General features: G+C 44.9%; 8 protein-coding genes, 1 long non-coding RNA gene, 1 other non-coding gene and 2 pseudogenes across 19 annotated transcripts; 8 read left to right on the top strand and 4 right to left on the bottom strand.

The window, feature by feature from the left end:
- The first annotated feature begins 24,965 nt into the window (after positions 1-24,965).
- Positions 24,966-27,493, top strand: LOC133908667 (uncharacterized). Its single transcript, XM_062350793.1, has 4 exons — positions 24,966-25,677; positions 26,428-26,668; positions 26,756-26,873; positions 27,005-27,493. Exons 1-4 carry the CDS (start codon positions 25,103-25,105, stop codon positions 27,094-27,096), a joined length of 1,026 nt encoding a protein of 341 aa, XP_062206777.1. The 5' UTR covers positions 24,966-25,102; the 3' UTR covers positions 27,097-27,493.
- A 1,607-nt stretch (positions 27,494-29,100) lies between these two features.
- LOC133908676 (probable 3-beta-hydroxysteroid-Delta(8),Delta(7)-isomerase) lies at positions 29,101-31,289 on the bottom strand. The gene is made up of 4 exons (XM_062350804.1): positions 30,995-31,289; positions 30,649-30,795; positions 30,442-30,550; positions 29,101-29,584 (listed from the first exon to the last, which is right to left on the bottom strand). The coding sequence occupies exons 1-4, from the start codon at positions 31,125-31,127 to the stop codon at positions 29,329-29,331; spliced, it is 645 nt and encodes a 214-aa protein (XP_062206788.1). The 5' UTR covers positions 31,128-31,289; the 3' UTR covers positions 29,101-29,328.
- Positions 31,290-34,461: 3,172 nt separating this feature from the next.
- LOC133908653 (light-regulated protein, chloroplastic) lies at positions 34,462-35,642 on the bottom strand. The gene is made up of 3 exons (XM_062350773.1): positions 35,352-35,642; positions 35,103-35,255; positions 34,462-34,743 (listed from the first exon to the last, which is right to left on the bottom strand). Exons 1-3 carry the CDS (start codon positions 35,525-35,527, stop codon positions 34,653-34,655), a joined length of 420 nt encoding a protein of 139 aa, XP_062206757.1. The 5' UTR covers positions 35,528-35,642; the 3' UTR covers positions 34,462-34,652.
- Positions 35,643-36,095: 453 nt separating this feature from the next.
- LOC133908660 (uncharacterized) lies at positions 36,096-39,014 on the bottom strand. Its single transcript, XR_009908242.1, has 4 exons — positions 38,264-39,014; positions 38,104-38,183; positions 37,084-37,917; positions 36,096-36,257 (listed from the first exon to the last, which is right to left on the bottom strand). It is a non-coding gene; the product is annotated as an uncharacterized LOC133908660 (long non-coding RNA).
- Positions 39,015-44,037: 5,023 nt separating this feature from the next.
- Positions 44,038-47,035, top strand: LOC133908638 (protein NRT1/ PTR FAMILY 6.1-like). 2 transcript variants are annotated; one of them, XM_062350755.1, is made up of 3 exons: positions 44,038-44,393; positions 44,478-45,897; positions 46,012-47,035. In XM_062350755.1, the coding sequence occupies exons 2-3, from the start codon at positions 44,819-44,821 to the stop codon at positions 46,874-46,876; spliced, it is 1,944 nt and encodes a 647-aa protein (XP_062206739.1). In that variant the 5' UTR covers positions 44,038-44,393; positions 44,478-44,818; the 3' UTR covers positions 46,877-47,035. The 2 variants fall into 2 exon arrangements, with proteins under 2 accessions (XP_062206739.1, XP_062206746.1); XM_062350762.1 differs by lacking the exon at positions 44,038-44,393 and having other exon boundaries at positions 44,452-45,897.
- Positions 47,036-65,051: 18,016 nt separating this feature from the next.
- TRNAS-AGA (transfer RNA serine (anticodon AGA)) lies at positions 65,052-65,133 on the top strand. The gene has a single exon. It is a non-coding gene; the product is annotated as a tRNA-Ser (tRNA).
- A 504-nt stretch (positions 65,134-65,637) lies between these two features.
- Positions 65,638-68,429, top strand: LOC133908611 (uncharacterized). 4 transcript variants are annotated; one of them, XM_062350742.1, is made up of 5 exons: positions 65,638-65,934; positions 66,844-67,142; positions 67,680-67,740; positions 67,832-67,867; positions 67,965-68,429. In XM_062350742.1, exons 2-5 carry the CDS (start codon positions 66,955-66,957, stop codon positions 68,040-68,042), a joined length of 363 nt encoding a protein of 120 aa, XP_062206726.1. In that variant the 5' UTR covers positions 65,638-65,934; positions 66,844-66,954; the 3' UTR covers positions 68,043-68,429. The 4 variants fall into 4 exon arrangements, with proteins under 4 accessions (XP_062206726.1, XP_062206718.1, XP_062206701.1 ...); XM_062350734.1 differs by having other exon boundaries at positions 65,652-65,934; positions 66,929-67,142; positions 67,832-68,429; XM_062350717.1 differs by having other exon boundaries at positions 65,655-65,934; positions 67,832-68,429.
- Positions 68,430-68,889: 460 nt separating this feature from the next.
- Positions 68,890-71,313, bottom strand: LOC133887542 (probable 3-beta-hydroxysteroid-Delta(8),Delta(7)-isomerase). Its single transcript, XM_062327532.1, has 2 exons — positions 69,718-71,313; positions 68,890-69,118 (listed from the first exon to the last, which is right to left on the bottom strand). The coding sequence occupies exons 1-2, from the start codon at positions 70,026-70,028 to the stop codon at positions 68,911-68,913; spliced, it is 519 nt and encodes a 172-aa protein (XP_062183516.1). The 5' UTR covers positions 70,029-71,313; the 3' UTR covers positions 68,890-68,910.
- Positions 71,314-77,154: 5,841 nt separating this feature from the next.
- Positions 77,155-82,110, top strand: LOC133930926 (uncharacterized; annotated as a pseudogene).
- A 1,810-nt stretch (positions 82,111-83,920) lies between these two features.
- Positions 83,921-89,580, top strand: LOC133908584 (uncharacterized). Of its 5 annotated transcripts, none has more exons than XM_062350704.1 (8): positions 83,921-84,105; positions 84,181-84,596; positions 84,758-84,943; positions 85,326-85,433; positions 86,011-86,214; positions 86,294-88,208; positions 88,354-88,413; positions 88,687-88,829. In XM_062350704.1, exons 1-7 carry the CDS (start codon positions 84,030-84,032, stop codon positions 88,410-88,412), a joined length of 2,964 nt encoding a protein of 987 aa, XP_062206688.1. In that variant the 5' UTR covers positions 83,921-84,029; the 3' UTR covers position 88,413; positions 88,687-88,829. The 5 variants fall into 5 exon arrangements, with proteins under 5 accessions (XP_062206688.1, XP_062206674.1, XP_062206667.1 ...); XM_062350690.1 differs by having other exon boundaries at positions 83,924-84,105; positions 88,335-88,413; positions 88,687-89,580; XM_062350700.1 differs by having other exon boundaries at positions 83,925-84,105; positions 86,294-86,549; positions 86,820-88,413; positions 88,687-89,580.
- Positions 89,581-90,589: 1,009 nt separating this feature from the next.
- Positions 90,590-94,883, top strand: LOC133930919 (uncharacterized; annotated as a pseudogene).
- A 7,470-nt stretch (positions 94,884-102,353) lies between these two features.
- Positions 102,354-107,393, top strand: LOC133908575 (protein NCA1-like). Of its 2 annotated transcripts, none has more exons than XM_062350659.1 (8): positions 102,354-102,673; positions 103,172-103,524; positions 103,611-103,839; positions 103,982-104,127; positions 105,120-105,207; positions 105,285-105,431; positions 106,718-106,867; positions 106,954-107,393. In XM_062350659.1, exons 2-8 carry the CDS (start codon positions 103,193-103,195, stop codon positions 106,999-107,001), a joined length of 1,140 nt encoding a protein of 379 aa, XP_062206643.1. In that variant the 5' UTR covers positions 102,354-102,673; positions 103,172-103,192; the 3' UTR covers positions 107,002-107,393. The 2 variants fall into 2 exon arrangements, with proteins under 2 accessions (XP_062206643.1, XP_062206652.1); XM_062350668.1 differs by lacking the exon at positions 102,354-102,673 and adding an exon at positions 102,717-102,865.
- The last annotated feature ends 14,503 nt before the right edge of the window (positions 107,394-121,896 follow it).

The following is a 121,896-nucleotide window of genomic DNA, read 5'->3' as shown; positions in this document are numbered from 1 at the left end:
TAAAGCTATTGTGTGTAGGTTGTATAGGTCAAATTTGTGTAAATTTGAATTTGGCTTAAATTTCTAGAAATTTTGAAGTGTTGTTCAGGTAATGTACTTGAATGAGGTAAGTTTGGCTAAAGTGCTATAGGTCATATGTGCTTGAGCCGAATTTTGCCAAGTCCTTAGATGTGAGCATGATGCACTGTTGGTATCGTTGTAGGTCGAATTTGGCTAAGTCCTCTCGAAGATGAGCATATTTGACAAAGCAAAATTACGGATCAAGGCAATTTGCATTTGGCCCGTGCCCAATTTTTTTTTTAAGTTGCCTAACAAACGAGGCTTACTATGTACTAACGAGCCACCAATGGATTAAACATGGTCACTTAGGCATCCAAAATTTCTTTAAACTAAACTGATTGAGTCATCTGCACACCCAATGTGTTTATCTATCTACATGGCCTAATCAATATTAGCACATACCTCAAAATTTTGGGGGTCTGGTGCAGGTATGTAACTTCAAAACCCTCAAAACAAATAGTATTATCTCTTGCAGACCACATTTAAGCATAAGGGCTGGCGACTGACATCATCCAAATGACTTCATCAAAAAGGCTGCAACAATAGTTGCTGACCTAACAAATTTCAGAAAGAAGCACTAGGGGAAAGGCTGATGTGCAATATACAAACAAAAAATAACCTGGAACAAGACAATACATATGTTCAGTCCATTCTTAACAAAGAAAGGAATCAAGTTGAAGGAAAGCTGGTCAACTAACTTGATTTGCACAATAAACACATGTCCATATTGCACCTAAGCATGAACCCCCCAACATATACACAAAATAATCACATGAGCAGCCAACAATTTATAAGTTTTAGAGCGCTTCATCATCACAACCCATAGTGCCACCTCCTATACTAAGCTTAGCTATTAGAAGATGTCCACAGTTTTATCTTACATAAATAGTTACAGCCTTGCAGGGGGGGGGGGAGGAATCTCCATCAACTACCAACTAAGTAGGCAAAAGGTTAGTGGTTAGATGAGAAGCACACTAGTCAGTGAAGTAGTGCTTGGCGATCCAATGATTCATCCACTTACGACGATGCTCAGCACTCATCTGTACAAAACCAATGCTATGTGGCTTGTGGTCGTAGAGCCAATTGAGAGCGGCCAGCAATGCATCCTCGGAGAAGCTAGGGAGGTTCATGACAGCATTGTACACATCGGGATGTGCCTCAGCGTGGACGATTGCCTTGATTGCACCTGCCATATCCTTGACAGTCTCGGTCATGCCGTTGAAGACGATGGCCTCATCCTCTGTGATCATGGCCCTCTTCCTCTTGGAACCAGCCCCACTAGAGGAGTCCTTCCCTTTCCCCCCGGCCGATCCAATAGCAGCCTCCTCAGAGCCATTCAGTGGAGTGGTGTTGGTGTTGGTGTCATCATCCACGGACTCTCCAATAACCTCGGGAAAGATAAACCCCGCATTGGTGACAATGGAAATCGGGTCAGCCTTGCCTTCGCTCTCCACCTCATCGGGAGGAGCTCCCAATGGCTCATTGGAGCCCATAGCATACCTCCCGGTGGCCTGTCCAACAGAGAAGATGGCAACCATCTGCTCATAGTTCTCGAGAGGAACGTTGAGGTAGTCAACATCAGCAGGGTGATCCTACAAATAGAAGTGGTATTTGTCAAAACATAGATTAAAGTGTTTCACGCTGAATTCAGTTGTGATGCATCAACCTTGATGTGGCCTTTGTAGTGCTCGTCCTCTAGTACAATGGAGTTCGTGTTGTCATCCCACAAGGCACCGCTGATGTCCCGCAGCTTGCATATCTTCACCCACCTTGTTCTCCACTTGCGGAGGTGGTTGTACACCTAACTCCCGCTTACCTCTACACCGCACTGCTCAGTCACTTTTCTTGCAACAGTGTTTAGGTGCGCCTCCCTGAAGCCCTTATCAGGCCGCACTCCACCCTCAATCAGCGCAACCAAATGCGCAGCATCATGTTGGACATGTGAGCTGTCCACCTCAGTAGATTCCTCGCCCCACCGCCACCCCCATGGTCAGCCATCACCTGAAAACTCAGTAAGTATTGCACTTAAATGAGCTGCAAATAGGACTGAAAACAGGACTAAAAACTGCACTTAAATGACCTGCAAACTCAGCTGAAAACAGGACTAAAAACTGCACTTAAATGAGCTGAAAACAGGACTGAAATCTGCACTTAAATGAGCTGAAAACAGGACTAAAAACTGCACTTAAATGAGCTGCGAACTCATCTGAAAACAGGACTAAAAACTGCACTTAAATGAGCTGAAAACAAGACTGAAATCTGCATTTAAATGAGTTGCAAAGACAGCTAAAAACAGAACTGCAAACTGCACTTAAATTACCAATAATACATAGTCAGTTACATATAAAAATAGTCTACAAACAATTGCAAAAATAGAAGTACCAATTATTACACGGTGTCATTCACACACGCATGTTACCCCTGTTGTTCCACATAGCTAGTGCCCACTCGTCCCTCTTTGCTGCCCAAGAGTTGTTGTCATATGTAACATCATTATGTGCTTCGGGCTCCACAGGGTTTGGAGTCCAGTCTTGTTCCTCAGGAACACACTCATCTGGGCCGTGTGTTAGGATCCAGTTGTGCAAAATGCAGCAAGCTAGCACTAACTTCACTTGGGTTTTGTACCGGTGAAACGGCTTGTTGTATAGAATTTTGAAACGATTCTTCAATGCACCGAAAGGCCGTTCTACCGTGACTCTAAGAGACGAGTGCCTCAGATTGAATAATTCCCTATGGTCACAAGGGTTGTTCCTTCCACCATACTCCTTTAAGTGGTATCAGTAGCCACGATATGGTGGAAGGAACCCAGGACGAACAGCATATCCTGTATCAACCAAGTAGAATTTACCTGAGAAGGGTGAAATTGTGTCCAAGTAAGCACATTTTTACATTAACTAAAACTTTGTTGTTACCTAATGACCAACACTTACCCGAGGGCACCCTTAAGCCGTCATCCCTCTCTAATGCGTCTGCTAGAATGATGGCATCATGAGCAGATCCCTCCCAGCTAGCTAAGACAAAGGTGAACTTAAGATTAAAATCAACAGCAACCATGACATTTTGCGCGGTCACCCCCTTCCTACCCTGAAAGGCGGCTGCCATGCTAGCTGGGACTCTAGCTAGCACATGAGTTCCATCTATAGCACCAATGCAATCCTACACAAGAGTAAGAAACAATGATAGTTAACCACTACGGCAGGCAAAAATGGAACCATAAACTACGCAACCTAACACTAGTACCTTGAAATATGGGTTGAATCTGTGACTGTTTGCAATTTTTGGGTGCACATCATTGGACAGTGGCCGAATCATCTCTCCACGCAGCTCCCCAATAGCATACAAGACTTCTTGGAAGTAACGACTAATTGTTTCCAAACCCCTTCTAAAATTCAGCTTTATCAACCTAAATCTACAATTGTGGCCAACCACTTGCAGGAACATGGCAACTTGTTCCTCAATGGAGCTATGAATTGTGTCTTTAAGCAACCGCCTTGTCCTGAGTAATGTGCATAAGTGAAAAAAGGGGGCTCTCCTCATGCGAAGCTGTTCTACACAGTGCCGATCATCATTGTGGAAAATGAACCTAAGGTTTTCCATCCTAATTTTATCTCTTTTAGCTAAGGGACCATAGGTGACAGGTGCTTCACGACCTGCACGTATATACAAAAACAACGTGTACGCACACATTGTAGCAACTACTCCCGCAGCATGAGCAATTATTTTACGCCGCTTGACAGCCAAATCATCCATCTAACCATTGTAAATAAGAAAAAATTGTAATTATGTTTAGAAATATTCATATGAGCAGCAGTAGCCTTTCAGCTTTATCTCATATAGCAACATTTCAAACCACATATACAAATAACCTCGTTTCTTCACAGAGACACGCAGCAAGATCCACTCTTGCACCTTCAGAGTTCCCTGTTGTAGATGTTAGTCCACCTTGATTACCTGAAATTTGCAGGAGCATCAAGATGCTAGCAGTGCAGCAAAATTACAAGAAGGTGCATTCTTTTCACAAGATAGCAGGCTACACAAATTGATAACTAATCCCCCTTAAAGCACGCCAAAACCTAGCTCCTACTAATCCCTCACGCCCCGGCCTCCCTCTCCTGCCTCAAACGGATCCCCAACCTCCTCCGCGCACCAGCCCGTCCCCCTCTTCCAGCCATGCAGGAGGGCTTCGCGAACGCGGTGGAGCACGGCCTCAAGCTCAAGCGCCTCGTCCAGCCCAGTAGCTTCGCACTCCCCCCACTGCGCCCGCTCGCGTGGATCGAGCCCGGACTTACCACAATCCGCTTTGTGCGATGGAGGCGGCACAGGGGAGGGGGTCGATCTGCCCAGAGGGGATGAGGGTGGATCCGCTTGTGGCAGGCGGCGCAGGGGAAAGTGTGCAAGACAGGCGGTTGGGAGGGGGTAATGCGAGCGTCGTTCTAACTAGTGGACCCCCCGTGGCGGTGCTGCATCCGTTCGGCCTGGCCTGGGAGCGAAGGCTGAGTAGAGTGTAGGTGGGATGCAGGTTCGCGATGTATTTTTGCACGAGCGGAAGCATGCTTGCACGCTCCATCCTGGAAACCAAATGGTCGTCTCCGAGAGCGTATACGCGGATGCAAGCACGGGCGGATGCAAGCATCCAAACACGCCCTATGTTGTTGTGATTGCTCACAGTTAAATTTATCTGTTTGCATTGCATCAGATAAGTTCTTTTTATAGAGATTTTGGAGTGTTTCTTTTTGAATGTGATTCTTTTTTTTTTCTGAATGAACGCCAATGTGATCCCTTACGAATGTTTTGCAGAGTATGATTTCTTAGAATTTGTATGTTGCATTGTTGTCAGTTTTCTTACTATGTGAGATTGTAAGGAACATATGAGACCACTCTAGTTAAAGCAAATCGTTTCACAATGCATATCCGTTAATGAAAGAGTAGAGATTTATCAGTGTCTTATATGTCAGTTGTTTTGCAGGTGCACTGAGTGTTACAGTATTTGACTACAATAATGGTTTTCTTGGTCAATATTGATTAGCATACCAATATACTGTAGATTTATGATATTCCTAGTTGAACACTGGACCTTTTTGGCCTTCCTGGAACAGACTTTTTTCATTAAAAAAAAGAATTTCAAAGACACCTAGCAGTTTTGGAATGGAAGAAGCTCACGGTCAGATACAACGAACGTGCTTTGCTACTAATCGTGGTGAACGAGTTCAGACAACATAAGACAAAATCTCGAGTGCTCCTCTTTTCCCCCTCCCCTTCAAATTCACCCAACTTGCCTCGCAGCAGCGGGTGGCGGCACACCAACGACCTCCCGCTTGGCATTGCTGCAGCAGCTCATTAGCGGAGCCTAGTGCCGCGCCTGCATTATTACCTTCACCGTTATTGCAGGCAGACAGAGGGGTAAACAGTAGCGGATCCAGAGCTAAGAATTAAGGGGAGCTCAACTTCTTCTTCTTTCCCCCTTTTTTTCTTTCTCCTTGTCCTTCTCCCTTCTTCTTCCTCTTCCATGCTCAAAAATTATAGGAGGCTTAAGGCTCTCAAGTGTTCCTAGGGACTAGGAGCTCAAGCCCCCACAACCCCCCTGTTAGATCAGCCCATAGGGGTAGGGGTGGATGGGGTCAGATCTCGAGGAAACTGGGGAGGAAGTTGAGGCAGGTGAGGGCGCACGAGGAGGGGAGTGGTGGCGCGGGTAAGGTAGAGGCATGGTTAGCATAGAGAGAGGAGCAGCTTGGAGGCTGTTTTGACGAGGACAATGACTTAGTTTGGATAAGAATGATGCCTCAGGGTAACGGGTGGACGGGAGCCTCCATGTTGCTTCTGATTGGCGTGATGTGGTCCACCTGTAGCATCTAGGTTTCTAGGTAAGTTGTAAGTATTTTGGTGATTAATGACAACTGGATCATTATGACTAACAAGTTTGTTTTGAAGGATATCAAAAAGTTTAGTTTATTAAGTTGATTGGGTATTTTTGGTCCCTAAGTTGATTCTATAGACGATCAAAGAATATGAGCATCAAGATTAAGGATCTTCTAGTTCTAAGTATCATAAGGAGATGAAGGACATTTAGAGTAGTATATGTTTCCTTTCTTAGCATTTTGATCATACTATAAAGAGGGGCTAAAAGTAGTACCTTTTGCGAGGGGGCACCCCTTCTCCCGAAGTTACGGGGCTATTTTGCCGAGTTCGTTAGAGAAAGCGCTTTAGCAACAAAGCGCTCATCCCTTGCTTGTTGCTTCGCGTTCTTTCTATTCCATCCCAGTCCATTCCGGCTTAATTTAGGTGAGTCTAGACATGGTTGATACACACTTGTGAAATTCTAGCATTAGGTAGTTCAGAGAAGCCCATAGATGAGCTATCGAGAAGTTAGAACTCAAGAATGGTTGAATTGGATGAGTTCAGAAAAATTTGCATATGCCGTATGGTCCAGCGATCAGCAAATTGAACATGCTGGAGTGTTGTGACTCAAAAAGAAAATTTCAAGTCAACACATCGGATGGTCCGGCGAGTAAACCGGAGGTTTCGTCAGAGCATTTTCAAGAGATGTGAAATTTATAAAGAAGATGAAGCACAACACGTTGGATGGTTTGGCGTAATATCAAGGGCTTCTCCAGAGTAATTTTTGCAGAGAGGGTTTCATCGTCTGGTTTTCACGGTTGTACCTAACGGATGGTCCAGTGTGTGAACTAGAGTCTTCGCCGGAGCATTTCAATGCAGTAACAGATATTGATAGCTGACATTGGTAGTGTTTGAAAAAGTTACACACCAGATGATCCTGCGAGTGTGAGCTGATGAACTTCCGGTGTTCACAGAAAGTGTGAGTTGTTGGGCAACGGCTAGATTTGTTCCTCTAGCCTATATATACTCCCTCACTCAGTCTCACTTTGATCTCTTGCAATCCAGAGGTGCCCATACGTTGTGTGTATCATCAAGAAGCAAGAGAGAGCACTAGATGGATTTGCAAAGTCCCTAATTGAAGATTAATGACATCATAGTGCTTAGAGAGTAGCAAGTGTGCATCTAGCTGAAGTTTAGGCTTAATCTTGGTCAAGTGATGCTATTGGCTTGTTACACTTGGTGGTTGGCAACACCTAACCGGTCTTTGGTGATTAGAGGTGTCTCGGTGAGCTCTTGGAGTTCTTTTGAGAGCCCTAGGAAAAGCGATGTACTTGGTTTGATACCCGCCAATCCGAAATGAAGAAGTGGTAATCATGAGAGAGCACTTGAGTCTTGGTGACTCAAGGGGGAACGATATCCTTGGTGGATGCTCCAACAAGGACTAGAGAAAGTGCCAACTCATCGATACATTGGAAAAAAATTGGTCCCTTCTTGCCTATCTCTTTACTTTTTTGCATTTAAATTTGAGCATTTACTCTCTTGTAAGCTTTCAATTCTGCATTTACTTTGTGTTCTACCTTGCTTATTTTCTTGTCTTCCTCTAGTTTGATTGTGTAGTTGCATTACCTTTCCTCTAGGATAAGGTTGTTACTTGTTATAAAATTTGGTAGAAGTTGTTTTTAATTAGTGCCCAATAAACCCTCTTATTGGGCTATTCGATCCTTTCAATTAGTATCAGAGTCTCGTACTCTTTATAGACTTAACATCCTAGAGAAATTGCATCTGGGAAAATTCTCATGGCGCACTATCTTGAGGCTATTTTTCTCGAAGTTTGACTAGCCACTTCTATTAGGTTTGATCAACCTTTTACCGAATAGCAAGTTAGATAGAATGCTAAAGCCAAAAATGATATATTTAAGGGAATTAGTGAAGATATTTTCTCTAGAGTAAGAAGCAAGGAATTCGCTCATGATATTTGGATCGCTCTTTGCGAAATTCATAAGGGTTCTAGGAAAATCTGGGAGGAAAGATATCATGAGCTTATTAATGCTCTTAATTAATTTAAGACATTTCCTAATTAGTTATGCAATGATATGTATTCTCGCATGAACATGCTTGTTGAGGAAATTAATTTACTTGAGCTTACTCGATTGTCTCGAAGAGATATCATTCGTAGGATCTTCATGGTGCTTCCCAAGTCATAATATAACATTGTCATTTCTCTTCTTCATGAAAGAGACATCAATTTCATGACCGTCACCGATGACGTTGGGAAGATTTGTGCTCATGAGATATCTTGTTTGGAGATCAAGGTAATCAATCTTCATCCAAGAAGAATCTTGCTCTCAAGGCTAATATGGTTGAAAAGAAGAAGAAGAAAATGAAGCTTCTATCATCAAATGAGAGTGATGATGATAATAATGATGATAATGATGATAACACCGAGCTTGTCATCCTCATGAGAAAAACCATAATTATGATATCCAAATTGAGCAAGAAGGGCTACAACTATAATCCCAAGAACAAATTTTGCTCAAAAAAATTAAGAGAAACAAGAACAAGGGCAAGACCAATGATGTAAGTGAGGATGAGGACAAGCACAAGAAAAAGAGCCAAGACAGGAATAAGAAGAAGAAGAAGCTCTTCAACAAAAATGGTGGAGGCCGTAAGACTTACATTGTTGGTGAATGGGGTCTCTGGCGAAAGCGCAAGTGATGATAAAGACAACAACTTTGAGAGTCTCGCCATCACCAATGATGATACACTGCTTCCTCCACCACATATGTGTCTCATGGCAAAAGGTAACAACAAAGTGAGCAATGAGAATGATGATAGTCTTTCCCCTAATGATTTATCTAAGCTAATGAATGATTATGCTACTATCATCAAGAAATAAAAAGCTAAGATCAAGTCTCTTGAAAATGTTAATGCTAAGGTTAGCTCTAGTTATGATGAGTTACTTGCTAAATATAATGATGTGCTTAAAACACATGATTAAGTAGTTGCATCTAGCAAGTCACTTAAGACTAGTAACAAGAAGCTAAAAATTAAACGTATAGATTTGAAATACAAATATCAAGAACTTGAATTAGCTTATAATGACATTGATACTAGCATAAATGAATTGCCTACTATTGATATTGTTAAGGTTAATGCATCTACTTCTTGTGATGATCTTCTTGGCATACCATATTGCTCTTCATGTGATATTATTTTGTCTTTTAAGATTAACCATAGAAGGGAGCAAGAGCTCAAAGATCATATTGGAAATCTCAACTCATGTGTGGCCTAGTTGATTAAGGGGAGTACAAGCACAAGGAAATCCTCATGAAGAATACAATGTATTACAACAAGAGAGGCCTTGGGTGCTTTCCCAACCCGGTGGGAAAGATCATCAAGTCACCGGAGATCAAGAATTGCTTCATCAAGGAAGTTGATTCATATTATCAATATTGTGAAGTCACAAGTCATCACACAAGAAAGTGTCTAATTCCTACCAAATCCCTCCCTACTTTGCCTTCTAAATATAAATTCACTTTCAATGACTATCATTTTCTATTGTATGAGCATAAAAATGGAAAAGTTATGACTAAATTCATTAGAAATCAAGTTAAGGGCAAACTTCCTAGATAACTTTAGATGCCTAAAGCTCTTGTGTCTCACATCAAGGATACCAAACTTGTTTGGGTACTAAAAAACAAGCTTGATCTCTTATGTGTACAGAAATTACAAAGACAGTGACAAGCATTATGTGCTTGATAGTGAATACACACAATATATGACTGGCAACGTAAAGATGATTGCCTAATTAGAAGATGAAGTGAGCGATCATGACAAGGTCACTTTTGGTGATAAATTCTAAGGCAAATATGGTAGGTGTAGGTAAGATGGCAATCTCCAATGATCTCTCTATCTCTAATGTGCCTTCCGTTGCTTAATTATTTGATCTAGGCTTCACAACTTATTTAGTGATGTTGATGTTGTCATAACTAAAAAGAAGTATAATGATCTAATCTTTAAATGTTTTAGACATGGATATATCAATCTTGTGGATTTTTCCTCTAATGAAGCTAGAGTGACAACATGACTCTTCACCAAAACATTTATGGGTTGATTTTGGCATCGTCGACTTGCACACATTGGAATGAGTCAACTCAAGAAGGTGTTCAAGAATGAAATAGTGGTTAGTTTGAAGGATGTGGTATTTGAGAAGGACAAATTGTGTAGTTCTTGCCAAACGGGAAAGTAAGTTGCAAGCTCATATCCATACAAGTCAATGATATCTACATCAAGACCTTTGGAGCTTCTACATAAGGACCTCTTCGAACCAACTACCCACAAAAGTCTTGGTGATAACCTCTATTACTTGTTATTGTTGATGATTATACAAGATACACTTGTACTTTCTTTTTAGATGACAAGAGCAAGACCATTGGGATCTTTAAGAAGTTTGCGAAGAGGGCTCAAAATGAGTTTGAGGCCACACTTGTGAAGATCCGGAGTGACAACAGGACATAGTTCAAGAACACTCAAGTTAAACAATTTTGTAATGATAGAGACATCAAGCATGAGTTCTCATCAACCTGCATTCCTCAACAAAATAGCGTAGTTGAGAGAAAGAACAAGCATTGATCACTCTTGCAAGAGCAATGTTGGATGAGTATGGTACGCCGAAGAAGTTTTAGATGGAAGCAATCAACACGATGTGTTTTGCATCCAATCTAGTGTATCACCATCGACTATTGAAGAAGACGTCATATGAGCTTCTCATTGGGAGGAAACCCAATATCTCAAACTTTCAGGTGTTTGGGTGTAAATGCTTTATCTTCAAGAAAAGATGACGCCTAGGAAAGCTTGAGCATCGTTGTGATATTGAATTTCTTGTTGGTTATGCATCTAACTCCAAAGCATATCGAGTATTCAATAATGCCATCAGTTTTGTTGATGAAACATGTGATGTGGAATTTGACGAATCTAATAGCTTCTAAAGATAAGGTGTTTGTTGTGATGATGTTAGTGATGAACCTTTGAGAAACGCAATGAAGAAGATGTCAATTGGACATATCAAGACTAAAGAAGGATGATGAAGATGTACCTTCCACTTCCACTCCACATACCTCCATAGCACTTCAAGTTGATCAAGATTATGAGAAGGATGATCAATCACTTCCATCACAAGATATTCATATCTCTAAAGAAAAATCTCAAGCTCAAACTCAAGATGTTAGACCACCTCAAGATATACCTCAAGAACTACAAGTGAAGCAAGCATATATTTCCAGAATCACCCCATCGACTTTATCATTGGGAGTCCATCTAGGGGAGTAAGAACCCGCTCTCATCAATATACTTTATTTTGTGAATATTACATGTTTGTCTCTTGTTTGGAACCCACATATACAATAAAAACTCAACAACTTCACCCGCAATGAAGTATGAATTCTTGAAGAGAGACCTCAAGATAAGATTGTGATTGTAACCAAGTGGGTCTTTCGCAACAAGCAAAATGAACATGGTATGGTGGTATGCAACAAGGCAAGACTTGTCACGTAAGGTTTTGCACAAGTTGAAGGTTTGGATTTTGGCAAAACATTTGCTCTCATGGCAAGGCTTAAAGCCATTCGTTGCACAAGGCACTTTATGGACTCAAACAAGCCCCAAGAGCTTGGTATGAACGTCTATGTGACTTTCTCATCAACCAAGGATTCAAGGTCAGGAGGATGAACATTACATTATTTACAAAGATCATCGACAATGAGTAGTTCTTATGTCAAATTTATGTTGATGATATAATATTTAGTTGATGTCAATAATTGATGAGTTCAACTAGTTCCTTGGATTTCAAATCAAGCGATTGAAGGAATGAACTTTCATCCATCAAGAGAAGTACATGAAGGATATTCTCAAGAAGTTTAAGATGAATGATAGCAAGCCAATCAAGACTCTCATGTCTACAAATGGACATCTCGATATCGCTGAAATGGGTAAACTGATTTACCAAAAGCTTTATCGCTCTATGATTGGGTCACTTCTTTACCTTACTGCATCTAGGCACGATATTATATTTAGTGTATGTACTCACTTTCATACTAATCCTACGGAGTCACATCTTAGCACAGTTAAAAGGATCCTTAGATACCTAAAGCATACACCTAGCATAGGCTTGTAGTACCCCGAAGGTGCTAGTTTTCTACATTTGGGTTATTCGAATTCGGACTTTGCTGGATGTCTTGTGGATCATAAGAGTAATTTGGGTAGGTGCCACTTGCTAAAGAGGTCCCTAGTTTCCTGGTGTTCTAAGAAGCAAAATTTTGTGACCTTGTCCACTACGGAAGCCGAATATATAGCCGTCGGAGCATGTTGTGCTCAAATCCTTTATATGAAGCAAACCGTATTAGACTTTGGTGTTCATCTAGAGAAGGTTCTACTTCTTTGTGACAACGAGAGTGCCGTAAAACTTGCAAATAATCCAGTTCAATACTCTCACACAAAGTACATTGATATCCGTTATCACTTAGAGATAATATGGTTAAAATTGATATCTCTCTTAGCAGTATAAGGTCGGAAGATCAATTGGTGGTTATCTTCACAAAACCTCTAGATGAAGCCACATTTTGTAGATTGCGAACTGAGTTGAATGTGATAGATGCTTCTAACATCATGTGATGCCATGTCATATAGATGCATTCATGATATGTGCTTGTCTAGCCTTCTCAAGATAATGGTGAAGATGAGTTTTGCTTGAGTTGGTGGTCTTCTAGGTTCACCATGAAGAAGCTTGAGAAGAAAAGTAATATAACAAGATAGATTTATTTTATGCTATGCATTCACATATCATATAACATGCACTCATGTTTACTTTCATGCACTTATTTTGTATTAGATGTGCATTGGCGATAGAGAGATCACAAGGAGGATATCACTCTTTGAGATTGCTATTTGCTCTCAATGTGGACATACATCTCTATAAGTGTGATTAAAAAGATGTTTGTGCTTAGTGCCTATTGTGTTATGTCCTAGCGAATTTAAAGTCTTAATCTTTGAATTCATAAGTAATATGGCTCATACATTTCCTTGAAGTTTTCTCCCTCCTTTCTTTTTGCTTCTTATTGCCTATTTTGAAAAGTATGTATGCTATAGCCTTTTTGGGTAAATATTTGTAAATGAGTGTTTGAGAGGGTATGGTTTTCAATCAAACTGTTCAAAAGTTCATGCAAAAATACCCAAATTTGATCAAAATCCGAGCCAATTTCGATCAATTTGTTGCTATTAGAGTCAAATCCCATGCAATTGATCAATTACTAGTGTCATGTCCTAAATACTTAGCATATTCATCTCGATTTGCATCAAAATCATGCTTAGGGTTCAAATTTAGGTCAATTTCATGCAAATTCGTTAAACCCAAAGCACTCACTCATCTTTGTGTCTTCTTTTTTATCTATTAGATGGATCGTGAGCGCCGTGACAAGAGCAAGGTAGTTGAGAAGCCGAAGAAGAAGACAAAGACTCAGAAAGAGTGGGATCATGTCATTGCAGCAGCAGATGCATCTAAGACTACGTGATGTTTTTAGATTACAGACATTTCTCCGCCGCATCAGACCACCCACACTCGTTCTGTCATGGGGTTGGGCCCAACTCTTTCTAGCTAGTTAGGTAGCTGGAAGAGGGCTCGTTAGGAGCTAGAGACAGAGGAGGAGGAGCAGTCTTAGGAGGAGAAGCAGCAGCCAAAGCAGCCTCCAGCATAGGGTGAGATCAGGTTGCATGACTTGACGTCCTTCAAGTCACCAAAGATCAAGAAGATGAGGTTTGTGCCAGTTGGAGAGTAGTTTACCCCGCAGAGAGATGAGGGGGTAAATCCCAAGTTCTGGACTCTTCTGCAGGGTAGTTTTCACATATCTTACTTAAGGAAGAAGGTCAGTCGAGCACAAGATGCTCAACTGGCATTACATGCAGTTGGCTGTAGTAGGAGTTGACATGAAATAGTACTTTGATACCTTCCTTGGATTATCAGCTCTGCACACGGATGTGGACATATATGTTGAGGAGTGAGTCAGAGTTTTCTATGCCACAGTTTGGATCTCATAGGAGAGTGACTACATTCAGTTTATGTTCCAAGGAGAGAAGTTTAGACTCTACATGACAAACATCTTGTTAGCATTAAGGGTTCAGGCGAGTTCCAGGTACCTACACGAGGTTGTTCACCCAGATGCCGCACCCCCACACTGTGCTCTTCTTGGAGGCACCTTTCTGATAGATGACAAGATTAGGCGTTTATTTCGATAGCCCTTCATCCTAGGTTCACCTCGTTTGCCAGATATGCTCACACCTAAGGTGAAGACTATTCATATGGCCATGAGATGGAGTTTGTTGCCTAGGATTAGCTATGTAGAGTCGAGAACTAGTTTACAACAGTGCCTGATCCTCTCCATCCTCACTCCCAGCAGTTTGACATAGTGGATTTGATTCTTTGTGGGATTGAGGATGTGTTAGCTAACGGGATGACTATGGTTCGATAACAGTCATACGCACATTTCATTTCATATTTGCTTGCTCACTTGATCAGGTATCCTAAGTTCCTCCAGACCTATGAGCAGTCTCCCACTCACTTCGGGCAATATTCACCTACTGCTCCTTCTGACAGATGTCATGGTAAGCATGCCATGTTTCATGCTCAGGAGCCGATTCCAGATGATGAGTGAGAGAAAGCAACTGCTGAGGACCTGGCCTTAGTTGTGGCCAAGGCAGAGTTACCTCATGCCATCTTTGACATTGACAGCGACTCAGACTCAGATGACGTGGAGTACTTCCCACCAATCGCTAGGTATCACGACGCCAGGGCAGGAGGGTCTTCTTAGGCAGTACCACAGCCTTCAGTGTCATAGCTTTCAATACCTAAGACGACACCTCCAGTAGCTACCGCTCTACCATATTCAGAGTTGACCATCATACTTCAACAGTTGCAACAGCAGCAGGCCATTCAAGCTCAGACCCTGGCCATTCAGGACGAGACATAGAGACGTCATGAGGAGGCCCAGCCAAAACTTCAAGCAGATCTTGTGTGCCAATAGGAGCAACAGATTGTGCTCATGCAGTCGATGTAGCAACAACATCAGGCTATGTTTGCAGCTATTCAGTCTGATAGAGAGAACAATGGCATGATGTTCACTTTCATCTTTGGTTGTTTGGGATCTTTATTCCAAGCTGCAGGCCTTCGGCTACCAATTGCACCTCGAGCCCCTACTCCCACCCCGAGTCCTCTCCTAGGCTGTGTCAGCAATCTCTTAGGTACTCAAGTGTCAGGCTTCTCTCTACCACCGCTCCTCTCCATTGGAGTCTTCTCTTAGCCTGTAGGGACTTCTCAGAGGCCAGTGTTTACTCCATTGATAACATCTTTGACCATTGGACCTCTTAGCTTCGAGGACTCTCCATAGCCGACACTCCCTGTTTAGCAACAGTCGGTGGAGCCGCCTCCAGCAGTTGTTTAGCCAGTGCTTGACAAGACAGACTCTACTCTTTAGGTAGTGCAGCATCAGATTGGAGATGGCAGCTTAGGGTCTCAATACTTCTAGCTCTGACCCCTGTCTAGATGCAATGTTGTCAGAGGTTCCTACTCCTTTGGCTTCTGGTCAGTCTTCAGAAGGATCGCTCCCACCTGTCATCAACACCACTGCCACAGAGATCCTCTCTTCAGCATCTGACTCCGAGTCCGATTCAGGGTCTCAATTCATGGTGCGTCCTTCTTTGGCAACGTCGGCTCCTTCGTCTCCTCCAGCCCCGAATGTCTAGTTATCTCTTTTTGGTCCTTAGATATCAAAGGGGGAGAGAGTCTAGTGATAGGAGGAGGTGTAGTGATAGGGGAGAAAGTGTTAGGGGTGTCTTAACTTCATAGGAAGCTCAGGTAGTTAGGTTCGGAATATTAGATCTTATTGGATTTTCATGTAATGACATGCTATTTGGCTCTCTCTATTGATGTGTTTAACTTGTCATTGCATTATGTTAAATTTCATGCTAAGTTTATTTCATATTCAACTAGCATGATAGGTTATTTTAGTGCTAGACTTTCTCTTTCTTTATTGTTATATGTAATTAATTGTAAGGAACCGTCTAAACAGTATTCTAATTAATTATTAAATCGATCATTTACTTAATCACGTTTCAATGGTTAATCAGAATACCGCTCCGATAGTCACGGCATGTGTTTCTCATGACCCAGAGCGCAGCAATCCGAATTGATTTTTCACCCTGCAGGGGATGCTCCTTTACCCACGCGACTTGAGGACCATACGGCTCATGTGACCAAACAATTCCACACAAGGAGTACTCATGTCAACATTTCTTATACCCGGAACTACCCACTTGCACATGCCCCTAAGACACCAGGGTTACCGCGAGTATTTCCCGGACATCTATGGCTCCCCGCCACCTTGCTTCTCCTATTCTTTTTCCCTTACGCATCATAGGGATGCAAGTGTGAGAAACCATCCAAAAAATATTCTAATTAATCATTAAGTCGATCATTTATATAATCATAACTATAATGATCAATCAGAATATCGTCTCGGTACTCTCAACACGTGTTTTGTGCCCAAGATTGGAACGCGTGCCTTTCTAACCAATAACATCACAACAAAGCTTAAGAAAGAGCGAATAATTCACATTATATTACGAATTTTTAAGCATTCAACTATTTATAACAATTTACATCAAAAGAGATAAACTATGCAGCGGAAGAATTAAAACCTAATAACAACAAAAGGACCGGTGGAGCCATATGCCCTTAGGCTCCAACTAAAACCTCGCCACACGAGTAGACGGTACTACTCTTGCCCACCGCCAGCATTGGCAAACATGAAGTAGCCAGAAGCTAACCTGAAAGAGCAGCGTGAGTACGAAGGTACTCACAAGACTTAAACCATATAGGGCACATATAAAAAGCCTGACTCCAAGGATTATGCATTGAGTTATTAGCAAGAAAAATGCCATAAGGTTAAGTAAATATTCATATGTGTAAGTAACCTAACATCTATGTGTGAGTACCTATACTTAACCAAAACACATATCGATTCTACCCTGTAACCAACCACATGAACATATATGAAACTGGAACAATAATAATCATATATGTAATCAGAACCAACTCAACCATCCACCAACATATCATACCACATTCCAATCTTCGTGACTCTACGACTGATATGGATGGACAAAAGCGTGCTCATAACCGAGAGCGCAGCAATTCAAATTGATTTTACACCCCATAGAGAAGTACTCCTGAACCCACACGATATGAGACCATCGCCCATATAACCCGTCAATTGTGAGTGATGATTCACATACTAACTGTTCACGTACCCACCCCGAACATTTGTTCTCATGTTCGACACATGTGGAGGCCACCTAAGACCCTAAGCGTTCGACATCTTAATGGTGGATCTTAGGTGCCTCTACAAGCCCCTACTCACATCTCGAACGCATGAGTCAAATAGACGTGGTGACTTACGGTACTTGGATTACCCGTCCCATATTCGGGTATGTGGTGAGCACGAAAAAGTGCTAAAGCCAATGGCACTGACGAACAGTGCTTAAATGATGCAAGCAGTCTATGGCATCCGAGCTCCTCTCCTGACCTACTTCTAGTACCGCCTACATCTCATCTCATTCTCACATCTCATCCAACCCGACATCATACTTATAATTGTGAACAATAGTGAGTAAGCACAAGCTCGTGAACAACGGCTGCACCGTCGCTTGACTTCTACCAAGGACCTAAGTATTTCAATTAACCGTTGTAGTTAGACCTCGACAAAATCATCCTAGGTTACAAGAAATAAGGATCATCAACAGATCAAGATAGAGGTAATGCAACAATATAGGTTCTACCCATATAGCCCGATATTGACTAGCTAAACATACAAACATACATAAAGCATAATTTATCAATTGAGACTCCATTCAATTTGAACACAGCATACAATATGCTTAGTTGATTATCTTGCTGTTTTTCTTCAATTCGGGATCAAACATCAAACCCCTTTACAAAAACCTGTTACACTCCGGTTCAACGATCACTAAAGAAAAGAATGCATCGCAATAAGCATATGATGAAATACCATAAAATATGCTTTATAATGCATGAAAACACGTTTCCTAGTTAAAATAAGTCATAAGAATACTAGCAAAATTGGTTTATCAAATTTTAAACTTGTAAAGAATTAACAATGAATTAGAAGTCTTAACCTAATTATTTCATTGCTGGGGATATTTTTAATAGGTATAGGAGGTTATTATGAAACCAAAAAAATTGGTTTCATAATTTTTGGAGCTTATAGAGAATTTATTATAAATTTTACAAGTTTTAGCAAAGAAAATAAAAAAAGAAAAACGTCTGATGAACAGTACAATCTGTATACTCCGGGTTGAACTCGAACCCTCCGGGTTCCGAGGTCTCCGGGTAAACCTCCAGGTGGGGGTCCTCAGGTATTTTTGGCGAGGATCACCCGAAACCTTCGGGTTGTGACCTGGAGTCTTTGGGTTCCTACAGAACGCGAGTTTTTCGATGATTCTTTGAACGATTCAACTTGCATGGTAAAGTATAACCCACATAAGCATGTATAGGAACTAAAACATGGATTATAAACCTAATTTATCCACTCCACCAACTCAAATCACTAGCTCTACTCATCCAAACCTTCATTCTATCTCTAATGCCTTAAGAACATAACGATACTTCGTCATTCCTCGATTGCAGCCCACAAATCCCATCCAAATGCCAACTAATTCATTCATCCTCACATGGAAAACCTACCCAAGGTGTTTTCCCAAGGTTTGTGGCTGTCAAATTGGGGAAGGATCGAAGAAAAAGCTTGGAGAAGGGAAGACAAGGTGCTGCTGAAATTTCAGAACAAAGTGGTGACAAAAAATGATTTGTAAATCCTCCAAATTTTCATACATGCAAGAAAATCTTGGATGGATAAAGAGCTAGGGATGCGGGAAAGGCAATGGGATGACATGGATACCTCGATTTTTGCGTTTTGAGGGCAGATTTTTGAGGAAAAGTAAGAGAGAGCTTGAGAGAGGAGAGGGAGTTGCTGCTCTTTCTTGCTCTTTGGTTGGTTGGAGTGAGCAAGAGAGTGTGAGAGAGAGGGAGCACATGAGGGAGTGATGGAGTGAGGTGGAGCTGTTGGTCTTGCAGCCGAGTGAGAGAGAAAGAGGTGGCGGGGACAGCTAGTGGGTCTCACGCTTTAGAGTAATGAAATATTTCAGCTGAAATTCTATTCCTTCTCTCCCATTTTTCTTCTCTCTTCTATTTACCCAAAAGTTTGCTCTAGTGCTCAATAAATTCTAAGAATTCTTGTGCAGCGATAATAAAATGAGATGAGCCCAATTTTAATTGGACTCACCCACCACGCCTATGCGGGATATAAACTAAAAGAAACTTTAGCGTCGGCTATTTTTATAACTCTAAATGCAAGTTAAAACACCAAAAGAATTTAACAAGCATTCAAGAAATAAACATGATGCTCATGATGCATGCTTATGCTTAATGACATGATTACGGTTTTGGGGACGTGACAGCACGGCAAGCGTTAGCACAGTGTATGATATTCGGCTTATCTTACCATTATATCGACATGTGGTGAGCACGAAAAATGCTAAAGCCAATGGCACCGACGGACGATGCTTAAATGATGTAAGCGATCTATGGTATCCGGATTCCTCTCCCGACCTACCCTGAGGAACTCCACATCGGGGAAGGAGAAAACACCCCTAACACCGTCCACATCTCACGTCATCCTCACTGCTCATCCAACCAACATCATAAACCCAACATTGTTATCATTGTGATAGTATTTAAAGCCTATAGCTCGCGAATGATGAATTCATTTCACCGCTCGACTTCTACCGAAGAACCTAAGCATGGCTAAGCAATTCAGTTAACCTTTGAATTAGACAACATCAAGTTAAACCCCAATTACAAGGATATGGATCATCAATATCTCAAGAAAGAGGATGTAATGCATCAATATAGGTTCTACCCATACCAAAAATCCGACAACGACTCGATAACATGCAAACATGCATAAAACATATGTTATCATATTAGATCCATATGATCCAAATTAATAGGAGAAACATGCTTAGATGCGTGTCTTGCTGCTCAGGCGGCTATCTAGTGCTACCCACACAGAATTCACAGAACCCGTGTGGCTCGGTGTCATCTTCAACCACACCTGCATCACGCTCCGGATCCTCGTTCACTAAGAAGAATGTGTGCAATGATAAGCATGAATGAGATGCAACAATGTATGCTACAATATGCATAACAACAAGCTAAAAGGACAAGACATGCGAAATAAAAGCAAATTTTGTGATCTAAACGACTTTGGAAAGTTAACAGGAGGCCGAAGACTACAGGTTGAACTTGGAACCTCCGAGTTCCAGAACCTCTGGGTTGTACTCCAGATGGGGTTCTCGGTTAGCCATTTTTGAATTAACTAGGAAGGTCTGGTCTGAGTTCAGAACCTCTGTGTTAGGCCAGAATGTCTGGGTGAGGCTCCGAGCGAGGGTTCTCTACTAAATCTAAATCAAATTTACCCGGACCCTCCAGGTTTAACCCAGACTATCCGGGTTGGGTGGATTATCTGGGTGAGGCCCCGAGCAAGGGTGCTCGGTTAAAAGCACCGCGAACTACCTGGACCCTGCGGGTTTAACTCGGACTATCCGGTTGGACAGACTTGCACTTCTCGATGATCTTCCTCGATCGATTTGACTCACATGTTAAATCTATCCTACATAAACATACATATACACTATACAAAAGGTTTTAGACTCAACTTGCACCCTAAAACCTAATGATTTTTTAGCACAATTCATTGGGGTTTTCACTGGACTACCCGGACTATCCGAGTTATCCAGAGAGGTTACCTCAAGGGGGAAAACTCAACTGATTTGATTTGCGAGCCTCTCCAAACAAAGGGAAACATGTTTAAGATAGTTCATAGAGTCTAAAACTCACTCACCAACCTAGCAACACGGTTCGTAGCACAAAACTCATCTGAATCCTCTCTTTTTCTCCAAAGCTCAAGAACTCGAGAACTCCGCAAACTTAGCACCAACTTGGAATTTATCCAACCAAAACGGGCATCCTTGCCATGTGAGCCTAGGAGCCTAACCCAAGATTCTTTGATGAGGTTGGTGACCATCGGTGGAAGGTGGAAAAGCTCGGGAAGAGGAAGAACGCCGGTACTCCTTGTGCTTTAACCAAGAACACCAAAAGACATCAAAACCGGCTCAAATCTTTCGAGAAAATAAAAATGAATTGGATGGATGAGGAGCTTATGAGCTAGTGATCACATGAATACCACATGTGTACCTCGATTCGGCTTCTAGAGGGAGGAATCGAGGGAGAAAGAGAGAGAGAGAGAGAGAGAGCTTGAGAGGGAGGGGGCTGCACGGTGGGAGTGAGAAAGAGCTGGGAGATTGAGGGAGAGAGAGGGAGTTGGTGGGGGCTGCTACCCCAGGAGGAGATGGGGTGGTTAGCCACCCATGTGGGCCCCACATGCTAAAGAAAGAAGTTTGTTTTAACTATGAATTCATTTCTTTCTCTTCTAAATTTCTTTCTCTCATCCATTGACTCTAAACGAAATGCTCTAGTGTTCCAAAACAAAATTACACAAAATTAAATACTCCCTCCAATTACAAATGTAGGTCGTTTTAGACTTGTGTACAGAGATTAAGAAAGTATATCAAATGACCTTGTTGCCCTTTATTTATTCTGCATTGGAAAAGATACCGCATTCATTTGTGAGAGCAGTAGCATTTATTAAACAAGGGTAAGAAGGGAACAAAAGAGAAAAAAATGCATAGAAGTTCGAGAATGACTTATATTTAGAGAATAGTTGATGATGCTAAAATGATCTACATTTGCAATCAGGGGGAGTATAATGCTTAAGAAGCATGATTATACTTAATTACGTGATTACGGTTTTAGGATGTAACTTAACTGACTAGTATGATAGGGTGTACTTCAATTCTTATCTTTATCTTCTTATTTGTGTTGTCATCGATCACCAAAAAGGGAGAGATTGTAGCATCTAGGCCCCCAGATAAGTGATAAGTGTTTCAGTGATTAATGAAAAATATATTATTATGACTAATAAGTTTGTTTTGAAGGGTATCAAAAAACTTATTTCACGATGTTAATTGGGTATTTTTGGTCTCTAAGTTGATTCTATAGACAATCAAATGATATGAGTATCAAGATTAAGGATCTTATAGTTATAAGTGTCACAAGGAGATGAAGGACACTTAAAGTAGTATAAATCTCCTTTCTTAGTCTTTTGACCATACTATAAAAAGGAGCTAAGATTAGTAGCTTAACATAGGTAAGTCTAGACATGATTGATGCACATTTGTGAAATTCTAGCAGTAAGTAGCTCAAAGAAGTCCATGGATGAGTTGTTCAGAAGTTAAAACTCAAGAATGGTTGAATTGAACGGGTTCAGAAAAAATTACATACACCGGATGAAAAATTGCATACGCTGGATGGTCCAACGATGAGCAGATTTAAACACTCTGGGGTGTTTTGACTCAGCAGGGCAATTTCAAGTCAACACGTCGAATGGTCCGGCGTTAAGGATAAATGCGCTAGAGCATTTTCTGGAGATGTGAAATTTCTAAAAAAGATGAAGTACAACACACCGGATGGTCTAGCATAATATCAATGGTTTCGCCGGAGTAATTTTTGCAGAGAGTTTTTCATCATATGGTTTTCTTGGTTGTACCTATCGGATGGTCCGTCGTGTGAACTGGAGTCTTCGTCGGAGCATTTTAGAGCAGTAACGGCTATTACAGATGCATTGGAAATGTTTTGAAAAAGATACACACCGGATAATCTGATGTGTGTGAGCTGGTGAACGTCGGACCTGTCGGCGTTCACAGAAAGTGTGGGTGGTTGGGTAACGGCTAGATTTGATGCTCTAGCCTATATATACCCCATCACTCGGTCTCACTTCGATCTCTTGCAACCTAAAAGAGTCCATACACTGTGTGTGTCATCAAGAAGCAAGAGAGAGTACTAGAGTGATTTACAAAGTCCCTAATTGAATATTAAGGACATCATTAGTGCTTAGAGAGTAACAAATATGTCTCTAGATGAAGTTTAGGCGTGATCTTGGTCAAGTGAAGCTATTGGTTTGTTACTCTTGGTCGCTGACAATACCTAGCCGGTCTTTGATGATTAGAGGTGTCTCGGTGAGATCTTGGAGTTCTTATGGGAGCTCTGGAAAGAGCGATGTACTTGGTTTGATGCTCGCCAATCCAAAGATGGAGAAGTGGCTATCATGAGGGAATACTTGAGTCTTGGTGACTCAAGGAGAAGAGATATTCTTAATGGATGCTTCAACGAGAACTAGGGGGAGTGCCAACTACTCGATACATCGGAAAAAAATTGATGTCTTCTTGTCCATCTCTTTACTTTTCTGCATTTAAATTTGAGTATTTACTCTCTTGCAAGATTTCAATTCTGCATTTACGTTGTGTTTTAGCTTGCTTATTTTCTTGTCTTCCTCTAGTTTGATCATGTAGTTACATTATCTTTACTTTAGATTAAAGTTACTACTTATTCTAGAATTCGATATAAGTTATTTTTAATTAGTGCCAATTCGCCCCTCCCCTTTTGGGCCATTTAATCCTTTCATTACCGGACACTCAATGCGCATACGAAAACTAGCCATTTCACATATTATGAACAATGCTAAGTGCTTATGGCTAGGTGTTTAAAAAAAAGAAAGTGTTAAACACCTACATAAAAACTATAATGTCTAATGCAAACAAAGGCTACAGGTGTTTAAATATGGTTAAGTATCTTATTAGCACTAATATAAATGGTGGTGCTTAAATAATCACTTGCCCTCCGCAAGCACGTGTGTTATTACAGTTGAGAAAAAAAATCTTTTTTTATAAATATTTTCTCTAAATACACCATTGTACATGCTCTAAAGAGACCAACAATAGCCTGTCGATCATCAAGGTAGTTGAGTAGTACCATAAATGACAATTCTACATTATTATTTATCATCATCATATCTATACTCTCTCTGGCTGCAGTTGTGTAACAGTTGCCTCTTTCTCTCGTGGAAGGGAGTCTGGTCTTGCTATTCACATCACAAACAATGCAGACCAGATCCCTTGGTCTTTGCAAATACGGGCAAAAACTGCCCGTGCTGAATCTCCTTTGCAAGGAGAGGCACTAGTCCTCCTGCTTGCAATGTATATTGTCTCCCTTTGTAGGTTCATGGATGTGCCTACTATGTTGACAACTCCTCTCTGGTAGCCTGCTCTCATTCTTAATCGCTTGATCAATGGGACCCTTATTACTACATTTCAAAACATGAAAAATACAATAGCAGATATCATAGCTAAAAATGCTCATGTACACCAAGGCAACCTTAGTTTATATTGTTCTAATGTTAAACATCATAGATGCTGCCCAATCTTAAATAAACTTTATATTTGGTCTCAATAGTCTAAACTTTGTATAACATGCAAACGAATGATATTAAGCCCACTCCGAACCTAATAGCACGGTGATAAATCACCTAATAGTTGATGTTACTAACCAGTAGTTAGTGTTACCAACCAGTAATTAATGTTAACAATCGAAACTCGACCCTAATTTAAAAACATCTCGCTATGTATCGCCTTCAACGTGATACTAGACAATCATAAAGTCGTTTTCAGAGAGTAATCAGCCATGCTTTTTCTCCACCTTTAAATGCGATGCGTGGGGTTGTCTTCCCTCGTATGTCTAAGTTTTTTAAGCCCACTACAAAGCGTTTAACCCTCAAAAGGATTTTTGACAATTCTACGGAATCAAGGGCCTAAATGGGTAAATAATAATTGTGGTCCAGCTGGCTGACACGTAAGCACACCAGATCAGCCAGCAACGGTCACTTCTGCCATGAGCCGGCGGCACAATCACTGCAGCCACTCACTGCTCACCACGTGTCCACCTACCTCCTCTCCCTGTCTTCCCAACGGCTATTTACTCTTTCCCCACCACGTCGACCACCTCGCCTGTCGCATTTCGTCTTGACCGCAAAAAAAAAAAAAAAAGAAAGAAAAAAACGCGCCACCTAACAACGAGAGAGGAGAGAAGCGACGAGCAAATCGAGAGGCGAGAAACCCTAATCGAACGCGCGAAGAAATGGGCAAGATTCTCTGCGACCCCTCCGCTGCCGCCGTCGCCGAGGCCCTGCCCCCGTCCCCTGCTCCCGCTCCCCCGCCGCAGCTCCTCGCGTGGCCGGCCCCCGCCCCCGAGCCCGCCACCTCGCCCACGGGATGGGACGCCGTCTGGGCGCTGGAGGACCAGCAGCGCCGCCGCCTTCACCGGATCTGGGAGCGGGGCGTAGCGTGGAAGCCCTCCCCGACGGACGGCGCTGAGGCGGCGCCGGCGCCGGTGGTCTTCCGCCTCGACCACGGCGGGGAGGTCGACGCCGACGGCAACTGCCTCTTCACCGCCGCCCGGACGGCCGCAGCCGCCAAGGCCGACGCGCGCGAGCTCAGGCACCGCGCCGTTCGCCGTTTCACCGAGGTCTACGCTGCCGCGGGGGACGACGACAGGGGCGCCGTCGACGCGGCCGTGCGACACCTCTACGCGCCGGATCTCAAGGCGGGGTGGGGCGTCCACGTCGTGCAGGAGATCAAGGTGCTCGCGCCCAAGGCCCAGCGCGACGCGCTCGAGACTGCCATCCAGGAGCTCGTCGATATCGGCATCCAAAGGTACCGCGCCGGCCGCCCCTCCCGGATCTAGACATCTAGTCTCCCTGGTCCAGCTCAAATCTTTGATTTTCCCGTCATGGTGTCATGATCTAAAGGACCCGCCTTTTTCTATTCTTTTGCTAATTATTTCGCCATTCCTGCTCCTAATCTAATCAGAAGAGCTGGTACAATGTCGCTATCTTGCCTTCTTGAAAGAAAAGGTTCTGTCCCCCCACCACCCCCATCACCACCACCAAATATGCTTGTTCTTGAGATCAAAGTTTAGTCATTTCAGGTTATTTACATTTAGCAATTCGTGATTCTTTACCTATTTCTGATGTAACCACACGCACATGCACAGATTGATGCGATCTTATGGCATCATGGAGATGCAATAATTCGCCTCACGACTTCACGAGGTGTCCTAGTATTGTATCCTTGATAAAATGGTCAAGGAAGGATGGAATCGTTGTTTTAGTGCTGTGACGCAAATGCGGATGTAGTGGGAGCAACCTGGACAAAGCATTCAATTTCCAAGAACATGCTGCCCGGCCTGTTAATTCCAATGCTCCATTTAGTACCGACATGCTTGACCCTGGTACAACTGTACATGTTAATCACAGAATCTCGAGTTATTATGTACTAATCAATTTAGGTTTCCTGTACCTTGTACAATCATGCCAACCTGCAAAGGTTGGCCTCTGCCCTCTGTGCTTCCGAAATCCAGCTATGTGCTTAGATGGCATCTTTATGTTGCTGACTGCCTTGCAGGGAAATTGCAGCTGAAACTATCTACAAGGAGGGATGTATCACTGTAAACAATGGAGATAGTTGGGTCAAGTACATGTCCATTTCTGGTTCTGCAGAGGATGAGCATGACATAATCACCATGCAGTACACAGAGGAGGGCTTACTGACAATCGATGAGAACAGGGATGGCCGTGCAGCTGCATTTGGTGATGATATTGCCATTGAGTGCCTGGCAACAGAGTTCAAGAGAGAAGTTTTCGTGGTAAAGTCTATGAATGTGTGAATTTATATGCATTTGACAGCTAGCACTTTGCAATCTGATCGGGCCATTTCGTTTGTGCGTTGATAGGTGCAAGCTCATGGAGCGGATGCAATGGTTGATGAGGAAAATTGCGTGTTCTTCCTCCCGCACCGTCCTAGAGGAGATATTTGTGAACCACCAATTTTTCTATTCATGAAGGGAACAGGTGTGTTGCAGATTGCGAATCTTGCTGTGCTTTCTTATGCAGATCAATATAAACTTCACAGCATACTTCAATCTTTATTCCTGTGTTTTCGTTTGCAATGCATCCATACTTAAGTAGATCTTTACTTGCAGCATGGTGTGGTGCTGGTGCTGACCATTATGAGCCTTTGATCGCCACTGTCCTCCAGCATGTTACTCCAGACAAGGCAGCTGTTGTACTTTGAGAATGACTGCTTTTTTTCGTTTTCTCCCTTAGTTTTTAGTCAGCGGTGGAGTTGAGATGATTTTGTTATCGGAGCTGGAGTGCTGAATTGAGGAGCAACATCTATGCTGAGATGATCAATCTAACTGTGCATTGCAGGGTCTTGCCTGCTTCTGAATCTGTGGTACCATGATTCACTTTTCGTGGTGATTTTTGTTGTTGTATGTTTATGAGTAGGTTCTGATTAGTGAGGATATTCGGGGAGTGGTAGGATACCAAATCTAGATTGATGATGCCTGATGTTGTGTGCCATTGTCGGCCGGCATTTTTGTATTGCCTATTGTGAGGATTTTTGGTTGCCTGTTTCTAGGAAACATCATGATTGGACATTTGAAACGGAATCAATTCCTTTTCAATGTTGGATTAAGGGCCTGTTTGGTAGAACTCTGATTCTGTGGTGAGAGTGATTCTGTGATGAAAGTAGGATGGGAGTGATTATGCGGTGAAAGTGATTCTTGAGAGAATATTGTGTTGAAATCGAGGAGAATCAGTCGGGAATCAGGTGAAAGTTAGTTTTTTCAGTTCCTACCTCGCTATACAAAACGGAAGTGATTCCCGCGCGGAATTACTCCCTGACCAACCTATTTAACAGCACTAGAAGCGATTTCAGTGTGGAATCAACTCTCAGAGCTCTATCAAATGAGATCTAACTGTATCTCCCAGTCTCAGACTCTCAGTTACTGCTCAATCTTCCTCAGTTGTAACAGCCTATAGTTATAGTAGAGCAAGAATAGACTGAAACATTCTAATTGTAATTTTGTGATATGGGATAATTATGATTCTAATTGCTTCGGTTCAACAAAGCGCAGTGGTAATGATGGTCCGATGCCGCAGGAGGCTCGTGGTTGCATCATACCTGAGGGCTAGGAGGAGCCAGACCACAAATAGCCACCGCCTTGAAGACAGGTTCTTCAAGTTCTAGCAATATTAATGTTGTCTCTCTAAAATTAAATAGTTGATCTTTCTCAAGTTCTAGCAAGATAACGCAATTGACCAGCTGCATGCTTAACAACAGCTACTAATTCCTTGATCATTTATATGCATAAGCTAGCTTTCTAAGCCATATACATTTTTGCATGTGTAATTTTAGGTGACAAGGTGAAACTAAGCACCTGAGCCCCACTTAGAGAATAGCTGCATCAGGTGAAAACTAAGCATCTGATGTCCCGATGAATTTGAGCGAATGTATGAAAAGGTGAGAGCTGTTGGATGTACATATATGAGGTCTCTGTATGTAATTACACCCGCTATTTGTCTACTAAAACTTTGCACTGTCTGTGAATTCAAGTGTAAGGCCCGGCATGGGGTTTCATCTTGTCCTGTTTTGCTCAACGCTGCTGATATTTTTGCTTTTCTTGTTCCGTATTCATATTTGTTATCAGAGTTGTGATTTCTGAACTTGTTATCACAGATTATTTGCCAATAGCAACTTGGTTTTCAATCTGAATTCAGCACATTTTCGTGCTATTTCCATGCTTAAGACATCTCAATATGTGGCAATCCTTATTATTGTTTTTCGACACTTCGCTCCGTAACAGCATGGTATTATCCGGCTTATTACCTGAGACTAAATTTTACAGGTCACAACGAAAAGTTGAATTATATCATCTGCCGAGAAATTTGGAATTTTGCCATTCTAAAGAGTGGGTTTCGTAGATTTGTCATGCTAAAGATTGGCTTCGCATAATTGCCACTCAAAAACACTGCCTCTTTGATTTTTTGCCATTATGTCAATTCATGGTATGTATAATGACCAGGATTAAATCCAACCTGCAAGGTGAACAATTCAGTTCACTGCTGAAATACATGCACGACGGATCTATACAAATCAAGGCGACCATTAGAATCACAGCTATTGTCAAACTAGAACAGCTATCCCTCATCTAAAAAATTGAATAGTCTTCAAACTTTTTTTTGCTGAAAGAGAAGGATTCTTGAGTTACAAAGGGGCAAACAGAGATGATCCTACACAAAAAGTTGCAAGGCAGTTCATGGTGCCAATACTTTTATTTCAAAGGAATAAGCAGCAACCCTATTTAACAAGAGAACAAAAGCAATTTTCCTGCATTATTGTTTGAGCAAAGGGAACAAGCAGTTTTCAGCACGAACACAAGAATTTCAGTGCCAAGAACAAACGATGTTGTCCAGAGTACAATATGTATTAGTTCCAATCAAATGGTGGTTATGGCAGCTTTTATTTAGTCTTCACCTTTTCAACTTGAACCGCCGCGCAGATTTTCTTCCAGCATCTTATGGCGATGAGTATTGGTATCACAACCCACGAACTGTTTGCGCCAATGAAGTAAGCCCAGAAGTAGAATGGACTGGCCCAGAAATTGAAGCCATCTAAGTATGCAGTAATGAAGTAAACCAAGCATCCATAGAGCTGACCCAAACAGACGGTGAACTGGAGAATATGGCTGTAAGACTTCCGAGATGCAATGGCATAGCTGCAGGCAGAAAACTTGTGGTAAGATGAAAATCTACATAGTTTGGTTTTGCATACAGTTTTAGTAGACAAGCAAAGGTGCCTGCCAGTGTACAGTTACATTCACACTAAAAAGCCAAAAACAAAGAAGGAAAGGAACATCCTTTGTGCATCAATTTGAATTTCTAAAGCCAAAACACGGAAGGAGCTGAATTCTTTGTGGGTGTACTTGATCCCCAAACAAGTAATGTAAATATATACAATTTCAACCAAACTACTGTCTGTGTTTTTAGAACACTAGAGAAAAATAGGTAAAATCATATGGTAATCAAGTTTGAAAAATCAAAATTAATGTCAAAAAAATCATGGAGCTTATAAATTACATGCATAAATTTCGCGAGCTCACTCAGTCTCAGGCTAGGCACAACACATTTCCATTGAAGTAGGTTATTCTTGTCGTCCTAATGTTCCCCTCTAAATTTAATTAAATCATTATCAGTCATCACTCTTGTTTATTTCAGGGCATGTAAATCCACTCATAGATAAACATAAAACTCCATTTATTCATGATTTATTTGATTCATAGGCATTACATTTTCTCTCCTGCCTCTTAACAGGAGGGTGGTGATCTGATATGAAGATCAAGGCCTAACAACTGAAAGAAAAGTTTAATCGCCAAGTTCCCCTGTGCCTTATCTCAAACATGATAATATGGTATTGCAATACAGTCTGAATTCTGAATGATGCGTAACCCCATCACAGAGCCAGGTTTGATTGAATTTCATTAGCAACAGATAACTAGAAAGGACATATATTGATCAAGAAACAAAGTAGGTTGCCTATATAGAAGTAAGCCGAGCAGAAGATGAGAAGACATACACTGCAAGCAGTGATGCAGGGCCTTCCAATACAGCGGTGATTCCTTCAACTGTCAAAGTTGCCGTGTCCCTAGCGACATACCTGGAGTCGCCTTTGCTGTACTCTTTCCCTGGGCAAGGCAGAACCCACCCACTGTTATGTTGGTTCCTCTCAGCAAGTATGCATTTTGATTTGGGAGGATAATCACGGCTGCCAGCGAGAACTTACAAACTTCATCGAAGTAATTGGGGTTCTCCCTCTTGAAGAAATGAGGGGTGAAGACGAAGGTTCCCTCGATGATGATGTGGGTCAACCCGGTGAACGCCCACCAGCACATGAGCAGACGATCGGTCTTGGATAATCTGCCACATCTTCCTGCAAGCAATTACACGAGTAGCTGAGAATCACATCCAATCTTGGATCTTGTGTCTTTAATTTCTGATCAAACAAACGAGCGCACTAGGCAAGATTCCAACTTTGGACACTGGAATTTCAATTTCAAGAGGGAGGGACGGCATGCTCAGCGATGGATCGGAGGAAATAGGATGGCGAGATTGATAGATGGGGGAGGTACCGGAGATGAGCCAGACGGCGAGGATGACGAAGAGGGAGGTGCCTAGGTAGGGCACGAGGATCTCGCCCTGCGACAGCTGCAGCGGCACGAACCCTGGGAGTTGCAGCTCCGCTGGCGCGTAAGGGTGACCCATTGCCGTCTGTTCGATCTTCTCCTCGGCCTTGCCGCCTGCTCGATCTTCTCCTCGGCCTTACCGCCGATCTGGATAGAGTCTCTGCAACAGTAGCAAGCGGCAGCAGGCTGGTTTATACTAATGCGAAGCACGACTGCACGAGACGAGCACAGGACGGCGTTTTCTAATGGACAGTTGAAGAGGATGCATGAGCTGGATGGGTATGGGTATGGGTAAGGGCCCATTTGTTTGGTCCGTGACTTGCGCAACTCCCGAAACTTTATTTTTAAAAGTAAAAAGGTAAAGAATTGTCGTTAAAAAAATGAGCTTTCAATACATACATATGTTTATTAGTTTTCTAAAGTCTTTAAAATGATTACTTATCTCATAATCATTTAGGATAACTTAAAGAGCTATTTTTTAAAAAAAAAAATAAGTTTATTCCCCCTCTTTTTAAAATTACTTGACATATCAGATTTTTCTAACTAAACATCTAATTAATAATTAATTAAAAACCAGCACTGAAGAGGCCTTATGCAAAATCTATTTTTGGCTAAGTAGTTCAGGAAGGAAGTGGTGCTACACCTACCTTCAGTGTTTTGAGGCTACTGTTCTCCCAACTGAAGGCACACATTTCTTTTTACTCCCTAGGCTAACCATTCTCTTTCTTTTCCTCATTGCCCATGGCTTTCATCGTCCTCATCCTCTCTCTCTGCTCGCTCCCATTCAGTGACGTCCCTAGCGAATCGCGATTTCCCTCCGCCTCCACCCGGTCAGAGCGCCGCCACTATTCCCTGAGCTCCTCTTCTCCGATTCCTTCCCCTGCTGTGCTCCGTTCCCCAGCCGCCATATTCTACCCTCCTCTGCTGCTGGCGCAACACGTGCTGCCTGCGCGCGGACTGCGTCGACGACGGCGACTGCTACGAGGAGCTGCCGGTCTCGGTGCCGACGTCCCGTGGGCGCTGTCCAGGGACGACGACGCGCTGAGCGCAGGAGGAGAGAGCGCGTACGCAATGGAGCAGCCGGTGCTGGCGCCGCCGCAGGCTGACGGCGGCGTCGGAGCAGGGTTGTGGTCGTGGCTCTAGTTTGTGTGTCGGTCTACGGGAAAGTGGCTGGTCCGTTCCGGTCGTAAGGTGGACGGATCGGTGCAACAATCTCACGCGTCGTGCCGAAGTGTTCGATTACTAGATTGCCCGCTCTGTGTTTCCATCTGATCTGATGTTTCAAGTGTGAGAGATGAGTTTTTACCAGTATACGTATTTCTACAAATCGAGCCCCCCCCCCCCCCCCCCCAGTAAATCTCTGTGGTGAACTAGTGATATGGTTGTCATGTTTTGTGCAATTGTATTCTGAACCCTGTGGTACCGACAAACAGTGCCATTGCCACACAGGCAAGTACCAGCGTTGCCGCATCCGGTGCTTCACGGGATCCGGATCCCCTGACTTCAGACCTCTGAAGTCACAAGTGAACAGTAAAGTGTGAGTAGGTGAACAGTACTGTAGCAACGGTTCCTGTTACACTGTAGCAGTACATCTGATCCATCCATCCATTATCCAACGGTGCACGGAAGTTTGAAGTCACCTGGATGAAGTCAGAGGATCCGAATCCTGCTTCACGGGGAGTCATATTTGTTGAAAGTGTTAGTTGGTTGAGCCTATCTAGAAATATTAAGTTAGTTTCTGTTTAGTTAGTAGATGTAAGAGTTATGATTGTGATTAGTTGTTGTATGAAGATAATTTTATAATATTGAAAAGTGAGCTCGTCTGCATGACTTAGATGTATAAACCTATATTTGTCAGGTCAGACTGTGAAGTGAAGCTCGAATCGAGCTTCATTCTCGGGTCATACTGAGGGCATATATGTGCGTCCACGGGTCAGACTGTAACAATGAATGCGGACAACCAAAAACGTTTTTTCTTGTGATTGTACATATCCAATAGACCAGGTTAAGATAAAATCATGCAATCAAACACACCCTTAGCCTATCTCAAAATATTATTTTGAACCATGGACAGCTGATTAATTGCATGCTTAACTACAGCCACCGATCCCTTGATAGTATATAATTAAATTGGCCAGTGTAAGCATGGATGTGTGATTGTGCAGTGAGAAGGGATACGATTAGTGAGAGGATGAGGCTGCTGCAGAGCCTAGTTCCTGGTTGTTACAGGATTGCAGGAAAGTCTCTATGTGCAAGCACTGCAGAACCAGGTTGAGGTAACTATGTATTTCTCTCTGTTTTCTTTTTGGCTGGAAAAAAATCAGCAACATCTTATGTCTCGATTTTCAGTTTCAGTCGTTGAAGCTTGCCTGCGAGGACCCAGTTATGTACAATCATCAGTTTGGAATGGCGCGGGTGCAGTGCTTGGGCCAAGCCGGCCAAGCATCTGCCAGTGATCCGCATTTCACGTTTTTCGATGGCAACGTCAGCGATTCAGCATGCTGGACGCAGATGCAGCCAGTGATCTGCAGCTCACCTTTTTGCAGGAAGGCCGAAGGCGGCGGCAGCAGTCGTGTGATGAACATGATGCCACATCTGAGTCAAAGCAGAGTACGTACGGTGTCATGTGTACGAGCTCCTCCTTTGATGAGTAGTAGAGATCAATCAGAAGGGGAGCAGCTAGCCTATAGCTTCAGCTTCATCAAGTTGGTTTGCTAGTAATTAGTTTCAGATACTACTTACTAGTAGTGCATGTCTGAAACTAAACAATGCAAATCAGCATGTTTACGCACCTGAATGCCCGTATGATGCAGGGATCCACAAGCAAGCCGCATATATCAGTATGTGTTCTGCTACTGCTGTAATATAGTTTTCATCCCCGACAGCAACTCGGTCGCAACGAAGGATGCGTCCAGGTTCACACGTGCACATCAGCTCGCTCATGTATGTAGCAAAAGCTTCCAATAGAGAACTGGAAAGGAGACAGCCCAATCGTCTCGAGTGCTATACAAGGCTCAACACAGATCACTTCATTTCTATGCAACTACGACCATACGACTACTGTAGACCGATCAAGCAGACATACTACGGAGTACAACCTCACGAAGGAACAGTTTTTTTTTTTTTAACCAGACATACTACGGAGTACAACTCCTTCAGCTGCTGGACTCGATTCAGTTCAGGATTTTGTTTTATCGTTTTACTGAGAGTTCTTTCTCAAAAGGCCTATGTTTTACTGAGAGTAGGTGCCTCGCCAGCTAGCTTAGTCTAGCAAGATGTCGATCGATCGGCTCGCTACTTGCTTGTTCAGGGAACGGATCGGATGCAGACTGCCGCAGCATATTCCATCATCAGACACAAGCCATTCGGTTCAGTAGTACAATTTGATCTTAATTTCTACACACAGGCACAGCTGACACAACCCAAGACGTGTGTATATATATATATATCTGCTGCTACATACGTACATAGCATGGGCTGCTACATATATATATTCGTAGATACCATTACGAATATATATATATGTATGTATGTATGTATCTGCTGCTACATACGTACATAGCATGGATGGATCATCCGCTGCTTCCATTCCGAGAGAGATTCGTCAATGGGCCAGTTCCCTGGAGACGCCGGCCTGGTACGGCGCCTCGCAGAACTCCCCGCCCAGGTCGTCGCAGGCCTCGCCCGGGAACACCCTGCAGTATAATTGCACGCAATTCATTTGATCGTCAGCAAGTGCCAAGTGGACATTATAATTTGCCCACTAATGTGTAGATGAAATGATGACAAAAACAACAACATATGCTCCGAGCTTAATTATACACTTGGTCTCTAGTAATTAAGCACTCCAGTTACTAGTAGAAAAAATTAGGTACTTATATCGGAAAATACTACTGCGAGGACCACATGTGAGCCTTGGGACCTCATTTCATAGAGACATGAATGATATTTTTCAATTTAGGAGATCTTTGCCATTGGTATTTTCCAAATTCACCCTTACTAGTATTCGTGCATGGATAATGATTGGTAAGTTTTGTTGGTCGTGGTTGCTTACGTTTTCGGCTCGTCGTAGGAGAGGTAGTCTCTCTCCACCTCCTCCCTCCTGCTTGCGTCCACGGCCGCCGCATCGGCGAGCTTAGTCTCCGGGAACATCTGCACGCTGCACGCATCCCCGCCGAGCAGCTCGCAGGCCTCCATGGGGAACACCCTGCAGCATCACGCATACGCATGCACGCGATCATCTCTCCAACAGTCGAAGCAAGTTCACTTGACATCGAGAGATCAAGAGGGCATGCGCACTCACGAGGAGCTTGAGCTGTAGTCGACCTCGACAGGCTCCGACGCGACGACGGCAGCCGCAGAGGCACGAAGGCTCCTCCTCGCTGCCGGGACAGCAGCCACCGCCGTGCTCCTCGCCACCGGCCTGCCCTTGACGGGCAGCACGGCCGAGAACCCGACAGCAGTAGCGGCGGCCTGCATCTTCTGGTCTGAACTTCTTTTCTGTGATCAAGTGTTCTAGGAGCTAGCTAGTGAAGTGGCAGCTTAGTTCCGTATGATCTGGAAGGCTTATCTATCTCGTGTGGAGCTTCCAAGCCTGTGTGAGACTCCTTATATAGTTCCGTGCCATGGAGGTCCCTTGTTTGGATAAGATCCGGGTATGTGGTATCCCCCCATTGGTGACCTGGATCACTCTTGGAGCAAGGGGACCCACCCCCATGCCTGACCATTTTGAACCCTTTTGTATCCATGTAAAGATATTTCTACCATTGATCCTGATGGCAAGAAGAGAACAAACTGCTCAGGATATTTTCCCTTCTTCCTTTTGTTCATTTTGTTTACTTGTCTTGAACAGTTATTGGCGTATGGTTATTTTTAATTGCAAACAAGCACAATTCAAGTGACAATTAATAGATAAAAATTCCAGGATGAAAAAAAAAAACCCCATCAGGAACAAAGCGTCATTGATCTGTTGCGGTTAATCTCCGTTAAACAATCACAACTCTTAACAAGGGAACAGGAAAGAGCGGCAGCGACAGCAACTCAGCAAGTATAATAAACTGAAGCATTACCATGAGAAAAGGGTACATCAGATTGTTCAGACTCAGACGCAAACCACAGAGTTTGCACATCAAGTTAAGATCAAGATACAACGAAATTTCTAACTGCGAAGTGATGCTCGAGGCATCGCTGGCTATCCTAGCTCATCCTCCTGCACTACATCAGATAAGAAGCAAGCAACCCTTAGCAGTCAGAACCACCTCAACCCAAGCAAACTTCTAGTTGATTAGATGGTTCATGTAAAACATGGTCTTTTTAGTTGCCTATCAAAAATAAAGCAATCACGGAAAATGCATGAAACATGCGAAATGATTTGGTAAATAAAAAATTTATAAATTGTGTGCTTCACTGTTCACCCAACCCAAGAGTGTGATTAGTTGCCCGCATGGGAGTAGTCTGACCTGGTAGATACGTATAATCTTAAATAAAATTATGTTTGGTTGTCCATGTGTATTGTTCCAGTTTAGCCTGGCAGATACAAATGCACGCCCACAGTCTGAGCTTGCATTCGCTTATGCAGGCGGCCTCACTTGTCAGTGTCACAAAATTATTTTCACACGAGCTACCAATCACAATCTTAATTTTTGAATCTGCTCATATAGCCTTAGATTCGATCAACTAAACAGAAACTCGGTTTAGGCTGTCTAAACATATACAACTAACCAAACACTTTTCTTTTCAACAAATATAACCCCGCTCATCTTGTATATACGGCTCATATGGGTAACCAATCACACCTTAAGGTCTCTTTTAGATTATAGGATTTTTTTTTTCTCAAATTCTACGTTTTTTCTGTAAAATTAAACTGATTCTTGTGAAATTCTCGTACCATTCCTATAAAATTCCTACGTTTTAAAGGAGTCCTTAGTGCATAGGAGAGATTAAATATATTTTGACTTGCTTGTTGGTTTACTCCCGAGGAAACAAACATCAGAATAACGGTACGCAAAGTTAAGAATGCCGTTGCAAATAATCACCTGCTGCCAGCTTGCTGGGACTGCTGCAGGGCGAGTGGGTGCAGCAGGTAAGTTAAGGTCGGCATCAAAATCAGCTTCTGGTTGAAGATATGACGGGACTGCAGCTGACTCAAACTCTATATCAGCCTCCAAAGCATCCAGCTCTGCAGTGTTCAAGAAAAATAATAATAATGACAGCAAACAGAGGATTCCCTCCACAAAGTATGCAATAACCAGTGCCAACTAGACCCAGAAATAAAGAGGTCTAAGAGCAAGATGGCAAGGAAGAAAAGAAAGGCCATTTAGGGCATGAATCTATGTTATCATTTAGAACCATTAATGAATAACCATACTGCCTTGTGATGGACCAAAAAAACATCGAAGCTCGAAGCTGATAGAGTTTTCATACTGCCAAGATAAAATTACAGGTTCCACACCCCCCATCAGTTCTTCTTCATCAACGTCATCAGGGATGTTGTAGCTTCTACCAAGAGTTTCTTGTATCTCTCATTGCTCACGTCCATCAGATCCGTCATTTCATCTTGCATATTCTAGAAATTGCAGGAATGAGTAAATACACTTCAGTCACCAAAAAAAGGAAGGGAGAGTAAGCAACAAATTGAAAATAAATAAATCAGGAAATACTAAAGGCAGTCCATCAAGCATCCCCCAATTTGGGTGATGTTGTAGGATTGGGCAATTTATTGTGTCGATACTAAATCACTCAGAAAGTTAGCCACAATAAAAGGCTGAAGGTTCCACGATGTAGGTTACATTAGTGCGATATAGCCAATTCGAATGATCAGCTCCAAAGATGGAAGGATCCTGAAGCTTCTGACCTATTTGATGCTAGACCTGCAATATCCATAAGAAACTATTCAATACCCAACTCATCCCTTCGCCCAATGTCCTTACCGCCAGTGCTCATCTAGCATTTTGGGAAACTTCCAACAATGAATCAGAAGTACACAAATGCAGCGAAGAAATAAATATTACAAAATCTGAAAGTGCTGGGAGCAAGTGAAGGATAGCAAAACATACATCTAGTCATCTATGTCCTCAATCTTGACCGTTTTCATCATTCCCTTGAGCTCTTTGTTTGCAGCCTTCATTGCATTCATCTGAGAAAAAACACTCAATATAAACTTGAGCATTCTGAACACGAATGAACTTGCTAAAGGCGAGCTTCGAGGGATGTTACAGTCTGCTGAGCGTCTTTGAGGCCGTCGGCAGCGAAAGCAACTTGGTCGAGATTATAGGTTTGATTGTAAAGCATGTTGCGCTGTTCCTCGTACCTCGGAGGCAAATGGGCAATGTCAAATCGATATAAACGGATAATGGCTGCCTGCTACTAGTATTTGAGTGAGATTGCAACTTGGATGATCCCTAGAATTAAGCAGGAATAGCAAGCAAGCAGACAAGAAACAGAAGTGGAAGTGATTGTAACAGAAATGGATGACTGGTGAGAAATTGGGACAGAATCCGCTTCAAAGCGTAGAGAGGTTCAAAGAGTACAGTTACACGCGCTTGTGCTTGAAAGTCGGATGGCGCGTGCATTGATGGCTTCCTGGGAAGGGTCGGGGCGGGTCTTGCGGATCTGGTCCTTGTACCTGGCCAGCTCCTCGTCCAGCCTCTTGATCTTGTCGTCCACCGACTCGGCCCGCTTGTTTATGTGCCGGCAATTTGCATCAAATCGACTGATTCGTCGCGCATTCGAGACCAAATCATCAAAAGAGGGATTGGTTGCACATTGCCCACGAATCAACGCAGTTGCTACTACGAGCGAGAGAAGGAGAGTGGCAATAGCAGCAGACAAGAGACCAGTGACCGACTCGCTCGGCGGCGTCCTCGATGGAGGGCGGCGGTCCCTTATTCTTGGCCCCGAAGATCTTCTTCATCTTCGCTCCCTGTCGGTGGTTGCCGCCGTCGGAGGAGACTAGGAAGAGGAGGTGTCAGGCTCTTGTGGAGCGGGGGAAAGTTTTCGAAATTGAGATGTTGACGGGGGGCTACGAGTCAAAAAGTAAAACTTTCCGTTAGTAATAAGCTAAATACGTGGGTTCAGCTATCTCAAATTTTTATTTTTAAAAATACTATTACAACATCCTGTATCACTATTACAGCATCCCTTATTATTTTATCTCCAGCAGCTACCTATTTTATACTTGTATTTCTCTTTTTCCCCTCTAGTTCCGCGGTCAGCCTCTGTGAACAGTATTGCAACAGTACCCGATCGTGTTTCCCTGGTCCGGGCTGTACTGCTGGAGTGTTGCTACAGTAACTGCGCACTATTCTCTTCGTACCCATGTAGCGCACTGTAGCATAGAAACCAATTTTACTGAATATGATTTTCAGTGCTACAGTACCCCCACAAAATACTTGGAGCCGAGGGTGTTTGGCTAATTTTCTCCGGCAAACGGCCCCCTTAATTACTTGCAGTGAATGGAGAGAAACAACCTTCCGCGATGACTAGTAGGACATTCCGGTCAAATCAAATCGGTTTGCCATGGCATGCATGCTCAGCTCGCTGCAGCCTGCGCGGGTCATTGGCAGACGAGGTGAGGTCATGTGCAGGGGAAGAGAAGGAAGGGAAACAAGCCAAGGCCAGGCCAGGCCATCCCACGATGAAACTGAAATGAAGCCACCATGCAGTTAACCGGGCGCCCGCGTCGTCTCCTCCTGTCCTCTTCCTCCTCCCCGAATTAACTGAGCCGGGGGCGTTGGTAGCTGGGCGACTCACCAGTCACCATCTCACAAGCCCAGCCATGCTCCGCTCGCGAATTTAATGGGGCGAGGGCAATCGTCGTCCTCCTCTTCTCTGGCTTGGCTTGGCTTGGCACGGCAGGGCACACCCTGATGCTCCAACTCGTATCTCGCCGTGAATCCTGATGCCCGTGCCCCATGGACGGTCATGGTGCGTGCGCGGCACCACACTCCCTCCTCGCGACGACCCCTCCTCTGCACTCCACTCCACCCCTGCCACGTGCCTTGCGAGCGCCACAGGCATGCTTGCTTGCATGCCTATGGCTCCAGCTCTGCAACACTAGCACACAGCTCGATCGATCGAGAGTAAGCTAGCAGATCACTGTTCATGCTGTCCTCTGTCCTGTTACTTCCGCCTCCGTAACTGGACTACACCACCCGATCTCGTACGGCCGATCCGATCCATCTTGCGTGCTGGTTGGTAGGTACTGTTAGAATATGTGTCGAATATGTGTACATGGTAGGTTACAGATAGACTTGAGTTGTAATTGGGTGGGACTAGGATTAGAGTTGTAGTCGAACTCTAATTCCGGCCTTTAAATAGAAGGCACCACCGTTGTAACCAGGGCAAGACGAAATAGTTGGGGAGGAGCGCCCGTAGTCATGCCCCGAGGATGTAGGCAAGTTGGCCGAACCTCGTTAAAAAATATCGTGTCTTGTGTGTTGATCTTGTGCTTGGCTTGATGATCCTGGTGATACTTCCGCTAAATTCCTAACAAGTGGTACCAGAGCCATGAAGAAAGATCAAGGGAAGGCACGAGGATATGTTCCACACCGCGCAAGGCTTGCACTGGTCCGGGGAAGGACGGCGCAAGGTGGAGCATGGCGGCGATCGACGACTCGATCGGTGGATTCGGACACTTCGAGCGTGGCGGCTTGAACCGTCCGATGGGCTACATCAACGGGGATCCGTCCAGACGTGGAGATCGGGTTGATAGGGGCTGGTGGCGACTGTTCGATAGGGGTCGGTCAGACGTGACGGCCAGTTTCGACGGTGCGGCTGGAAAACGTTGCGGACAAGGCGGCGACTTCGACTCACGGTCTGATTGATGGGTGGTCAATCTAGATTGGAGCGGCTGTTGTTTGCTCAAGGTGGAGCAGCGACAGCGGTGACAAAAGCGCACGGTGGACTTCAGAGATTGTGAAGGCGTTCGGGAGGTGCGATGTGATCGGTTTGGACTCGTGCGTGGCGTTGGCGTGTTGGCTGCGGCGACTTCCGTGGTGGCGTGTGACGGCCAGGAGATAGCGCACGCGTGCTGATGGAGCCGAGACGCGTGTTGACGGAGACGGCGCGTGGAGTCGAGTGCAGGCCAAAGCATGCAAGGTGGCTCGGTCTGGATTGGCTCGTGCGGCTTGCAGCTTGTGCGTGCTATGGAGGTGCATGCATGCATGAGGCTGAATAAAGAAAAAAGATGCATGCAGTCATATGCAGCGGTCAAACATGCATAGGAATACTTGGATTAAAAAAAATTAAAGTATGTATGTTGCATGTCCATTGACATGACGTGCATGCATGTGATTATGGAATGGAAAAAATGCAGCTGCATGTTTGCGGATTGGACTCGGCTGGAGCACAGCTTGGTCGGCGGAATCAGACGGCAACTCAACGTGTTGGCTCGGGAGACGTTCAAGTGTGACCATAGGTGCATGTGGCCGAATAAAAAACAAAACAAAAAAGGACTGTCACGTACGGGAGTCGAACTCGTCGGGTGGCGCGGATATTGTCACAGAGATAGGACACGGTCGCGTTAGTTCCTGTGGATAGGCGCACAGAAGAACCAGAGTGGCTGGCTCGGTGCGGTAGGCCCAGGTAGGCTCTGCCACGCAGCATGCATGGCTGAGGCAGCTGGTCCAGGTGGCTGAATTAGTACCGCGCGGCAGTCAGCATTGATCGGCTCGGTTCCAGAGGCCTAGAAAGCTCGGCTGTGGCATTAATAAAGAGGCGGGTTCGTGATGCTGGAGTTCGTGTTTGGATCGGTTTCAGCAGGCGTGTTCGGCTCGGTAGCATGGACATGCAATCGGGAAAGCAGCTAGTTTTATCGGGATACGCATACGGACATGAGTCTGAACAGTACTCGGTTGACTGAGACTCCGATCAGGACACGAAACAGGTCGTTTTGGAGTCGGTTCGGAGGATGCGACCCGGGAAATAAATACCAACGCAACAAAGTACAGCAAAAGAAGCGCAGAGAACGCAGAGGCAACGGAAGTAGAAGTCTATAGGATTGTGGAAAAATTGCAATTGTGCTGTTCGTGAACTGTTACTTGTGACGGTTGACGGTGAACGGCGGGCGGCGATCGAGCGGGTCGGCTTCGTCTTGTGCAAGCGGCGTGGCAGTCGACGGGGCTTGAGAGCGGCAGATCGTGCACGGGCGGTGTACGAGGCGGGCGTACGCGCGGTTCGGCGGGGCGCAGGTACGAGCGTGCGGAGGCGCGTTCAGCACACGTGAGCGGGATTCGGCGGTCTGCGGCAACAGGCAGATGGCGTCGATGGCTTCCAAATTCGAGGTGATGAGATTTGACGGGACTGGCAACTTCGGGCTTTGGCAAACAAGAGTGAAGGACTTGCTGGCGCAGCAGGGGATCCTGAAGGCTCTTAGCGATAAGAAGCCAGTCACGGTAGATGATGACAAGTGGGAAGAGATGCAAGCACAAGCGACGGCGACAATAAGGTTGTGTCTCTCCGATCAGATCATGTACCATGTCATGGATGAAACATCACCTAAGAAGATTTGGGATAAATTAGATGATCAATTCATGTCCAAGACATTGACTCGGAAGCTGTATCTGAAGCAAAAACTGTATGGGCTGAAGATGCAGGAGGGGTCAGATCTTGCTGAGCACGTAAACGTCTTTAATCAAGTTGTCGCTGATCTTATGAAGGTGGAGGTGACAATTGATGATGAAGACAAGACGATTATTCTTCTGTGTTCCTTGCCAAGGTCTTATGAGCACTTGGTCACAACATTGACGTATGGTAAAGAGGCAGTCAAAGTGGATGATATTCTTGCGGCGTTGTTTGCTCATGAACAAAGGAGGAAGAACAATACTGATGAGAGTTCATCTGGAGATGCTTTTTTCGTCAAAGGTGATCGAGGCAGGGAGACTAACAAGAAAAAGAAGAAGAAGGGGCCACAGTGCTATAAATGCAAGGATTGGGGACATGTAAGGAAAGATTGTCCAGAACTGAAGAAGGGCGTGGCAAATATTGTGGTTTCCAAGAAAGGTGACTCGGATAGTGATGGTGATCTTCTCGTACTATCAAGTAAAAAGTCTTGTGGTGAAGCATGGCTGTTAGATTCGGCGAGTTCATATCATGCAACATCAAACAAGGAGTGGTTCTCTTCATACTCTGAAGGTGATTTTGGTCTTGCTCGCTTGGGAGATGACACGGGTTACCGTGTTATGGGAGTCGGCAATATCAAACTAAAGATGTATGATGGACAAGAAGTGCTACTTGAGGGTGTGCGGCATGTGCCGGGACTTAGGAAGAATCTAATATCGCTTGGATTTTTGCATGGAGAAGGTTGGCTATATCAGGCGATGTCAGATAAGAAGACCTTAAATGTGATGCAGGATGGCAAGACTGTGATGATAGGTGAGAAGATAGGAGGTCATCAGTATAAGCTGAAAGGTGAAGTCATGAAGGTGGGAGCTGCAAATTTTGCGGAATACGTTCCTAGCGGCGAGGCATCCTCGTCGGACTGTTCAGGATGAGCAGCAGAGATAGACAGCTCAAGTCTAGGTACACGGAGGTTCACACATGGCAGACTCAAGTTGGCGTGCATATTCGTCAAGGTGGAGTTTGTTGGAATATGTGTCGAATATGTGTACATGGTAGGTTACAGATAGACTTGAGTTGTAATTGGGTGGGACTAGGATTAGAGTTGTAGTCGAACTCTAATTCCGGGCCTTTAAATAGAAGGCACCACCGTTGTAACCAGGGCAAGACGAAATAGTTGGGGAGGAGCGCCCGTAGTCATGCCCCGAGGATGTAGGCAAGTTGGCCGAACCTCGTTAAAAAATATCGTGTCTTGTGTGTTGATCTTGTGCTTGGCTTGATGATCCTGGTGATACTTCCGCTAAATTCCTAACAGGTACCATACCACCAGTGCCAGCAACAGAGATGCTGTGATTATTCTCGGGCCAGAACGGAGCTGAATGAAACCACGCACGATCAAAAGGCCCCTTTCGAATCTGCATCGTCACGCTCTCCCCACTAGCTAATCCTAGTGGAGCTTTATACTCCATACACCACTCGCTCCTCGTAGTTTTTACAGGTGTTGTCGAGCAGAGGAGAGTGGCGGCTCTTTTCTTGTGCCGTTTGTCATTTGCGGTGGTTGCGATATGATCATGGGATCATGCGATTGTGGTTGTGGTCTCACCGTACCTAGCAACTACTCCATGCTGTCCAGTGTCCACTCTTGAATCTTGATCGATCATTTCGGTGGTTTCGTCTCTCCGACCTGCTTTTGCAGCTAGTATCATTTTGGCGGTTGAAGCACGTATAGTAACACTGCTCCTGGTGGCCGGTGCAGCTCAGGAACCCTGGTACTTTTCTGCTCATTCAGGTGCGCTGGCTTCGCTTCTTGTATGGGACAGTTCAGACTTCAGAAGTTGAAACCCCGAAAATAAAATTAGTTCTTTTGATGCAGTACCGCCGGAGTTCATTCATGGAGGCAGCATAGCGAGGCTGCTTGACAGATTTTTAGTTACTGCAGTGTGCAGTTCCCGCAGGGAAGGAGGAGGGGTCCCCGTCGTCCCTCTTCGTCCTTGTCGCACTAAATGCTGCTATTAACTGACTGCTAAATGCTGAGCCGTGGTGGCGAGCTCCATTAATAAATGCTTATATATGTGTATCTCTTCAGGCAGGACTGGCCATGCTTGCTTCAATTCTTGGTGAGGACGAGGCTGCCGCCCAGCTGATCTTGCAAGGCTGCTGATCACATGTTCCCTTCCCCTGTTCTTGCAAAGATTTGGTAATTCTTTTGCTCGGATGGCTCCGGCGGCCGTGATGGAGGTGGAAGCAGCACCTGCGGCAGCCAAGGAGATCAAGTCGCCGGAGGTGCTGACGAGCTCGCTGTCGTCGCTGCAACGCAAGAAGCTGGGCGCGCACTTCCTGGAGAGCGACGAGCGCCGCTTCTCCGGGAGGCGGGCCCTCGGAGGCGGCTATGACCCGCCGTCCGCGGCCGGCACGACGCCGGTCAACATAAGGGGCGAGCCCATCGCCGACCTGTCGAAGACCGGCGGGTGGGTGGCCGCTTTCTTCATCTTCGGCAACGAGATGGCGGAGCGCATGGCCTACTTCGGGCTCTCCGTGAACATGGTGATCTTCATGTTCAAGGTGATGCACCGGCCCTTCACCAGCTCCGCCAACGCCGTGAACAACTTCCTCGGCATCTCCCAGGCCTCCTCCGTGTTCGGCGGCTTCCTCGCCGACGCCTACCTCGGCCGCTACTGGACCATCGCCGTCTTCACCACCATCTACCTGCTCGGCCTCATCGCGCTCACGCTGACCGCCAGCGTGCCGGCGCTCGTGCCAAGCCAGGCCGGCTGCGACAAGCTTGCCATGCTGCTGGGCGCGTGCGCTCCAGCGGAGCCCTGGCAGATGGCGTACCTCCAGACGGCGCTCTACATCACGGCGTTCGGCGCCGCGGGGATCCGCCCCTGCGTGTCGTCGTTCGGCGCCGACCAGTTCGACGAGCAGAGCCCCGGGTACAAGCGCCGGCTCGACCGCTTCTTCAACCTCTTCTACCTCGCCGTCACGCTCGGCGCCATCGCAGCCTTCACGGCGGAGGTGTACATCCAAATGCAGCACGGCTGGGCGGCGGCGTTCGGCACGCTGGCGCTCGCCATGGGCGCTTCCAACGCGCTCTTCTTCGTGGGCACGCCGCTGTACAGGCACCGCGTGCCGGGGGGCAGCCCGCTGACGAGGGTGGCGCAGGTGCTCGTCGCCGCCTTCAGGAAGAGGAACGCTGCCTTCGACAGCGGCGACTACGTAGGCCTCTACGAGGTCGCCGGCGCCAAGTCCGCCATCCGGGGGAGCGCCAAGATCGAGCACACCGACGACTTCAGGTAACATCCCAATCCGTTCGATGCAGAAACGTACGCTCAGGATTCAACCAACTCCAAGTAAGTTGATCGCTCACTGATGTCGCGCGACCGCGACACGCCATGTGATGTCTCCAGGTGGCTCGACAAGGCCGCGCTGCAGCTGGAGGGCGACTTCGCCGGCGGCGAGGAGACGGTGAACCCATGGCGGTTGTGCACGGTGACTCAGGTGGAGGAGGTGAAGATCCTGCTGCGGCTGTTGCCAGTGCCGGCGTGCACGGTAATGCTGAGCGTGGTGCTGACCGAGTTCCTGACGCTGTCGGTGCAGCAGGCGTACACGCTCAACACCCACTTGGCGGCGCTGCACCTCCCCGTGGCGTGCATGCCCGTCTTCCCCTGCCTCGCCATCTTCCTCATCCTGGCCTTCTACTACCAGACCTTCGCGCCGCTGGCCCGCCGCCTCACGGGCCACCCGCACGGCGCCTCCCAACTGCAGCGCGTCGGCCTGGGCCTCTTCTTCTCCATCCTGTCCGTCGCCTGGGCGGGGCTCTTCGAGCGCTACCGCCGCGGGCACGCCATCCGCCACGGCTACCTCGCTCTCTTCCTCACGCCCATGCCGGACCTCAGTGCCTACTGGCTGCTCATCCAGTACTGCCTCATCGGCGTGGCCGAGGTGTTCTGCCTCGTCGCGCTCCTCGAGTTCCTCTACCAGGAGGCGCCCGACGCCATGCGCAGCGTGGGCTCCGCGTACGCGGCCGTGGCGGGCGGGCTGGGGTGCTTCCTGGCCTCGGCGCTCAACAGCGCCGTCGACGCGGCGACTGGCGACGCCGCGGCGGGGCGGCCGTCGTGGCTGGCGCAGAACATCAACGTGGGAAGGTTCGACTACCTCTACTGGTTGCTCGCCGTGCTCAGCACACTCAACCTGCTCGTCTTTCTCTACGTCGCCAAGCGATACAGGTACAGGGTCAGGGTCGACGCGCAGGGCACGGTTAACAAGCAGTAGCCATTGGCGCGCGAGGTCTCGCCGGAAGGATTTGGATCTTGTTTTGCTTTTTTTTTTATGGAGATTTGAAACTTGTTGGGAGACACTAGTTGTTGCCTCTCCTGTTGTAGGCTGTACCAAAGCATCACAAGGAATACCATAGCATTGGTTGTTTTTTTTTTTTTGGAAAATTCTCTAGCCAAATGTTTCCACAGTCATGACAAACATTTGTTTTAAATTTTGAAATGATGTCAAGCAATTCGTTCACTGTATATGCGAGGTGTGCCGCTAAAGTAAAGCTGGCCAATTGAGCCAGCACGAGGGCCGCTACTGTAAGTATGGCTTAAGGCACGGCACACCTTGTCGGGCTATGCTGGGCTAAGGCCATGCCCCGCGTGCCTCAGGCTAACACGGTATAACCCGATCTTAAGTGGACCGTGTTTAGGCCTAAGGCTCGGCATGGCACGCCTTGTTTGGCTAACCCGGGCTAGACAGCTCATTTGGCCAGGTTTGTGTGCCGCCAGAGGACGTTCTGTCCATTTTTGGCAAATAAGCGTCCATTGCATCAGTTCCATGCGTTCACGTGCTCCAGCGGAGACATGGACTCACGAACACGGCGCTGTTCCTGCTGAGTTTCTGAAGCAACTGAAACTCCAATACCATGTCAAAGACCGGCTGGGCGTCTGAGCCTCATACGTAAATGCAATCAACGCTCTTGAGATCATCGCCTAACCCTTGACTGTCGGAAGAGCTGCTTCCATGCTGATATTAGCACACCTTCTTGACTGCATCTGCAGGTTTGGGCTGGAAGCAATAGAGATGAAAGCATCAGGATTTGATAATTCGAGTGATTTCTAATGGTCAGAATAGTGTGTGGACACAGATCATGTGCAACTTTTGCAATTGTTACTGATGAGTGTTCTGGTGCTCATGCTCAAGAAATGTGGATGCATAAATAATACAGTCAATGAATCAAGCTCATAAATGGTAAGTGGACCTAGGCAAAATGCATACACCCTGATCGCTAGATATCGTATCTCATTCGAACAGCACTGTATATTCTGATTCTTTGGATGCAATTCAGTATTTCATTGGCAGGGATTTACCAATTTAAATTCGACCACTGCAATACTACTCTAATATTATCAATTGATAGCCAATTACATATTGAACCAAATGTTCTGTAGACAACAATTATGTGGAGTAATTTCAATTCATGCCCATTTGATCTTCCTTGCAAATAGTTCTCGACTAAAAGCAAATCTTCAACAAAACCTAAATGTAAATCCATGATTCAGCACAAAATTACATGTACAGAAAAGTTCATAACCCTACCTCGTTAGTGGTGCGAAATTTTATGTCGCAAAGATCACTGGATGATACAACAAAGAACCACCATCGAACTGCTGACTGTTTATCAGTATTCCCTGATTGCTTCAGCTTACTGTTCATCGATCATTTCCTAATTGCTTCAGCTTTGCTGCAACCTGCCTCGTTGATGGCCGAACAGCTACAGATTCTGAGGTGGATTATAAAAGCAATCTTTAGCATTTCAGTCAATGTATCCTTCCGTGCTGTATCGCAAAGTCCTTGAGAGAAGAATTCGCTGGTGTTGTCTTCCTGCATCAGCATCCGTCCCCATGATACAATTGTAAAACCATTGCAAAACTGTGAGAATGAGGGATCCAAAGACCTCTTGCCCGACATCAACTCCAGGAGAACAACTCCAAAACTGTAAACATCAGCGTTGTCAGAGACTCTGCAAGTGGTTGCATACTATCAGTCTTGCCAAACCAAAATCCGACAAGTAAGCATTGAGCTCCTCATCGAGGAGGATATTGCTCGGTTTGATGTCTCAATGAATTATCCGAGGTGTGCGGGAGCAATGAAGGAAAGCTAGTGCTTGTTTTTTTAGATAATAGAACAAAGTTCCAGCCTTTACCATCCGGCGATGGTACACAGCTGTGCGTCAATCACAAAACAAGCCATACGACTCAAGTGCTTACAACGAAGCGGGGAATAAAAAACAACAAAGTTTAAGCCCAACAAAGGTGAGCGACCAAACGACTGAAAAGGAACTAAAAGCTACGCTTCAATTCGATTCCGGAAGCACCAACCAAACTTTGTGAAGACCGCCATCAATATTGTCTCCAAGTCTCTGCACCCACGTTTGAACAACGGGCGCTCCTCCTTCTTATGCAGCATAGACCATTGTCGAATACAGTAAGTCGCCTTGAAGATTACCTGTAAATATGTATTAGACTTAACCTTGTTAAAAACCACTTCATTCCTATTCAACCATAAAGCCCAACAGAGAGCAGCAGCCCCCAACAAAATCTGGTTTCGAAGCCTAGGACCAACACCATTCAGCCAAGAACCAAACATATTAGAGATACTAGTGGGTGGTTGAATTCCAAAAGTAGTGTGCACCGCATTCCAAACAAATCTCGCAAAATGGCAATCAAAAAACAAATGTTGAATAGTCTCTACGGCGCTACAGAAACAACATTTAATATCACCTTGCCAATTTCTTTTTGCTAAATTATCTTTAGTAAGAGTAACTCCCTTTATTAAGTACCACAGAAAAACCTTGATTTTCAGCGGTACCTTTAATTTTCAAAGTGTGTTATTTTCCTTTAGAATTCCTTGCTTAATCATAGACCTGTACATAGACCGGACTGTGAAAAAGCCATTCTTTGTTAAATTCCATCGAAACAAGTCTGTACCCGGTTTGAGATTGACCGGGACAACTTTGGACACCACGTCAAACCAAGAGTTCAGATTAGCGTTTACCAAACCTCTCTTGAAAGATACATTAAGTGGTACAGTCCGTAGGACATTTGCCACCGTATCATCCTTTTTTCTTACAATTTTAAAAAGATTAGGATATACCTCCCTAAGAGGTTTGTCTCCCTAAGCGGGGAAAGCTAGTGCTTGTGCAACACCCACAGCTATCTTGTGAACCTCAGTCCAGGACGCCTTTCTACTTCCCATTTCATGTATGAACGTCTCGAGGTTCGCACCGGAGAGATAATTGTAGATCAGGAAAGTGTCTGATTCTCCGACATGGTACCCAATAATTGTAACGAGATTCCTATGCTGAATTCTTCCAAGTGTTCTGATTTCCGCATCAAACTGCTGGAGACCTTGGAAACGCCCCATGGCTAGCCTCTTCACAGCTACATGAAAACAAGGAACCAGTTCAGCCTTTAGGTGGCACGAAAACCACCTGTTCCAATCAAGTTCTGGATGCTAAAGTTGTTGGTTGCTCGGATAAGGTTTTCATAAGTAAGCTCAGGAGGGGCATCAGTGAACGTCACAACTCACAACTGCTTTTGTCCTCAAATTTGAAATCTGGGCTCGTTTCCTTCTTTCACACACAAAGAACAGAGGATCACTGATAAATCAAGTTGAAATATATCTTGGTTTATTTGTGATGACTAAGTTGAAATATATCTTGGTTTACTTGTGATGAGTGATTGATATTGATATTTATTTAGTTTGATGATTTTCGGTTTTGCATGAGCTTTGATGTGATTTAAGTTGATTTGGGATTTTATTTGAGCATATTGATTATGGACTAACTGTAATTGGAGTTAGAGATATGTGTTTGCTTGTCTCATGGTGTGCAGGTGATGGATGCAACTTGGCAGTCGATGGCGGGATGATCGGAGCTAAACGGAGTGTTTGGTGCCGGATGATCAAGGAGACCGGATAGAGTCAAGAGTGATTCTAGCTGAACACGTAGAGGTTAAGCAAAGCATGAAAGCCGGATAGAGACAGCATGTTGACGAAGTCAAGCGAAGGGGATGTCAGTATAAGTAATAAGGCGAACCGAGAGATCGAGAACGGGAGAGACTTACCGGCGGTCAAGATTGCATGACGAAGTACACGCGTTAACATCGAAGCGCTTACTTAAGGTGTAGGCAAGACGGTGAGTCACGTTTTGATAAACGTGCAGGCGGTTTCGCGGTTTGGTCTCAAAACCGTGGGAGGACTGGAGGAGTACGTGGCACCATCGCGAAGCTTGCGTCGAGACGAAGCTAAGTCGTGAAGGAGACGCGGTCGTCTAATGAATGGAGAAGAAAATGAACCAAAATATCCTCAGTGGTAGGTAGGAATGTACTACAAGAGAGAGGTATTTTGAAAAAAACTAGAAAACTTAGGGGTCAAATTTCCTAGGTGAATAAATAGAGGAGTAGGGCTATTAGAGAGTTTGAACCAGCCACTTGACTCCTCCTTATGCTACCTATTTGAGAGCTTAGAGCTAGGATTTTAGAAGAGAGAAGGATGAGTGCTTAGCCTATGTAATAGGTGAGAGTTTTGAGAGATAGATCTTTATAATTCGCTTAAAATAGGGCTGACCTTATTAAGTAATGAAGTTTATATTTTCCATATACTTGAATTCCCCTCCTTCTAGTTTCCCTCTATTGGTTCCCTTGTAAGTTTGCAAGTTTTTCGGTTTCCGATTTTGATTTTCGTTTTGGTTTTGGGCTAAAATTTCAGCACCTTGTGAGGTCATTCTTCTTGTTGCTAGAGGTACAAATTCGCATACACACGCTTATGTGATGGAGTTTTGAATTCCCTTGCCTCTAGACAATCAACTTGGAGAGTTTCGTTGCTCAGTGTTCATCTTTTTTGTTTCTTTGCAAGTTGTGATCTTTCGAGTGCTAAGACAGATGGATTGATCTTAAATAGAACATATGATTCATATACCATCAGTGGAGTCGTGTTGCCTTGATTTTCTCTTGTTGAAACTTTTCTCTATCTTTGCTTCTGTTTGAGTTTTGAGGTACGTTGGGTGATCCAAATAGGAGAAGGACATCGATGTCACAAGAAATTTGTTGAAACGCCTATTCACCCCCCCTTCTAGTCGTCAATCTCATTCCTACAATTAGTATCAAAGCCAGTTTGATCACTTGTTGACCTTAATCGGCTTTGTGATCTGTATGCGATATGGAGAGAAGTAGGAAGATTCCGCTATTTGATGGTCGTGATTTCTTGTACTGGAAGGTGCGCATGGGAGGATTATTTCTTAAGCCAAGGAAGTGCAATTTGTGAGGTAGTTGATTCCAACTATGAGATCACTACTGCTCGCACAACTCAGATTCAAATCAAACAGTATGAGGCCAACAACAAGGTCAGAAATATTCTGTTCACAAGCCTAAGTCGGAATGAGTTTGACAGGGTTCAGCACCTCTGTACTGCCCGGGAGATCTGGACTACTCTGAGTGTCTTTCATGAAGGCACTAATCAGATTAATGCTAGACGTCAAAGCACATACAACTAAGAATATCAAATGTTTGTGTAAGGCCCTGGAGAGTCTTTGGATGCCATGTTTGCTTACTTTTATGGAATTGTTAGAAATCTTCAATCAACTGGTGTTTTGCCCTATTCTGACCACGAGAGAGCGATCAAGCTTCTCTATGCTCTGGATCGTAGCATATGGGAAGTGAAGATCACGAGCATTGAAGAGTCATCAAGTTACGACACATTAACTTGTGATGAACTCTCCAGCAAGCTCAAGTCCATCAAGATAGCCAAAGCGGCTTGGAATGGTCTCGGAAAACCCCTATCTCAGAACATGGCGTTAGTTTCCGGACCTAGCGGTGACAACCAGTCTGGAGTTGGTGTTTCTTGTGTTAAAACTTTATCTGGTGGATTTGCTTTGTCTTTCTTGATCTCTATCACAGAGGAGCAGTTGGATATGCTTGATAATGAGGATCTTGCACTTATCGTGAAGAAATTCACCCACTTCTACAACAACTGTCGAGACCGGAGGAGGGGCAGTTCCCGTACCTGCTTTGAGTGTGGTGACACCACCCACTTCAAGGAGGACTACCCTAAGCTCAAGAAGAAGGAAGACTGCTACCACAACTACGACAAGCACAAGAATAAGAAAAAAAAGCCCTTCTTCAAAAAGAACCACGATAAGATTACCAAGAAGGCAGCTAAGGCAGCTTCTAGGGTGTTCGTGGCAGCTCTCAGCGACATCGACACCTCTTCAAGCGAGGAGGAGAGCTCAGAGTAGGATGAACCACAAGTGAAGAGCAAAAAGAAGGCCAAGGATCTCACCAGCATCTACTTCATGGCGGACGACAACAACGACAGTGACCCTGAGCTTGATCCCTCCGAGATATTACCTTCCTACGACCAGCTTTCCAACCAAGTTGATATCTTGAATGATGCTCTCGTTAGCTAGGATATGTTACTTAAAAAAGTTGTGCGTGAGTTGAAGGAGCTTAGGCCTAAGTATGAGTATGTTTCTTCTGAGCTTGCATTGCTTAGGTCTAGGCGTGATGATGAGGAGTGTGAAAGTTATTTGGTGGTTATGACAAAACTTGTCGAGCTCCAGACTTTGCATGCTCAAGTTGCCAGTCGACATGAGACTACTGAGAAGAAGGTCTCTGAGGAGGAGTCTAGATCCACTCTCTTAGGCGCCTTCATGAATTGCCCTTTGCTTGCAAAGGATGTTGAACTGAAAGCAGTGTGCATCAAGGAGTTGGAATCTAGATTGGAGAGTGTTGGGAGTTCGAAGGATGTGCAGTTGAATTGTCCCACCTGCATCATCTATCATGACAAACTCAGCTGGGTTAGAGAGCAAGTTGAGAAGCTTTTAGCCGAGAATGAGTATCTCCTTTCTCTAGTGGAGAAATACTTAGAAGGCAAGGGTAAAATGAATTTGATATTGGCCAAGACTAAGATTTGTGCCAATAAGGCGGGTTTGGCTCTTGGATTAGGTTTTGAGAGGGTGGCTTACAATAGGGAGAGTAAGACTGTTTTCACAACATCTACTATCATAAAAGCTGAGAAATCCAAAATCAATAACACACCACAACTCAATAAGAAGAAACCCACACTACAGCCTACCAAGAAGAAGCCTGCACCACAACCCAAGAGAACTTCACAGTCTCAAATGAGAGCCCATGTGAGAGAGCCTAGAATGACCGGCAGTCGAGTTCCTGAGACACGCTACCACTGCACCTACTACCAGAGAGAGGGTCACTGGGTCGGGTTTTGCTTTCGCCGTAGGAGGAATGAGCGACGTGAGTGGGAGTGGAGTACCCGGGACATGTACCGCCCCTCTGTTAGTGTACATGAGCCTTCTCCTCGCTGCTACCCACGAGTCTCTAGCGCTTTTCAGCCTCTTCCTAGAGGTGGTGCTTGGCATGAATTTTACCATGACTCATATGGTTTTGATCCACGTGTAAGAGGCTTTAAGTTTCAACGCTTTGGAGGACCATATTTTCTCTTTGTTGTTCTCGCCTCCAGCGTACTAGTGTTGATTTGCATGCACCTGCTTTTACTGCTTCAGGGCAGATGACCCAGTACTGGATTCCCAAGAAGTGTATGACTAACTCTAGTACTGAGCCATCCACCTATTACTCTTTCCGGATGTAGGTGGCAGGTGGAGGCCTAGAGAACAAGTAGCTCATTGATTCCGGTTGTTTACGCCATATGACCGGAGATACATCATGGTTCTCCAGCCTCACCCCGACGAAGCGGCACGAGTACATCACTGTTGAGGATGATCGGAAAGGAATGGTGAAAACCAAAGGTATGATAAAGGTGAATGAGAGTTTTACTCTTAAGAATGTGGCTTTGGTGGAGCATCTGGCATACAATTTGCTTTCTGTATCCTAGTTGCTGGATAAGGACTTAGAAGTGCGTTTCAAACGTGATACTTCTTAAGTTCTTGATTCTTCAGGCGCTTTGATTTACCGGATGTCCAAAGTTAGGAGAGTTTTTGGAGCTGATTTTTCTGAGTCCCTTGGTTCTTCTCGTTGTTTGATTGCTCAACCTTCTTCTGATCTTTGGATGTGGCATAGGAGACTAGAACATATAAGTTTTGACTTTCTTACTCGTTTGAGTGCTCTTGGCTTGATTCGACGATTGTCCAAGCTCAAGTTTGAGAAGAACCTCATTTGTGCTCCTTGCCAGCATGGCAATATGGTTGCCACCTCTCACCCACCAGTCAATCTGGTGATGACTGAACGACCGGGAGAACTTCTCCATATGGACATTGTTGGTCCTTTCCGAGTTCATTCGGCGGGTGGGAAGTGGTATGTACTTGTCATTATTGATGATTTCTTTCGTTACTCTTGGGTTTTCTTTCTTGTGAATAAGGATGAAGTATTTTCACACTTTCAGAGCTTGGCTTTGAGATTGTTCAAACAACTCCTTGGTGCATTGAAAGTAATTTGCAGTGATAATGGCACCAAGTTCAAAAACTATCTCTTTGATGCTTTCTATCTTGAGCATATCATTGAGCATCAATTTTATGCCCCACACGTTCCTCAGCAGAATGGCGTGATTGAGAGAAAGAATTGTACTTTGGTAGAGATGGCTAGGAACGATGCTCGATGAGCATAGGAGTCCTAGGAAGTTTTGGGCTAAGGCCATTAGTACAGCGTGCTACATCTCCAATCAAATTTTCTTGCGTTCGATCTTTAATTTGCCTTCTTATGAGTTGCATTTTGGGAGGAAGCTGAAGGTTTCGTATTTGAGAGTTTTTTGGGTGCCAGTGCTTAATCCTAAAGCGTGGCAATCTTGATAAGTTCGAGTCGCATTCTTCTTATGGCATTTTCTTGGGATATTCTCTTCATGGTCATTCTTACAAGGTCTTTAATCTTGATACTAACACTATAATGGAGTCACGTGATGTGACCTTTGATGAATCAACCCCTTGTACTAGCCTGTCTTTGAGTGTGCAGGTGATCAGGAGATGAGCGAAAGTATTTTTTAGATAGCGACCTTCCAGCTTTCGAGGATGACGAGGATGATCAACTATTTTCTACTACTACACTCGCTCCCAAGCTGGTTCCTGCCTCCTCGACACCGGTAGAGGGTCCTGCAGCCTTTACTTATACTTCAACTGCTTTTGAGCATGCACCAGCAGTGTTTGAGGGGGAGGTCATCTCGCAGCGTGAAGCCCCTCAACACATTCAGCAGCGACATCCCCCACAGCTGATGATCGACGACTTTGGTGAGAGAGTAACGAGGTCTAAATCTGTTTCTCATGCTCATTTCACTGATTGTGTATTTGTTGCTTCTTTTGAGCCAAATGATGTTGGACATACTTTATCTGATTCGAGTTGAGTCAATACCATGCATGAAGAGCTTGAAAAACTTTGAGAGAAATCAAGTTTGGGTCCTAGTAGAGCCACCCCAAATGTTCACACCATAGGCACTAAATGGATTTTCAAAAACAAACAGAGAGAGGATGGGTCTGTAGTAAGGAACAAGGCAAGACTAGTAGCTCAGGGTTTTACTCAGGTAGAGGGGATAGACTTTGGAGAGACCTTTGCACCAGTAGCTAGGCTAGAAGCTATTAGGATCCTACTTGTATTTGCGTCCTTTCGAGGTTTCAAGTTGTATCAAATGGATGTCAAGAGTGCTTTCCTAAATGATTTCATAGAGGAAGATGTCTATGTCAAGCAACACCCAGGCTTTGAGCATCTCAAATACCCTCATAAGTATACAAGTTTCAGAAAACTTTGTATGGGCCTAAGCAGGCACCTAGAGCTTGGTATGATATGCTTAGGTCTTTCTTGCTAGGATATGGGTATGTGATGGGGTCAGCTGATAAAACTTTGTTCACCCTCAAGCATAGCAATGATTTCTTACTAATTCAGATTTACATAGATGATATCATTTTTTGGCTCTTCTCATGCATTTGTGGCCAAGTTTGCAGAAACTATGAGCAGGAAGTTCGAGATGTCGATGATGGGTGAGCTCAACTTTTTTCTTGGGCTGCAAATCAATCAATACAAGCAAGGTATATTTGTCCATCAAACGAAGTACACCTAGGATTTGCTGAAGAAGTTCGATATGAACAATGCAAAGCCATTAGTGATACCGATGGCTACAGCGACCGTGCTTGATCTGGATGAAGATGGCGAGGAGGTGGACCAGTGAGAGTATAGAAGTATGATTAGCTCCCTCCTGTACCTGACGATGACAAGACCCGATATCCACTTCGCCGTCTGCTTGTGTGCTTCCAGGCTTCACCGAGGACGTCTCACCGCCAAGCAGTGAAACTCATTTTGAGGTATCTCAAGCACACTCTTGAGTATGTCCTTTAGTTTTCTGCATACTCTTAGCTTTCTCTTCGTAGCTTTTTAGATGCAGATTTTGCTGGTTGTAGAATTGACAAGAAGAGTACCTCTGGTACTTGTCATTTCTTGGGTACTTCTCTTGTGTGTTGGTCTTCTCGCAAGCAGTCTAGCGTTATACAGTCTACTACTGATGCTGAATATGTAGCTGCTGCTAGTTGTTGCTCATAGATTTTATGGATGATTGCTATCTTGAGATATTTTTGGTTATATTTTACGAGTGTGCCACTTTTGTGTGATAACACCAGTGCCATAAGCTTAGCCAATAACCTAGTTCAACACTCCAGAACCAAACACATAGATGTGAGTTTTCACTTCCTGAGAGACCATAATGAGAAGGGAGACATTGAGTTGAGTTACATAGATACCCAACACCAGCTAGCCGACATCTTTACCAAGCCTCTAAATGCAATAAGGTTTACCTTTCTGAGGGAAGAGCTTGGTGTGTATCATCCCTATGGCATTGTGTGAGGGGGAGTTGCTTTTGTACACACTCTATTTTATTTTTGTTGTATTTGCATTGCATAGCATTTTTGTAAGATAATCATGTTAGTAAGCTTTACTTATATGTTCTTTGCACTTTCTTGTACTATTTGTGAATTTATGCTAAGTGTAGTGGATGTATAATAATTTGTGCAAACTTAGGCTATTATTAAAACATGACATAAAATCTGTTGAGCAAGCTTGTCTTTTCTAAGAATGAATTTGAAATGTGAACATAATCTCTTGTCACCCTTGAGTGTTTGCTTTAGCTTGATCAGTGCTTAAATTAGGGCTAGTTCTGTGAAAAGCTTACGCTAGGCCGCTTTGTTTAATTCAGAGGATTGGGGGTTTTTAACCTTTGTCTATGTAAATGTTTAGCCCATGATTAACCCTTGGGAGAGTATATGCTCTTTTGTGTTGCAAAGGCATAACTTGTTTTGATTTTATGAAAAATTGCATATCTTGAATCCTATGTGGAGTCAATAAAATGAATGATCAAGTTTTAAGCTAAAATTGAATCCAATATAGTGGCTTAAGGTTTCATGTGGTTTGCCAAAGAAGTGAACTCATGGTTGCTTAAAACTCACTTGAGAATAGTTAAATGATCAAATGAGAAAGTTAACTTGTGCTTTTTAATGTGCTAACAATATTTTTTTTTATGTTGTCAAACTAAGGGTTGGATTGATATATGGGTGTTTGCCTAGTTTGAACTTGACATAGCACTAGTTTCTTTAATCTTTGCACTGATCATGAAACTGTGGATGTTTTTGTGGTGACATCTTTTGGATAATTGAACAACATGATCAAAACTTGCTTTACTCCCGGTGCTTGTGGCAAGAACTCACTTTGAGATTTGTGCGCCTTTGAGTTATATTGTTTACTCCTCCTAGTGCTTTGACATCTCTAGTCCTTGCAAGTGCTTTGTGATCTATATGTGAAGCTTTGTAGGCTTGCATTTTATTTGCACATCTTTTGTATAGTCTTGTATCCTTGATGTTTGCTTTGTCAAAGGGAGAGAAAATATGTCCAAAGATATTATGCACTAATATTCAACAAAGGGTGAGAAAATTGCATTTATCTAGAAATGAAAAAAATGGAATCTGTGCAATCATTAAGGAGGAGTATGTGTTTTTGAGTTTTTCTTCCTCTTTTGAGGTTTTTGGCTCGTCTTTGTCTCTCGTAGTGCTTTTGTAATCTTTCTTATGTTAAGTGATATATTTTGTTCTTTCTCGAGTTTTTGTCACTTGGATGAGCTTATCTTAATTTCCTCAAATCAAAATCTTTGTGCTTTGAGGGTTGTTAATACAATCATCAAGAGGGAGATTGAGAAACCAAGTTGAAATGTACATTGGTTTACTTGTGATGAGTGATTGATATTGTTATTTATTTGGCTTGATGATATTCGGTTTTGCATGAGCTTTGATGTGATTTGAATTGATTTGGGATTTCATTTGAGCATATTGATTGACTAACTGTAATTGGAGTTGGAGATATGTGTTTGCTTGTGTCATGATGTGCAGGTGGTGGATGCAACTTGGCGGTCGACGGTGGGATGATCAGGGCCAAGCGGAGTGCTTGGTGTCAGACGATCAAGGAGGTCGAGCGGAGTCAATGGTGATTCTAGCTGAACACGTGGAGGTCAAGCAAAACATGAAAAGCGGATGGAGACGGTGTCTTGACAAAGTCAAGCGAAGGGGGTGCCAGTGCAAGTGACAAGGTGGCCCAAGGGATCGGGAGCGGGAGAGACTTGCCGGTGGTTAAGATCACATGACGGAGTACACACGTCGACATCGAATCGCTTGCTTAAGGTGTAAGCAAGACGGTGAGTCACGCTTTGAGAAGCGTGCAAGTAGTTTTACGGTTTGGCCTCAAAATCGTGAGAGAACTGGAGGAGTACGTGGCACCATCGCGAAGCTTGCATCGAGGCGAAGCTAAGTTGTGAAGACGCCGCAGCCGTCCGATGAATGGAGAAGAAAATGGACCAAACTACCCTTTGTGGTAGGTAGGAGTGTACTACAAGATAGTTGTATTTTGGGGAAAAGCTAGTAAAATTAGGGGTCAAGTTTTCTAGACCTATAAATTAAGGGGTAGGGTCATAGGAGAGTTTAAACCAGCCACTTGAGTCCCTATTGCGCCACCTATTTGAGAGCTTAGAGTTAGGGTTTTAAAGGAGAGAAGTATGGGTGCTTATCCCATGTAATAGGTGAGAGTTTTGATAGATAAATCTTTGTAATCCACCTAAAATAGGATTGACTTCTTTGAGTAATGAAGTCTATGTTTTTGCATATATTTGAATTCCACTCCTTCTAGTTTTGCTCTATTGGTTCCCTTGCAAGTTTGCAAGTTTTTCAGTTTTGATTTTTGTTTTGGTTTTTGGGCTGAAATTTCAGCACCTTGCGAGGTCATTTTTCTTGTTTCTAGAGGCATAAAATTCACATACACACGCTTGTGTGATGGGGCCTTGAATTCTCTTGCCTCTAGACAATCAATTTGGAGAGTTTCATTGCTTGGTGTTAATCTTTTTTTGTTTCTTTTCAAGTTGTGATCTTTCGAGTGCTAAGACACATAGATTGGTCTTAAATGGCACATATGGTTCATATACCATATGTGGAGTCGTGTTGCCTCGATTTTCTCTTGTTAAAATTTCACTCTATTTTTGCTTCCACTTGAGTTTTGAGGTGCGTTGGGTGATCCAAATAGGAGAAGATCATCGATTTCGTAAGAAATTTGTTGTGATGCCTATTCACCCCCCTCTAGTCACCAATCTCGTTCCTACGGTACGGTTGGTCGGCGTAGAGCTTCCGGGGTGCGCGGTGAACCCATAGTCGGAGGTGGTTGTCTAAAGGAGGGAGACGATGGCCCTTGTGTCCAGGCAATCCTCGTCGAGGATCATGCGATTCCTCCTCTTATAGGTGACCCAGAGGAGGAGGATGATGATGACAATGTTACAGATGGAATTGTGTCAGAGGAAGGGAAAGGCCGAGAGCATGGGAATTGTGTGATCCACCCCCTATGGATCATGTGACAGTGGGAAAAAAACCCTACTCATTAAATTTGCATGAGGGAGACTAGACTGTTCAATGTAATACCAAGAGTACGTTTCAATGTGCATGTCACAGACTTCAAGTATTTTGTTTGGTTATTTTAGGGTGGGCATAAGGTGAGAGTCGAATAATGGTCTTCAGTGAAAGATAAAAGAAATAAGGTAAAAACTTGTTTTTGACCGTGCGTCCGTTTGTCGCCTGGCACAAACGCAGCGACAGCCGCTCGATTCAAATCCATTGGCATGTGCTTGGACGCTCGCTCACTGCACCTAGCCCCTCCTATCATCCTTATCCACTCCTCTCGTTCACTTTCCCCTTCGTTCCTATATACTCTCATCTCTCTCTCTCTCATCCTCGGTCTGCACCACCGCCACCGAAATCCCACAATGCCACCGTGCCCTGCGCCGCTACCACCACTTCCTTCTTCGCCTCCACCCATGCCAAAGCCCCGCCACCCCCAGCTCTCCATTGTCGCCCTTTGCCTCCTTCTCCACGTGCAGTGGCGGTTCTCCTCGACTGTCCAGCCACGGGACCAGCGCGCCCAAGTGATCGTTCTGGAGGGGCCGTTGTAGAGCTCATCGATGCGGCCCTAGTGAGGGACTGCTCATCCCTAGCGCGTGTACTGTCATCCTCCGCTAGGGGCGGTGGCGTGAGGCTCGGATGAGGGGCATCAGTGTGGGGGCGTCGTAGGTGGATGCACTCGTGAGCAGGGTCGAGGCAAGGCGGAGCTCGGAAGCACGATGGTTGAACCTTGGGCGGGGCCCCATGGCGGTGAAATGAGGTCAACCTCCTCCAAAAGGGATTGAGCTCCTCGTCCTCAGATCCAAGCACAACTGTGTGTGATCGAACTCCTCATTGTTGGATCTGAGCACCTCCGCATCAGATCGAGCTCCTCCACACGGGATGGCTAGGTGAGACATCAACTCATTCGACTTGCACATGTTCCATGGTAGCATGCTCCCAAGCAGATTCATCATCCTACTGTGAGCGCACCCCCTCCCCCCTCTCTCCGATCTATGCCCTCTCTTTGTGCAACTTGGAAGCTCTGATTTTTTTTGTTCATACTGGATGTTCTTTGCCGGTTCCGATTTTTTAAGAGATAATCAAAATAAAGATCGAGAGTTTTGATTATGAGGTAGTGTGCGTGTGTCCTGTGTGTGAGAGACTATGGGAGAGGGAGATGCCTGCAGAACTGTACTAGAACATGCATTTGCCTTCTGATAGACATGTGGATAAGCAAAGCAACAACGAGTAGTAGAAGATAGATGGGATTAAAAACATTTTGGTAGTTTGGTCCTCAATTTTTCTAGTAGTTCATTGTAATTTGGTCGTTTAATCCTTCCTTTCTTAGTAGTTAATTGTGATTCAAAAGCCAATTTAGGCCATCTCCAGCGAAGTCTGTTTCCAATGCTACAATGCAAATGCCACTTCCTCTTGCCCCACATCTGGCATCCAGCAGACTCCGTATCTGCCTCTATAGTGATGCAAGCTCGAATCGAGGAGGAGAGAGGAACAACATATTTGCGGGAGGGGATGGAGCTATGGCAACACTGTTCATGAAGGATGACTGTGGACTCGAAGAGAGGAGAAGAGTAATGGAAGGTAGAAAATAGGGTAGATGATGAAGATAGAAAATATAGAGACTATTGTAATAGTATTAGAGGATGCTGTAATAATGTTATAGGAGACGAATTTTTAAAGTATCTGTTGGAAATTGCCTTAGCTCAAATATTATCTAGTAACAATTAGTCCTGAATAAGCTCTGAACTCAATATAGTGTGATCTAATTTCTATTGAATAATTGGTATCTTAGGTCGTTGTTAGTAGCTAATTCAGTTATATCATCTGTTTTGGCATTACAATTAGTTGTTAGGTCTTTCAAGTGTTGTAATTTTTTTGTTCAATGAGTTCTTCTCGAGTCATATTTGTGTTTCATGGAAGTTTTTGTCCAGATAAATTTTCTTTGAGAGGTTAATAAGTAGGTAATGCTAGTGATTGCTTTTTTTTTTTTGGTTAGATGAGGCTAAATCTAACTTTATTGTTTCTGCCTATTAAGGATTTTCTTATAAGATATCAGTGTCTAGTAATGAAGTAGCTTTTAACAGCGAATCAAGTTTTATTAGGTAATAAGTCAAGCCTGCTTTTCTTGAATAGTTTAAGTGTTTTCCTTCATACGATGGATTTTACATAGTGTGATTATTTTAGGTAGAGATGATGAGCATTTAGACTTGCTGCAAGCTTGTCACGAGTAAAACAATTGATCCTGTGACAATCATTAGCCATTTAGATCGATCTGCATGACTGTGGGGAACCTTTGTAAGCTTTTACTTGTTATCCCACTTACACAAGGACTGTAATGATCGATATCAATGCAATTCTCTCCTAGCAGTTCATTTTTATTTTTCACACTAACCTATTTTGCCTATGCATTCACTATGATTTGCTTACACCTTTTAGCAAATTTATTTATTATTCTAACATCTTTTTAACAAATGATGCATAATAGTGATTTTTCATATAGATTTCGTAGTTATGGTTTACTTCTTTTCGTTTTAGTGGTAGATGGACACCAATAGCGTGTTAATTGAATCATGAACTGCTCCTTTTTCCATGGTGATGAACTGTTTATGTGTGATGTGCGATTCATATTTGCACTCGTGATAATGAACAGCTAAAACGGTGTGGGTGCTGATATGATTTTACTATGTTGGCAATTTTATGGTATTATGAAGCCAAATCTAAACTATCATATTCTATGAAATCTCGTGTTTCTATGAAATCCAGAGCGGAGCTGAAATGATATATGTACAACATTCATATACTCACATATTGTGCATTTTCTATGAAATGATATGCTACAAATATCCTAAATCATGTATGCTTATTTCCTTTTTTTTAAGGACTGCAAAGGAACAACCGGTAGTAAGGTAATTCAAGTATCTAAGTCATTTATGTGCTCGTTCTCAGACAAATCCAGTTATTCAGTCAAGCTACTTAACTATTTGAAGAAACAAAAATTCATAAACAAGAAGTAAAAACTTGCTAATATGTGTACCAGAGTGTAAATGAATAAGTACAATGCAAAAATCAATTTTTTTTTACTCTTTGTTTGTTTTGTACTTCAGTACTCAAAACTTGAAATCAATGCTTAATGTGCATACATCTTAGGAGAAAGAAGTATCATGCAAATTTAGCTTCTTTTATACTTTTTGTTTGTTTGTTTTGCATCCACTGTAAGACAAATCTAGTGATTCAGTTAGGCTACTTAACTATTTTAGAGAAGCATATTTTTGTGAATTGATAAGCAAATATTTCCACATAATGGGTAGCAAAAAGTACATAAAAAATAGATTGCAAAGTTAGTTGCTCATTCTCCTTCTTTTTTTTTTTTGCAATCTAGGTGCTCAAATGGTCAGTATAATACTTATTGTACATAAATTTTGTGAGAAAGAAAATCTGCACATGTGGGATCAAGCAAATTGTGTAGATTTTTGTGATCTAAATGTGTGTGATATGTGAACCTGTCTGCTCATGTTTGCTTTTTCTAGTTCAAACTCTATAATATGATCTATGTGTCTGTCTACTTATGTGTTTTTTCAGTTTAAATTCCAACTCTATGTGTATCACACGTTAGGTATGTAATATGTGCATATGTTTGCTTAATTCATCTGTAGTGGAGGTGCAACAAAGGATACATGATTGTGTAAGTTTACTCATCATCAAGTAGCAGTGGATCCAGCCCAAGTGTTGTCGTGGGCGTGCTCTGTGTGCGGGATGTCAATCCGAGTAGTTGTCCTGATTAGGAATATAATTAATCAAGTACTTTCCTAATTAGTGGTGTGCGCATAGATAGGCAGTAGTATGCACGTGTAGGAATTAGTCTGGTTCAAGAAAGAAAGTAAACAAGGTACCACCCTATTGAGCTATATATGTTTGGATCCGAGGTCACGCACAACTAAAATAGGTACCGTTAACATGTTGCAGCCAGACTAGGGAGATGAGAGGACACGGCAATGAGCAGATCAGCCTCGTAGTGGAAGTGCAGCAATTGTGGAATGGAAGCGTGCAGATCGCGAAGAATGAGACTGAAGCGTCGGACGCACTGGATAGAAAGGCCCAACCGTGCTTCACCTTTAATCATGGAGCACCCGCAGCAGCTTTCGATTGCTTTTTCTTCACTGGATCGTTGGATCCATCGGTGCCACGTGCCAGGGTCGGGTTGATCTGCAGTGCAAATTGCGAACTGCCATGGAAAGGAGCTTATGACTGGTGGTTGAGGTGGTCGGCAGGCGAAACAAAAGAGCTCACACCAAACGACCTACCGGTTTACTGCCTATGGCTAGCATTGTTCATGAACAACAGGAATGGATCGACATCTCTGTGGGCGTATGTGTATGTGTATGCCGTTGGCGTTTGCCGATGCGATTATCTAGATGACATGGTAAATTATAATTTTAATAGCCTCCCCTCCGAAGCGTCGGAGTGGAGATGGTCTAAGGCGTCATTTTTTTATTGTCTTAACTAATTGGTAATATAACGACATCACATCAGTAAGTGGTCGTGCCGGAGTGGTTATCGGGCATGACTAGAAATCATGTGGGCTTTGCCCGCGCAGGTTCGAATCCTGCCGACCACGCTTCTGTTCTTTTTCTCGTTTTTGCCTTGGTTGTTTTTTGAGATCTTCTCCTGGTGAAACATGTGCTGTGCACGTGCTTTGGTTAACAACTTGATTCATTTAGGACTCTGTCATTCTATCATCTACTCCTTGGGTCCAAAACCAACCAATTTGCTCCTGCGTTTTTCCCCATTTCAATCCCTGACTACTCATCTACCAAGCCAAAAAAATACTCACATCCACTAGTTCGTCTCTATCAGATGCTTACTTATAATATCGAGTTATTCCTGCATTGGGTAACATGATGGGCACGTGAAGGCTACATCTTTAACGTAGCTCTTCATGTTCTGCTCATCCGTTATTTTCATTTTAGCAAGTTCAAAAGGCCCCTTCAGAAAGAAAAAAAAAGGTAACGCAGGCTTGTGGAACCCTAACACAGCCCGGCCCCACCTGTCAGGCCACTGACGTGTGGGCGCGCACACCGCCGCGCGGGCGTTTGCGTCAGCAGAACACTACTCGCCCTCGTGTGGGCCCGGCTGTTTCTTCGGACTCTCCCCGGGCCGGTGCGTAGGGTAACCCTCCCTGCTCGGACTCGGAGCGGGTCGGGTCGGGGCTTGTTGCTGCGCTGCGCCGCCTCCCCTCGCCTCGGCGATTCTTCCGGCGAACCAACGACGCCAGCCACATCCACACCTGAGCGGGCGGGAGAGAGACAGAGAGAGAGAGAGAGAGAGTGCGGACGCGGCGGCGCTCAGCCTGAGCCCTGAGGGAGAGGGGGCCTTGCGTTGGTGTGGCGGCGCCTCTCGTTTCGGTTCCTGGTTCCAGGTGAGGAGTCCTCATTTCCCCATGAAATTTTTTGTCGCGGCAAGGCAGCGCTTGATCGTTCTGCAGTTTTCTCCGACTTCTGCTCGGAGTATTTCGTGCACAGGCCACAGGTAGATTAATCTTTTTTGGGGGGGGGGGGGGGGGGTTGTTCACGCCCTTTGCTAATATGGGGTTCGTTTGTTCATGCTGTTTTTGGTTGGTTTTGGGCCGTTGTCAATTCTCGCATCTTATGCACTACTACAAAATTGGCTTGATTTTCTTCTTCCTTTCCTCTCCAAGGTTTTCTGGTAATTTTTGTTTGATTTAGAGACCTGCTTCCCCCGTGGTTTCTTTGATGCAACTTTCTTTCCAGATAGTCCGCAACAGATTTTTTTTTTCTCCAGAGGAACACTCTCGCTTTCATGGTTAAATTTGCCAACTTATTGAGCTATTTTCATATGTTTTCCCTAAAGATCCAACCTTTCTCGTCGCACAATCAATTTCCCCCAAAAAGAAGTTCATTACTTGCCACATTACTGCCTCAATATCTGGCTGAATTATAGGTTATCTGGGGTACAGGGGTACAGCTTGAACCGAATCTTCACGAAAAAGAAAATACTATAAATAAACGCGAGAATGCATTTCCTTTTCGTGTAATATAGAAAAAAAAACTACACTTTTTCATATTTTCTTCCCGGCATGTTTGTAGCCTCGCATTTTTTTTCTTCCCCTTCTTCCAATTCGCAATTTCGCATACAATGACGTAAAGAAAAGAAAAGGAAAACAACCTGTTTTTCCTTGCCCCTTCGATGCAATCTGCGGTGCTGAGAAGAAAAAGAAAAGCTCTCTGTACCTGCCCTGTTTAGTTTCTTTGCGGTTTTGATTTTGCACACGCAATTGCTTTTCATCCCGTTTGCTTGCTCCATGCAGTCACTTCAACTCCGACTTGTCCTGTTTGGAGAGAAGGACCAGTGGACAACTTAGCGGGCTCAGATTCTCGTGACTTGGGTTTCAGGAGGCCGCGTGAGTCTGCTGTGAGTGATGGGGCACTGCTATTTGAGGCAGCCGCTCTCAAGGGCTGAGGCAGTGCCCGAGCGAAGGTCCAGGCTCTGGCAGATGGATGCGCCGCCGACGCCCCGTGTGGAGGTCATCTGCCCCCAGCCTCGCCGCCCCACCCGGCTTCCATTCGCTGTGGAAACCGTGAACAGAGCCAGCCCCAGGCTGAACGGGTTAGTTCTCTTCTTTGATTATCTTTTGTCTTCCTTTCTTTCCAGTAAAGGTCCCGGTATAATTTATCAGTGCTTCGTGCTGGATGCTCAATTAGTCGTCAGGCATGCTGGCTTCTATGTACTCGATTATAGCATGATTTTGGGTGCCACCGTGACAGGGTGTATGAATTTGTATGCTGTATGGGTTTGTTGTGCAATTTGTAGAACGTCACATGTGTGCTACTACATTGTCTAGTGTGTATGGAACTGGAGAATTGACATACAAAGGCAGCCCTTGTTGCTTCTAGGCACAATAGAAAGCTCAACGTGGTAAGATAGAAAAAGGATGCACCATACTGCATATCACCACTCACCAGCTTATGGTAGAAATAAAGGGCACTGGAAGGAATATGGCATCATTTATGCTTTGCTTTTTACCAAAGAAAATCTGTTACAAGGGTAACTCTGTCTGTCTAACTGTAGTTGTTTCAATGGTAATGATTAGTTTGGTACTGATCATGACGTGCTTTGCTGAACCTTTACTCTCCGTGACTGCAGTGCATTCCCGGTGTACAGATCAGACTACACTTCTGATATACTTGATCTTATCCTCAGCAAGGTAATTGTTGAAAGGTTTATTTGATGATTGAATGAAATAACTTAAACTGCCATGCATGACTCGGTTTTGATACCCAATTTTCTGTTTCCAGAATGACCCTGACAGCGATATCGATTCGAGTAGTCAGGTGGGCTTTTTATGTGGATCGCCTCCTGTACGTGTTAACAACCCAATTATCCATGATCCGCAGTTTGGTAATAGGGCGCCATCCTTTTCTCCTTTAGGGAGCCCCCACAGCAAAAAGCCGGCAGGAAGAGTTGAACTGGGCTCTCCATCTTGCGGTGCTAGCAGCCCAAAAGTAAGGATCGAAGGTTTCGCTTGTGGAAACTCGGAGCCCCACTTTGCAGTTACCTTTTCATGAGCAATTCATCATTCGTCGTTCCTGATTTTATTTTCGGACTGCCCTTGACTCATGAATTGTCGCGGTGCAGGATATAAGTAGTTCCGTTAAGCTAGCCTGATTAGAGTCGCCTTTTGCCCTTCTGATTGTGGCATTTGAAACTGCACAATCGCAGTGAGCTGTAATATGTACATAAATGAGGTCTGCATATGTAACTACATGTAGCTGGAGTTTCGGTGTTTCATGAACGATGAGCCTGTAGCCTGTAAATAGAGTTGTTTTTGCTTTTCAAAGTAAGATGTAACATGAATTCTCCTGTTTTTTTATGAATGTGTCTTGTTTTGTGTCACATGAGGAGCTTTTACTGATGCATTACCAACTATTATGATATTTTGAATTTTGTTCTTTTCATTCTTTGTCAGCTCGAGTCTTCATGTCAACGTCCTGCTATTTGACCAGGGTGAAATCATAACGTGCAAGTTAGAAAAATCAGTTGATGTAAAAAAAAATACTTGTATCCACTGGCACTATCATTTTATCACCATTAAAATAGTCTTATCTCATTTGTTTTCTGAAAGAGATAGGTTCTTGAGTTAAAGAACAAGGGTGAAAACTGGGATGATACTTGTACCAAAACATATGCCTTTTCAGGATGGCAATCTCTTTCCTTTGGGGAGCAAACAACAATCCTGCTTTATGGACATAAAAAAAACCAGTGTTTGTACATTACATGACTGGATAAATTGATTACCAAGAAAATGATGTTTGCGTAAAGGGTATATGGGGATTTCCAAAAAGAATTTCAGTCTCAGCATAAGGCTAAGGCAGCCTTATTTAATCTTCACCTTTTCAGCTCGAAACGCTGCGTAGATCATCTTCCAGCTCCTTATGGCGATGAGCGTTGGTATGACCACCCATGAACTGTTTGCACCAATGAAGTATGCAGTGATGAAGTAAACCAAGCATCCGTAGAGCTGGCCCAAACAGACGGTGACCTGGAGAATATTGTTGTAGGATTTCCGGGATGCAATTGCATATCTGCAACCAGCAAACTTGACTTCAGATAGAACAGAAGCTACATCATGCTTCTAATGCACACAATCAGTATCTGAAAGAATCATATATCACTAACTGCGGTAGACTAAAATCTCCTATGAAAAATATGTAACGTGTAACCTTTAGATACATCATTCACCAAACAACATCAACAAAAAAAAAAAGGCATGGAATTCATCACACCTTTCACTTCTGAAACAAAGAACATTTTCTCTAATTTGCATGCCTTGCTTTTGGTTCTGCCACATCCCTCATGCTGCTTAAATGTTCTCTGGGAGCATAGGACTAGCACAGCGCAACAAACCATGAACTAAATGCATGTTACACTACCGGAATAGGATGTTAATCATCAAGTTCCCTTTTGCCTTATTTCCATCATGGTAAAGCAAGAACAAAGTGCAGATTCCAGGTATATATATAGTCTAAACTGAATGAGGCTTAACCCTATTGCAGCACCATGTTTGCAATAACTTGGCCGACAAAATCTAATCAGAGAGCAGTGGTTTATTAAAATGTAGAATACATGTACATCTTAAAAATGCATTCTGCGTGTTTGGCAAAAGATGAGAAGAAAGCCATACATTGCAAGTAGTGACGCAGGGCCTTCTAACACAGCTGTTACTGCTTCAACTCTTTCACTGAACAGCAACACACTAGTGCTGGCACCATGTTTGAATCGACATGTAATATGGCAAATGGGGAAAATCACCGAGAGCTTACTGGCTTCATCGAAGTAGCTGGGGTTCTCCTTCCTGCAAAAATCAGGGGTGACGGCGAAGGTCCCCTCCATGATGCTGTGGGTGAGGCCGGTGAACGCCCACCGGCAGATGAGCAGACGGTCGGTCTTGGATAACCTGCGACATCTTCCTTCAAGCTCGATCGCCGATGACATGAGAGGGGTGCTTGTCACGCGGCACCTATGCTCGATCAGGCACCAGTGCTTCAGAAAATGCTTGCACGTGTAACTACCGGTACCAATTAAGACAACATGCAATGCAAGATGCTTTGGCGCAAGTGCTTAAAGAGAGAGAATATTGACATATAATTAAGCACGTATAAAAACTCTTCTCTCCAATACAGATGTGTGCTTAAATAGCTCTAACCTTAGATACCTTAAGCATCCGAAGCAAACTTAACCACCCCTTCCTCCTTGTAAGCACCCACCATATATAACGTGGCAAAAATAAACCGATTTTTTTTTTTTTGCGTAAGCACAGAAGGTTGCAACCGAGAAAAATGCTTTTATATCGATGTTTGATAATGTGGCCACACACTCTGTAGGAGTGCTTAATGATGAGCAAGGGAGAACTAGTGAAGGGAGACGACTTACTGTAGGTCTAAGCCAATAGGACTACCAGTGTCTCATGCAAGGTCCACAGCACTAACAGCCCAACACAGAGAGGCAAGAAGGCAGCCCGCGGTCCAAGTATCCATCCCGTCCGCATGGATTATCATAACTGATTTGTGTTGAGATTCATGTTAAAATAATAGATGAAAAAAATTATATAATAAGTAAGAAAATCTACAAATTAATAAGTATCATAAGAGAAATGGATAAACCGACAAGATAGACCGTGCATGGCCAAAGCTATGCCGAGTTCCACTTCCCATCATCCCTTTGTTTCTTGCCTTCTTCTTGGGAGACGACTAGACACGCACGCACGACGCACAAGAAACAGGCGGCCATGGCCGATGCCGGACGTCTGAGAGAAATTCCAAGAGGCGAGGGAGTCATGCTTTTATCTAGAATCTTGGTCCTCCTTCTTTGGTTATGTGATGATACGGTATTGTTGTAGGCATATCTTTGATGATACGGCAATAATTCTGTTACCGGAGACGAGCTAGACGGCGAGGAAGACGAAGAGGGAAGCGCCCAGGTAGGGCGCGAGGCCTGGCCCTGCGACAGCTGCTCCGCCGGCGCGTAAGGGTGCCCGCCGTGTCCCCTCGTTGCCGCCTCCGCCTCCTGACTTGCTCTGCTCTAGACGACGACGTGATGATGGGCTGATGGCAACAGAAAGTCGCCGCTTGCTATACCAACTGCAGCACCTTGATTTTTATCAACACGGCAGCCCAGTTCAGATCGAGATCAAATGATCTGAACACTGAACTACAGTATTATGAAGTAGACCTGCTGAGTTTTCTAATAAAGAAGAGAAAGCCGAGGAAGCAGCGACGGGGCTCTGATGGAAGAGTGTGGGAGCCAACGGCTCAACGCTAGCTGCCACAAGCCTACAAGGCCACAACCACCTCCACCGCTCGGCTTGGTTCTATATCTGGAGAAGTGTGATTGTACTATCTGCCTGGTCGACTTCCTGCCATTAGAGCAGGGTAAGAATAAGATCATAATGCAAGGTGGATGATCAGTTGATGCGAAAAAACATTTGCATTATTACCCGATGAAAAAACCATCAGGGCGAACACCAGCTTCATTCACAGGCCTCATCAGTCATCAGTTTATAACACTGCAATAATCTTTCATCATTTGTTTTCTGGAATATCTCTTGAATTAAAGAGAACAAGAGATGACACTTGCACCAAGACATGTAAAGCTTCTTTTGTGACCCATTTTCTCGTTGGCCCGACACATCTCCTCGCGTGCCGAAGCCTAGCTCACACCCCCTCCCTTCCTCTCGCTGACGCGTGGGTCCCGCCTATCATCCCCCTCCTCCCATCGTGTGCGCAACCGTCGACCGAAACCACCGCCCCCACGTCCGCCGCACCCCATGACCCCGAACCCTGCCCTCCCACGTGCCTATAAAGCCACCCAACCCCGCCACCCTCTCTTTTTTCTCTCAACCACGCCGCCACCATCTCACGTCGCCAAGCCGCCATTGTTGCCGCTCGAATCTTAGCCACTTGAAGATCGCCACAGTCGAGCTCTCCCCGGTGCGCCTGAGGCCACCATTAGCTTCACAGGAGCACGAGAAACCTCCTACACCGCTCCTCGTCGTTGTTCCGCCACTACACAATTGTTTCCGCCAAGCCCCGGTGAGTCTTGCCACCACTTCTCCGTCGCCGAACTTCCCCGTTTCACTCCGAGGCCTGCTGACCGACTTTTTGGCACCGTAGGACCCCTAGGAAGCCTCCCTGACCCTCGGTTTCGCTTCTCCGTCGTCGTAGCTGAGCCCCTGTCGAGCTCCAATCACCGTCACCGCTTCTTTCCGTCGCCGACCATCGTCGAGCCATCTCCGGTCGCCATGAAGCCCTCGGTGAGAATCCTCACCGTCATCTCTTTCAATTGCACCATTTCTTATCACGTTTGGTAGCTCGTAGTGCTAAATCGTGTGTCACCGGCAATGCTCCAGCCATGTCCACGACGGTGCTATCGTGTTTCTATCATCGCCGGCCGCCAACCCTCCCCTTTGCTCTCAGTTGTCCGATCGTTGATGAGCGGCTGAGATTAAACCCAACCCATATCCCTTCGCGATCCAATTAGAAGCCACCACGTGGCCTCATAACTCCAGTCGGATTATGTAGTCCACATCAGCACCACATGTCGCCCACATGTTAGCCACGTTATCCACTCGAGCCCAGTCAGCATGCTGACGCAGTAAATAAGGTTTTATAAATAAAAATAAATCTATTAATTCTTTTAAATAGGTAATTTTACATTTAGGCCCCTAAACCTTTTGGTTTTCACAAAAATGTCCTTGTTGGTACTATTATTTTACTTTTAGCCCCTAAGTTTTATATATTTGCATATATGTCTATGAGATTTCACAAATACTGAAACTTTTCTATTTTTACAAAATAGCCCTTGCCCTTTTTGTAGAAAGACCCCTTGTGCTTAAAACTTTTATAACCTTTTCATACGAGCTCTGTTTTACGCGATTCTTATGCTCACATGATCGTAGCAGCGAGTATTTTCTGTTAGTAGGCTTTTTATAGTGCTTTGCTATTGTTTGATGTGCTATTCTTAGATATTTGTACTTGCTTATTTCCGGTGTTCGCGAATGCAATAGGAGACAAGCAGTTTGTGAACCTACAGGATCAGACTTTTGAAGAGTTTGAGCAACCCACTGTTAAATGCAAGTGTCCTTGATCACATTGATCCTATTGTAGAAAAGTGTATCTTTTACTTTTAGTTGCATGCTATATGAATCCTATATTTAAGGTTTATTAGTACTTTCCAAATTATCCTTATCTCCTGGGTCATAGTTTGGGTGTCGTGGGTAGAAATGCTTAGTCGTGTCGTCGAGTTGGGTGGTTTTAAATGTTAATCTGTTAAATGGTCTATGCAACATGAACCGGTTTGGGGTTTGGGTAATCTTTGTAGCAACATGGATCATAGGGATCTAGGCAGGTTGATTTGGTTTGTATGGCTGTTATGTGCGTATTGGGTAATGTGTGAGTACCTGCTTTAGATCCTAAGGACTGGTTCATGGACATGTAACCTGGCATAACAATGCAACCACGAGGTTTATATGGGTATGACCTAGCTAATTAATTAGATGTCCTCCTTATTCTGTATGCACCAGTTGACTGTTGAGTGGCATAAAAGGTGGCCTCTACAATGGATGGAATCCCTGTTAGCGGTGAAACCTTAGTGGATGTTCATAGATTTGGATACGCTTTGTAAAGGTCTTGTAGCGAGACCCCGACTCTACACCTCAGAATGTGAAGCAATACGAGAATCATGACTCGTGGGTAAAATGTGCAACCTCCTTAGAGTGTAATACTGATATATCAGTCATGCTCACGGTCAAGAGCGGACTTGGACTTTTTCATGATTAGTGAGAGATCTTGGATGGTTGGTTCTAGTAGTTGCATGGTGGTAACCTGATGGGTTGGTAGCCGAATATAGAATATCCGGTAAGTTTGGTAGTCAGATGGAATCGGATGCGCTGTATCTTGTAAGTCTTAGAGTCACGCATAGTAAATAGGACTACTAAGTCTTTTTGAGTCCTAAGATAGGATGGCATAAATGCAGTAAATCCAAGTTAAACCTTTCTTGTCTTAACCCTCATGTCATACCTTCTCACACTTGTAGAGTACTCTATGTACTCACGCTTGCTTCCTCCCAACCACTTATTGCATTCAGAGGGTGAAGACTTCGAGGATCTCCCGAACGATGGAGCTAAGTTCTAAGAGGAGGAGGAATTCAACCTGGAGACGATGGTCTAGGCTGGCGCTCTGTTGGACAACGCTTGTGGATTGATGGAAGACCTGCTACCATTGGTTTATCTTAGTGTTTTTCTTTAAGACATACGAGTCTTTTTTATTGAACCTTATCGTTATGTAATGATATTGTAATAATTTCACTTATGACATCATCGCATGTATGGAAACTTGACCCTGACATACATGTGAAATGCATCTAGTTTGTTCTTTTAAAATCGGATGTGACAGAGGTGGTATCAGAGTCGTGTTGACTGTAGGACACAAGCCTAGCTAGAAATGATCGTTATTAAGGACCTATCTTTACCAAAATTAATTTATGACAACATTTTGCTTTACCAGTTTCGCTTCTGCTCCCCTTTCTATTGCTTATGTTTATAATTTTTTTTAAAATGGTTATTGACTCGTCTCTCTCATTCAAATTTTTAGACACCCCGCAAGCAAATTGGTGGTTTCGTCTCTCCTAGAGCTCCCGTAGAGGCCACTTGAGTGTTTCAGCCACCCACGGAGTTTCACTCTTCTGGACTTCAGGCGGGGGTGTTCCCTCGTAAGCTTTGGACGATCCTTGAGGGCTTGGGCTACCAGGAGGCCTCGATCTCAAAGGGATCAGGACCCCACTCAGTAACCATGGCTACGCTTGGATGATGGAGGTGATCATCTTTGAGAAGCACCCAGGGGACAACGGCCACAAGGTGTGTAGGATCCACTCGGCCCTCGCCTCGAGAGAGACCTTCGCAGCTAGGATCTGTGACGTAGCTTGTCAGGCACTTTCAGTCCTCTACGCAGAGTACCACAACACTATTCAAACTACGCAGTACAGCTTCTACCCACAGCATAGGAGTGGCAGCTTGAAGCTCACTTTTGCCGCCACCAACAGGGAGGGCGACGCCAGACTAGTGGAGCAGGTTCGCCTCACCGACACCTTGACTCAAGAGCTGGATCGAGCCCTTGACGAGCTAGATGACATGCACCTGAGTCTCACTGAGACAGAGGAGAGGATTCGCACTCTCCAGGCTATGATGAGTGATGATTCAGAGGAGGACCCAGAGGAGATGCCCGATCCAGAGTTGCCATACTCTCCCTCCCACAAGAAGCTCCGCCTCAACGCCGCTCTGCATGTTGCACCTCAGGATCTTTCTGAGGGTGGCGACAGTTCCTGATCTAGTAGTTATTTTCCTAGTAGTAGGTTAGTGTTGTTTAGAGTCGTTTGATTCATGATGTAATGGACCTGTTTGTTTTCTATGCTTTGAACTTGTGTGCTAGTTTTGCTTTATGTGTGTAGATGCGATGTGAAAATTTGTCTTTCGCAGTTGTATCTATCTTTAATATATTAGCTTGTGAGTTCTTTGTCTTGCTTCATCTATCATTGCCATGTTCTCGTATCCCAATCTCATGTCTTTGCAACCGTCAGATGGTGAACACGAGGAATACGAACAACGCTAGCGCCAACAGGAACAACGCTGAAGACAGTAACCCCAATGATCACCCCCATGATGACTGTCCAAATGCATTCCCTCATGGAAGAGACAAACCAACCGGAACCCTATGGACCCAATGCCGATGATGGTCACGTAGACTCAGATTCTATAAGGATTGGCACAGGCTGTGGCCAGACTTCAACAGGCACCTCCAGCCCATCAAGCACCGTCACCGCCACCGCCAATGCAGTCGCAGAATAAGCTTAAGGACTTTCTGAGCACCAAGCCACCCACTTTTGCACAAGCAGTCGAGCCAATAGACGCTGATGATTGGCTCAATATGATTGAGAGTAAGCTGTAGATTTCTCAGTGCACAGGTAGGGAAAGAGTCCTCTTCGCTTCTCACCAGCTTATGGGATCAGCTTCAGATTAGTGGGTAGCTTATACTGCAGTCCATGATGATCCCCAAGAGATTAGCTAAAGGGAATTCAAGGATAGCTTCTGAAAAAACTACGTACCAGTAGGGGAAGTGAAACAAAAATGGAAGGAGTTTCTTAGCTTGAAGCAAGGTCCCATGTTAGTGCGTGAATACCTTACCAAATTCACGCAGCTATCCCGCTATGCCCCTAGAGATGTGGACACCGATGATAAGAAACAAGAATGTTTCTTGAAAGGTTTGAACTCTGGACTCCAATATTCTCTTTCAACCAATAAGTACCCGAGCTTCCAGAAGCTTGTTGACAGAGCCTTCATTCTGGAGAAGAAGAAGCAGAATTTAGGAGAGGAACGCAAGCGAATGATGCAGGTTCAGTCTTCAGGAAGCAACACTCGTTCCCACTTCAACCCAGCACCCACAGGATAGGTGTACCGTTAGACAGGCCAGAACCAGCAACAGAGGGCACCCAACCAGACTACGGGTTCCTTCGGTCAGCCAAGGCAGCAGCTGTAGCACCCCAACTACCATGCCTCACGTCCCGCGAACTAGAACCAGCAACACCAGGGTCGCATTGGCCAGGGATCTAGTACCATTGGCCCATGTTTTAGCTGTGGAAACTTCGGACACCTTGCCAATAAGTGTCCTAAGAAACAACAGGGTCAGACAACCAACCAATAGAAGAACCGCCCCGGAGGTCAACCACAATAGCAGCCTCATCAGAACTTCATGAGTGGTCGAGTCAACGATGTTGCAACGAAGGATGCCCAGGATGCCCCAGATGTGGTACTTGGTATGTTCACCTCTAACTCCCACCCCACTATAGTTTTATTTAATTTTGGAGCAACACATTCCTTTATTGCAACTAGGTTAGTAGAAAAGCATAATCTGCTGGTAGCCATAATGAAAAATCAGTTGATAGTCAGTTCTCCAGGCAGAGAAATAGAATCAATGCATGTATGCACTAAAATAAGCCTTGCCATTAAAGGGGTAGAATTTTTCGCAAATCTTATTATCTTGGAATCTAAGGGATAGATATCATTCTGAGAATGGATTGGTTGGCTAAGTTCAATGAAGTGATAGGATGCACCACCAAGATAGTTCAGTTGACACATACATGTGGCACTAAGGTGGAGCTCAAAGCCACAATAGAATTAGCAGAGAATACCAAGCTCAATCAGGCCAAGGCAGTGGAGGAAGTCAGAGTAGTCAGCGAGTTTCCGGATGTCTTCCTCGAAGAATTGTCAAGTATGCTACCAGACTGAGACATTGAGTTCATTATTGAATTAGTATATGACACTGCTCCCATATATAAGAGACCATACATAATGGATGACAATCAATTGGCTGAGCTCAAGAAGCAAATCCAAGAGCTATTAGACAAGGGATTTGTTCGCCCCAGTACCTCACCATAGGGAGCCCCAGTTATCTTCATGCCAAAGAAAGATGGAATTCAGAGAATGTGCATCGATTATCATGCATTAAATAAGGTGACCATTAAGAACAAGTGCCCTTTGCCTCGCATTGGGGATTTTTTTTTATCAGCTAAAAGGAGCATGCGTCTTTTCCAATATTAATCTTCGGTCAGGGTACCATCAGCTGAAGATTTGAGCATCGGATATTCCCAAGACTGCTTTTGTCACTTGTTATGGTTTGTATGAGTTTACAGTGATGTCCTTTGGATTGACCAACTACAGTGACATCTTGGTTTTGTCAAAGGATGAGGAAGAGCACGAGGAGCATTTGAGAATGGTTCTACAGAAGCTCAGAGAGAATCAGTTGTATGACAAGTTGAGCAAGTGTGAGTTTTGGTTAAAAGAAGTCTCTTCCCTAGGTCATATCATCTTGACAGGAGGAGTATCTATTGACCCCAGCAAAGTGAAGGACGTTCTAAATTGGAAGCCACCACAGAAGGTTTCAGAGATCTGAAGTTTTTTGGGTCTAGTATAATATTATTGTCGCTTCATAGAAGATTTCTCCAAGGTTGTCAAGCCAATGACAGAACTGCTAAAGAAAGGAAAGGAGTTTAAGTGGACCCCCACTCGTGAGACCAGCTTCAATGAATTGAAAAAGAAATTAACCACCGCCCCAGTGTTAATCATGCCTGACACATAGAAGCCATTCTTAATGTATCGTGATGCCTCGCGCCAAGGATTGGGATGCGTGTTAATTCAAGAAGGCCATGTAATAGCCTATACTTCAAGACAGTTAAGGAAGTACGAGGAGAACTACCCTACCCATGACTTGAAACTAGTTGACGTAGTTCATGCACTAAAGATTTGGAGGTATTACCTGATAGGGTAGAAATGCAAGATCTTCCCGGTTCACAAAAGTCTAAAGTATATCTTTACTCAACCCGACCTCAATCTCAGGCAGTGTAGATGGCTAGAACTCATAAGGATTACAATTTGGGAACCAACTACAATCCGGGAAAAGCAAATATAGTGGCAGATGCTCTGAGCAAAAAGGCCTATGTCAGTATGATGACTATACAAGAAAGACAACCTGGATTATGTAAAGAGTTTGAGAAGCTTAATTTGGGCATTGTATCCAGCACAAAGCAGTTGTAATGAAGTGGATTCTACCCTAGAGCAGGATATACGTAAGGGTCAATAAGAAGATGAGAAGATTCTAGAGATCAAGCAACTCATTAAGAAGGACAGGGCTCTAGGATTCACGGAAGATGAGCAGAGAGTGGTGTACTATAAGAAAAGAATATGTGTTCTAAATGTTAAGTCTATTCAAGAGTCAATCTTAAGAGAAGCTCATGACCCAGCCTACTCTATTCATCCAGAAAGCACCAAGATATATCAAGATCTCAAGGATCGTTATTAGTGGTACGGAATGAAATGCGAGATAGGAGAATATGTGGCCCTGTGTGATACGTGTCAATAAGTTGAGGCTCGATATGTTACTTGTAAGCCATCATCTTCACTTGCAATTGTCTTAGATCTCTTTGGTTTGGGAACTAATGACTCACCATCATCTTTTGATGCTCTAACACCATCATCTTTTGATGCTCCAACACCATCATTCTCAACTTCATCATCCTCAATTTCATGCAATTCCATAGCTAGAGGGTCACTTGATCCTTTTACATACTTCCATGTAGCCAAACTATTGCCAAAAATTGTAGCCATCTTAAGGTAGTGCTTAATAGGTTTGTTTAGAAATTCAGCATCTCCTTTATAGTCCTATCAACCAATACACAACATGTAAAATTACATTGAATTGTATAGAAAACATGACTAAACTATATAAAACAGATCCAACACAAACCTTAATATGATTCATATAGTGCTAATGATCAAGTTTAATAATGCAATTGTCTTCATCCCAAAGTGCACCCCTCAAATTCTGAAGTCTTGTAATCTTTCCAAACTTCCTCTTCCATATTCTAATGTGATTCCCAATCTGATCTCCAGTCAATTGAAGCTTTAAATGCTCATTCAATGATCTAGCACAAGCATTGAGATGAACTTTTTTTAAGCCCAAAGAGGTTCTAGTTCCATTGGCCACAACATTAGCTAAGTTGCTAAGCATGTAAGAAGACATGGGAGATGTCCATGTAACATGGCCACTCCCCTCAAGTTGCCCCCCATGTTTTCCGCGGTTAGCTCAAGATCCATCTCCTACATTTATTGCAACACATACAATAGTTCTTGAGATTAATACTAATACAATAGTTCTTGAGAGCAATACAAATATAATAGTTTTTAGAGTAATATAAATACAATAACACATATTAATTTCTATGGTAGTTTTGCTGGCCTCCCCGCATTTGATTGGCAATTCCTTGCCTAAAATACAATAGCACATATTAACCATGTATGCATGTTCACTTGCTTGACCGCTTGACGATGAAGCGAAGTTATGATTTGTTGGTCAATCGGTGTCCAGTATGATTAGGTCATCAATCTCATCATCTATAACCTAATTATGAATAATGCAGGAAGATACAACAATGTCTACTTAGTAGAAAAAGGGAAGAAGGGAGTGGCATCATCAAAGATTTTGAACCTCCTCTTTAGTGACCGAAATGCACGTTCTACTGTCACATGAAGAGATGAATGCCTAAGGTTGAACAAGTCCTTCTCATCTTGCACGGGATTGTTCCCCCACTCATTCAAGTGGTACCTCACACCACGGAAAGGAGGCAAGAATCTAGGTTTGGCTCCATATCTGACATCAACTAAGTAGAATTTTCCTAACATATGAGGTACAAGTGGATGACATTGCTATATACAAAAATATGAAATTTAGAAATGGAGCTACATAATTAATCTATTACCTTGTGGGACACACAGGCTATTTTCACATTCTAAAGCATCACGTAATACTAGAGCATCATGTGCTATCTCCTCCCAACCGGTAAATACATATGTGAATCGAAGATCAAAATCTACGGTAGCCATCACATTTTGTGAAGCATAGGACTTCCTACCACGAAAGGAATGCTTCATATCCTTAGAAATGGATGCTCTTATATGTGTACCATCAATAGCTCCAACATAATCCTATTTGGTGAAAAATAATCTAAAATTATTACGAGTCATACAATCATATATCTAAAAATTAGCAAAAAAAAATTATAATTAGTTTTGGCTCACCTTAAAGTATAGATCCCACCTTGGGTTCCCCTTGATTTTGGTTGGGGTCTCCAATGAAGATGGCCTAATAAGTTCATTCCGCAGCTCACCAATGACGTGGAGAACTATTTTAAAATAATGGCTAACAGTTTCACCAGACCTACTAAATTTTGTTTCAACTAACCTATTCCTAAGGTTATGCCCAATAGTGTTAAAAAACATCGCTACTTATTGCTAACACACATATGTATAGTGTCTTTAAGCAAGCCACGACCCCTCAAAATTTTACAAAATCGGAAGAAAGGTACTCTTCTAAGTCTAAACATGTTAACACAAGTAGTATCATTCTTCCATATTTTATTATTTAGATAGTCTATTCTCATCCTATTCCTCTCTTCTATTGGCCTATATATAATACATTCTCTCCTTTTTCTTTTCGTATACTCAACAACTAAGGCCGTAAAAATTGTAATATACGTCGCAACCCTGAAAATTAACAATTTCCTCCTCTTGTACATCTACAATGCAAGATTGCAACACACTGTGAAATAACATCATATACTAGTGATGTATCATCGTATTGCTATTTACATCCAAGGACAACTATGCATCAATTTAAATAGCCATTACAAAAATCTCTTATTAACAGTGCCAAAATCAAACACTTTTAACCTTACTCGAGTCTAGTATTGGCTATGTTACCTGCTTGATCTTATCCCTTTTCTTGGAAATGATATTACTTTATGTTAGAGAGTTAATGTATCTCCTATTTTGACACAAAATATATATTATCTGTTTATTGCAGGTTCTCATGCCAATCATGCAATGGAAACAAGTGCTTTTTGGCGTCCAGTATTGGCCATCATACTCATTGCATCTTTGGCTCTCTTTCCAGTTATTATACTCCCTTCTGGACCTTCTATGTGGTTAGCAGGAATGATCTTTGGTTATGGTTGGGGTTTCTTGATTATTATGGTTGGGAGTACTATTGGTATGGTGGGACTATATTAGATTGTCTCATTGTTCCGCGAACGTCTACATGTAAAATTTCTCGGCTACAAGTCCTTATGATTTGTAATTTAAGAGCTAAATCTTTTCTTTTTCAAGGACTATTCCCTAATTTGCTTTCTTTTCTGCTTATTTTTCCTATAATTTTTTTCTTCAGGCATGGTTGACAAAGTGGCCTCAGCAGATAACATTAATAAAACTTGTGGGTGAAGGGAATTGGTTCTAGCAGTTTCGGTTGTTGCACTTTTCATAATCTCACCATTCCCATATACATTATTTAACTATGATGTAACTGTGATAGAAATTAAGTTCAACCCTTATCTGTATGGTTCAGTTGCTGGAATGGTACCTGATGCATTCATTTATATCTACAGGTTAGATATAATCTCTAATGAAGTTAAGGTTTGATCTCCTGATACCATGTTAATGTGTAGATTTCAAAGGCAATGATGGTAGGACAATAGCATCCAAATCATAAACCCAAAAAGATACCATCACAAAATCAAGAAGATGGAATATTGGAAAGAACATGGGAGATATGCATCTATTGGGAGATTGCACTGCTTGAGGGGGGGTGGGCTTCCGGGTTCCGATGGAGGAGGGAGACATACCAGTTCTTCAGAGGAGGGAGCGGACCGGTGATGGAGATGGAGGAGCTAGGAGGAGGGATAGTGTCGACGGCGGCGACAATTCTTTAGAGGACGGAGGCAGGCGGTGACGGGTCTTTGGATGAAGGAGGAGGCCTAGTGGCGGTGCTGCTTCGTCGAGAGAGAACCCGAGGTGAGACGAACACGACTGTTGTTAAGTCAATGACACGAAGAGCAACACGAACAACCGTGTCCGGCTTTTTTTGAGAGATCCACTTGTCCAGCATCTTGCAGAATATCCTCTATTGTTGGATGCCTTCATCCTAGCTAGATCCCCCAACCAAACATTGAATCATCCCATAGATCCTGGATGGACCATCCCATCCAGGCTAATACAATGAACCAAGTATATCCATAATCAAGGGTCGAGGAGGAGGCATGGGAATGGACCGTGAAGAGTGCAGGAATCAATGACGTAGGGGCTGAGCTGGATGGAGAATGGGATGTTTGATTTTGGACTAAAGTTTTTTTTATTAAATTATAAAGTGAACACATGCACATTATTACACACGTACATCAGACTTATGCACTCTGCGATAATACCAACCTAACTAAAGTTTGGTAACAAATCAAGTGCTTGCCAAAGTTGTTCGACGTACTAAAGTTTGTGCTTGCCAAAATAAGCTTTGGATACAATCTGCCAGCCCTAAATGCTTGGATCTATTGATATTCGAAAACAAAGAGGGGAGAGAACAAAAAGAGATAGAACAGACATACGGTAAGCTCAGATTCGAGCTCAGCTCAAGCTTCATCAAACGAACCCATGCCGAATAATGTGGTTATGGCTACTTGACTTACTACTTTCGAATTTTCCTCCAAATATATCTCTTCTCGATTTTCTAGCTGAGCTCGAGATTTAACCAAACTTTTATTTATACAAGTTATTTGTACTAAAGTATAATTGCTTAATTTTTCCATGCTGAACTCGAGCTTTTTGTAAAAGAGGATATATTGGAGCGTAGCTCTCCAACTCTAGCTCCAAGACTAACTTGGCTTGGCTGTAGCCTTGTCTGAAAACAATTTAACTTGCAAGACAAAATGGTGCTATACTTCAGATGACTGTTTTTTTTCTTTCTTTCTTTAGCGACATCATCAGCTGTTCGATCGGCATCTGACGATGTCGCACTCTTCTTCAACCTCCCGCTCTCTCGTGCGCCTCCTCACTACGTTGGCCTCCGACCTTCGCGTTCTCACCCCTGCCTCTCGCCCTCCTCCACTCGTCTACGGCAGTGCTCCCGCCGCCACGCTAACTTGATTAAGTCAGGCCATCTTCGCTCACCCCATCTCGGTATCGCCTATCCGATTATCCTTCGCCGCTTGCAACTAGCGATGGCCCCGTCACCTCGTCACTCTACCTCCACAGTCCACACCCGTCTCCTCTACTAGGTTGATCTGTTACGTATCAACCTCCCTCTAAACCTAATAGTAGATAAATCCTCACTGAAAAACCGTCAACTTAAAAGCCCTACCAACAGCGATGGTCACATATTCATATATGTTCACACGGATGCCTAATAGCACCCTCTAAATTTTTCAGAGTTACGAGGGAGAAATAGAACGGCGGAAAGTTTATGGAGATGAAAGCCGTTAGATCCAGATCCAACGTCCCTTCATGCAACCAAGCCGCATCGGGAGCCCATCCCCTAAGCCAAAACCCTCCGGCAACCGCCGCCGGCGGCGATGGAGAGGATCCCAGCGGCGTCTGCCATGGACTGGAGCATCGACCTCGACAGAGGCCTCCGCTCCCGCCACCATGGTAACCTCAACCGCCCCTCCCCCTTCCTTCTCTTCCTCTATTCCCTCGCTCATCTCCGCTCCCGTCCGGCCGCAGCCACGCGCGTCCACGCTCTCGACGCCGCCGGCCCGCGCCTCCGCCAGCTCTGCACTTCCCCCATCGTCCCCGCGCCCGTCTCCTCCGCGTTCGGCGTCCTGCCCGGGGAGGCGCGCCTCTTCGCGGAGACCATACTCCTCCGCCTCGCCACCGAGTTCAGGACCGCGGACAGCGCCCTCCGGGCCCGCATCGTCAGGACCCTCCTCGCCGCCGGGGGACGCGGTGCGCTGGCCGGGGCGCGCGTCGCAGAGCCCGACCAGCTGCTCAGGAGGGTCAAGGCGGTCTACGATACGGGGAGCGCACGGGACAGGGCGCTCGCGCTGCGCGTGTTCGGATGCCTCGCCGACATCGCCAAGGACAGCGTGCACGTCCGCTCTCTCATACTCTCCAGCTTGGGCGCCACCAGTGCTCTCGAGGTCAGTGGCTTTCTTTAACATTGCAGCTGCGCTACACACTATGTCTCCGCAATTTTTCAACTTAATCGCAGCACGTAATTGCTCTGGAGTGTTTTAGATTTTTTTAATATCAGGAGAATGGCTATTCTGAAGACAAATCATCATGCTTGTCCTTTCGGCAGGTGAAAGCGGCATTGCTTGCAGCTGGTTGCATTTGTCGGCTATCAGAGGACTTCTCATGCATCATCCTTGAAGTGCTAAGAAGATTGATTTGCTCACGGAGATCAAAACCACAAGTGATTCTGGCAGCAATTAAGGCTTTTCCGAAGCTTGATTGTACGTTGGCTGTTATCCATAGAGTTCATGAGGTGTTTATGGATATACATTTGTTGCTTAAATACCAACTTTATTCATTTCCTTCAATTCAGGCCAACATATGTTCTGCCCGTGCAAATTTATATGGACAGCATGTATAAGGACATGCTTGTTCATACCCACATATATTGAACTAAAGTTGCACTCATGGCCAAGCTAATATAGATGTCTATGATATTTTATTCGTTGGCTTACACATGGAATAAAAATTACAAATATCTAATGTGGGGGGATGTCCTGAAATGGAGGGATTGGAACTAACTGGTTAAGGTTGCATTCTGCTTTTCGCTCCCTAAAGGAGCTATTCTGAATACTTTTGCATGCAGCTGTTCTCACTGAACTTTAAGAAAGAGCTTTTTATTGTTAAAATTACAGGTTGGAAAACAGATGGTTCTAGGCACACTGGAAGATGTATTCAAAGCTGAAATGCTCTCTTCGCTCTCAAGATTGGCATCCAAGTCGATCATTTTGTTTAGTGACCAGGTAGTGCAGTGTCGGTTATCTCTGCAAATGTGTTTCTTGTTATGTCATTGTGTTCGCGTTGCAATAAGCACATATTTGTTTTTTATTGAAATAATTTATGATGCTCTCCTTCAAATGATGTTTGCAATCTTCAACAAATATTGGCAAGAATCTCTTTTAGTGATATATGGTTCCAATTGGCAATGGCATCTTTCGTTTTCCTAATAATATTAATTTCCCTATACTTTACCCTTTGTCAATTCACGGAAAAATGGCTTCTGCTTTCCGTAACTAAGTTTAAAACCATTGCTAGATGGGATTTAGAATATGTTACTGTTACGTCAACAATATACACAACCTTCATAATACTTGGATATTACCGCAAACCACCTTCCCTTCTTCAGCACTAGCATTCAACTTACATCCTTCGTTTTGTACTGCTGCAAACTTCTTTGTTAATTCAAAAGCTATGCATGTACCTAATCCTCTGGATCAGAGAGTCTAGGGGCTAGCAATGATCCATAAATATGAATGTTTTCCACTTGTTGATTGATTTTGAACTACTTTATTTATTTATTTGGTCAACTTGCTATTGCAGGTGGAATTACTGCTTCTGTTTTTGGGTGATGACTCCTCTCCTTCTATGAAGTCTATGGCGTTAAAGTATCTATGTATTATGTTTCGCAGAAATACCTGCCATTTTCCTGTTATTAGGACTGTTTTTGTCAGATTGTTGCCGCTAATTGATGATGAGGATTTTCCACTTCACTGTAAGAGCGACGTGTTAAGAATTCTGCAGAAGGTGATGACTAAGGACGTCTGTGCTTGCTGATTTAGCATTTTTTTTCTTATTATCTGATTGGGACAAAAAACATTTTCAGGTGTTCTGTGGTAAAGCTCCAAGCATTCATCACGACAATGGTTCTGAGTTATCTAAGCTTATTCTGGCTGCTGAAAATTCTTTACATTCTTCTTCCTTGGAGATGCAAGGTACAGCTCTAGAAATTCTTGTGGAAGTATTATGCTTTCTCAAGCAAGCAAGGCCAGATCTGACCGTAACCACTCTGAAGGGTTCATCATTTGCATACTCTGAGTGCCAAGGAATTACCAACATGTCACTAATTTATGAAGAAAATGGTAAGGACAGTCCTCTGTATAGGATCATAACAGCGATAATGGATCATAGTATATCTCTGATCAATAAAGTAATTAGCAAGGAAAGCAAAAAAGTTACTAGCAGAAATATCTGTATATCATCTGAACTGAATAAGAAGTACAAAGCTCTTTTTAGCCTTATGTTGAAACTTGTTACATGCTACCCATCTGCTGCTGCTGTTGCTCTTGATAAACTAAAATGCCTGGTAAAAGAACTGGCTCAAATTAATGACAGTGATTACTCTGAAGTAGTTGTTACCTGTGCTGAATCATTTCAGACAAGTGTTGCTGTTGCGGAACTGAGCGCTTCAAACGACAATGTTGAACTGTTAGCTACAAGTATTGAACCTTCTCTAGTTGAAACAGATATTTGGAAGGCAAAACTGGATTCCACTGAATTTGATAGCAAGAAGAGTGAATCCCTAACGCATGATCTAATTCTTAGCACACTCAAATCTGCAAATTCTTGCTACGATATGCTTTGTAAAACATCTGATGCTAGATGCGATCTTCATGATTGCATTAAAGGTTTAATCGAGTGTGTGCATCAGAATGCCTCTCAGTATTGGAGCACATATGAAACCTTCCGGATGATAATGTGTGCCTGTATTGCATGGAATACTTGTAAAATCAGAGATAGCAATCAAGAATCAGGTGATTCAAAAGAAGAGCCTAATATATTGTTTACTCCTTCTGTTTGGATAGCTCAGGAATTATGTGCACTTCGAATGACCAAAATGCTTATAACAAAGCAGAAATATTGGGAAGCCTATAGGTCGTCTATGTACTGTTGTCGTGAAGGTCTCTGGTTCACAGCTTCTTTTGTCTTCAGGAAACTCGCAGATGCTTTTGAGCTAGGCTCTTTCAGTTTTTGGTTCAAATCATTGCTTCTTTTTTCTGCTGGGGAAATTGAGATGAAGCTATTGCTTTTTCCCTCTGCCACTGTAAAGTTAGTTGGTGAGCTAAAAACAGATGGTGATCTGAGTGAGGACCTTTACTGTACTGAAACAGATGCTGACAATACTCCCAGTGGATCTCAAGAGTTGCATGGTTATCAAGCAAAGATCACTGGTATTTGTGGCAGAACATGGTTAGCAAATGATGCCCTTGTATCAAATGCCTCTTCAGATTGTGAATTCTTTTTCCAGAGGTGGTTCATTAGCCTCAGATCATCATTTCTTGAGGTCTTAACTGATGTCCTTGGTATTCTTAGTGCGCATTCTTCTGCTTATGAAGCAAGAGGAGACAATTTAACTGTATCTGGAGAGCTTATCAAAGACCAAGTACTTGCTTTGGCTCATTGCTCTTTAAGGCTAAGTGACTTGGCAAAGAGTTACGATATCCTTGCGGCATCCCATATGGACATGGATCATCATAGTTTTAGTAGTATAGCTAGGCTTGCTTTCATGTGCTCGCTTTTTGCATTTTGTACTGCGTATTCTGTGGATTTCTCAAAGGCGTATAGAAATGTAGAGCCCTTCAAACTTCCGAAGAGGTTTTCTCATGCTTCAATCCTACAAGATTTACATGGAAGACTGGATGGATCTGGCAGGCAGATTGTTTCCCAACTGCGACAATTCATGTCCACTTCTTTTGATGATCTGGACTGCTTACAGTCCAGCGCAAGAATGAGTTGTTCAGGTAATCTCGAAAAGGATTCTTATTCTCTTTGCCATTTCGCTGTGGCATCTTTGCTTCGTGTAAGTGGGAATGCTAAAGCTAAAGAAATAACAAATGGAGAGGACTGTTTATCTGCTTTTTATGAAGGGTTGCAATTTCTGTCCAGCATTTTGCAGAAGTTTATGGAACTGCCTTTCGTGGTTCCCAAGTACTTCTTCAGAGTAAGGTACATATGCTATTTCACTTTGCTGGATGAATTAATTACCACATACCATTTGCACCTTATTAGCATTTGTTTAGTGACTGAAATGCAAGACAGTTTCTGATAAAAAAATAAGTGTTAATATTATTTTTCATTATTACTTTTGTGGTAAGAGATCATTTGTTATCTTGCCAATTTATGTGGTAATGTCCAGATATCAAACATTATTTAGAGGTTTGTTGCCTGCAAATAGAGCTTCCAAACATGAGATAACATTGTTTTTTTGTATGTATGCAGGCCTTGCCTTGGTGCTGAACTTTACATGTTTGATTCAAATCCTGCGAACAAACACGAAATATCAGTAGAGCCTGGTTTCCATTTGTCTCTGACACTCTGCATGCAGTGGAAGCGTGTGTTAGAGAGAAACGTGATTCGCCTCGTGAAATTTTACTGTATTTTAGCCGCAAACTCGGAATCCTGCATAGACGTAGCAGGGACAAGAAGCAAACAGTTCGAGCCGCACAAGATCACCGAAATGGTTGAGCTGAATACCAAGCTGCTGCATTACATAAAGAATGACCTGAGGAAGTCTTGGGACGAGAAGAATTTCCATTCGAGCACGAACATGGTGACGGCCTTTGCATGCTTTGAACCAACCGATAGTGGGCAGGGATTATCAAGTTGCCTGCTGAATGTCTCCTCGTTTCCTGAAGGTTCATATCAGATAAAGTGGCACGCGTGCTGCGTCGACGAGAACGGCTCCTATTTCGTCCTCCCGCCTCTAAACGATGGTGTTGTCTTCTCTGTCCGGAAGTCCTGACTGTGTGGCCGCTGTGGTGGTGCTGTCAATCTTGTTCAACCCTGTTCTAGTCTATATCTATGCCCACAGATTAACAGATGCATGTGGCTGACTGCCTGTGACCTGTGTTGTTAACTTGTTATTTTTCTTGAGGCTTGTAGGCAGGAAGCCAGCATGAACTTTAGAACTTAGGATCTGGCAGGTCTGTATATCAAGGCGGGCAACCTGTATTGATGAAGCAAAGCTGCCATAGTTGCATCACAAGGTCCAGTCCAAACACCAAAAAATCACAAGGTCCAGCTTGTAAGTTATCGGCCGGATTTGCAGTTGATCTTCACCTCGCTGCTATTCTGGACAGAATGAGCATTGTCTAATATAGTTTGCTGGAAGCATTGACACTGGTGTAACTTCAGTTATTCTGTTCTAGGATTAGGCCTGCTAATGGGTTGGAACCCACCGTGCACCCAATGACCCAACCCAACCCACATCAAATCAACTTCTGTTCTCAACCCACTTTAGGCCATCTTCAACCGCTTCTTTTCACAAGTCAAGTTCTCTTTATCTAGAGATTTTTTTTCCTTTAATGTTTTAATGATTTTTCTTTATAGTTTTTTTCAAAAAAGATTTTTTCTTATATTCCTTTCATCTCATGATTCTCTTTCATTTTTCTTCATAAATTCCTTTGAACGGAAGTTATTAGAGATGAGTGAAAATAAAACATATAAGAACGAAAAGGAGAATTATAAAGAGAACGAAATAAAAAATATATAGTTAGAGATAGTCTCACAAACTCTATAGCTAAACCTCATTCCTTCGGACTGACCAGTGTAAGTGCACCAAACCAACCTACCAATGGGTTAAACCCCGTGGGTGCAGGTGGACTGCTGCCACAGTAGGTGAGTAGCATGTCGGCATGCTGCCAGCTAACACCAGAATGAAGCTTAATTATATATGTGAATACGCTTAACTATATAAGTCCATATTAATTCTGTTATACCCATTCAGATATAACAAATCAAATATTAGATACTTTTTTTACAAATAACTTGAGATTGGGAGCAAAATTGTAGCATGTATACAAACAGCATCCATTCCAGCTCCATGTAACTTTAAGAAATATTTTGTGCCTCTCAAATATAGTAGAGCGAGAAAATGTTTCTTCTGACGTAACTGTATCGTGACGTGACTGTTAACATATGTATTAACTGTGCTGTATGAGAGTGATATTATTGCTGAAATGCTCTACCTAGTAAAAATTAGCTCATACTTATATCATTGGCCACGTCGAGCCTGAGTGGGACTGTGGGAGTGGAGTCGATTGATTCGGTCGGTTAGTTCAAATGCCTCTTCATTTCGTTTCGCCCGCGTGCTCTGCAAGTGCAAGCCACCCGCATTCGAGGGGGAGGCGAAGCCACTCGCACGCATCGCAGGTCGCCGACGAAGAAGAAAGCCAGCGAGCTCATCTCATCGGAGGTGGGCGCATGTGGGCGGCCGCCCATGGCGCTGCTCTGCTTCCTGCTGGACCTGCGTAACATCCCCCCTTCCCCTCCTCCACCGCCTCAAGCAGGTACCCACCATGCTCCCGCCCACCCGCTTCCTCTCCTCCGCTCATCCATCCGTCCAAGTGTGCTCCGAACCCTAACTAACCCCGTGCGCGTGCAGTGCCTGCTCCACCTCGCCAACCTCTACGCCGCCACAACGTCACCGCCCCACCCCGTGTCCGCCGCCGCCGCGGACGGGCTCCCCGACCGCCTCGCTCTCGGCTACGTCCACCACGTCGCCTCCTCCAACTCCTCGTCCTCCTCGTCGCCTGAGGTCCGTACCATCGTCTCTGCTGGTGATCGCATTCATGTGTTTCTGGTGGTGCGCGCACCATATGTTTGCAAATTCGAAATTCACGTCGCCGCTAACCAATCCGACTGCATCCATAGCTGCATAATGCTCTGGTGCTCGATCTAGTGCCTTTTTTTTCACGTTTCGACCTGAATTGGGCGCTCCTTCGCAACAGTGCTGAGGTCGTAAGATTGTTGGTATTCCCACGCTTTTACAGTGAGTTTTTGCCTGCGCAGGTCCCATAATTAGCTTCCTGTGCAAAATGTCGGCTTACAGGAATGAGTTCTGTGCCTGCGCAGGTCCCTTAATTTTGCTGGATCCATGTCTGTTTCGATCTTCGAGTGCAAAATGTTGGTTTACCAACTTCTGCTTGCTATAAAAGGGGCCAATTTATTGCTATTATAAAAATCGTGGCCCGTTGTCAAGTATGTATGATATGAGAATATGAGATTACTTGAATCGCCCGCATGTCACCTTACGAACAATTATGCAAGTTCTGATTAAGGACATCCTATCCTACCTGCTTGGCAGTAAATGAGGCAGACGATCTTGATCTGATGAAAGTAGGATGCATATGCATTTGCTTCCCCTGTGGACACCTTAACTAACTGTCAGTTCATGCGTTAGGTGCCACTACATGCACATATCAGTATATCACATAGATCATGCTGTTTGTATCTCTGATTAGTCTCTCTCAATCCAGATGCTGGTGCGTTCCTACTGCACTGTTCTGGCCCTGTCATTCTTACTAACATCTGATGATCTGAACTTCAATCAGCTAAAGATTGTGTATAAGCCTGGTGATAAATTCAGCCTTCGAGATTTCCACCATGCGGTGAACAATATGCCTCTGGATAGCTTTCTTCCTGAGCAACATGGCGGGTCTCTGCATACTGGAGGTAATTGCCATTGCATCGGGCCCATGATCTTCCTGTTCCTTGTGCGATGGGTCCAAGTTCAAAACAAACTCAGCAGCATAACAGTGAATATGTGTGACTTTTAAGAGGAGAATGGTCATCAGATAGAAAACTTGCCTGACTCTACATTTATTGTCTGCAGATGTGTCACTGGCAAATCTTTTTAGCAATAGAGCCATATATTCTTGGGGCATTGATGACATTTCCAAGAAAGTGATTGCCATATGTATGTCTTCACAAAGAACAGAAGCTCTCGGAAGCCCTCTTATGGTATTAGCATAAGGGTTTGCAATTTTCTCTTAAAGGGATTGAGTTGTGCTTTCCCACACTAATTCATTTCTCTTGATAAGGGCATTCCTCCGATTATTGTCTTGTATTTTCATCAGGATGCAGCTGAACAGTGTGTTGCAGTGGAGTTTGTAATGTTGGAAACAGAAGCTTCATTCATGTATGATGACGTTTCTGAAAATGCTGATTGTTTTGAAAACAAAATTTGTGATCTTGAAAACTGTGTAGTACGAAGATACAATCCTGGTAAGGAAATCTCATGGATATGCTGATCATTTATTGATTTTGGTGTTTCACTGTTTATGTTCAGATAATAAGGTGATATTTCATTATCATCTAACAGATCATAACAAGATCCTGTTATTTACTTTGCGTTTATTCTGATACTATGTTGAGATCCCAGAGTTATTTTGAGTGAGATCCCACAGTTATTACTGCCACATTAGGAGTTCTTTACACTCATAGTTAACCTTCAACACTTCTGCCCTGTATTGTAACTAACACTAATGCATTTGGATATTCAGAGACCCAAGTTTTGCATGGGCTAGTCAAGAAGTGGTTAGAAGAGCTGAAGGAAGACAAGGAAGAGGCACTGCAAGCTGTACTTATGTTCAGAGAGCCCATTATCAACTCCGTCAAAGAAATATATTGCAACCTTTATGCATCAACAAATCAGATAATTGATGGTTTCCCATCTTGTCAGGTGATAGAAGTTATTCGTGCCACCTCTCACTATTTAATTCTAGAAATGCAATGATACAAAACAGATTTGAGTGTGGTTTCTTTTGACTGCTCCATTTTTATCCTGTGACTTGCAAGCATTTGGTATGTTCTAATAACTACTTATTAGTGGTAGAATATGTAACTGATAAGGAACTTCTGCATACAAATTTAGTGATTTCATCATCTTTCTTAGCTTCATATTTCCTTCAGATAATAGCTATCATATCTTCATACTTCCTATTGACAATTCTATAACCTCTTCAACACTTGTGCTAATGCTGAATACATTGATTGAACAGGCATGCAAGTGCCACGGCCATCCTATTGATCTTGTTTCCACAAATAAGGCAAAATGGCTGTGTCCAATAACTAGTCTACAGCTTGCAGCTCCTGATGTTACTGATACTGCTGTGAGGATTGGAGAACGAACACTATTGTTTCTGCCTACTTCAGAAGACGGTTCAAACTTGTTTTCGTCTCCGATGCTCTCGTAGCCGTGATCCGGAAGGATCGTCGTCGGATTTGTAACGAATCTCCTGATCTTCTCTTCATAATGCAATATGCGCAGTCCTCCTGCGTACTCGCGAAAAAAAAAACTTGCGGCGAGCCTCTACTTCAATCTCTTTTGATGTGATAGAGCAAACCAAGTTAGCCTTACTAAATGAAGGTACCCACGATTGTTGATTATTAGGATACATGTACTCTAGTCCTCATAGATCTTATCTGTACTTAATTCAGTTTAATGACTGTGTTTCTTAACAGGAGTCATAATGGGGACGCCTCATGTTGTGATTCCCAGTTCACATGATGTTGAAGTTGCTCTAAATGATGAGAGATCAGATCAGAACACCTAGTGTAGCTATATATGTATGATATGTCTAGCTTCTCAAATGATCCTGATATGTCAGTATTATCTATGTTGTGCAGTTTTCTATCGTCTATGTCAAACTCTTTTCAAGCTTGATCAGGGACTGGTATGCTCCTCGTCATGCAATACAGAAACGATGAAAATCGGAACTCTTCAGTGTTACTATCTTCAACCATCTGAGAAGGGACCGATGTTTCTGAGGGTATGGGCAACATTTCCCCTGTTCTGTTGTAATTTGCAATATAACTAAGAGGTATACTGCACTGCTTGTAGTACTTATCCTAAAACTCCCTTGGGTTGGATTCCTAACACTTGACAACGACTTTATTGAAAAGCTCCTACTTTTAGTCATGCTTATCGGTTGCCGGAATAGAAGGGATTTGTGGTTTGTTATTGGCTGGCTCTAATGGTAGAAACATATCATGCTGTAGAGGCTTGCTGGATCTGAAGAGATATTGCCTCTCCCAGTAGTGAGTCGAGATTGCAGTTCCACTGTTTCCGAGGAAACTAAGAATTCAATTGAAACATCCTTATCTAAGGTGTGTCACTGTGTTATTGTATTTTTCTGTAGATGCGATTAGTAAATGATTTTCATTCCGTGTTTGCCATATGATTAGCAGTTTCCTTACACGCCTTTTCCAAATACTTCTTTTAATCAATACCTGTACTGACCACTTACTCCAGATTGCTCTAAAGGATTACAACCCTCTGCAACATGAAAGAGGCTTTCATTCGAAACTTAATTGCTTGGTGAAGGACAGCCTGCAATTCGGGTACCACCTCCTCGGCTGCTACTTGCATAGTTTCAGAAAGCTTTCTTCCATGCATGGTTCCAGTTATTTGGTTCTGTTTTTTGTTGCCTGCTATAATGATTTGTCATGGAAACTATAGCGAAAAAAGATATCCCGTGATTATATCGACTTCATTTTGCAGATCAATTGTTTCATCCTGTGCCTTGAAGGATCCTCACCACGTTGATTCGTTCAGTGAACCACAGCCACGGGTACCAAGTTATAAGGGCCTCGAGGAAACCAAGCTGATGAACAGTAACCCAGACCAGTGGTAATTCCGACCGGTGCTGATGAGCATTAACTCCTACCAGATGAACAATATTCCACCCAGTACACTGATCTACAGGAAGGTCCGAAAAAGATCTGGTTGCAAAATAAATACTATTCACAGATGCTCTGGATAGGAACCGGAAGTTACGAACTGGTTACAGTATTGAAAAACTGCAGCTCAGAACACAAGATCCAAACTAGAAATCCAACTAAACGTGGTCCAAATCTAACAAAATTTTAGCCACAGCTTGTCACGAACACAATGAGTCTTTATCCAAAAGATCTCCTCAAAGAGATCAAGATTTCAACCTCTATTTTGTAGATTTGACCAAAAACAAGTGGAGAGGAAAATATTTAGAAATAGGATTTAAAGTTGCTCGTGTGAGGGAGATTATATGGGATCACCCTAGATGTTCTCACACAAGTCCTAGCAACTTTTTGACTCAACAAAATCAATTGAAATCGTTGTCAAAAGCGATGAGTGAAAAATCAAACAAAACTTTAAGAACAAGAGATAAACAGGAGAGAGATCAAAAGCATCACAAATTTGATAAGCAACTGATGAATAGAAATATGAACTTAGCAAGATTCATAGATACATGGCTTGGAAGCCACTCTTCATCCTCCCACCCTTAATGAGATAAAATTTAGAATTATGAACTCTAACTACTCTTTCTTGAAATCCTAACCAAGCCTAAGAAAATATCAAGAATGAAGATAGGTTCTAGAGATGTGTTGACGTGCTCAAGTTGTTCTCCTCATAGAGAGCTCTTTGCACCGGCTCTCTCCCATGTATATATATAGGCAAAATGGATATTTCTCAAAATGTCCCTAATGACTAATACATAGATATTATCCTCGAAGGGCAAAATGGTCCAACTATTTTGTTGTCCATCGGATGGACCCGGCACCTTCACCACTCTGCTTCGTCTCCAAGCAAGCTCTGTTGTAAGGATCGATGACGTCCTAAGAGGGGGGGGGGTGAATTAGGACACTTAGAACTAAACTGGCTCAAAAAATAACACAAGATAAACCTATATCAATTTCTATCTAAATGTGCTCTAGGTTTATCTAGCGTGTCTACTCTACCGATTAAGGAAACTTGCAACCTATCTAGTAAGGTAAATTGCAAGAATGTAAATGCGGAAGTGTAAAGAGGGTAGAGAGAACAAACTCGGCACAAGGATTTTTATCCCGTGGTTTCGATGGCATGAAAGCCACCCCTAGTCCACGTTGGAGCTCCACAAAGGATATGCTCCCGGTCGGCACCCGGTCACGGCCTTTGAGCCACCAAGTCACAAAGACAAGGCCTCTACCCGGATGAGCCACCAAACCACCAAGGCAAGGTCTCACCACTAGCCTCTCTTCCGGTTCCTCGCCGCCGTGATCACTTCGGAGCTTGAGCCACAAAGGCAAGGGTCTCCGCGTCCCCTCACAAATACCTTGCCGCCTCTCCACACCAAATCGGAGGGTCAACAAGCTTACCGGCGAGTCACCAAGACTCCAAGGTGCCGGCGTACCACTTGGTACAAGTTAGGATCACTCCTTGATCCACTCTCTATGCAGCTATCAACTAGCTACACTCTCTCTAGGCCTACAAGCACTAATCACTCTCTAATGATGTGCTTAATCGCCTTGGATTTGATCACTTAAGCACTTTGGTGGCTTGGATGTCTTCTCAAGTGTACATGAACTTCTCTGGACTCCAGCACCTTCAAATGACTGAGTGGAGGAGTATTTATAGCCTCAAACCCGCCAACTAGCCGTTGCCCCAACGGCTCAGAAAATTGTGAGCACCGGATAATCCTGTGATGATAGTAGTACAAGCACCGGATTATCCTGTGAGTACATCAGAGAAACTAGCCGTTGGAACCCACTCAAACTCAACTGTGAGCACCGGATTATCCTGTGATGAGTTAGTTAACACCGGACAAAAGCACCGGATTATCCTATGCCCATAAGTTCATTTTGGAGCTCTCTGCAAAAATTAGTCCGGTGAGTTCATTTTGTGAGCACCGGATTATCCTGTGATGAGTTAGTTAACACCGGACAAAAGCACCGGATTATCCTATGCCCATAAGTTCATTTTGGAGCTCTCTGCAAAAATTAGTCCGGTGAGTTCATTTTGTGAGCACCGGATTATCCTGTGAGGCACCGGACTTATGTTGATTTGAGCACCGGAGTTATGTTGATTTGAGCACCGGATATTTCTCTGAAGCACCGGAGTTATGTTGATTTTGATCACCGGATTATCCTGTGAGGCAAATTTCAGCACAACTGTATTTTGGGCATAACTTTTCGCTCCGAACTCCGATTTTGATGATCTTGGACTCTATTGAAAGCTTGTGAATAGATCTACAAGATTATACAAAAATCCATCCCATTTGATCACATCAAAATTCATTGTGAGCACCGGATAATCCGGTGAGGCAAATTTCAGCACAACTGCATTTTGTATTTTGGGCATAACTTTTCGCTCCGAACTCCGATTTTGATGATCTTGAGCTCTATTGAAAGCTTGTGAAGAACTCTACAAAATTATACAGAAATCCAACCCATTTGATCACATAAAAATTCATGGAACAAGTCCAATTCATTCCTTTCTTTATTCCGGCTTCGGTGACTTCTCTTTTGTTGCATTCATGAGACCTACTAAAGCATATACTTGACAAACATGTTAGTCTTATTGACTATATTGTCATTAATCACCAAAATCACATACATGCCCTTATGTAATTTAGACAATCAACCTAAGGGCATGTTTCCTACATCTGTGATGGTGCCATGCATCCTCCGACTCTACCCCTGGTTTTGAGGAAAAACCGGTAAAACCACATTGCATACTTCTCTAAGCATGACTCCTCGATGTCGATGCGTGTCCAACCTCCGTTATGACCTTTGATGCCTTCAAGCCTTCGCGCTCCCGTCACCGGGCCGCCTCTCAACTTGCCATTGTCTTTCCGCCTTGACTTGGTCGATGCCATCTCCATCACCTTCTCCTTCCACCATGTTTTCTTGTGCCCTCTATACGAGCGATGCGGATCGCCCATGGCTCCACCTGGCCTAGCACGGTTCGTCGACACTAAGCCTCCACTTGCCCTTCACCGCCTTGCCATTGACCGCTATGTAGCATCCATACACCTACACATCATGAGCCAAGAAACACATGTCTCCGCTATCCTCTGTTTTCAAACACAATTGAAACACGCTATGCAAACCGAAGTCTCCAAATCAACAATTACATCAATCACTTATCATCAACGACACACATCTCCTTGTGTTCTCAGTTTGATATCGATACATCTTGTTTTCAAATGTACATATGATGAAAACCCAATTGAGTAGACAGCAAGTGTCACAAACTACTGAAATTATCACTTGTTCTCTCAAAATATAGATGAGTCGTTTCATCAGAGTATATGCATTTGACTTTTGCTCACTAAACCCAGACCTACTGTGAGATCAATAGCAGATTAGAGGTCAGCCTGAGTACACTAGAGTGATGACCATGACAAGAACGAGCATGAGAACAACTTGCCTCCTCAGCATTTGCTACTAAACTACTAATTACAGATAATGGTGGCTCTTGGCTTACCACACACTCCAAGGAATGTGCTACCTACTGGGTGCTGACTAACAGTGGAAATACAGAAGAGTTCCAAGTTTCGTACAATGGATTTCAGCGAGGAGTCCGAACCTCCAATGGTTCTCATCTGCTCCTCATCGAGTAGGACGTTGCTTGCACGGATATCACGGTGTACAACCTGGGGCTTCACCTTGTCGTGCAAAAATCTGTATTACATGAACATTGGTAAGTAAATAGTAAATATAAGATTTAGAACGTTAGTGGGGATGACTCATATAAGAGCATAGGATAAAAATAAGCCCCAAAGGACAAAGCCAATAACTCCAAAATTCCAAACAACTCCTATTAATGTTAAATGATAATTCAAGCTCGTCACATTTCCAGTAGAAGCTAAACAGAACTTGTGAATTAATAGTGCTTGACAATTGCATGCAACTGTAGCAATTCTATTGTATAGTTTACGACTAAAGCAAAGGTGGTTTCTACAATATTTGTATATTATAACATAAGTTAAGCACAAGCACACCAGGTAGTTTTGTAAATGTTTAATGACAAAACAGAAACAAAATTTCGATTCTAATTTAGTTGGTAGGTTTCCATGTAATTTGGAAGTAACGCGCCAGAATCTTCAACTCCTCCGAACGCCCGTCTTCCTTGGTGACGCGGGCGATTAAAGACAAGGCTGGCATGTGGACATCAGCTTTCGACAGACCAAGTTATGAAGTAGAGTGGTCTTTTTTTATGTGTTGCATAAAATCTGCAAGCACACAAGTGCAAAACAAAATAAAGCAAATTATAAGTCTACGCATGGATCAAGTGTTACTAGAAACTAAGAAAAAGAGTGATGTTGTGAAACAAGAAACTGGAATAAAAAGATAACTGCAACTAACATCTAAGAAGCTTATGCTTCCATAAAATTACTATTTCGCTGTCTCAGTGTGAGAAACGATCTAAGAAAATTCACAGTAAGAAATAATATTTCCTGGCAAGGATGACTTACGCGATCCCCTGAGCAAGAGTTGTGGCAACTCTCATTCTCATTGTCCAGTCAAGGTTCCGCCCTCCTCTGGGAATATGATGCAGCCACACATCCAATAGACCATTCGCGACAAACTCATAGACAATAAACCTATCACCATGGTCATAACAACATCCTTTTACAGCCACCAAATTAGGATGATAAAGCTTTGCGACTCTCCGAATCTCAGAGTAGAAGTCCTTTTTCCTTTGTAGGTTGGATCTCTTTAGTCTCTTGATTGCTACTTTGGATCCATCTGGCAAGATTCCGCTATAGGTTCCACCTGTCTTGGCATTACCAGGAAGCCGGTTTCCCTCACTGAAGTTCTTTGTGATTGATCCAAGTTCTTCACTGGGGAATACTTTCCATTGCGGTGGCACCAATGCAGCAGCTGATCGAAGTACCGGATGTTTCTCGTGATCTTCTTCTTTTCTTGCTTCGCCTGTAGACAAGCAGCCAAACCACAACGGCTGGAGTGGTCGCCAGAATGAAACCGCTCACAGCAATCAGGGCTACGAAATACTCCTTGTGGCACTGATCGTGGTAGCATCTGTCTACTAACGCAAAAAATATATATTTGCATGTCACGAATACAAATTACCACTTTTAGTGAAATCGGTAAAGCCTTAATAAATCATACAGAACTCTCCAGTATTTACCAAAAGAAAACTCACCATGATTGATCATGCAAATCAGACCATGGGACTCACTGCACCTTTTTCCAGTAAGTGCAGCACCACTGTTGGTTACCAAAGTGCACATATCATTGCAGGATAATTACTTAGTTATCACTCTCAGGAAGTGACAATTACTGCTGATGATAACATATGAGCCGCTCTAAGTCTATGCATGTAGGGCAGAATGACAGATGGGATGTCACCTGGAGGTCACCGGTGGCGAAAAAAAAAAAACGAATACCCCATCATTGCTGGTAGCTAGACCGCACACAGTATCACTGCAGTTGGCATGCAGTGTCTCATGAGTAAAGACAGTCTCATTCTAAAGAGACGAATCATCGGAACATTTCCAACTGTAACCAGTACTAGTGTTGTAGTGATGCCCTCCAGCCCAGCATCTAGAGGATGATGATCCACAGAGAGACTTTGCAAAGTTTAGCTCTGAAAAGATGATAACGCAGCCAGATACCTACTGAAGTTATGGCAGAGATCCTCGGCTCTATCCAAGAAAGAGAGCTTGATATGTACATGAAGCATTTGTTCTGAACAGGACTGCTTTGCCAACCCTCAGGGTATAATGCTGCACAAACATGAACATTGCTGTTGTCAGAGCCCACAAATTACTGGGAGCTGTCAATGAACTGGTTATTAAAATAGTAATATGAAGTTGCACACTAGTTGAAAGCATTTTCTGCAATAGCAAGTCTGACTTGTTTTGATTAACTGGATGCGAAGTTTTGCCAAATGCAGGTCTGGATGCAAAAGTCACAAAATCACACTATGACCAAACTGTCAAAAACAAAGAAATGAAGTATTAAAGGATTATTTTGGTCCTCATTTAATTTCTCTGTGAGAAAAAATCTTTTAGTTGGAAGTTGCGACTGAGACTGATTGTACCTCCACTTTTTTGGACCGGACAAAAGTTTTTTAAAATCCCCATCCGGCCATCCGATAGGTAGCATACACACTTTACGAGCAAAAAAATATGTCAAATTGACGTAGTATATCATGACAAACAATACTACATCACAATTGATCACGCAATTTACACAATAAAATAGGCAAACCTAAGCTGGTTCGTAAAAATCGTATGTAGAATTGAGAAAAAAAAAACAAGAAATGGTGGATCTAGCCGCATGTACACGCCTAACGAGAAAAAAAAGGAGAGAAAGACTCACAACTTCTAGCTAGTGCAAGGGCGGCGACGGAGAGCAGGAAGCAGACGAGGCAGATGGAGAGGCGGAGCGCGGGCTGTGCCATCCGCCGGCCGCCGTGGCAGCTTAGCTAGTCCTGTTTTCTCACTGGGAAGGGGAGGGGAGAGAGAAGACTGATAAAGAGACTGAGCGCGTCCTAAACGAAGGCACACCACTGTTGCTACCAAAACCCGAGACCACCACCCCCACCCACACAGTCCGCCTTGACTACCGAGCAAGCATTAACCACCTACCTGTCCTTCCTATTTCGTCGTGGGAGCTGTGGCAACCTGACAATGACGTTGCAGAAGGGAGAGAGGCTACGTCAAATGGGCTAGACCTATGGTGGTGGGCCTATCAAAGCGCCCATCACATTTTTACGGCCTTTATCCATCGATTTTCAACAGCCCAGTCCATATCCACCAATGACAAATGAAAGGACAGGGCTCATCCACTTCTCTTCATCTTTTTTCCTTTTCCTCTCCTCATCCGTGGTAAAAAATTTAGTTGAAGGGGCTCAGGAAGACCAGTTAGTTGCGAAGCTATGGAGGCTCCAACCCCTGGCCATCTATATTCGCTCCTAATGCAAGGACAATTTTAGTTCAAAAATTGAACGAGATGTAACATTGATGGGCTCTCCATAACTTTATAAAAAATATCTAAATCCACTAAATTCAAAAATTTGAGCGGAGGGCTATACCCTTGCTTGACCTCTTCTGATCCACATATCCTGCTCTCTTGTGATACGGAAAAAGGCTATGAGATTAAAATAAAAAAGAGAGAAAATTGCAAATTTACCACTACTTAGAAAATTGCAAAAATATTATGGAACGTTATACCGTCACGTCAGATGTTAACACGTTACGACGGTATAGCGTGCGGCAGCGGGATGAAACCACGTGGCACTCCTCCCACCGCTGGATGCGATCTTATCCTGGCCACCCACGGTTCCTCTCGTCTCGTGAGTCGTGACCGCTCCTCCACGCACGCTTGCCTGCCCCCTCTCTCCCTCCCCCGAATCTCGTCACCACATTGCCTCCGATCTCGTCAACGCCGCCGCCGCCGCCCGCGCCGCGGGACCCCACCTCCTACAAGCGCGCGCTTCCGTCGGTGACTAGAAACCACTCGCCGCCGTCCCAGCCCTTGTCTCGTCGGCTCCACTCGCGAGCGAGACGACGCTACGGGGAGCGGCTGCGGCGCCGGCTCCAGCAGGCGAGCGAGCTCGGCGGCGCGTAGGGAGGCCGCAGGGGAGCACGGCGAGAAGGATCGGTGTCCGGCAGGGCGAGTGCCCGCGGCGGTGATTCAAACTCCCTGAATCCAAGTTCGTTTCCTGAAACTTGGTCGATACTCTCCTCAAACTTAGAAGGGAAATCGCAGCTTGCAAGCTTGTCATTGGCCGCTGGAAACGCTCCCAAATTTGTGGTTGAAGATTACTGAACATAACATCCGATACCGTGCTCTTGTTTCTCCTATACTACAACCAAACGTCTCGATACTTTCTCAACATGTTTATGTAATATTTAGTTCCATTCATTCAATTTTCTGCTGTCATCGATTGGATCACTAGGGCTTTTCTTTACAACACTAGATTCCTAGGATTTGCCTGCCTGGCTCATTAGGTCGACAATCCCAGTCTCACTATGTGGTTGGTTTGAGGTCCAATCTGTTAGGGTTTGTTTCCACCAAACAACATCTGTATCAATACCACGATTGTACTAACACATACATGCATAGACAACTTCGGTTGTACACTTGTATTCATTTAATAATTTGGTGTTGCACATCTAAAATGGCTTGCCCCTTGTCTCGACTTTTACAGGGAACAATAGAGTAAAGAATCATGAGCTCCCTCTGCCCTTTTGCGAGAGCCACCACTGGTGGCGGTGTGTGCCCTGTGAAATCTGATAAGAACAGCACTGGGATATGCCCTGCAAAATCTGACAAGAACAGCGGCGGCGTGTGCCCTGTCACTGGCAAGAATAACGGTACCGAGCACAAGGATAGTACTGAGCATGCTGAAGAAAAGAGCACAGATCCTCGTATGGTGCCAGCAAAATGCCCATTTGGCTATGACTCCAACACATTCAAGCTGGGCCCGCTCAGCTGCATCGTCTGCCAGGCGCTGCTCCACGAGAGCAGCAAATGCAAGCCGTGCTCCCATAAGTTCTGCAAGTGTGTCTTGTGCTTCACATCCAGATCGAATACAATTCATTTTACCTTCCTTGCTTGAATACGTTCTCACTGGATTTTGTTGGCAGGGCATGCATATTGCGCTTTAAGGACTGCCCACTGTGTGGCGCTGATATAGAGGGGATTGAGCCTGACACCGAGCTTCAAGCCCTTGTTGATCGCTTTATTGATGGCCATGCCAGAATCAAGAGATCGCATGCTGCAGGGGATGGAGAAGCAACAGATAGCAAGAACAAGGTGATATATGAGGATGTTTCCATGGAGAGAGGAGCTTTTCTGGTGCAGCAAGCTATGAGGGTTTGTGTTTAAATCAACTGCTTTAGCATCTTACCTCGATCTCTTTAACCTGTAAAATTTACATAATTGATCATTCTTAGTCTGTACTAATTTATCTATGATGTTGATGTTATACCAATGCGTCTAACTTCTACATCTCTAGGCATTTCGTGCACAAAACATTGAAAGTGCAAAATCGCGGCTCAGTATGTGTGCAGACGACATCAGGGAGGAGTTGAAATCTTCAGAAGATAACCTAGACTTGTGTTCTCAACTTGGAGCTGTGTTAGGAATGCTTGGGGACTGCTGGTATGTCCATTCGCTCTTGACTAACGACTAGCATCCCTTGTTAGTTGTTCCCACTCCAGCAAACTAAGAAAATACTACTGGCAGACAAACTACAATAATATTAACACACTTGTGGTCTAACATGCCAGAACTTTTTTTTTTTACCATTTTTTAGCTTTTGGTACTCCCCCCATATATAAATGTATGATGTTTTGGACATGGCACACTCGAAGAGGAAGCAAATCAGCAAGAGTTTTTCTTCGGATATTACATTGATACTTTGACTGTATATTGAGCTAGGTTCCTACATATTTCTGCTCACTCAGAGAACAGTGCTTGTTCAAGTTATCATGTATTTTAATATCTGAAATCTGAATGTTCTAAGATTTAACTAGTTGTAATCTTTTCTATTGAAAAGCAAAGAAAGAATCTCGCTGTTGGTAAGTTTATCGTTCCTTGCACTAAACAGTGCTATATTTGATGCATGCCTCCTTTGGAATGACCAGATCCAATTTTCAATATTCTTGTTTGCACGAGCTGTGGACTAACTATTGGACATAAGGGTTTCTAGTAAGGTTCTGGCCCCATAGTTATGCCAGTCAGTGGCAGGCTGGTTGCAACTTCTTTGCATGGTATTTTGGAGGTTAGAAAACCATTAACCGTGTCCTGTACTAGGCAGCATGGTGATCTAATCACAGGCTGATGTCTTCTGTACTAGGCTAATACTCGGTTAGCATGATCCTATTTCTGGTCAGGATGTCTAGCACTTTGCTGTTCAAAACACGCAGGGTTTGTGATATGTCTCTGATGACTACATTTTGTTTATCACTAGTGAATATCTTATTCTTATCATTCTGTTATAATATCATTCCTCAGCTTCATCTATCAGTGTTCATATGTTTTTCTATATTCATTACACATTATCACTGTGACACTTAGGTCTTATTTTGCTTAGTTTGTTGGTCACTGAACACATTGCACACCACATTCTTATCACTGCACTGTGCTTTCAGTCGAACCTTGGGAGATGCTCCTTCAGCAATCTCTTACTATGAAGAAAGTTCTGAGTTCCTCTTGAAACTACCCACAAAGGATCTCGAGGTTGTATTCAGTTTTAGTATGATTGTACTAGCATGAAAAGTTCATTCTGTTGATTTAGCTTTCACGTTCATCTACAGTTGGTGCATACTCTCTCCGTTTCACTAAATAAAATTGGAGACCTTCGCTACTATGATGGGGACCTCCAATCTGCAAGAAGTTATTATGCTCGTTCATTGGATGTTCGCAGAAATGCTGCAAAAGAACACTCAGCAGTGGCTTCCCAGGTATTTTCTATGCTGTAAATTATGATTAAGCAAATGCAAACGAAGCAGTTAGTCTTATACAGAAATGGAAGGAATTGTATGCTTGGTGATTTTTACCTGCTAGCACTGGACTTCTTTTCTGTATGTATGATAGCCGTGGCTCCTCAACAGAGCAATCCTGTTATCTGAAGGAATTTGCTTTATGAGGACTACATTGGAAGTATTAGAACTACATGCTACTAAAGATTTGTCTGACAGATGTGCTAAACTGAGAAACTTAGTGACAACTGATGAGCAACTTACATTTGGTCTTAGTGACAATTGATCTTCTGTACATGTTATTTAGCTGTTAACTTTTTTCCTTAGGAAAGTCACAAGAACAAATACATTTGGTGTTTAGTGTTCTAAATTTTTGGAGGTAGTGACCTTTTATATTAAAGTCACTCTGGAAGAACTATAGTCGAGACACATATATCTCTTGTTCATTTATACTATGCTACAATTGGAAGTGATGGGATAGTGAAGGAGAAAGAAGTGGGCAAGAGCTTTTATCTCCAGTTCTCCACTTCTGAAGAAAATGCAAGTTCCTGTTCTGATTGCATTGTGGCAAGCTTTTGAACCTTTTTGACGTACTCTTCTTGAATCTATGACTTAGGGCCTGTTTGTTTTAGCTTGGGATTCTGAAAAGCTGCTTTTAAAAGCTGAAACTAAAACAAACAAGTAGATTGTATAATATGTTTTTAAAAATCTAACCCCCTTTTCTACCACAATCTACAAGCTGTCTCCCACCAACTTTTTATAGATTGTGACTATAGGAAAAATAGAAGTGCCCACACAAACCTAAGGTAATTACCCACCAATACCATTACTATTCCCGAACCGAACTATCAGCTTTTTACAATCTAACTTTTGAAATCTACAATCTAGAAGTTGCTTTTCAGAATCCCAAGCTAAAACAAACATGCCCTTAAACAAATCACTTTTGGTCAAAGTAGATGAAAAATGTGCTTCACTGCAGATGTTTAGCCAAGTCTGTCCTTGCTAGGATCCAAAGGTGTCTATTTTTGGGACAAACTGCAGTGCCAAAATGTGAATGTTATATTTTTGTTGCATTTAATATTTTCACACAATATACCTCTATTATTAATTAAAATGTTTTGTTTAGAATAGTCTGGTTTGAACATGGCAAGCATATGATTTTAACTACACTTCGGCTAAGGTGTTGCATAGAATGGATATATGATTGAGTGTGTTTTGCTTTAGATATGTGTGCTATCATTTCTTAATCTGGCAACTGTTGGATGTAGGTCATTGATCTAGCAACTTCTCTTGCGAAAGTTGCGGATGTTGATAGAAATCTTGGGAATGAAGGTGCCGCAATTGATGGTTTTGAGGAAGCGATTCAGTGCCTTGAGAAGTTGAAGCTGGATTCTGAACAAGCTAGTCTTGAGCAACGGGTAGCTGTTATTGATGCTCACTATACCTCCCATCCCTGTGCCCCTATTTGTTGTTGCGATCTAACCTTTATCTTCTACTTCTGCAGCGCCTCTCAGTTCTTAATTTTCTACAAAACCAATTGGCAGATAAGTAAGACACGGTCATCCTAGGAGTGTACCCACAACAGGTGTCTTTTCTTGGTAATGGTGTCCAGCTTCACTATTCTTGTGATGCCTACGGAAGGAGTTGCTCTAGAAATGGTGATTAGTGTGTGTGTGTACAACCACTTGAAAGTTTGTATCGACACCAAATAAGTACTCTAGCATTGTAAATGTATCTCGTGTACTCTCTGCGAGGAGAGTACTCATGATGTCTGCCAATATGCTCCAGTAAACCTGGCGTCGAGCCCTGTGGTTTATCTGTGTACGTAAGATGAAACTTGTGGGAAGCTTCTTCTTGCTTACCGTGTCATGTGTGAACGAAAATCCCGTTGTATATTGACGATAAGGCAGGGAAATACTAAAGCACGGCGTTTTGTTTCTTTTAGAGATTCGCAGGTCAAGCTGTTGCTTCTTTCAGTGGAGTTCTGGTAATCTGGACCATGAATGAATCTGAAAAGTCAGAAGGAATTCACGTCTTCATCTAATTATATCTTGTGACAGACGGGTCTTTGACCAGAAGCCAGGTCTTGCTTGACAAAGATCCACAGCTGTTGCAGATTTGTCTCGTGCAGAATACAACTAGTCTTGTCACACGTTAAATGTCTACAGTTTTCCTTTTGGCAAGTAGTCCGTGATTGATTTGCTGGTAGTTTTGAATGCACTGGAACTGGACATTTCTCGTGTAGTGAGGTTCATCTCTAACAGCTATTTTAAATTTTTATCTTAAAAATACTATTACAGCATCTCTTATCACTATTACAGTATTTTTTATTTTTTCATCTCCAGTAGTTACAGGAATAAATGTTATTTTCTTCCTCCGGGCCCACTGGCATACTCTGCAAACAGTGTTACTACAGCATTACGGGTGCTGCAGTAGCTCCGCAGATTTGCAGGTCCAATTTCTCTCTCTGCAGTACTGTATCAACACTGTAGCGCACTGCAGCATTGGGAGCCGATTCCGCTGGAGATGCTACAGTATATGAACAGTGACCCCCCGTAAAACACTGTACCACCCGAATTGCAAATTTGCTTCCTCTGCTGTTGATGGCCTGATGCCGTTGATTATTTCCGCGGAATGGCCTGTTGAGTCCAATCTGTAGGTGTTGGGCATCTGATCCAACACGTACAATAAATAGATCAAAGTGGGTGGTGGACTATTGGAACTTGGAAGATATCTTCAATGGCCTGGATCATCGAAAGGATCGTGTCTTGTGTTCAGGCCTCCAATCATACACGAGGTAGAAACTCACCGAGCTGCTGAAGAAAGGATAAACAGAAGGTGACCTTGGATGTATTCTACCCCAGTTCTCATGTTTAAGTTAGGCTAGCATGTGATTCTCTGTAGTCTTTGTTCTGAATTTTCTTGGCCTCCAGCCACTCGCTTTGTTAGTGACTGCACGTGTCTAGTTCTGGCTTGATGCAGTGCTACTGCGTATACTGCCGGATGAACTTTTGGTCAAGTCACCTTCTATCTAGTGGTATTTTTACACCCGGCGTGATGAGCAACGGGAATGACTTCTGTTCACTTGGTCGGTTTTACTTTTTGTGCGTTCAACGGATTTTTGTACTCATTTTTTCCCAAAAAACTTTGTTAGTTAGGTGGATTGCAGGTCAATAGCACCTGCAGGCTTGACTAGCATGTGACCATTATTAGTTTTTTTGGGGGGTAGTTAAACAGCCACGTTTGAATTTCTAGCTTGTCCAAGAAAACTGGGGGATCAAATCTAATCCGACATCACGGTATACCGTGTACATATGCAAACGCAAGCAATGTGACTTGGACTGGACTTTTTACCTGCTGATGACACTAGAGCCGTGCATGAGCTCAATCAAAGAATGTCTTTCGGACTACTTCACAGCTTTCTTTCCTTCAACACACGTGTGATCTTTATTGAAATAATATATAGAATCATCACTCACGTACATTCGCTGTTTACTCATATGGAGTACTACCAGAGATCATGTGGTCAAGATGAGGATATGTATACCTTTTTTCCCCAATCTTGCCCACTAGGCAAAGAAAACCTTGTTAGTGGAGGAGAGAGACGATTTGGCTCCCCTCAAAAGCAAAGAAATATGCGCCTACCTTGTACAAATTCGAACAAAGAATCAAATTACACGCTTCCTAGTCCACTAGCCAACGCTAGGCAAAAGTAGGCAAACATGCATGTATTCTTGACAGAACCACTCCATGATAAGTTGTGTAACAGAGTGGGCAACACGGAGATGAAATTAACCATGCTTGATCTTTTTTTCTGGAAATCATTCTTGAATGTTTACTTAGTGCTCAAAATGGATAAGGAGTTTATCAAGGCTAACGGATGGGTAACACGAGGAACTGCGTCAACTTTTGGTTGGTGCAAGGCCTTGTTCGCACCACTCAGGTTTGAATAATCTTCTCTTGGATTTAGGTCCATCGATCTCCTCTCTTTTAATTAGAACAATGCCTTACTCCCTGCTGTTTTTTTAAGATAATGAAAAATAAATTTCCAACCTCTACACTACCATTCCTTATTACAACTGGTCACATAACTCGTATAGTGCTCAAACTACATCGTTGCTTCCTGCTACTATGTGGTGGGTAAATTAATCACATACGTGTTGACATCCGTACACTCGTACATTTTCTGAATGTGGTACGCAAGTGGAAGCAAATTTTATAGAGAAAGGACCTCTATAAGACTCTCTCCTACGCGGACACATGTGCTGTGTCGGCCCCTCTCTATACTGTGTATAACATACACGTGAGAAGGAATTTTATAAAATTTGATTCCTAAATGGTAACCCTCCTCTCTATACTGTGTATAACACACACGTGAGAAGGAATTTTATAAAATTTGATTCCTAAGTGGTGAGCCTCCATCCATGCATCCGATCTGCCCTATCGCCACCGTACCAGGCCGGCACGTTACATTTCCTCTTTTGACTGGCACTGTGAGGTGGCGCACATGTTGTTTGCCACAGCGTCCAAGTCGTGCTCTGATCCTTCCAAAAGAAAAAGGAAAGGAAAAAAAACCATGCCCGCGGTTAATTTCGACCATGCATGCTAATTACTTTCGAGGATAATTAGGAACAGATAAAAGCTGTATTCGCTAGCTCATCGTTTCTCTCTGATGAGCGGCATAAACGACATGTACAGAGATTTTGGCAAATCGCCCCCAAGTAATTAAGTAAATATGTGCATGCTTAGGAGCATGAAAAGCTACGCCGCCTGATATTTATGACTGATGGATGGAGCTCGAGTACCCATCGATTCAGATTATTCATCGTCGTCATATCGCCATCCATCCCGGCTGTCCGTCCGTCGTACACGTATCCAATCATGGTAAGTACGTGACAGATGGCAAGCGGCACGTGTGACGGTTAGGACTTGCCCGTTCCACCTTGATGGTGACGGTTAGGACTATATGTACGGTAGTTTACTGTTATATTACCCTGTAGTTATGATAAAAATAGTATAGTTGTGACTCATAAGATATATCAGTTACTACAAATATATCTGGTCGTAACTGAGTACCTTATCTAGTCGTAATTATGTAATTTTTTATCATGTGATTGTAACTAGGTCACCTCTACGCACACTCCTAGTTACGATCAAAAAGCAATATAATTGCTATCGTAACTGACTTTTTTGTCATATGATCGTAACTCAACTATCTGTGCTGTCGTAACTGACTATTTTCTTAGTCGTAACTGTGATTGCAACTAGGTCACCTCTGCGCACACCCCAGTTACAATTCAAAAAGCAGTATAGTTGCTATCGTAACTGACTTTTTTGTCATGTGATCATAACTCAACTATTTCTGTTGTCGTAACTGACTATTTTTTTAATCGTAACTGGGGGTGATGCAGCAGTAAACTACAATGCTTCTCATAATTATACACTTTTTATCATGTGATTGTAACTCACCTATATGTGCCGTCATAACCGGGGTGGTGCGAAGATGGCTACAACAACTGAGGGTGGCGCAACGTAGTTCACTATTGCGCCTAGGCGTAGAATAGACTCGCTGTGTGTGTATATGTGTGTGTGTATGTGCGCGCGCGTGCACGTGGGGGAGGGGGGAGTGAGTGAAGAGTAATGCAGGTAGGGATGATAATCAGGTGTGGCGGGCACGGTTAATGCTCATCAATGTCCGTATTCATCACTTTATACCCGCGAACGCCCACGGGTAAAGAGTGAGCACCAAACTCATCGCCCGCGGATACCCATCGCTCGTGTGTATACTCGTTTACCCGTTGGAGATATGCATACTCATTTATATCGGCACATATCCACAATTCCACACTATCAGTCGGAGATATGCATACTCATTTATATCGGCACATATCCACAATTCCACACTATCATATATGTATGCTTGTGTACCTAGAAGATGGGGTGCAATGGGTGGTAACATACAAGACAATCAAGGATGTCGAGCTCCATTGTCACATCGGTGGTTGTGACCTCCTTCCTCTTCTTCACGACGATGTACTAGGCGACGACGCGGCGATGTGTGCTGGGCGGCGGCAAGCCAGGCAGGGATGGGTTGGGTGACGACGAGGGGCGACGGTGCAATGCTGGAGGCAGTGGCGACCTAGGGCGGGGATGGGCTGGGTGGTGCCGTGGGATGGCAATGAGCCAGGACATGGCAGGGTTGGGTTGTGGAGTGGGGGCGGCGGGGCGGTGCTAGAGGCAGCAAGCTAGGGCGGGGTAGGGCTAGGCAACGGGGTAGGGCTGGGCAGCGACGAGGCAAGGTTGGACGGCGATAGCGAGCCAGGGCTGGGCTGGGCGGCTGAAAGCCTGGGTTGGATGGATGTGGATGTACAAAAAATAGGACGAGGGCGCATGTGAGAGATTAGGATTTGGAGGATTGGGCTCACCTATCAGAGAGTTATACAGATAAACAGATGTCACAGGTATAGGTATGCCTTGCGCATATATCCATCAAGTAGTACTTTTCACTTACGAACGTACTCATTAGTACCAAATACGCTTCATATCCAACCCTATTAGGGTATTTACCTACGGGTAAATGGATAATCAAGTTAAATTGCCATCCCTATGTGCATCGATGCTATATTTTAGGCGTCTGGTGTTGATCTCAGTCGATCGATTTCAACTGTACGATCAAAATCCAACGCCCACCATCTTCTCTTCTTCCTCTGGCCAGTGCAACTCTGTTCCTCTTCCTCGCACCACTGCTCTCTCTACGACGTGCTCCCTCGCCCTGCCCATGTCCTTATGTCTTTGGCGACATCCCTGCAACCGAATTCGCTCCCGTCGTCCCCACCATGCTAACCTAGCTCGGTCGGGACTATTGTTGTGACGCCCGTGCCCAACCAGCAGTCCTCCGCCATCTGCGATCGGCGGTGTCCTAGCCCCCCTACCCGCCTCCTCCGCCAGGTTAGCCTGCCACCCGCTGACCTCTCTCTAAGCCCAACAAAAGATGAATCCCCACCAGGAAGCCACCACCACCAACCCTGGAGCCCTAACCCTGCCACCATCACTGTGTTCACATGGTCGACTAATCATATCGCAAATTTCAGACATCTAAATTCTAGGAAGCACGTATAATATATGCATTGCTAGTTGGATTAAATATTCAGTTCTCACCAAAAGGGTTTATATATTGAGAGGTCGCAAGCTTAAGATATATTGAGTCAAATTAGCACGTATCGCTGCAGCCTAAACTGTACGTAGTTCAACTACCTAAGACTTTGATCTCGACTTCAAGCCTTGAATATCTATGCGGTGTACTATACAAGATGGGGTGGCATGGCCAGTGAGAATTCCTGAACATCTAAGTAGACATGTACATGCAGGTCAGGGGCTCCCAGATGTCGACGTAGCATGCAATGCAAGGAGGTCTCTGATGCATGCGTGCACCGGACGTGTGATAATTGAAATACATGCACCACTCGGCCGTTCGTCTCATACTGACTTTGAAAAAGTCAATGGTCAGTTATCTTTTTTTAAGTACGGCAAGAGTATTATCGAAAATTTTATATAAGAGGAGAATTAATCTAGTTTATAAGAAAAATTAGGTTCGAAAATCTCACAACTGTATGCTTGGTTTAAAGGAACCGGTAGATAACCTCGAGATGACAATACGATCTTGAAACAGAACGACGTCTACACTAGAGGCACAACCAGACAAAAGATAATTTCAACCTAACTCAACTCACGTGCTAACCGACCAAACGACTATCGCTCACATAACATGGACGGCGAAGCCTTGCTCCCACGCCGCCACAAAAACAACTCGGTCGGCAGAGTCTTGCTCCCACGCCGCACCAATCTGACCCACAAGATGACAGCTGTCGGTGACACAGGAACCAGGGGTCCCCAAGTCCCGAGGCCAGAACAGCAGAGTGCCACGTAGCGCCCTCCCTCGGGGGATATCTCGCCGAGGTCCGAAAAGATCAAGTTCCGGGAGAGGATGCTCGGGGCTATGAACAGTGGTCCCCGAGTGCCCGAGTTCCCCGATGACCCTAGAAGACTAAGTACCGGGAAGAGAGTGCTCGGGGCTGCGGACAGTGACCCCCGAGCACTCAAGTCCCCCGACGACATGAAAAGCCCAGTTCCGGGAAGAGGGTGCTCGGGGCCACGAACAGTGGCCCCCCGAGCACTCGGTTCCCCGAGGACCCAAGAGAAGCCAGTTCCGGAAGAGAGTGCTCGGGGCCACGAGCAGTGGCCCCCAAGCACTCGGTTCCCCGAGGACCGGAACAGTCAGTTCCAGGAGAGAGTGCTCGGGGCCGTGAACAGTGGCCCCCGAGCACTCGGTTCCCCGAGGACCAAGAAATGGCATATCTGGGAGAGAGTGCTCGGGGCTGTGAACAGTGGCCTCCGAACACTCGATTCCCCGAGGGCCTAAGAAGGTCTTCGCCGGTGGCCCCCACAGAGGTCCAGCGGTGAGGTGTCAACCGGTGAGAGGCCCGATGCCGCATTTAAGAGGGTGCGTGGCCTGTCGCTTCCAATTGCTCCCCCACGCTTGCTGACAGTCCCTGCCACGGCCTGGCAGGGAGGCGTGGGGACATTTAATGCACGGGTCTCATCCCGCGTCATCCGGCGTGCCTCGGGATAGCGTTGCGAAGCCCAAGGTGCCCCGCCTGCCGCCCTGCTGTGTCGGATTTGCTCTGACCAGGCGGGCACGCCGGGTTGCTCGGTGGCTGCCCGGTGGGACCTCCCCGTGGCGCCAGTTGAAAAACGGTATGATGACTTACAAGACCGGACGGGGCACGTTTTCAACCCTCCCTGTCACCTCGCGCAGCAGCCTATGATGGTCGCTTTCCATTTATGGCGCCTTGGAACTCGCACCATCCCTTTCCGGGCACACTACCGTCTCGGCGAGTATAAAGCTGGGCGGGCTCCCCGGGAGAAGGACGAGTTGAAGAGATCGAAAAAAGACCGATCGAAAATCCCCCGAGCATTTACCACTTCCTGCACCCGATCATTCCATTCCACCTACATCGCATTTACTCCCATTTATTTCACCCGCAAAACGGATTCAGAATCATCCCCCCGGTCGAATCCAAAGTGGGTCCCTCCGGATCCCCGCTTGTGGAGTTCACCCTCCGACAGCTGGCGCGCCAGGTAGGGGGTTGCATCCCTGAATTTGTTTTGTTCTCTGCAGAAAAATAGCAGGTGGACATCGTCTCCGATGCACCGGCTCCAGTTCCAGTGAAGAAATGGAGCCCATTGCTTAGGAGGCCCCAGTCACTGCTGCTCCTCAGCAGCAGCCACGGTCCGCCCGCACGGCGCTCCCCTCTCATAGGGATAATGGCGCCGGGCCCAGCAGGGCCGCTGCCGCCGTTGCAGGCGCGCCGCCTAACCCTCAGCAAGTGGCAGAAACTCCTGCTACGAGGTCCACGTCTAGACAGCGCCGGGCGCCGTTACGGCGCAGGCTCGCCTTCGGCGACGCCAGTCCTGCGAGCGCGCTGCTTGCGGCGCAAGCGCTCCTCAGGCACCCGCCTGTCCAGGCGACGGGGGAAATCCAAGAAGGTCGATGGCTCCAGGAGGTGGCCGCTCTGGTGGGCACGGCTCACCGATAGGTGCTGTCCGAGAGCTCCCGCGCCACCTCCCACCGTGGCGCAACCAAGGCCAGACCATCTTCAGGTGGCGGCTGAACTGGCCGGGGGACCTCTGCTTACACCTCAACAAGCGAAGGGCTGTCGAAGATGCGCGCGTCACCCTCGAGCGCCAGCGGGAGTCCCGGCATGAGGCCGAGGTAGAGGACCAAGTCTCCTCTATGCCGGCCCATGACCGCCGGGGTTCCCCGGCTCGCCGGCGTTCACCGCCGAAGGGCGCTGCCTGCGCAACAGGGTACGACACAGGCTGCCGCGCCTTCACCAGCGAGCTCCGTCGGGTCAACTGGCCCACGAAGTTTAGGTCGGAACTACCAGAGAAGTACGACGGGTCCATTGACCCCGTCGAGTTCTTCCAGATCTACACCACCGCCGTCCAAGCGGCGGGCGGCAGTGAAAAGTTCGTGGCTAACTTTCAGGGCACGTTCATGCGCCCCGGCTTGGAGTGCGACCTCCACACCGTAAAACAGCAAGAGGGGGAGACGCTGAGGCGCTTCATATAGCGCTTTAGCCAGGTCCTCAACACCATCCCACAGATAACCCCCCACACCCTCATCGTCGCATTCTGGCAGGGCGTCCGCGAAGAGCGGATGCTCGAGAAGCTAGGGACGCACGAGGTCGAAACCACCGCGGAGCTTTTTGCGTTGGCCGACAAGTGCGCAAAGGCAGCGGAAGCTCGGGCGTTGCATGTCCCGCGCCCTGAGCAGCCCACTGCCGATCAGCCAGGTCCTTCCCGCTCTGACAGACGCGAAAAGAAAAAGAGAAGAAGGTGCGACGCCGCCCCTGTTGTGCCGGTGGAGGGCCCTGCCCACGGGCTGGCACGCCGGGGGCCGCCGACAGGAGGCCCGCTCCCGTGAGAGCCCCAGCTCCTACGAGGGCTCCCCCAAGGGCTCCTGCAAGGGCTCTCGCTCCAGCGAGGGCTCCCGCTCCCACGGGGCTCGAGCCAGGGAAGTGGTGCGAGATCCACCAAACCGGCTGGCACGACCTCACAGAGTGCCGGACGGTCAAAGGCCTGGTCGAGCGGTGCCAGAAGGAGCGCGAGGACCTACGCAGGGGCGACGACAACAATGCCGCCCCTGAGAACCAAGAGCTCGGGTTCCAGGAGCCTGAGCACACAGTCACCTTCATCGACGGGGGCGCGTACACGCCCTCCTCCCGCCGCTGCGTGAAAACCATGCGGCGCGTGGTGTGCTCGGCAACCCCGAGCACGTCGGCCGCAAGGCCCCTGAAGTGGTCGGACACCCCGATCACGTTCAGCCTGGCGGACCACCCCGCAAGTACTGCAGGCGTGGGGCGACTACCCCTGGTAGTGTCCCCCACCATCTGCAATGTAAAGGTCAGCAGAGTGCTGATCGACGGGGGTGCAGGCCTAAACCTCCTCTCCCGGGAGGCCTTCAAGAAGCTGCAGGTGCCTTCTAGGCTCCTAAAGCCGTCGCTCCCCTTCTACGGGGTGACGCCTGGGCACACCCTGCCCCTCGGGCAGGTCGAGCTACCCGTAACATTCGGGAGCCGGGACAACTTTCGGACGGAGAGCGTCATCTTCGATGTGGCGGAAGTCCCCTTCCCCTACAACGTCATTCTCGGGCGCCCGGCGCTCACTCGATTCATGGTGGTCACGCACTATGCATACCTAACGGTTAAGATGCCGGGCCCTGCAGGCCCCATCTCTGTGCCCGCCGAGACCGGCAGCGCCGTCTCCTGCGCCGAGCAGCTTTACTCGGCCTTGGTATCTGCTTGGGCCGAGGTCGAAGGACACCCAAGGGCCCGGGACCCTCTTCATCCAAACCCCGACTCGCTGTCGATGCCTCCATCTCTACGAAGGAGGTCGTGGTGGGCGAAGACGCTTCCCAGGTCATCCAAATAGGTGGTGACCTGGGAAGCAAATAGGAAAGCGCGCTCGTCGCCTTCCTCCAGGCTAACGTCGACGTGTTTGCATGGCAGCCGTTCGATATGCCCGGGATCCCTAGGGAGGTGATCGAGCACCACCTTGCTGTGCGCCCGGACGCACGGCCGGTGAGGCAGAAGGTCAGCGGCAGGCGCCTGAGCGCCAGGAGTTCATCCGTTAGCAAGTCAGCAAGCTCCTCGACGCCGGCTTCATCCGAGAGGTCCTCCACCCAGAGTGGCTGGCAAACCCATTCGTCGTCCCAAAGGCCAATGGCAAGCTCCGCATGTGTGTCGATTACACCGACTTAAACAAGACTTGCCCCAAAGATCCTTTTCCTTTACCCCGCATAGATCAAATTGTAGATGTCACTGCGGGATGCGATCTTTTATGTTTTTTAGATGCAAATTCTGGTTATCACCAAATCCGCATGGCCAAACAGGACGAGGAAAAAACTTCTTTTACCACTTCGGTGGGGACCTATTGTTATGTCTCAATGACATTTGGTTTGCGCAACACTGGGTCTTCCTTCCAGCGCGCCGTGCGCATTACCCTTGATTCGCAGGTCGGCCGCAACGTCGAGGCTTACATCGATGATCTAATGGTCAAGTCCCAAGACCGCCCCACCCTACTGGAGGACTTAGCTGAGACTTTCAGCAGTCTTCGCACTACCCGCTTGAAGCTCAACCCCGAGAAGTGCGTCTTCGGGGTGCCCGTGGGCAAGCTCCTTGGTTTCTTGGTATCCAGCCGAGGAATCGAGGCCAACCCAGAGAAGATCCGGGCCATCGAGCAGATGCGTCCCCTGGCTCGACTCAAGGAAGTTCAGCGTCTCGCCGGCTGCATGGTGGCCCTGGGGCGCTTTATCTCCAAGCTCGGGGAGCGAGGGCTCCCTCTCTTCAAACTCCTGAAGAAGACCGGTCGCTTCGACTGGATGCCAGAGGCCGAGCAGGCGTTCCAAGATTTGAAGAAGTACCTCACCTCACCACCCGTACTAGTGGCCCCCTCTGAGGGCGAGCCTTTATTGCTCTACGTCTCAGCCACTCCTGAGGTCGTGAGCATAGTGCTGGTGGTCGAGCGTGATGAGTGCTCGGGGTAAGGTGCTGGGTCCGAGCTCCCGGCCGCCCCCGAGCAACCTTCCGTTCTCGGGGCTCCTCCCGAGTAGGGATTCAAGCCCGAGGACCCCGCTCCTCCCGACCAGGGAGTCGAGCCCGAGCACTCGGCCAGCCCCGACCACTGCGCCGAGCTCGGGGGGCTGTGACTTGCCCTCGGGTGAAGCCACTATCCGGGCCCGCTGTGTACAGTGGCCAGTGTACTTCGTCAGTGAAGTCCTCCGAGATGCCAAGACAAGGTACCCCCAAGCCCAGAAGCTGCTCTATGCCGTGCTTGTCGTCTCCTGGAAGCTGCGCCACTACTTCCAGGCGCACAAGGTCTCGATGGTTACCACGTACCCGCTGGGGCCGATCCTCCGGAACCGAGAAGGCACTGGGCGCATCGTCAAGTGGGCGGTGGAGCTGGCGGAGTTCGATCTGCACTTCGTCAATCGCCAGGCGATCAAGAGCCAGGCGCTGTCTGACTTTGTGGCGGAGTGGACGCCCGTCCCCGACATCGACAACGAAGAAATTTCCGCATATGCCGGGCACGATGCGCCCGGGTACTGGGTTATACACTTTGACGGCTCCCTCACGTTGAGAGGCGCGGGGGCTAGAGTGGTTCTCACCTCTCCAACGGGTGAAGTACTCCGATACGTCGTGCAGCTGCATTTTCGAGCAACCAACAACATGGCAGAGTATGAGGGCCTCATCGCCAGCCTCCGGGCCACGGTGGGCCTCGGGATTCGTTGTCTGCTGGTCAAGGGAGACTCCCAGCTGGTGGTCAACCAAGTATCCAAGGAATACCAGTGCACGGATCCTCAGATGGCGGCGTACGTGGCGGAAGTCAGGAGGCTGGAGAGGCACTTCAACAGCCTGGAGCTGCGATACATATATCGCCGCGACAACGGTCTGGCCGATGACCTCTCTCGCCTGGCCTCTTCCTGGACGCTCGTCCCAGCCGAGGCCTTTGAAGAAAGGCTCACACGACCTTCCATCCTGCCTGCCGACCAGGACGAAGGGGAACCCTCGAGCCTAGTTGAGGGAACCTAGGTGGCGCCCTTAGTGGGAAGTTCCGTCAGGGTGCCGCCACCCGGTGAGTGCGCAGCGCTTGTTGGTGGTTCTCAAGATGCCTCGTGGATCGACGAGATTCGAGGGTACTTGAAAGAAAATATCCTTCCCGGGGATGATGCCTCTGCCGAGAGGATTGAATGTTAGTCCAAACGCTATGCCATAGTAGATAGGGATCTCTACCGACGCGGCACGGACGGTGTTCTCCTGAAATGCATCACCCGAGCAGAGGGCAGTGAACTCCTCACTGAGGTCCACGAGGGCGAGTGCGGTGGCCATGCATCGTTCCGCACGCTTGTCGGGAAGGCCTTCCGGTAAGGCTTCTACTGGCCTACAGCTCTCCAGGACGCTTCCAAGTTGGTTCGGCGCTGCAGAGCATGCCAGTTCCATGCAAAACAGATTCACTAGCCAACTCAGGCTCTCCACACCATCCCCCTGTCATGGCCCTTCGCGGTCTGGGGGCTGGACATCCTGGGTCCATTCCCCCGAGTAATCGGGGGCTATGAGTACTTCTACGTCGCCATCGACAAGTTTACTAAGTGGCCGGAGGCGGTCCCAGTCATCAAGGTTACCAAGAATACGGTGCTTCAATTCATCCGCGGTATCACAAGTCGCTTCGGCGTCCCGAACAAGATCATCACCGACAACGGCACCCAGTTCACAAGTGCCCTGTTCGGGGACTACTGCGAGAACCTCGGCATCAAGCTATGCTTCGCCTCTATCGCTCATCCTCGGAGTAATAGGCAGGTCAAGCGTGCAGATGCTGAGATACTGAAGGGGCTCAAAACCCGGACCTACGACGTGCTCGCAAAGCACGGGAAAGGGTGGATCGACGAGCTGCCTGCTGTGTTATGGGCCAACCGGACCACGCCAAGCCGTGCCATCGGGGAGACTCCATTCTTCCTCGTCTACGGCGCCGAGGTGGTCCTCCCCTCCGAGCTCACTCTTGGCTCCCCTCGGGTGAATGCCTACTCCGAAGGCGAACAGGAACAACGAAGGCGCGACGACGTCGACTACCTGGAAGAGCGCCGACGGCGGGCTGCCGTCCGAGCAACCAGATACCAGCAAAGCCTGCGGCATTATCATCAGCATCACATCCGGGCCCGGTCACTCGAGGTTGGGGATCTAGTTCTCTGATGCGTTCAATCGCGCGAAGGAAGGAATAAACTGTCTCCTATGTGGGAAGGCCCCTTTACTGTGATCGGTGTCCCGCGATAAGGCTCGTTTCAGTTGGCTACGGAGGATGGACAGCCACTCCCAAATGCGCGGAATATCGAGCATCTGCGCAAATTCTATCCCTAGGTCGGTATGTTCGTGCTCGGGCCAACCAGGCCGGGGGTCCCCCCCCCCGCCCAAGTTGGCCGGGGGCTGCCACCAACCATGTAAGTCACCAACCTTGTACAGAATTGTCAGTATATATACACTTTTATTCCGAGTACTCTATCTGGTATCCATATGTTTAATCTGTTTGGTGAGATGCTCGATTTGTGCGAAAAAATGCTCTCTCATTTTTCCCGTTGATAAAATAATCCCATCGATATGCGCGCGGGCAGTAGCTGCTGACTTAAGTCTGTCATGGTAGGCTGTGGTGCCCCAACTGCATGGAAGTACCCCGAGTACTACCGAGCCTCTGGGCTTCTCGGGGAATCCTACCGCTTGAGCAAAGAGTGGTCGGGACCGCCTAGGCCCCAGGGGCGGGCTGTCGGTGCTCGGCCTGGTCAGTCCACCCTAGGTACCACCGAACCATTGGACCTCTGGGTTATTCCTTTATCTGTACACTTCACTGGTCCGGGTATTCGAGAGGTCTCGGGTAAAAAATGAGAGCAGTCTATAATGAGTACTGCACTAACAGAGCGCACCAGGTAAAGAATCTTTTCCTATTTTTCTAAGTTTACAGATCAACGATCAAAAATCAAAGCAGCCCGACCGCAGGGCCTCAGTGCCTAGGGCGCTGCTCAAACCTATGGGGTCCTCAGGTAATCCTACCACTCGAGCATGAGTGGTCAGGACCGCCTAGCCCCTGGGTCTCTCACCTGCCTTTAGGTGCTCGGGTGCTAAAAGGATGTCCTAAGGCTAAGGCGCTCCAACCGAGGGAACCAAAGTTCCTGGGTACACCGAGCTCGGAGCGCGCACTCCTGGATCGGTCGGTCGGAAGGTTGACAGCTGTTCGGTGAGTGACTAAAGTCATGCGAATTTCCATTCTTACTTACGCAATAAACTATTGTTCTCGAGTCATCCTCGGGACCCTCGCATTCTAATCTGTTCGGCGAGATGGTCTCCTCGCGCACAAAACCCTGCCCACATGCTCGCTTTTTCCGGAACGACAAAACAGACAGTAGTCAGGTGTACCGTACGAAACGGCGATGTTTGACCGAAGTCCTTCATGGTGGTCGTGGTGTTCGGCCAGCTTGGCAGTACCCCGGGCACTACCGAGTCCCTGGGGTTCTCGGATAATCCTACCGCTTGAGTAAAGAGTGGTCGGGACCGCCTAGACCCCAGGGGCGGGCTGTCGGTGCTCGGTCTGGTCAGTCCTAGCCCAGACACCACCAAACCGTGGGGACTCTTGGTCGCATTTCCGCCTGCACGTGTCTCCGGTCTGCTTGTTTGAGATGTCGCAGAGTGGATGAGTGCTCGCTGGTCGTGGCGTGCTCCGTGCTGGATTGGCTTATCTCCCGAGCAGGGAAGTTCTTGTCTTTGTCTCTTGACTTAGCAGCTGCGTACTTGCGAGGGCTGGACGCTCGGGTGGTCCCACTACTCGAACGATGAGTGGTCGGGGC

This window comes from Phragmites australis, chromosome 1, assembly GCF_958298935.1.
Source record: "Phragmites australis chromosome 1, lpPhrAust1.1, whole genome shotgun sequence".
Lineage (NCBI taxonomy): Eukaryota > Viridiplantae > Streptophyta > Magnoliopsida > Poales > Poaceae > Phragmites > Phragmites australis.
Note: the sequence above shows the minus strand (reverse complement) of the source record. Positions and strands in the feature narration are given on the sequence as shown.

What these genes read in the sequence shown, in the direction of transcription:
- LOC133908653 (XM_062350773.1), bottom strand. Translation starts at nt 35,527, where the DNA reads ATGCAGGCCGCCGCTACTGCTGTCGGGTTCTCGGCCGTGCTGCCCGTC. An exon ending in GACTACAGCTCAAGCTCCTC is followed by an intron (nt 35,256 to 35,351) that starts GTGAGTGCGCAT and finishes GTGATGCTGCAG; the next exon opens with GGTGTTCCCCATGGAGGCCT. An exon ending in TCCTACGACGAGCCGAAAAC is followed by an intron (nt 34,744 to 35,102) that starts GTAAGCAACCAC and finishes ATTATACTGCAG; the next exon opens with GGTGTTCCCGGGCGAGGCCT.
- LOC133908667 (XM_062350793.1), top strand. Translation starts at nt 25,103, where the DNA reads ATGGGCAAGATTCTCTGCGACCCCTCCGCTGCCGCCGTCGCCGAGGCC. An exon ending in GTCGATATCGGCATCCAAAG is followed by an intron (nt 25,678 to 26,427) that starts GTACCGCGCCGG and finishes ACTGCCTTGCAG; the next exon opens with GGAAATTGCAGCTGAAACTA. An exon ending in TCAAGAGAGAAGTTTTCGTG is followed by an intron (nt 26,669 to 26,755) that starts GTAAAGTCTATG and finishes GTGCGTTGATAG; the next exon opens with GTGCAAGCTCATGGAGCGGA.
- LOC133908676 (XM_062350804.1), bottom strand. Translation starts at nt 31,127, where the DNA reads ATGGGTCACCCTTACGCGCCAGCGGAGCTGCAACTCCCAGGGTTCGTG. An exon ending in CGCCGTCTGGCTCATCTCCG is followed by an intron (nt 30,796 to 30,994) that starts GTACCTCCCCCA and finishes AATTGCTTGCAG; the next exon opens with GAAGATGTGGCAGATTATCC. An exon ending in CCTGCATCACTGCTTGCAGT is followed by an intron (nt 29,585 to 30,441) that starts GTATGTCTTCTC and finishes TTCTGCCTGCAG; the next exon opens with CTATGCCATTGCATCTCGGA.
- LOC133908638 (XM_062350755.1), top strand. Translation starts at nt 44,819, where the DNA reads ATGGCTCCGGCGGCCGTGATGGAGGTGGAAGCAGCACCTGCGGCAGCC. An exon ending in GAGCACACCGACGACTTCAG is followed by an intron (nt 45,898 to 46,011) that starts GTAACATCCCAA and finishes TGATGTCTCCAG; the next exon opens with GTGGCTCGACAAGGCCGCGC.
- LOC133908575 (XM_062350659.1), top strand. Translation starts at nt 103,193, where the DNA reads ATGAGCTCCCTCTGCCCTTTTGCGAGAGCCACCACTGGTGGCGGTGTG. An exon ending in TACCCACAAAGGATCTCGAG is followed by an intron (nt 105,208 to 105,284) that starts GTTGTATTCAGT and finishes GTTCATCTACAG; the next exon opens with TTGGTGCATACTCTCTCCGT. An exon ending in ACTCAGCAGTGGCTTCCCAG is followed by an intron (nt 105,432 to 106,717) that starts GTATTTTCTATG and finishes TGTTGGATGTAG; the next exon opens with GTCATTGATCTAGCAACTTC.
- LOC133887542 (XM_062327532.1), bottom strand. Translation starts at nt 70,028, where the DNA reads ATGTCATCGGCGATCGAGCTTGAAGGAAGATGTCGCAGGTTATCCAAG. An exon ending in CCTGCGTCACTACTTGCAAT is followed by an intron (nt 69,119 to 69,717) that starts GTATGGCTTTCT and finishes TGCTGGTTGCAG; the next exon opens with ATATGCAATTGCATCCCGGA.
- LOC133908584 (XM_062350683.1), top strand. Translation starts at nt 84,030, where the DNA reads ATGGAGAGGATCCCAGCGGCGTCTGCCATGGACTGGAGCATCGACCTC. An exon ending in GCGCCACCAGTGCTCTCGAG is followed by an intron (nt 84,597 to 84,757) that starts GTCAGTGGCTTT and finishes TCCTTTCGGCAG; the next exon opens with GTGAAAGCGGCATTGCTTGC. An exon ending in AAGTACTTCTTCAGAGTAAG is followed by an intron (nt 88,414 to 88,686) that starts GTACATATGCTA and finishes GTATGTATGCAG; the next exon opens with GCCTTGCCTTGGTGCTGAAC.
- LOC133908611 (XM_062350734.1), top strand. Translation starts at nt 66,955, where the DNA reads ATGGGGCACTGCTATTTGAGGCAGCCGCTCTCAAGGGCTGAGGCAGTG. An exon ending in GCCAGCCCCAGGCTGAACGG is followed by an intron (nt 67,143 to 67,679) that starts GTTAGTTCTCTT and finishes CCGTGACTGCAG; the next exon opens with TGCATTCCCGGTGTACAGAT. An exon ending in TTGATCTTATCCTCAGCAAG is followed by an intron (nt 67,741 to 67,831) that starts GTAATTGTTGAA and finishes TTCTGTTTCCAG; the next exon opens with AATGACCCTGACAGCGATAT.